This window comes from Microtus oregoni, unplaced genomic scaffold (assembly GCF_018167655.1).
Source record: "Microtus oregoni isolate MIOR12 unplaced genomic scaffold, Mior012 000024F_ref0000369, whole genome shotgun sequence".
Taxonomy (NCBI): Eukaryota; Metazoa; Chordata; class Mammalia; order Rodentia; family Cricetidae; genus Microtus; species Microtus oregoni.
In genome coordinates, this window is record NW_024543083.1 from 10,586,311 (window position 1) to 10,730,489 (window position 144,179).

A 144,179-nucleotide genomic window follows, 5' to 3' on the forward strand; every position below is an offset into this window, starting at 1 on the left:
AGCTTATTTCATTATTATATTCATATTTCTCTTTCATGGAAAAAATGACATTTGTAATTTGGTTATTATTTACATAATTATAACCATCGCCACAAAAAATGTTGCCAATAAACAGCCTTAAAACTTGAAACATAAGTATATTCTGTACTGGAGATGGATCGGCATGTCTGGTCCTGTCCAGGCTCAGCTGGTGCACCCTGCTTCCAGCTACTGTGCTGTGCTCGTGGCTCTGGCTCCAGCTGGGGTCTATGGGCCATCAAAGCCATCCTCTGCCTTACAGCTCCTGTCCATGTCAGAACAACTCACCACGGCCCATCCTCGTGGTGATAGAGAGGCTGAAGAAGGCAGAGACATTCTGTCTAGGCTGTTAATAGGCTCTCTGCAATGGCCGTCACGTCCCACTGCCCTCAAGCTAAATCAAAGATGGGAAAATGCAACCCATGCCTCTTACAGGAGAAACTATGAAGTCACGTGGTGAATGCCTAGAAGAAGGAAAGAGACAACAAGAAAAAGAATGTTATCCACCACAGCATGCGTCCGTGGAACTCCATTTTCTATTATAAACTGTAAAATCTATGCCTGTGTAGCTTTTTACACTGCAAGATAAGCTGCAAATGCCATGACTTTAAAACAACATTTATTTACTATCCTGAGGTTTCTGGCACAGCTCGGCTGGATCTTTGGCTCACAATCTCCCAAAGCCACAGTCAAATGTTGACAGAACTGTGCCCTTATCAGATGGCTCCACTGTGGAAAAGACCTTTTCCTGTAGAGTGGCGGCAAAATCCATCTCCTTACAGCAAGCAGTAGAAACAGGGTTGTTTTTTCCTCCCGGCTGGTGACTGTTTTCATCACTTAAAGAGGTGTCACAGTTTACCAACACCTGATAAAGGTGTTTACTTCCTGAAAGCCAATTAAGAGAGCAGATGAAGCTAGCCACGGTAATCACAGGAGGGAGACTAAAAAAAAAAAAAAAAAAAAAAAATGGGTTGGTGATAGAAAGAGAGCATTCTCAGGAGATGAAGTCAGAATGGCTAAGAAACACCTGGAAAGGGGCTCGTCATCCTTAGAAATTAGAGCAATTCAAGTTAAAACAATTGAGATTTCATCGTACCCCAGTCAGAAAGGCTCAAGCCAACAAAACAAAGAGTGCTGTCGGGGTCGCGGAGAAAGGGGGACCCTCATTCGCTGTTGGTGGGAAGGCAAATTGGTGCAGCCACTCTGAAAATCAGTGTGGGGAATTCTCAAAGAAAACTAAAGCTACCAGGTGGCCCACCAGTGCCACTCCTCGGCATCTGCGCAAAGGACACAGTATTCCCGCCACTCTAGAAGGTCACGGTGTTTCTTCGTAGCAATAGTGACGGCTTTGTTTCCTCCAGTCTTACTATCTCTAGTACTTTTATCAAGAAGACATGATGGATTTTGTCAAAGGTCTTTTCTACATTGATTGAGAGTATGTCTTCTATTTATATAATTTATTGCATATATATTGACTTGCAGACTTTTAACCATCCCTGCCTCTCCAGAATTAAAGCCAACTTGGTCACGAAGGGTGATCCTATATTTGGTTTGCAAGCGTTGTGTTGAGAATTCTCGCGTTTATTTTCGTCAGAGATTTAATCTATAGTCCTTTTTTTGTTGTGTCTTTACCTTACTTGGCTTAGGTATTAGAGTAAAATTGTTCTCGGAAATACTCCTTTCCTTCCTTCCTTCCTTCCTTCCTTCCCTCCTTCCTTCCATTCCTTTTGAAATAACATGAGAAGCAATGGCTATAGTTCTTTGAAAGTCATGTAGAATTCTTCTGTGAATCCATCTAAATTTGGAATTTTTTTATTTGGAAAATTTTTATTACTGTTCCCTTCTCTTTATTTGTTATGAGTTTGTTTATGTTGTTGGTCTCTTCTTGGTCTAACTTTGGTGGTTTGGATAGATCTAGAAATCCTTCCACTTCTTTTAGGTTTTCCTGCTTAATGGAGTACAGGTTTTTTTTTTTTTTTAATATTCCCTTATGATTCCTGAAAACATTTCTTCCCTGTTGTAATGTTTTCCTGTTCATCTCTAATTTTATTAATTTGAGTCTTCTTTCTTTCACTTGGTTAATTTAGTTAAAAGTTTGTCAGTCTTATTCATCTTCCCAAGAAGTCTGTCCTTAGTTTAATTATTTGTATTTTTGTTTGTCTGTTTCAATTTCATTAATTTCTGTCCCACTTTTTATTGCTTCTTTCTGTCTATTGACTTGGGGTTTGCTTTGTTATGGCTTTTACAGACTCTTGAGCGCATCTTCAAGCTATTTATTTGCCCCTTTTCTGAATTTTCCAGTGGATGCATGCAGGGCCATAATTTCTTGGGACAGTTTTCATTGTGTCCCAAAGGCTTTGGTATGTTCTGTTTTCATTTTCATTTAGTTCTAGGAATTTTTAAATTTCCTTCTTGATTTCTTTGACACACACATCAATCAGTAGTGGGTCCTTTTTTTTAATATTTATTTATTAATTATGTATACAATGTTCTGTCTGTGTGTCTGCAGGCCAGAAGAGAACACCAGACCCCATTACAGATGGCTGTGAGCCACCATGTGGTTGCTGGGAATTGAACTCAGGACCTTTGGAAGAGCAGGCAATGCTCTTAACCTCTGAGCCATCTCTCCAGCCCCAGTAGTGGGTCCTTTAATCTCCACAAGTTTGTTTAATCAATAAGGTTATTTTGTTAATTTTTTTAGCTTTGTTGCATCGTGGTCATATAGGATGCATGCAGTAATTTCACCTTTGAGATTTATTTGGGACCCAATATGTGGTCAATTTTAGAGAAACTGCCATGTTCTGCTGTAAAGAGTGTGTATGCTGTGGTGTTAGGGTAGACTGTTCTGCACGTGTCTGTTAGGTCCGTTTTTCTAGGATGTCAGTTAATCGCAGTGTTTCCATTTGTTTGGGGTCAGGATGACCTTTCCATTGGAAAGGGGGTGTTAAAATAACTTAATATTGTTATGTTTGGATAAATCTATCGTTTAAAGTCCTTGGGTATGATTTTTATGAAATTGGGTATGCCTGCATTTGGTGCATAGATGTTTAAGACTGTGGTCTCTTTTAGGATGACTGTTCCCTTAATCACAATGAAGTGTCATTTTTTATCTCTTCTGATTAATTTTGGTCTGAAGTCTAGTTTGTCAGATACTAGAACAACCCCCACCTAATTGTTCCCTGATACCATTTACTTAGCCTCTTTTTCCCATCCATTTGCTCTAAGGATGCCTATCCTTGAAGTTAAGCTGTTATTTCTTCTAGCCAACAAGCCGATTCATCGTTTTTCTTAATCCATACAATTACCCTGTGCCTTTTAATTAAGATGTCAAAGGCACTGATATGTAAAGTTAGTATAGAAAGGTGTGTGTTACGTGTTGTTCTTTTGTGTTCTTAGCCTTACTTTGCAATTCAGTTGTTGTGGAAATATTTATTTCCTTTCTGTAGCACCCGCCCCCCCAACTGCTTTTCAGCACAAATTTTGTTTCTTGCCTTCTCTATAAGGTTGTTTGGTGACTAACCCAGAGACAGAAGCTGCATTTCCACACGCCTTGGGGAACGACACCTTTCCCCAAAGTCTGTCCTTGGTCCTCTCCTGCATCCCAACACTGGAACCTACTCTTTGTGCTGTTTCCTTTGGATTGTCAAGGCTTCCCTGTCTTCCAGAACTTTCTTACTTGTCAAGCCTTGTATTTTGCACAACCACAGAAAATATGGGGAAATGGAAGCTACCGGCATGGCCTCCCAGTAGCCTTTACTCCCTGCCAGTGGCGGGTACCTCTGTTGTCACATTCCCCAACAGCAGGAGAAACAGTTCCAGAGAGCCAGACTTGTGACTTAATCCACCCTCCCTCTCACTAAGGCTATGACCAATCTAGCATTCATCTCACGTATTTTATACATTCTAAACTCTGAATCACCTCAAACTTAGGAAGCCATTGCATTACTCAGGGTGCTCCAGAAAAACAGAACCATTACGATTTATGCAGAAAGAGTGGAAGCAATTTCATTATAAGGGATCAACTCATGTGATATAGAAATCTTCACTTAGCAAGGTGGAGAATCAAGAGAGCAGATGGTGATGTTCTAATACCCAGGTAAACTCAATATCCAGACAGCGGTCACCTTCTCCCACAAGGCCTGGTCAAAAGCCCTACTTTGGGGCTTTCTTGGTAACTCTGCTCAGTTGCTCACCTCATGTTGTTCTTATCCTGCCCAGGGCCAGCAAGGAGCTGTGCTTGCAGGCTTTCTAAATGAGCCCTTTCAGCCTTCCATGCTGAGCTGCTCTTCCTGGGACCACGAGCCAGCATCCAGCAGTATGGCTCTTTGGTAATCTCCATTGGGCATTCTTCCACCAGCCAGAGAACCTTGTCTAAGCACTGGCCCTCACATCCTTTGAGGTTTTTACACCACATGCCCCCCTAGTCAGACCTCACCCAGGCAATCACATATACCACCACCAAGACCCCAGTAACACCCTGGTACCCAGGAATAAATCCCTGATTGAAGTCCAGGAAAACACAAACAGTTGAATGAAATACTGACGACAGTTCAGGACTTGAAAAGTGAGTTCAATAAAGAGATAATAAAAAAATACTGGAGAAAAATGCAAGCAGGAATGAAAATGGAAATGAAAAATGTAATAACCCAGTGGGAGCATAGTAGAAAATCATACTAGCAGAATGAATCAAATACAGGACAGGATATCAGGACTGGAAGACAAAGCAGAGGAACTGGGCCAATTGCAGAAATGGTAAATGTAAGCAAATACATGAAAAGAATATGCAGGAACCCTGAGAACCATGGAAGATAAAATCTATGAACTACAGACATTGAACAAAGAATCCCAGGCAAAGGTTAAAGCAGGACTTCAATAGAAGAATAGAAGAAAACACCCCCAAATTGAGGAAAGGCATACTCATACACAGAGGTACACAAGACACCAAGTAGACAGGGCTGGAAAAGAAACTCCTCATGGCATATTATACTTAACACACTAAATATACAGAACAAAGAAACTGTATTGAAAACTGCAAGAGAAAATCCACAAGTCACATAGCAAAGCAGGCCAAGCAGAATAACAGCTGACTTCTCAAAGCCAGAAGAGTTAAAAGAACACATATGCCAGCCGTGAGTTCTATACCCAGCAAAACTATACACCTGGCTGCAATGGAAAGGAAAGTGATCCAATCCATGATGAGAGAGAGAGAGAGAGAGAGAGAGAGAGAGAGAGAGAGAGAGGCTAAAAGAATTCGTGTCCTCTGGGGTGTGCCTGGCCCTGAGCCACTTAGTAGCACACTCAACCTTACACGTTATCTCAGCATCCTGATCTTATTAAAATTTTGCTCATGCTCTGTAGAAGAAAGGATCTCTCAGAAGCTGTTGTCGTGAGAAAAAGTCATTTTCTTTGTACCCCGGAATCCTGATTTACTTGAGCTTCAGACAAAATTTATGTAACAACTCAGATACCAAAATCCATCCAAAATGAACTTAGTATTTTCCTACCTTTAACTCCACTTCCTGTTATTCCCAGTGTAGATTTTTTTTTTCAGTAGTGGGAAAGATGAGCTAATTGGAGTTTGACTGGGTGTGCAGTGGAGTCAGATGGCGGGATAGAAAGATGTCCCTTAGTGCCAACAGCACACCCAAGCTCCAGGTAACATCTTGACCTTTGTAAAACATCTAAACTTTCTCAGTTTATTCTGCAAAACACAAACCTTAACACTCATGATGGTTTATTAGAAGAGAAGTTGTAACAAGGGCACCCCAAAGCACAACTGCTTAAACCATTACAAGTACATGCATTTGTCATAAGATCTAAGGGCAAGGAGTTTGGGGTTATAGGTCAGCTCCACAGGGAGCAAGACTAAGTGTCAGCATGTAGCTCCCACTTCTAGATCCCAGCCACAGATGTGGACAGAGGAGAGCCAACATTTTTCCCCTTAAAGAGAGCTACAATATTACCTAGAATGGTATACCTTATTTGCTCATGCCCCAAGGGCCTGAAACATAGCCATGTTGTCATTGAACTGCAAAAGTAATAATAAAATGAAGTTGAGAAATCCAGTTTATAATTGGATAGCCATATATCCAGCTGCGGTGGGGCATGGGGCAAGAGAATGCTGATAGTAAACAAGAAAAGAGAAGACGAAAGTGGTGACATTCTAATTACCAACAAGATGATCCCAGAAGTCCTTGTGGTTTAGGCGGAGGCTAGTTTCCTCATCCGTTACACAATCTTTCCTAAGTGCTGGCTCCCACTTCTCGCCATTCCTCTATTCCAACTGGTGCGTTTTGTTGTTTTGCACATTTCACAATCCACAGCTGACTGTCATCCTGTTTCTCTGACACCCTTCAGAGGGTTGGCCTGTTCCTGCTTTGTGTCTCATCGAATCCATCTCCAAACCTGAGCTCGCGAGTGAGCCGTGCAGGCAGGTACTCCTTCTGGAGATGCTGCCTTTCAGGGGTTGCTGAATCTCCTAGTTGTGTGTTCTTCTTCTTTCCTAATAATTCTGGTCTTTATCTTGCAATGCCCAACATATCTTTCTTACTCTCTCCCAAGGTTTTTAGAGCACTCAGAGCGTAGCCTAGTGGACAGAACCAAGGACAAGCCATCAGCTCCCTGCATCATTTTTCTTGCCCTCACAAAGGTAAAAGAAACGAAGGCAAACCATGTCTGATGTTCCGTAGAATATCTGCTGCCCCATCGCTTCCCCCTGTACCTAGAATGGAATTTTCAATACTTCGCTGTGCTGAGTTCTGCTTACCCCAGCTTTTGCTAGGTGTTTCTCTCACTAATCTCAGAGCTCTGTGAACTGCTCTGCCTCACTTGGCAAGCACTGGAGGCCCAGAACCAATAACGCTCCAGACAACCGTTCTGCCTTACGCTCCCCTTGACTCTTCAGCCGCTTTCTCTTCATTTTTTTTTTTTTCTGGGATTCTGTTGTCCATGAGGACACTCCCTGTCCAGAGAAGAGGAGGCTTGCCTGGATGAAAGAGGAGAGGGAACAAAATGTGCAGAGCTGGGGTTGAAAGGGAGGTAGCCAAGAAGTAAACTTTAAAAAAAAGATCAGTATTTTGGCTGAAGCTGAAGATCCTGGGGCCATGGCAAAGAAATTTCCAGAACCCACAAATGATGGTGGCAAGGAAATGGCACAGCCAGCAGTTGACTTAATGTCTAGGGAACACAATAGGTCCTCCACAGTGTCCTCTGGCTATAGAACAGAGAATGGATCCCATCACCCAGGCTGGATGAGAAGAGCCGCAGTCCCTGGGGAACAGAGAAAGGAGAAGGCCTGGTGAGTAGACACCGGCTTCTAGAATACCTCAGAGGACACAGGCAGTCCTGGGGTACCAAGGTCAGGAATCACAGCCTATGTGCACACAGCTTTGGAATGCTGCTTTAGGGGAGAGAGGACCAAGGAGGCCCAGGAAGCCTTGCCCGACTTCACAGAAGCCAATGATACACCCATTGGCCCTAAGAAGTTCGCTCCAGGCCATTTCCAAGTGAGACAAGAAAAAGAGAAATGGGTATTAAAACACAAGAAACTAGAAGAGACTCTTCCGGGTTTTTGATTTTGTTTTTTGATTTTTATTTTTTATTCTTGTTGTTTTTGTTTTGCCTCAGTCGCAGACAAAGCAAGAACAAAGGTTAGACTAAGCCTGCTGCTACCCTGGTTGGAGTTTTTGCTCAGCCCCCAACACATGTTTGCAACAATCCACAAGAGAACACAGAACTGGAAACATTTCTGACCACTTTAAATTTTTAAAAAGCCACCCACGGAATCAGTTCCAGGTTTTGCAAGGGAAGGACGGGGTCAGGACAGTAATAATTCAGATCAAATGCAGCCTTGACCTCTGCAGGGAGAATAATCTCCTCCTTTCCAATGTCATCCATTTAAGATGGCCTCCAAGGTCAGATGGGAATCAATGCCACATTTTAGCCTCCTATTGAACTCTCTCCCCTTCCTCAGCCAAGACAGGGGACTAGGGGAGCCAGGAAGCTTGCTGTAGACATCAGGGACTGTGGATGAGGGCAGGAGGACAAGGCGAGCATATGCCTTTTCTCTCAGCGAGGCTGTCTCCTAGGCACTGACTCCCCAGACTGTCAAGAGTACATCAAGTTCAGCTCTCCGAGTATTCTAACATCCCTGGTAACTCAGAAACCTATGGCCAGATCATCCTGGGGAGTTATGGTGTACCAGCTGTGCTCCAGACTATCCTGGGCAGTCAGGGAATATCAGCTATGTCCTAGGTAGTTACGGAATACCAGTTGTACCCCAAACTGTACTGGGTAGTTAGGAGGCATCAGCTATGCTCCAGATTGTCCTGAGTAGTCAGGAATTACCAGCTATGCCCCCAGACCGTCCTGGGTAGTCAGGTATTACCAGATATGCCCCAGACTGTCGTGGGTAGTCAGGGATTACCAGTCATGTCCCAGACCGTCCTGGGTAGTTAGGTATTACCAGCTATGCCCCCAGACCATCCTGGGCAGTCAGAGAATACCAGCTATGTCCCAGACCATCCTGGGTAGTTAGGGATTACCAGATATGCCCCAGCCTGTCCTGGGTAGTTAGGAGTTACCAGCTATGTCCCAAACCATCCTGGGTAATCAGGGATGACCAGCTTTCCCAGGGGTCAAGCCATACCTAAAGAAAAACAATGAAACCTCTGTCAGTTCTCCTACATCCACTACAAGCATTTTATAAGTAAAATCGGATTCCGTTTTTTTTCCTTAATTGGCTGCAGTAAAAAGTATCTTCCAAAGGGACGATCTCATGCTGCGTTTTGAAGAACTATGGATGAGGTCAGACACTATCCTACATAGGGATCCAGGTCAGGAAGGTCAGGGGCTGGGGGAGGGGTAGCGGACTGGATGAATGTGAACTTGAAGCTCTTTTTGGTGCTTATCAACAGTATGAATTTATTTCACAAATCTTTGGCACAAAAAGCCAACTGTCTCTTTATTTTTCCAGTGAATTTAAGCTTGGCTCAGCCCCTACATCAGTTTCTGTTCTTTGGAGACATTAAAAAAAAATATCAGGAATTTATACAATAAGAAAATGTGGGGAAGAGCCTTGAGTCTTCATCGCCTCTTGTGGTCGCCAATGGGATGGTGGTTAGTGTCGGGCCTCTGCTGCTCCAAAGAGGTAGACAGTGTTGTTTATGTACCCCATAGGCCGGCCCATGCTCCATCCACAGAGGCAGATAAAATGCAGGCCCAACTGCCAAGGAGCTCAAGCCCCGTCCATCCCTCCATTTTCAAGGCACCCACTTACACCAATAAAAACCCTCTGCTTTGGGGCATAGAGTTTGTCTCCTGGTGACCCTACTCTTGTTTCTTCCTAGGGTAGGGGAACCCTAGCTCTCCTGAGCAGAGCCTAGCTGTCTTTGAAAGGAGGTAGCAGATACTGTTCCTTCTCTGGGAAAACTTAGAGGACAGAGAGAACGGGTCCCTCATTCAGGCTGGTTATGGGGAAGAACCCCTTCCCCTCTTCCCATGGGCGATTTCTCTGGCTCTCTACAGAATGATGGGATCCGTGCTTCATCCTCTTATGGTCTCCATACTATAGCGCCTGAGCAGTGGAGTATGCCCAGGGCTCCTCCCTCTAGTTGTGAGATGTGCCCATGGCACTGTTTGCCTGAAGGAGGTGCCATTGGCTAATTCACACAAGGTGCAGCGTGTGCTTGGGCAGTCCTGTACCAGTAAATCTGTATGCCCCCTTGGGCTTCATGTCACCACAGAAGCATCGTCCCCCACCCAAGACATAGGGAGAACATGGGAATAGTAACCATGTCCCGCAAGAGGGAAGATATCTGGGTTGCTGAAGGATGTGGCCCAACTGTGCTGGTCCCTAAGGTAGGTCAAGCTAGGCCAAGGCTGGGATCTTCTTCCTCTAGACAGGCTTTTCCTAGAATTCCTCTCCTCTAGCTGGGCCAGCCTGCTTGCGCTTACTGGAAAGAACGCACTGCAGTCAAAGCTGGGAAAAAGTCTACTAGCCATTTCAACAGCTTGGGAAAGCGACTTAAGCTGTCTGGCTAATGGTTTCCTCAGCACCACTGTGCTCAGGCCTGCTCTGGTGAATAGAGGACCCCACTGAATGAAGGCGCAAAGTGGACATGCAAGACCAGGACCGTTCACACACGGCTGAGAAGAGGAGGTGTTCTGTTTGTAGGCCTGGCCTCTCCAACCAAGTCTTGCCGCTGTAGGAAGCCATCTTGTAAACAGAGATTGAAGGTGTCCATGCAAGTGCAAGGAAAAGTTCGTGTAGCTGGGTTTTGTTCTCCTTTAATGCCGAACAAGGTACATCCTGTCTCAGTCGGACAGGAGACGGCAAAGCCTCCCCCATCTCTCCGAATTCCTGGCTGCGGGTTTCAGACACTGTAAAATTTTTTCTACTTGGGTTATGGTCTTGTGATAGACAGTCCCTGATCTCAGACCCCTAGAACCACCCTGAGGCGGAACCTATACCCCAGGTGGCCTTCGTGAGGCCTTACTTCTCTCTGGTCATGCCAGCCATGAACTCATCTCTGGGAAGAAGAGCAGTGGACCAGGGGCAGAAAGGCTCTGGAGTTAGGAGGCAGAAGGGGAAAGGCAGTAACCTCAGTCCCCTAGAGCAGACTTGGCCTCTAAAAATAGCCCCATGATGTAATCCCCAGAACAAAGGATTCTTTGGCTCCAGGAGTCAAAACTCTCAGCTTGGAATTCAAGGAAAAACTTTGTTACCAATATTTCACATGACAGATCCCATTAATATCTCCAGCTAATTGCGCCCATTTTGTAATCCGTGTTGTCAAAAATTCCAGCCAGGTCAGTTAAGGGGAGAGGCTTGGATTTATCAGGGGCCTCCCAAGTTCCTGTAAACGAAGTCACATTTGGAATCTAATCCGGCTCAGAGCCATGTCGCCAAGATTTGCTCTAAGTCTCTGCTCCACAGACAGACCCTATTGTATTCTTCAGGCTGGTCCTCTTAAGATGTGATGAGAAGGAAAGTCAACTGGAAAGAGGGAAAATGAGCTTTATCACACCTTAAAATGAGGGCTAATCTCAGACAGCAGGGGGGCGGGGCGTGACGGGAGTTGCCTTTGAATGGATGCAATCTATGTCTCCGAATACCTTTGCTCCTGCTCGGTAAACTCTCTCTACTCATCCAATTCTCTCTACCTTTTATTTGTGAAGCTCAGATCCCATGGGGACAATCAGGCTGTCCTGCCACAGGAGACCAGAGACCACCATGGACATAAATGATGGAAAATGACCATTTGGAAAATGGTGGCCCAGTCCTCTGACCAGACAGAAGATCTTCAAGAAAAACAAAATTAAGTAGCAACAGCAGAAGGAGATTCGTGCTGGTATCTTTAAGATCCTTCCAAATGCAAAACTCTAAGGAGGGGTGTGGTGGCTGGGCATCACTGAGCACTTGTCCCCTGATAACCAGACGAAACGGCTGGGATGGGAAGCCAGATGACAGTCCAGTTTCGGTGTATTCCCAGAATGGAGGGGAAGCAGGCCTTCTCAACTCGTACGCTGGGAGATCACACACACAAGAGAAGAACAAAGGCTCAAGTTGGCCAAGAACTAAAGCTAATTTGGTTGGACGTTATTTCAGAACTTATTTTCTGATATGCTTTACTTGATTTATTTAAATTATTGCTGCTGTTGTTGAGACAAGATCTTACTCGGTAGCTCAGGCTAGCCTAGAAACTCTGGAGTTCAGTCCGGCCTGAAACTCATGACAAGCCTCCTGCCCCAGCTTCTTAACTGCTGGAATTACAGGCAGGAACCACTGTGTCCAGCTAATTAATTTGCTCCTAATACATTAATTTACTCATTCATCATTGGGTTTTGAGGGTCTGTGCTAGATGCTCAGGATTTAGTGAGCTGCAAAGCTGATAAAAATTCCTGTCATAGTGAATTTGGCAGGATTAGGAACTAAAAAGATGGACTGGTATTTGTATAATAGGTACACACACACACACACACACACACACACACACACACACAGCAACAATGAAGGAAAAGAGGCCATGAATTTGACAGGAGCAAGAGGGGTATATGGGAAGGCTTGAAGGAAAGAAAGGTGAGAGGAAAATGATGTAGTTCTATTATAATCTCAAAAAAATATCTAATTAAAAAAATAAGATGAACCCAAGAAGGCTCTCTGGACTGGTCTACCACAGGGACATGTTGGGAGCACACGATACCTGTGAAAAGGGGGTCCTCCCCACACAGTGAGCTGATGACACTTTGACCTTGGGTTTCTCAGCCTCCAAAATTATAAGCCACTTATTGCAGGTATGTTTTCACTGTAGCCTAAATGATGTAAGGAGGAAGACAGGGATGAGGTAAGGCCTGAATGGGTCCCAGGACACACCATGCTGGTTCGCAGTAGCTTGTTTTGTTTTCGTCTTCTGCTTTGTTTGGCTTTGTTTTGGGGACTGGCATCTGAACACAGGGACCGGGGCAGAGTTCTCGATAATGTCATTCTTACATGTTTTGCCCTGAATTAATCGCATCCTGGACTTGAAGTTTGGGTTGATGCTATCATGATCTTCCCCGACTTGTTGGGAAATTTCTGGAGAATAATGAGTGCCCAAGCTGCTGTCACCAGCTCAGAGCGGAGCCCGGGAGTCATCAGTGGGTGGTCTCGGCAGCTGTGCTTCCTCGAATCTCTGAGTTGCCTGCATTGCAGGTTCTGCTGTGGTCTTGGGTGCATGTGCTCTTGGGCCAGGGCCACAGAGAGATGTTTCCTGTAGGTGATGACAGCTGCCTGGGGCTAGAGCTGTGTCGTGGCACCTCATACCCCAACTTCAGATCTAGAATGAGCGTCACTTGGAGAGAGGACACGCTTCTGAGTTGCTTGGTTACCGAAGAACAGCAGGGCGTATTGGAAGGCACGTCAACTACAATCCACTAGAACATTTGTCCCCAGGGACTAGTTTGGGAACGGAAGCTTCCTAGGTGGCCCTGCTGGCACATATCCCACAGCTATGGACAAGGAGCTGGTCATATGCTCGTTGTGCCTAGTGGACCCGCTCTAGATACCAGTCATCTTCCATTCACCCACCATAAACTTTCTTGGGCCCGTCTCATTATGTGTCCCTTTTGGGTCTAGGATCCCAACTTCGAAGTGAGGTACTGAGCCTGGATGGTGGCTACCTTAAGGTAACACAATGTGGGGACCATTGGTGGCTAAAGAAAAAGTCAGAGTCCTGATCACATTCCAGCCAAGATGCCATCTACTCTCCCATCTCTTGGGTTTCTGATGAAAATCAATTCCAAGCATATTTAACGCTGTCCTTGAGACTTTAAAGCCTTTCCCTTTGATAACCCTGTTTCCTTCCTACCAAAGGTAAGGGGGGGCAGCCTTCACGCCCCTTTCCCCTTCCCTTCCAGTGTCTCTTCTTTCCCTGGCCCCCCAGTAGGGGGCGTGTGAGGGCCACGTGGCCGTCCACTTCGATTACACTCAGGAATGATCCTCAAGGCAACAATTTCACCAGCACCGAAGTAATTATGAAGTAACACCCAAACACACTAGGTATTATTAAATGTGCCACTCTGGATCCCGGTCAAGGACTTTGACTGTAATAGGACTTACAGGGAGAAAAATTAAGAACATACTCCCCAGCACCACCGCCTCCAGCCCCAGCCCGGTATTGCTGTGGGGTGGAATTAAGACACATGTTGAGTTCTCTGGAAGAGAAGGCTCTGGGGTACACAGCAGAGAGGAGGTCCTGCTTGGGAAGGGGGACGCTGAAAATTAGCAGCTGAAACAACCCTACATGGAGGGAAGGACCATGTGGAAGTGATTAAGTAGAGTAGGGGTTATTACCCTGCACCTTCATGTTGGCTTCTTGCAGACAGGATTTGGGTAAACAGAACTGTGTCAGATAGTTAAACAAGGGTGGCGAGGACTCCTCGTCAGAGAAACGTTTCTCCTTGGAAAAGAGCTGGGGCTTGACGGCATGACACATTCCTCAGCAGCGCAGAGCCCTTGGGAGAGGAGCGCAGAGACCTCATCTGTAAGGCTGCAATTATCTACGCCCAGGCTAAGGAAAGCCACACTGGCTCTTCTTCCTGCCTCCCCTCCTACATCACAAAAGACACAACCCCAAAGCTGGTTTGCTCTTCGGCTAAATTACAGTCATTCGCTTATTTGCTCATTTGTAAACTTATTTGCAAATGTTCTTGTGTTATTTTCTTTTCCTGCGGATGTATTAAATATCTGGACCAAAGTAACTTAATGAAGGGAGGGTTTGTTCTAACTTCTAGTTCAAGGGTGCAGTTCATCTTGGTGGTGAACTCAATGTAGCAGGAGCTTGAAGGAAGCTGGTCACATTGCAAACATAATCAGCACAGAGAACAGTGAACACATGCTACTGTTAATCCCACAGACGCGAGGAGGAAGACCACTGAACTAAATCCTCATTGCCAAATTAATTAAAGCAAGCGTTTTTATTCTTGAACATCAGCTTTCTCTCCCTGAAGAAGAGGATCAAGAGATCAGCCTTGGACATGTGTAAGATAAGGGATTTTATAGTTCAGGAGCAGGAGTTTTCCAAACAGGGGATTTGGCAAGCAAGTGGGGTTACTGAAGCAGAATATAAACACAGCAAGTTGATTATAACAATCTCCTGAAACAAAGGCATGGTTGCAAGGTGGTCCTAACGGGGTAGTCATAGGTGGTCATGACAAGCTTTTAAAACAAAGGCATTGTTGCCGTCTCCTGGAACAGGCAGTACAGAGCCATTTGTAGTTAAAGTTACAGGTGGGACATAGCCCGATCCTTAAGAAACAGAGGTTTAACCAGGAACGAACATAGTATGTCTTTAGTATAGGATGGCTTTCAAACCTAAGACAGAGACAGACTGGTTTATCCAGTACGGCTACCTTCCTTTTCTGCATTCATACAGTCCTTGTTTAGGGAACAACATATAGTAAAATGTATCAGTTTAACTTCCAAAGGCCCCACGGTAATCCACAATTCTAGCACTCTAAATGCCTTCAAAGTCTCTGAAACGTGAGCTTCTCAAACACCAAAACCAAGTTATATACTTCCAATATATAACGGCAGGATTAAACATTCCTATTCCAAAATGAAAGAATTGACGTATAGCAAGAGACAAGCACACAAAAGCAAACTGAAACCCAGCAGGGCTAACACCAAATCCTGCAGATTCATGGCCAGCATCTGGAACTTATAATGTAATTAATTGGTGTAGTCAGACTTTCTTTGGGTTTCCAGCTCTCAAATAATGACAAGGAGGTTTATTATTAAATATGAAAGATTGGCTTTAGCCTAGGCTTGTTCCCAACTAGATCTTATAACTTAAATTAACTCATTTATATTAATCTATGTTCTGCCACGTGGCTCATTACTTCTCCGCATTGCACGTCTGGCTCCCTCAGCATCTTACTGGTGAATCCCCATGCCTCTGATTCTTCCCAGAATTCCTCTCTCTCCCCATAAGTCCCACCCATCCTTTCCTGCCTAGATATTGGTCATTCCGTTTTTTTAATTAAACAAATCAGAAGGTGCCTTGACAGAGACAACTCTTCACAGGGTACAAAAAGATTATCCCACAACAAACTGAGCCCCTAAAAACTGCATATCACAGAGAGTCCCTTCAGGGATGGCTCCATCCCATGCTCACACCTTCTTCAGTGCATACACTTTGGTCCCAGCATCTCCCACACTTCAGGGTCTCCACTGCAACCTTGGTCTCAACTTCCCACCTTTACAAAATGTGCAGACCCTGTCACTTGCCTCAGAAGCACTTTGGAATTGTGGGACAAGACTCCATGATCCCCAAGCCTAGAGAGATTGTTCAGCAGATAAAGATGCTTGACATACCAAGCCTAGTAACCTGAGATCGATCCTAAAGACACACACGGCAGAAGAAGAGAACCAGCTCCTACAACTTGTCTTCTGACCTGGTTCACAGCATGAGTGTGCTCATACACACACACACACACACACACACACACACACACACACACGATAATAAAAACAGAGCCCATGACTCCCTCAGTTATACCTGTTTCTTAGTGCCCAAGCCAGCATCATGTGGATGATGCTGCTAAGTCTGCAGCCGGCACAGGATGGAATCTCACTTGGGTTCCCAACACACAGGCAGAATGCAGATAGGTTCTCAACGATGTCCTCCTTCAGTTTTGAAACCTGATGTACCATGCCTCCCCTGTCAGCATTTCTCTTGTCATTTTTTCATTCCGCGCCCCTGTGGAATGACCTGTTAAGCTGTGCTTTCAACACTCAATGGCTGTTCTAACCTAAACTTTCGAGCCCTTCCACATCCCTCCTGTCAACAATCCTACGGGCCTTTGGACTGTATGGGCCGGTTGACCACAGCAATGACCCCACTTCTCAGCCCAAGTCTCTATCTTAGTTTCTTTCCCTATTTCTGTGATAAAATATCCTGATAAATATAACATAAGAGAGAAAGGCTTCTTTTGTCTACAAGGTCCACCACAGTAGGCAAGGCGCAGCTTTAGGAAAGTTGAGAACCACTGATCTAGATTAAGGTTAACCTCTGGAAACATCTGTGGTGAATCAGCTTCACTATGCTAATTTATGCAGGAAGACTCATCTTAAATGTTGGTAGGGTTGTACTCTGCTGGGATCCTGGACTGTAGAGGCTCAGAAAGGGAGCTGGGCATCAGGAAGCACCTCCTTCTCCCCCACCTGCGCCGTCCTGTTTCTTTCTCTCTCTGCTTTCTAATGGAGTGCAATGTGCCGAGTTACTTTAATCTCTTGCTGTCTTTGCTCCCTTATCATAATGGACTGTGCCCTTGAACTGTGAGACAGGATAAACCCCTTCTCCCTGAAGTTGCCTTTATCAGACTATTTTACCATAGCAACAGTAAAAGAAACCAAGACACCACCCCAGACAGATATACACCATTTATCTTCCTTAAACTTTCTTTCTGTTCCAAGATAGTGTCTGCTCTCCTCTTTTTCCTCTTTTTCCCCCTCCTCCTCCTCTTTTACTTCTTCCTCCTTTTTCTTCCTCCTCTTTTCTTTCTTATCTTGTTAGTATTTCCCTGTGTAGCTCAGGATCTCCTGGAGCTATGTAGCTTGGGCTGATATCAAACTCTCAATCTTTCTGCCTCAGCCTTTTGAGACCTGAGACTGGAGGTGTGTACCACCAGGCCCAGTTCCTGGTGATCTCTTAACTCTCTCTTCATTTTCTCAGGCAGCTCTTTACCTCCTCAAAAATTTAGCCAGTTCCATAGGTGACTGTAAGCAAGACCTTAGTTAAATGTTTTCTCTTACAAACATTGCCTTAGTCATGGTGTCTCTTCACAGCGATTGAACGGTGACTAAAACAAGGCTCAACAACCGGAGATGTTCTTGTTGACCCACTCAAAAGAAAACATCTTGAGATCTTGACTCTTGAGTAACAGTCAGGAGTCTATTCTGAATGTTTCTTAATGATACTTTTTAAAACTAGTTTGTTCTCATTTTTTACCACCAAAGTAAGCATCGTAGGAACTAAAACATTAAAGATAGCAGCTCCTTCTCCTAAAATTAGGTCAAAGATACTAAAATGTAAAATTCAAAAACATCAAATCAATTCACAAAGCCATCGTAACGCTACCTATGGAGCATGTGATTTACTCATTCTTCATTACCTAGTTTACTTTAGGCCATTCATCTGTGAGCCACATGTCACTATAGGATGGCATCTTCACCCTCATTTTTACAGAAAAGGAAGTGAAGTAAAAAGTATTAGGCACTGTCCCCATTGTCATACAACAAGAAAAGCAATATTTAGATTTAAAACAAATGAGCAAACAGACTCAGGGAGTTTGAAGTGACACCCAAGGTCACTGCGGGCAGCAGCTGGTTGGCAGCTAGGGAAGTACAAAGCAGTTTGCGTGAGCGTAGGTATGCACCACATTTGCCCGCCTGGGGCTAAGTTTAAAACTTTGTTCCTACATAGTTTTGGCATTCCCCTAGAGTAAAAGATTTCCCAATATTAATTTAAACCACGGGCCACTTCTTCGGTTTAAATTTCTTCTCTTAAGTAGCAGCTTGACCTTCATTCGTGACACAGGCAGTGACCCAGCCTCTGAACAGCGTAAATAGGCACACTCCTCAAGTAGAGTTCTTTATGACCAGTCACCTGTGCCGGCCCAGAATTCCCAACCTTAGACTTTTCGGACCTCTGTAACATTTTATGACACCCTTACACTATACTTTCAGTGTAGTGTAGAGAGGTCCGATTCCTCTCCCACCCCCTGTTGCTGTCATATTGAGTGGGGGTTAAAAGATGGATTCCAAGTCAGAAGCATGTTAATCCTAAAGCCCCTCTCCAGATCCAAGCCCAGCCGGATAGAACTGAGATAAGAGAATTAGACTGAGAGCAGTCAGCACGGTCTTCTACCAGTGCTCTCTCCCTTTTCCTGTTTTTGCTTCCCTCCTTCTTGTTTGTGGGGAGCATGTTTTGTTTTGTTTTGTTTTGTTTCACTTTGTTTGGGGCCAGGGTGAGTTACCAAACACATCATTACGAAAGAGAAAGTCCTTGAAGTCTTTCAGCTCAAGAACTCCCACCCAGGGTTGGACATCTTCCCTTCTGGACAAGAAGATCTCTTCCACCAGGAGAAGGATGCCAGCCATCATCAGACTTGGGAGATAGAGCAGATTGCATCCCAAGCTCTTCTGGCTCCCTGGGCTGTTAAACGGCAGGACTAAGGGATGTGGCTTAAAAATAGAATGTCAGCATTGTCTCAGGGCAAAGATTAAACACCCGAGGATCCTGTGTAGCGGTACCCAGTGGTTGACCATGATTTCCTCCAGGCCTTAGTTTTGAAAGACTGTGTTGGTTTTCAAGGTCTCTGCATCATGAATGGTGACTTAAAACAGCAGAAGTCTTGTGCATTCTGTCCACAGTCTCTGCGACTTCATATGGACGTCTGCCCTGTTGTGTCTAGAACATGTATTTATTTACAAGTGTCCACTACTCTTGCTCTTGCAATCCTCCTGTCCCCTATTCTGCATAGATCCCTGAGTTTCGGGGCAGGAGTGTGATAAAGACATCCCATTCAGAGCTGAGCAATCCCAAGTCTCTCACTCTCTGCACATTGTCCACTTGCTGTGTTAATTTCCATCCACTACCAGAAGAAGCTTCTCTGCTGAAAGGTGAGTGACGCAATGATCTATAAGCATAGCAATGTGTAATTAGGAGTCATTTTAATTGCTCTGTTCCTTTAGCAAAATATTGTCAGATTTTCCCCTGAGCCTATGATCCATCTAGTCTCAGGTTCTTAACTTCATTAACAAGGTTAGAAATGGGTTCCATCTCATGGAGTCAACCTTAAATCCAGTTTTAAAAGTGATTGGTTACTGCCTTAACGTTAGTAGCACTATTGCACCAGTGGGTAGCTTGCAGATATTTGTTATTAAGGTTCTCAGGTTTGACAGCTGAATGAGACTGATGTTTACTTTTCTCCTTTGGTGGCATATATAGCATTTTTTAGCACTATAAATAAATGCTAGCCAGTAGGGGCTGAAGCTACCAGTTGAGTACCAGTGAGATTTCCCCATGTTCTCTGCCATAAGGTTATGGTGTCTTCAGCAATAGAGTCTTACTGTCAGTCTATAGATGATAACCAATAGCCTTGACAATAGCCCATAGTGTTTGTGGGTGGAGGGGGTCTATGGGATCCCTTTGGCCAGCAACTCAAAAGTATATAGCCCATTTCCAGTCCTAGGGATTATATTTGGTGGCACATGATATCTAATTAAGGCATTGTTTTTCTCATTAAATGATGACTTCCTTAAAATTATATATATATATGTATGTGTGTGTATGTGTGTATATTCCTTATATATTCCATATATGTATATGGAATTTATATATATATATAAATATATATATTTATATATAGATAGATTCTACAGTAGGTTTTCATGTGACTTTCTTTTTTTAAAAATATTTATTTATTTAGCACGTATACAATATTCTGTCTGTGTGTGCCTGCAGGTCAGAAGAGGGCACCAGACCCCATTACAGATGGTTGTGAGCCACCATGTGGTTGCTGGGAATTGAACTCAGGACCTTTGGAAGAGCAGGCAATGCTCTTAACCTCTGAGCCATCTCTCCAGCCCCTCATGTGACTTTTCAAAAGGCTTTTAGGGTTAGTTGTCTCTCCCTTTTTCCCTTCCCTAGCTCATCTTCCCCTTCCTTAGAAGATCCCTTCCTTATCACTTGGGGTCCCTTACTAGATCAATACCTGACCTCTGTGGGTATTCTAAATGAAACACACATATCTAAATCTTAAATGCTAATGTCCACATATAAGAGGAAGCATGATCTCAGCATGAAGGAAGGGAATCAGGCACAAGGTCCCACGCCAAAGACAAGAAGCTAATCACAAACAACAGGTGCTGGGAGAAACAAAATCAGTCTCCTTCAATGGAGTAAGAGTTGCTCATCAACCACACTGCGTGGCAGGCCTTGTGCTCTAGAGTGATTGGCTAACGCAAGTCAGATTCCGTATTTTTGGCGACTGTTTTCTTTTCTTCTTCTTTAAGAGAGATAAAGAACATGAAGTTGGGCATGTTTGGAGCTGGGGAGGATCTGGGAGGAGTTAAGGGATGGGAAATAATACTATATAAAATTCTCAAATATGCAATAAAAATAAAATTTAAGCAACAGTAGCAAACAGCAGAAGTGTGTTTTCTTAGTTTTGGAGGTAGCAAGTCTAAAATTAAGCTGTCAGCAGGGCCCTGCTCCCTTTGTAAGTTTAGGGGAGATGGGTCTCTTGCCCTTCCAACTTCTGGTAGCTTCTGACAATTCTGGGTCCACAGATGCATTACCCCAGCATCCTCTACATGCCTTTCTCTACGTGTCCTCCATTTTCTCCCCCTCTCTCATTTTCCCTTCCTCTTATTATTGAGACAAGGTCTCAACTCTCTAGCCCAGGCTGACCTGAAACTCCCACACAGCCCACACTGGATTCAAATTCAAGCAATCTTCCTGCCTCAGCCTCCCCAGTCATGAGATTGCCAGTACCTTCTTTTTCTTAAGAGGACACTGGTCATTGGGTTTCAAACCTCTCCTTGGTACAGCATGTCCTCACCTTAACTGATGTGAATACATAGTTCTATTTCCAAATGAGGTGACAGGCAGAGGTTCCAAGTGACAATGTTTGACCCAGTCTTCGCCCTTGTCACCTGGTAGTCTCAGGCCAGACCTCTAAGTTGCCCTGAAGTCTCCACTATTGTATCTCCCTACCCCCGTTTTAGGGTTCCTTTGTTCCGATGTCCTCTCTAGGGCCTGAATCCGTGGCAGTAAACAAAAAGAAGGAGTAAGCAAAGCAAATGCCAGCCACTGCGAATCTCTAAAAACATTTCCCCTGGCAACTCTACACAAAAAGGCCCAACCTCATTAGCAATAATCCCGAGTTCTCTGTGACCCACGGGCACATTCCAAGGGATACCAATGGTCTGAGCCTTAGAATTACACCTGGAATAAACCCGGTTAGATATTAATGACTCCCCTTTAGCCACACCATTTCCCATGGAATCAAAAGAGCAAGGCTTTGTGACAAAGCATAGCTATTGACCCATTCTCTGCTTCAGAACTGTAACCCTCACACCAAAGCCAGTCACCCTGGTGCGCTTGGGGTCTACATACAGAGAATACGGGGACCCTCCAGCTAAACTCCTTGATAAGAACTTCATAGTTAAACCATGATTAAACCTGCCACCTTGTATATTAATAACCAAATAAAGCTTACTCCCTGAGCTTTTTCAGTTAAGATCTTTCTCTTCCCGTTTCCCCAGGCACTGCAGGTCAAACACTTCTTTGTGCCAGGTGGACGTGTGAATTAAGCCTGGCCAGTTAGAGTACCGAGTTCTCCCTAGCAGCATAGTTGGACGGAAGATAGTTGTTAGGAACAGTCAGGACTAATGAAAAACAATGGGACCGTGTTGGCAGTCATGCTGCCATCATGGAACTGGGCAGAGACGCTGCCGACAAAGAGAACGGTAGTGCTGAGAGAATTATGCAGACAGAGTCTTGATGACATCAGCTGAGTTCTGGATCAAGCCAGCTGGAGATGGAACAAAAAGCTCCCAGACTTTCAGTTCCCTGAAAAAGTCAATTCTCTGTTCAGCTTGTCTGGACCAGATTTTCCATCACTCACCACAGAGTGCCCTGATATGCACGGTACAAACAGCCCTGAGGGACATAGGCAATGACTCACCTAGGAGGAGGCTCTGCAGAAGGCACCCTATTCCCTTCCCAAGAACAGAGAAGGTCATTCTGAGATAGTGTTACCACCACAGTTAGTTGGCCATGTTTCTACCCCTGGATCTCAAGTTGTTCTTGACCCTCTTGGTATGATCATCCTTTGCCCATGGTTCTCAGTCAGCCACAGTTCTCAGTCTTTGGTTATTTATCTAGTTTGAACATTCAACTTCTGCCAACCCCTGGATCAGTGGTTCTCAACCTATGAGTTGCTTTGGGGGACAAGTGATGTTTTTATAGGGGTCACATATCAGATACCCTGCATATCAAATATTTACATTATGATGATAATAGTATAAAACTACAGTTATGAAGCAGCAATGAAATAATTTTATGGTTGGGGTTCACCACGATGTGAGGAGCTCTATTAAAGGGTTACAGCATTAGGAAGGTTGAGAACCAAAGCCTTAGATAGACATGGAAGATGAAGTGGTTTGGATAGCTTGTAATTATGTCAGTCTTTTCTGTCTTGACTCCCTATGCTCTGATTAGCAATCGTAATGCAACCCTGTCTAACTCACTCCCATCCAATCATGTAAACAGCTTTTTAAGGGAATACACCGACTCACTCAGTTGCTTAGACTTCCCTCTCCTAGCTTTTTCATAAAATGGTCTGGGGCTGATAGGAGAAAAACTGCTTGCTGATCCTGGGTCAATGAAATCTAGGTGCCTTGGGTTAGGCATTTTCTGTCTTTCCCCAGCTGGATATCATCTCTATGCATCAGAGCGACGGCTGAAGTATGGATCTCTTCCAGGACGGCCCTGCTCATCTATGTTGACTAGACCTAGGCTGCTCTTAGCAACCCACCGGCCTGGTGCTGACTAGGAAGTTCAACACCAACACTGGTTGGTCACCGCTACCTGCTGTGATGAATGTCACAGTAAGCCTTCAGCTACCAGCTCAGCATCTACCCACACAGTGACAAAAGGAAAGACCCAAGACCTTCCAGGGACACTGTGTGCGCCTGACAAACATGGCTGTCCCTAGCATGATGTATGACTAACTTTATAACGTGGTGCTCACCTTCACCTTGCATTTATTGTAAATCAGACTGAACCATTGAGGGGGTGAGTGAGCAGACCTCTGAGCATGTCTGCGGGAGTGTTTCCAAGGGTAATTACAGTATAAGAACTCTGACTTCATCAATGAATGGCACTATCAAGAGATGGTTACAAGTAGGAGGTAGGAAGTAGACCTATCTGGAGGAAGTAGAACTCTGAAGGGATGCCTGGAGTGGTTTATCTTATCCTGTCCTCTTCTGGCAATTCCTCTCTGCTTTCTGGTCAGCCATGTCATGATCAACTCTCCTCCATCTTCAGTTCTTGCTCTGGCTGGATAAGCAGTGAATGGCTGTCCAGCTATTGCCCTGCAGTTCTGTCCCAGAAACAATGGCCTGGGCCCCCTAAGACCATGAACCAAAATAAATCTTTTTAAAAGCTGCTTCTTCTATCAGGCATTTTGTCCTGATACCATAAAAGTAACTATTATATTATTGGTTTTTTGAAACAGGGTTTCTCTGTAACTTTTGGTGTCTGTCCTGGAACTAGCTCTTGTAAACCAGGCTGGCCTCGAACTCACAGAGATCCACCTGCCTCTGCCTCCCGAGTGCTGGGATTAAAGGCATGCACCACCACCACCGGGGAATAGAACATTATTTTAAGATGGGTTACACTTGTTTATGCTGTGAACATTTAATGATGCAAAGATGGATTGTATTCTTTTCTTTGTTGTTTTTTGAGACAGGATTTCTCTCTGTAACAGCCCTGGTTGTCCTGGAACTAGCTCTTGAGGACCAGGCTGGCCTCGAACTCACAAAGATCCACTTGTCTCTGCCTCCTGAGTGCTGGGATTAAAGGCGCACACCACCATCGCCCACCTGTGTTATATTCTTTTATGTTACATTTGTTTAACTCTGTGAAGCTGTGTTACTTTGCCTATCTAAACCACCTGATTTGTCTAATAAAGAACTGAACGGCCAATAGCTAGGCTGGGAGAAAGGATAGGTGGGGCTGTCAGGCAGAGAGAATAAATAGGAGGAGAAATCTTGAGAGAGAGAAATCAAGGAGCGAGAAAAGAAGGGACCAACCATCAGCAACACAACCAACCATGGAGTAAGAAGGAAAGAAAAGATACACAAAACAGAGAAAGGCAAAAGCCCAGAGGCAAAAGGTAGATGGGATAATTTAAGAAAAGTTGGCAAAACAACTCTGTGTGCATTTATTTGGGAGCTGGGTAGCAGGCCCCACAAAGATTAAAGAGTAAAATAACGAATATACTAGCCATGGCCTAGAAAGGACGACTCAACGAGCCGGCTGCCTACCAGTCCCCATCCTTCCTCCTTCCTACCTCCATTCTGAATAGAAAAGGATCTGCTTGTGTTCTGCTTCCTCTGCCCCGCAAGTTCTTTGGCTCCAATGCCATCCAATCAAACCTTTCTCCTATGCTATGGCAGAGATCTTTGAGATAGGCCATTCAGGCTCAGTTGCTGAGATGCAGAGATTTATGTTCAAGACAACAGTCTGACTGCACAGCTCCCTTCTTGCTGGAAGATCAGATCTGAATCCCAAGGACTAAGTATCAAGTTGTGTTTCCTCTGCATTTCAAAAATAACGTTCACAACCCCTGTCGCATTCAAATAGAAAGAATGCTAGAGACAGAGCCATCGAGGGCTGTCAAAAGGAATTTAATGCGATGGTGCACATGCTCTGTGTCTGTGCTCTGCTGTGCAGTAGCTGCTGCCGTGTGTGACCACTGAACATCTGAAATATGTGGACTGTGCTGGAGGCCGACTCCCAGAGACCTAATGACAACCCAGGAGGCCTCATTTCTTGAACTTCTCACCCCGTTCTAGTAACACAGAGCTGGAGAGAGAGCCTTTAACGCTTGAGCATTTGGGAGATGTTCCAGATCCAACCTCGAAGCCATAGCTATAGAAAGCAGTCGAAAGCATGACTGAAAGAAGGGACCACTTTGCCAGTGTCAGGCTCATTTTGAAGATTACTTGTTGTCCAGAACATGAAGAAGAATGATGCTTGAACAGGGTGATGGTTAATATCTATTGTCAACCTGACTGGACGTAGAATCCCCTAGGACGCACACCTCCGGGTACATCAGAGGCATTGAACTGGAGTGGGAAGACTCACCCTGAGTGTGAGCATCAGCACCCCATGAGCTGGAGTAAAAAGAAGAAAGCTAATGGTGCATCAACATAAATCTCTGCTTTCTGACCATGGATGCAATGTGACCTGATATTCCAGCTGCCACACCTTCCCCGCCATGACAGTCTGTATCCTCAAGCTGTAAATTGGAAAAAAACAAAACAAAACAAAACACCTGCACTCTGTTAAGTCATTTTGGTCAGATTTTTGTCACAGCAAGAGAAAAGTAACTAACACATCTAGTTTTTTAGCACTTTTTTTTTACCTGGCTTGAGAGCAGAGAGCTTCGAAGGGTCACGCCCTCTGGGGCTCGGAAGAATTGAATGTATTACTTGAAGTCATATGCCAGGAACTGTCTAGAATCTGGGTTGGCATGGAGTTAGGATAGGAATGAAGAAGGTGCCAGAAATGATGTGGCGGAGTGGAGAAAGGTGTGATCATTTGGGGAAACTGATGACAGAAAGAACATAGCACAGGTTAGCTCACGACAGCATCAAACTGGACATTCCTCAAAGCACTGATACACTGAGCCCTCATGCCCTTCTCCTCCAGCCTTAGCTAGGAGCCTTGCAGCCTCACATTTATGGTCTTTATCCTTAGCCGTGTTTCAGCTTGCCGAGTTGTTTGTATGCACACAATCTTCTCGGACCCCCTGTAACCCCGTGGCAATAGCAAAGAACTCAGAGATCAGTCTCAAGAGAAAGGTGTCTTGACTCCCAGTCCGTGGCAGTTTTCTTTCCTGTAAAAGGTTGACTGCCTGTCCCAAAGATCAGCGTTTATCTCTCTGCTGCATAAGCTGCCTCCTCTCTGGTCACTGCAGTAGAAGGAATAAAAACCTGGGCCGTCCTTCATCTACTGCCAGCACGTGTGCTCAGCCTCACCTTGCGAATGTGTCGGAAGAGACCAGAGTCCCACCAACAGGAATCTATGTGCCTTTGTGGCAGGGGTGGGGCCAGCTGAGATGGGAACCTGTGATTGTTTTCTGTTTTGTTTTGTTTTTTAGCGAAAGGCCAATAAAGGGAATTTATTTTATGTGCCTACAGACAAATACAGTGCAATGATCTCTGGGGGTAATGACATGATGTTTAGGGGTTTTATCTCTTTTTTTAATTGATTTTTATTGAGCTCTACATTTTTCTCTGCTCCCCTCCCTGCTTCTCCTCTCCCAAGATCCCCATGCTCCCAGTTCACTCAGAAGATCTTCCCACATAGATTAGATCCATGTAAGTCTCTCTTAGAGTCCTCATTGTTGTCTAGGGGATTGTGATTTGTAGGCTGGTTTTCTTTGCTTTATGTTTAAAAACCACTTATGAGTGACTACATATGATAATTGTCTTTTTGGGTCTGGGTTACCTCACTCAAAATGATGTTTTCTAGCTCCATCCATTTGCCTGCAAATGTTTTTTTTCTGCTGTGTAGTACTCCATTGTGTAAATGTACCACATTTTCCTTATCCATTCTTTGGGCAAGGGGCATTTAGGTTGCTTCCAGGTTCTGGCTATGACAAACAATGCTGCTATGAACATAGTTGAGCACATGTTTTTGTGGCACGATTGAGCATCCTTTGGAAACATACCCAAAAGTGGTATTGCTGGGTCTTGAGGAAGGTTGTTTCCTAATTTTCTGAGAAATTGCCACACTGCTATCCAAAGGGTCTGTGCCAGCTTGCACTCCCACCAGGGAACCTGTGATGTTAATAGGAAGCCCGGTGTAGGCCAGACATGCCAGGCCATCTGCCAGAACATGCCTCTGTTAGTCATCACCTTTCCTCCCTCAGGACAGCTCTGCAGAGCTCACACCGGAGGACTGCTGACTCAGACAGCTCTGCAGCTGACTGATGCGCCGAAGTTCCTGCATGAGTATCTGTGGGAACATGCTCTGTGCACAATCCCTTTTCTGTACCCTGAAGACACTTACCTTCCAGTGTGTTTCCTCCTTACTCTCTCCTATGACCTAGGATCCTGGAATGGTAGGCAGCTTACTCTTCCTCAGCTGAGTTGACAGCAGATCCTCCAGGCCCAGGTAGCTCCAGCTTCCTTCCCCATATACTCTTTCAGACCATATTCTAGGAAGAGGCGCTGCGTTCCTTGGAGCACAGTTGACTTTCCTGTGCAGAAGCAACTAGACCTAAGTGCTCTAAAGCCATCTACGGGGAGCCTAATTCTCCAAGCATCCATAGAAGATGCGCAAAGGGAGGGGGAGTGATGGGGTTTGTGACTTGAAGAATGGCCCATTCTGTCCTGGATGTGTGACTGTAAGCAAGTCACCCCAGTCCTCTCCTCTGGTCTCCCTCTGGCCCACTTTCCACCAGTGCCAGGAAAGCAGGCAGGCTGGCGTCACAGAGAGCATTCATTCATACACACCGTTATTAAACACTGACTGGATGCCAGATGCTCTCCTGAGGAGCTGGAGGGTTGCTGGAGGGCACGGGCAGGCCCTGCTGCCTGTGAGCTTCCTGGAGAGGTCTCAGAGGAAACTAGTCCCCCAGTTGGGGATGGCACCTAATGATGGAGGAAGGTCATTGGCTAATAAAGGCACTGCCCTGGCCCATTTTATTGGTTAGAGGATAGGTGGGAGGAGTAAACAGAACAAAATGCTGGGAGGAAGAGGAAGTGAGCTCAGAGACTCCACAGCTCTCTCGGGAGCAGACTCCTCAGAGAGAGACGCCATGCCCCGCTCCCGGGATGAAGCTCCAACCCAGGATGGACTAGGCTGGAATCTCCCCGGTAAGCGCACCTTGGGGTGCTACATACAGATGATTAGAGGTGGGCTAAATTAATATGTGAGAATTAGCCTAGAAGAGAATGGGCCAGGCAGTGTTTGGAGGAATACAGTGTCCATGTAATTATTTCGGGGCATAAGCTAGCCGAGCAGGCGGCCGGGGTGCTGGGGACGCAGCCCCGCCGCCCTTATTACTTCATAATAAGTAATTATTATGGAACCCACAAAGTCACTTCTCACCAATGTCTGTGGACTCAACCTGTTCCCTGCTATAAGAGGCTAACAGAAGGGACAGAAAAAGCATTTTGTAGAGAATATTGGAAGGTGAGAGAAATGTCAGGGCTAGGAGGATTTGATTGTGGCCTGGATGGAGATTGAACTCTGCTGGGCAGTTCCCAAGCAGAAATGTAGAGTATCCCCAGCCTCAAGACCACGGAGGTGTGACAGCGAGAAGGTGCTTGCTGAGGAGAGCCCAGAAGCAAGGTGAGACCATTCCAGGCCCTCAACCTTGTGCAATCCTGGCCCTGAGCCAGACTGACCAGGCTAACTGCAGTGGCATACCACAGGGGGTATCCCGGGGCATGTAGGCCTATCATAAAGGACCCGGGGCTGTGAGATGGCTCAGTAGGTGAAAATGCTTGCATTGCAAGTCTGATGACCACCAGTTGGCTACCTCGCTCCCACAGTGGGAGGAGAGAGTCAGCTCCCAAAATTTTTCCTCTGACCTCCACGAATGCACCGTGGTGCCTAAGCGCACACACTACAGCTGGAATAAAACAAAATTCTTGGGAAGGAAACAAAGCTAACCAGATCCCCACCCCCAAAGGAACAGCACACCCCAAAACAGCAACCTTCAGTCTTCCTGCCCACGCGTTTTCTGCTATAGACACAGGGGTCATCGGGAGCATGGTTGTCATTTCTTGGAATCCAAAGCCTGTCAGCTTGCCATCATCCACTTCCCCAAGGACACAAGCGTTTCTCATTTTCTACAAGGTCAATGTTTCTGACCTTGGCTATTGTGCAAGCTCTGTAACTCTCCTGACCCTCTCCCTGGAGCCCCTCCACTGGGGACTTGCGCTCTTTCATGCTGAATTCCTTCTGTTCTGGAGCGTCTCCTGGAATTTAAGTAAATTGCTATCGTTTCATGTCCCATGTAAACCTCCATGACAAACCCTGGATGGCTGGATGATCAGTGGAACTGACTTGAACTCGTTTGGAACACGCTGCTCCCAATAATGAGACCACTGCTCCGAGAGCCCTAACCTGTTCTGAACGGCCAAGATCAGGAAGGCAGGCCTCGGTGCAGGTCTCAGGGCTGCCTAAGAAAGCACTTACAGGCACACGCACAGGCAGAGCTGGTTCTGATGGGAGGCAGAGCTGGGTGTGCCAACTTTTCTAGAAACACGCAGAAAGCAGTTGGTGAGCTGGCAAGAATTCTGGGCGGGATCTCAGACAATCAGGTCCCTACTAAGTCCATCTGGTCTTCGTGAGTCTTGAATATATCACTAGCCTCCTTGGGCTCATCATTCAGGTATAAATCCCAGTGGAGATGCACAAAGACATTCAAGAACCAATTCCATCCTAGCTTTGAAAGCCTATGGCATAGATACAAAGGACTCAGGCCTCTCAAGTGGAAAGAATTACTGACTGCCCCGTGCTCGGGCTGGAAGCTCAAAAGGGAGAATTAAAATTCCATTCTCCGAGGCATAGAAAGGTCAGAGGTCTCCTAACCAAGCCTCTCTTTCCAAGCCTTTTTCACATACAATAAGGCCACAGACTCCTGCTAGTACCGGAAGGCCACTCCTCTAGCCTGGAACTCTGAAGTTTGGCTTCGCTGGAATTTCTTAACGCATAAGTTACAGGAAACAATGATTAATACTCGTTATTTTTTTTAACCATGGACTCACCAGCTCAAGAGTGAGCCTCCCAAGGCTTATCTGAAAACCACTAGAATAGATAAAATGGGTAAATTCTGCTCTTCCTCCACAAGGCCGGGTCCTACCAAGTGAGAGCCACCGAGCAAGGTCACTGGGAGCAGAAGAACTTGATTTAGCTCACACGGAATGATATGATGGTTTGCGAGAGAGGTATGGGCAGAGGGGGTGCCCCTGTCAGCTCAGGAAGTCAGCCCTGTCAATCCAGTGCTCGGCTCCAAGATCCATAATCAGGAGCAGATGGTTCATTCTTTGACATGCTGGTAGAAGCAGGGCAGGCCAGGCCCTCTTGTCCATCACCACTTTACTCTTGAGATGAGGAGACAAGTTGAACAGAGTTCAGTCTATCCCCAGCGGAACCCCAGCCTGGCCCAGGGAGAGGCACACTTTCCAAAGACTGACACTGGGGAGCACGGATCTTGAGCTAAGCTGCCTAGGGTGGAGGTCTCACACTCACAGCTAGCTGAGGTCTTGGGTCAGAAGCAGCACACTCCCACAGGTGACTCCCGCGGCACCGCAGCACGGGTTTGTCACATCTGGATGGAACAACACGGGTGTGCAAGAGGCGGTCTTTATATTGGGTGTCTTGTGGGGGCGGGGTGGCAGCGGTGCTTTTGCAGGTTGGCCTGGGGTTGGTGGGATCTGTGGCCTGATCTTGGGTCAGGCTTGGGGACTGGTGGGTTTGGATGTCATCTGGCGAGGGAAGAGTTCCTCAGAAGCCAGATTACTCAAGCTCTTCTAGAAATTACTGAGATTCCTCTACCTGGATGCAACCTTGGCAAAACAGGAAATGGCAGGATTTTTCAACACTACCCATTGGCAATGAAAGGGGGGTAGAAGGGGCTACTGGCCTTTTTCTCTTATTGTTGGAGACTTAGTTGTGCTTCCAGTGAAGACAGTTGCTCCGTGTCCCCATGATGGTCCAGAAGAGGAAGAATTTTTATAAACCCTAAGATCACTAACTCTCAGATGAGGTTACCAAAGCTAAGAGGGGCTTCAGTGGAGAAAACGAAGCAGGGAAACCTCTGGAAAACCTTCTCCTCTCATGGTGTTGCCTTGCAATGAAGCCTTGTGTGACTTTCCAACAAAATGTTTTCCACCTGTACCCCTATATCAAAGCCTCTTTAGTGTTCTTCTGCCACCAGGCGTGAGAACAATTCTGACTTGTGTGCTCTGGAAGCCCCACACATTCCCAAATCCAGGCCGACGTCACAGGCTTGCAGCCCTTTCTCTCTACCCCTACATAACACAAGTAGGAACTGTTTGGCCTCCGCCTCCACACTTACCCTCTCTGATCCTCTAATTAGTCCATGAAGACCCACATCTCCAGAGAAAACGCCTGCTGACCTTGCTCGCTCTCTCTTTACTCTGATTCTTGATATCAGCTGGTATTAAGAAAACTAAAAATCCCGCAGCAGTGACGTGAAATGTCCTTCTGTATATGTATTGTTCTTTATTGGTTGATGAATAAAGCTTTTTCGGTCAATGGCTTAGCAGAGCAAAGCCAGGCGGGAAATAGGAACAGAGATAAAGAGTAGGCAGAGTCAGAGAGATGCCATGTAGCTGCCGAAGGAGTCAAATGCCAGAGAACCTTACCTAGTAAGCCACAACCCCGTGGCGATATACAGATTAACAGAAATGGGTTGATTTAAGATATAAGAGTTAGCCAGAAATATGCCAAAGCTGTTGGCCAGGCAGTGCTGTAATTAATATAGTTTCTGTGTGATTATTCAGGTCTAAGCATCCAGGAAACAAAAGAGCAGTCTCCACCTACACAGTAGTCCATAATTGAGTTTCACAATACCTAAAAAACCATAGGCTCTGAAGGGGGATGGTCAGTACACCCTGTGAATTTTCCAGAATAGACTTCATAGAAGTCAATAGATTCCTTAGGAGTCTTAATAGACTTAGGAGTCAAGGGTTGGGCAGCTTTCCAGACAGGAATTGCCACCTGGGTGGGTTACAGTAGGGTGGACATTGCTCTATGCTGAGGCTCCTACCTCAGAGTTCTTGCCTTGACTTGGAGAACCTGGCCTTAGCCTTATCCAGTTCTCTAAAAGGAGTCACCCACTTGTTTCTGGGTCTGGAGCTGATTTGCCTCCCTGTAAAGTCCAGTGTACCACTCACGTGGACTGTAAAGTGACAGTCATTCATCCAGTGTGTCCAGTACAAAGTCTCCCCAATGCCCATACAGTGCCATCTAACTTCTAGACATCTATCTTTTTTTTTTTTTTTTGGTTTTTCGAGACAGGGTTTCTCTGTGGTTTTGGAGCCTGTCCTGGAACTAGCTCTTGTAGACCAGGCTGGTCTCGAACTCACAGAGATCTGCCTGCCTCTGCCTCCCAAGTGCTGGGATTAAAGGCGTGCACCACCACAGCCCGGCTAGACATCTATCTTTTGAAGACACCCATCTATGTCCACCAGAGGATGGGTTGAACTTCATATTCAGATGAAATTTCATCCTGTGGCCTGGGAATGAGCCAGCTATGTTCCTTTCCATTATGAAACTGAAGCCCTCCCTGGCATCTTGCTCTCACCTCATGATGAAGAAACCCTGGGCAAGACTTTGCACCAAGCCAAAGGATGAGCCTTTTGTTCTCTTGCCTGGGATTCTGACAAGCATCCTCATCCAATTTGGCCACAAGTCTCAGAAGCTCATGAATGCCAAATGGCTTCCCAACATCAGCCCTCTTTTTTTTTTCTCTGACCCAAAGTGTACCCTGACCTCATGGGCTACCCACACACTTGCGGGGAGCCCATCATTGAGGAACTGAGCCCTTACTCATTCCATTACGAGTTTCCAGACAGTGTGTAAGCATGGGTAATCCTGCAGCAAGCAGGAAAGCCTCAGGAGGAGTGGAAGTGACAGGGTGTTTAGCAAACGCTAAATGAAGGAAGCTTAAAAGGTCTCTGAGCATCGTTAAGTAAACATGGAGGATGATTGAGAGGGTTGGGAATGAGATGGAAAGTGTAAGCGTGCTCTGTGGGTGGGAGAGGCTTTGTCAGCCTGCCCTCTTCTGGTCACAGGCTCCGAGTCTCCAAAGCAGCAATCCCGTACTGGCAGCCATCATCAACCCTTCCCACAGCCAGGTGCTAAGAAGGAACCTGTTCTCTGTCCAGCTCAGTAGTAGGATTGGCTCTGGTGCTCTTCCCTCAGACAGTGAGTAGCACCTGTAGTTACTTTTCCATCGCCGGGATAAAGCACCATGACCAGAAGCAACTTATCCAAGAGAAGTTTATTTGGACTTAGAGTTCATCGTGGCAGGAAGGCATAGCAGCAAGAAGTAGGCATGATGGCAGGAGCAGAAGCTAAGAGAGCGCATCCTCAGCCTTGCATACTAAGCAGAAAGGATGAATTGGATATGGTATAATGGTTTTAATCTCACAGCCCGTCCCCAGTGACATACTTCCTCCATCAAGACTGTATCCCCTAGCCCTCTCAAAACAGTGCCATCAACTGAGGAATAAATGTTCAAATGCCAGGCCCTATGGAGGACATAGCTCCCTCAAACAACTTCAGCACCAGTCCAAGATGGCTGCGGGACACACTTGACCCAAGTCAAGCTTCCAAGACTCCCAAGCTGGACTAAAGATGGGCAAACCAACATGGAGACCGCAAAACCCCAAGTGAGCACCAAACTCCTTAATGACACCACGAAAGAGCCTGCATGCCTCACACACTCTTACCAGAAAGGGACATTGAGGCCGAGGAAGAATAAAGTCACAGAGTAGGTGGCAGAGCCAGAGTGAGGGTTCCACTTTCTGTGTCCCAGCATCCTCCTTCTATACCACCCTTCGCACTTCTGGGAAGGGCAAGAGATTTTTACCAAGCCTTCTCGGGATTGACTCACATGGGGAGGAAGAATGGGAGGAAAAGATAAGTCTACAGTGCAAAGAACCTTGGGAAGACCACAGCCTTGTGGCCTTACTAATCCCAGCATCTACGGCCTCCTCGCCTCTGCAAGCTTCCCTGTCACACATCTGCAGCAGGCTAATGTCCATGTGGCTCCTCTGCAGCCTGGGGAAAGGAGAGGAGTGAGCCTTTCTCCAAGGAAGCCAACCTGCCTGTTTGGAGCTAACCCTGGCAGAGTTACCTCAGCCTGAGCATTTGGAAGCCTTCCTTCATACTCTGCGTGGAGATGTGAGTTGGCTAATGAGCTTGTCAATGCTTTCTTTATTCCTGACTTCCACATGCAGAAGGTTACCCCAAACATCACACCACACACACACACACACACACACACACACACACACACTACCGTTTCTCCAACAGCTGGACGGTCAAATACCAGGGCTTGTCCCAGGCCCACCTCCCCACAAAGGACCTTGAGCTGTTCCTTCTAGCCCTGACAACTAGAACTCCAAGCCAAGTCAGCCAAGCAAGGAAAGTAAATAAATAACTGCTTGATAAATGTACGGAAAACAAGAGCGCCAGATGTAGCCGCACCAGTGTTCCGGCCACAGCAGCAGGCTGTGCCATTGCCTCTGCTCGTGCATGCATTCGAATTCCTGGCCTTTTTTTGCCACCTCCATCCCAGGAGTCACCCTGAGGCTCCCCATTAAGCAAGTCAGAAGTGGCTGCCAGCACCCACACTGCCCTTCTGTTAGACTTTAGAGCTAGCCAGCATCCTGCACTTTGCTCCCTCGCCATCATGCCCTGCCAAGCTCAAAGTTTCCTCCCCAAGTTGGCCTCTGCAAACCATCCCACCCTTTCATGCTCTATTCCACTCCTCTCTTGCCCTCTCCAGGCCCAAGGCGTTTCTGTCCCCTTACTCCTTCCAGCATTTTCAAGCTCATAGCTCGGCTTTACCCTCTTGTGCCAGGTCAGATTCATCACATAGACCCTCAGTCCCGGAGACAGAGAGCACAGCTGCTCTTCCTTGCCACCTGGCCATACAGTGAGTTAGCTTGCCAGGAAAGGGACATGTGTCCTTTGACAACAAAGTCAGACAAGCAGAAATCACAACCAGTGTGCTGGCAGCGGGTGGCTCTTTCTACAAGAGCTATTCCTAAGCTACAGCGAACGTATTCCAGAGACCCAGAGACCCCAAGCAGACCCGGCACCTGCCAGAGTCGGCGACAGAGTCCAATCAACCTATTTGTGCTGTGCTGAGGTGAATTACAGTGACACAGGAAAGGGGGATAAGAATCAGAAAGTGGGCTTTGCCGTTACATACTGAACTAGTTAGGAACTTCCACAAACACGCCCCAATCGTCTCCACATTGAGGTTATTTTTATTAGTATAGTACACGACTCCAAAGAGAAAAAAAAGTCTTCACCATTTGTGTGAGTTCCATTGCTGGCAGGGCCTGTCTGAAGCGTCCAGCATGTGGCTTTGCTTACATGAGCTCAGATTTTTAACTCTGCTTTGCTGTAATCTTACATTCTCTGAGGATGCCTTCTTTCATAGGACTATTTTTCAACACTCAGAAGGTCCTGCCTGGGGAGTTGAGTTTCCAAAAGGCACCAGAGAGGGACCAGAGAGGGAAAAGTAGGGGGAGGGAGTAAGCATCTGAGGGTATGAAGTGCCCCCATCCCTCCCCTTCTCCCTTCACCCCCCCCCACGCTCTGCAGGTGGCAAGTGGAGAGGTGGGCTGAAGCTCTGGGCCACCACGTTAAGTCAGCTCAGTGTTACTATGAGACAATACCAGAGATAATTAACTTCAAAAAAGACTGCCTTAGGTTTCTACTACTGCTATGAGACACCATGACCAAAAAGCAAGTTGTAGCGAGAAAAGGTTTATTTGGTTTACACCTCCACATCACTGTTTATGACTGAGGGAAATCGGGACAGGAACTCAAACAGGGCAAGAATCTGGAGGCGGGAGCTGATGCAGAGGCCATGGAGGGGTGCTGCTTACTGACTTACTCCTCCTGGCTTGCTTAGACTGCTTTCTTATAGAACCCAGGACAACCAGGCCAGGCATAACCCGCCCACAATGGGCTGGGCCCTCCCCCATCAATTACTAATTAAGAAAATGTCCTACTGCTGGATCTTAGGAAGCATTTTCTCAGTTGAGGGTCCCTCCTCTCAGATAACTCTAGCTTGTGTCCGGTTGACATAGAGCTATCCAGGACAACAAGCAACCATGGACTGAAGAGTTCAAAACCAGAAACCAGAGCAAAGCTTTCTTTCTCGGGTGATTCCTGCAATGTTTGTTGTAGAAGTAAGAAAAGAAAGTAATGGACAACAGAATCAGAACTCACAGCTCTACCCTACACTGATTGGAGTCTTTTTTTTTTTTTTTTTTTTTTTGCTGGGAGTGTACAGAGCATCACACCCTCTGGCCGGGTTCAGGGAATAGTATCTTCACTAAGGTTAGTAGAAACACATTTCTTAGCAAAGCTCCTCAGCATTTTGAATTTTCAAAACAACTATTGCATGTATACCCCCCAAAAAAAGTAATGGGAATTGCTGAATTGTTTCAGTCAAACTGGGCTCCTTAAACCCAGTAGAGTGATGAAAATCTTGATAGGTTAAATGGTAGCACTTAGTCCCTTTAGACACAATGCCTGACCTTAGCAAGGGACAGCTGTTGGACAGCAGCTTGTAAAGTCCTCCTTGATCTCCACAGACTAACACCCTCCCCCTCGCCAAGGCCAGCTCACAGTCCTAGGTACCTGTGAAAAGAGAGACCAGGTCTCCTTCAGGAAGAACCCTGCTACACAATCCCAAGGATATAGCAGAAATTTAGCCTCATCTTCCAAAAGCTCTTTGCAGCCAGCTACCAGCTGACTGTGGACCGGAAGCAGGAAATACCTAGAACCTGGGGATCTTGCTGGGCAGCAACTCTAAAGTGACAGTCACTTCTGGCTACCTTAATCTCCAAGCTATATACTGTGCAGAGCTCATGATGATTGGAAGATCAACAGAATTTTAGGCCAAGACTTCCGTGCACTGGACCAGTTGGGTATCGAAGCCCAGAAGCGCTGTGTAGCTATCTCCCCATTTAGGAACTAGAATACACGTGTTTGTCTGTATTCCACAGGGAGAGGTGGCACCACATTTCCAGAGGTAAAGAGATCGTGCCACAGCAAACACCCGAAAATGGAAAGATGTGGCTGGCACACACTCCTCTGAATTCACCTATTCAATCCGTACGGGAGGAGGGTGGGTCTTGGAAAACGGTAGTAGATTATCATGAACCTAATTAAATGGAAATTCTAATATTTGTTCATCAGTGGAATAAAATTAACATGCCCACAGAGTCTTATATGGCTAATTTTGTGTATGTGTAGTACAGGGGCTTGAACCTAGGGCCCTTTGCATGCTAGGCAAGCAGGATGCCTTCAGACAAAAGGAAGTTCTCTCACAATTCTGGAAGCTGTATCCCTGCACCAGCAGCATCACGCTTTCAGAGGCCCATGGGAGGGACACCTTCGCGCCTCCTAGCCAGCCAGCCCTGTTTCCTGGACCGCTAGACATATCACTCCAGTCTCTACTGCCATTCTCATCTGTCACTCTCTTCTCTGTCCCCATGGGCCTTATTCATTGTAGGCCCCTGTGGTAAACCGTGGTATATGGTAGAACCTGGTTGGAGAAAACAGACCATTGAGACCTTGGTCCCTTCCTCTTTCTCTCCCTCTCTTTTGTCTCTTCACCACTGTGAGGAGATAAGCTCTGCTCAGCCACTAAGCCTCTCCACAAACCCCAAGCCAATGCAGCCAGCTGGACTGAAATCGCTGGAGCCATAGGCTAAAGCAGCTCCTCCCTATGAGTTAACATCCTCATGAACTGTCACACTTTACACACTTAAGTAAAGTCGCATTCTGACACTAATGGGTCAAGGAGCTGAGAGTGATCGTTAGGATAGTTAGAGATGTGTAAATAACCTTCACTGCCCAAGTGGCAGCAATGTGGTCTGAGAAGAAGAGAGGGACAGGCACTAGAGCTACCTGGGTAAACACCGAATGTGAAGACTTGTGTCCTTTGTGAAAGTTCTTGACAGGAAAGGGACTGCCTAAAGTTGCTAGAATGGCTCTCCTCTAGATGAAAGGAGTTGGTCTTATTTCCCCAGACCTCAGTCCTTAATGGGCTCAAGAGCAAAGTTCCCTTGGAAGCATGGACAGAAGATTCTGACAGCCTTGGTGTGGAACCATGGCAACTGGAAGGCCACCATGGGTAACTGAATTGTGTTCCCGCTGCCCACAATGGATGCCAGTAGCAAGCTCTCCATGTAGCGTTACTCCCTGGGGGCTTGGCCACTTGAGTCATGGAAAGAGCAACTAGCTTTCTTTCACTGAATAATCAACTATTCCACAGTTCTGTTGTCCCAACACCAACAGAAAACTCTGCCTTACTGGCTATCGTGGTATGCCTCCAGCATTGTTTGATGACAAGTGATGACTAATTGTGGCTGTCAACGTGACAGGATTGAATGACATTTACAAAATGGGTAAATAAAGTACACGTTGGGCCTATCTTCTGGGTGTTTCTAGAGAAGACTGGCTTGTGAGTCAGCAAAGGAGTGAGAAAGCATGGCCTAGGAGACAGGAGGCAATGACAGACGAGGCAGAGCTGGCAAGATGGCTCCGTGGTTATGAGTACTTGCTTCTCTTGCAGAGGACCACCCGGGTTCAAGTCCCCAGCACCCACATGAAGCCTCAAAAACACCAGTTAACTCCAACTATGGGGGCGTCTGGTGCCTACTTCTGACCTCCATGGGCCTATGTACACCTGTGAAGCACAAGGAGACAAATAGGCACACATAAAACAGGGAAGGGAAGGGGAGGGGAGGTGAAGGAATGGGAGAAGGGGGGAGGAGGGAAGGTTAGGGAGAGAAGGGGAGGTTAGGGGGAGGAGGGGAGGTTAGGGGGAAGAAGGGAGAGGAGGGGGATGGGAGGGAAGGGGAAGGAAGGAGAGAGGAGGGGAGAAGAGGAAAGGGAGGGGAGGGGAGGGGGAAAAAGAGAAGGGGAGGAGAGGGAAGGGGAGGGGAGGAGAGCGGAGCAGAGGGAGAAAGAAAAAGGGAAAGTAGAAGTCTATAGACATGGGCCTGACCCTCACTGAGCAGCTGAGTTTCTTTGTGGATCTCACCTGTGAACATCAAACTCTAGTCTCATTGGCCTTTGGTTTTGCATCAGCATCTCCCAGTTTCCTTCCAAACTTTCAGCTTTGCAATGGGAACACATCATCCCTCTCTCCTGTTCTGGGGCTTCCAGCTTCTTCAATTGAACAACTGACTGGTTCCTTAGCTCTCCAGCCTGCAGCCACCCAGCTTTCCCAGCTCCCCCTCCGGATGGTAAATCAGCAGATGGAGGGAGAGATAACAGCTTGATGTGGAAGCTCAAAAGGGCAGGTGGTCCATGCAGGCTGCAGCTGACACACACGGCTTCCAGTTTACCTACACAGGCGTCCTTTCCTCCCCTGCATCATAGACATTGTCTCCGTGCTGAAGCCTGCATGCTGACTTCCAGATGCAGCATGAGGTAGAGAAGCAAGCATCTTCCTCAAACCTGCTACCCAATGCTAGTGAGTGCTGAGCACCACAATGCCACAGTACAGAGCCCAGTACGCACCCTGACAATCCTGCGTCTCTGACAGCACTGGCTGTGATGCTCTGACCCTTGGCCTGTCAGTCCAAATAGGTACAACAGGCTGTATTGGCCACTAGTCCTACCAGAAGTTGTGGTTGGCACCAAACCAGCAAACATCAGCAAGTTGGATCTGAAACGGCGTGGTCCACAATGTTTTCACGCCAAAACTTGTTTGCTAATGGTACCTCCTTTGGATAAGATCTTTAGGTGTACCCAAATTGGTTCATTAGGAACCAATTGAATCTCCCCCATGCTTTATGACTAGCAAATAGTCAGAATTGCTCATCAGCCCAAGAAAGCCAACACTCCCATCCTGCCCTGAAACCATAACAACCAAAAGCAAAGACAATTGGCTTAGGGTTCAAAGGTCACAAAAGAATAATGGTCGCATTTTTAAATTTCTCTCAGAAGTGACAGAGAATTCTGGGGATCTGCTGCTGAAGATTCGTGACAGCTGAATGGGTGTGACATGAAGCAAGAGGCAGACTCCTTGGGGGGAGGAAGCAGACTACGGAGGGTACACTGTGGGAGGACAGAGAGGGTGGCAGAATGAAGCCAACTAAAACTTATAAAGACTTTGCTATTATGAAGCTCGTGGTTCTAAATAAATGAACTTCACATCCTTGACGTAGTTTCTATCTTTGAGTGAAGGAAAGGGCACTGGGCCCAGAGAGGTTACAGGAGGAGATGTCACGTGTCCATCTAGAATCTAGATGACACATGGAAGCTCTTGAAGGGCAAACAGCCAAAGCCTCATTCGTCATTGCCTACATGGTCACCAACAGCACTTGGCTTGAATAAAAAATAACGTTTATTATATCCTACTCATGAAATGATAAGATCTCTCCATCCACTGAGCTAGCACCAATTGTTCACAACTCTCAAGCCCCAGGTTTATCACCAACTTAGTCTTCAATTCCTTTCTTTAAAATTTTCATTTTTGCTTAAATTTGTTTTTTCAAACAATACCATTTTTAGATTAGTTTTTTTTAGATATTTATGTTAGATATTTTCCTCATCTTACAAGTGAAGACTGACTTGGAATTTTAAGATGAAAGGAGGGAGGGGAGGAGGGAGAGAGGAAGGGAGGAAGGGAAAGATAGCACACTGGCTGTGACCAAGTACAACTCCTATCAGACTGTTCCAACCGGTCACCACAGCCGTGCCCAGAATTCAAGACTGTTGAACTTGAGAAGATTTGACCGGGGTCACACTAGCTACGTTCTAAACCTAGAGTCCTGAAAGTCATGGTTACCATTCTTGACCCATAGAGGAGCGGGGGAGTGCAAGCTGTGGGAGTTCCTCAAGGGGACTCGGTTTACCTAGATCTTCACCTTGCTTGTCTTCAACACTATGGCCCAATCCAGGAGTGTGTACAGATCTTGGTGGAACACAAGGAAGCTCCAGCCTTCTACTGGAGACAGCCAACTTCGGAACTTTATGTCTGGGGTCCCTGTAACACTTCCTGCTCAAATGATCTTTCCAAGCATTGTGTTTATAATTGAGTGATCCTTTTTTGGACGTTTGAACCATGTGTACTATCTCATCGCGATAATGTCACGATAGACATGTGTAAGTGTCGCTCTTTGGGGCCCAGCTAACTCAGCCTGCAGACCATGAGACTCTTGAACAAACCCTTTGATCACATTTTGGGTTCACTGTTGTGGACATTTTTTTATAGTGTCTTTAAATATGAGATCATTGTGATAAATGATATAAGCATTTTAAAGAAAATTCTTATTAATGAATTATTTACAGAAATGTTGAACAAATTTATGATTCTATCCACCAGTGTGCTGGGCAAAGCATTGCAAAAACAAGCCCATGTTTTAAAGCTTTTTTTCCAATTAATGGGAGGAAATGGCATCTGGTAATTTTGGCTGAGGTCTCTTGGCTGACAGTTCTGTTGGCCGGTTCTTGGGTTTGTTGGCCACTCAGGTTCCTGGTAATGAGCAGCTTCTCATTTTAGTTGGTCATTTTTCAGTTGAGATATTAGCATTTTTATTAACTTGACACAATTAAGGCTGTGTGTTATTTGCCATGGTTTAATTTCAGTTTCAGAAGGGGCTTTTAAAATGCAGGTGTTTGGGGTTTGGGTTTGTATTATATACTGAATGTAGTCTAAGGACAGTTGCCCTTGTAATCTACCATGGCTTCTGGGTTAATAATGCTCTCCTATTGCAAAACTAGCTCAGTACACTCTCATGTTTTTCTTTCTTTTATTCTTTCTTTCTTTTTTTCTTTCCTTCTTTTTCTTTTAGTTTTTCAAGATAGGGTTCCTCTGTATAGCTTTGGAACCTGTCCTGGAACTTACTCTGTAGACCAGGCTGACCTCAGACTCAAAGAGATCCCCCTGCCTCTTCCTCCAAAGTCCTGGGATTAAAGGCGTGCGCCAACCACCACCAGTCTTCAAATTTTTCTTTAGAATTAAGAAAATGTATAAAAATCACAATATATCAGAATTGAAGGCTTGTCAAATTCCTTCATTTTATAAAACTTAGGCTTAAAAGAGTAAACCAAAAAGCCAGAATACACAGCAAAACTAAACATTTATTTGTTTGTTTGTTTGGGGTTTTCAAGACAAAAGCTTTATTTTTATGAAAGGTATAATTACTATATAATAAAAGTATTTCTTAAGTATTCATTTCATAGGTTTGGGCAATCTCATAGTCTCTTCTAACTGCCTCCTAACCTAACCATGGTGATACAAAGTTTCACCATTCTCACCATCTCATATTTGCTTACCCTTAAGTAGAATCAAAAACTATGTTTTCGTGATTTCATTCATTTCTTGACATAGCACAAGATTCGTTCATGCCGTGTGCATAGGTAGTACATTCTTCTTCACTGTTGATTAGTATTCTGCTGTACGACTGCACTTATCTGTATACTTAGAATGTGTTTATCTATTATCCCATTTAGGGATGTTTGGAGCCTTTCTTCTTTGAGGCTAGCTTGAAAATGACTCATATGAATATTCTCATGGAAGTATTTATATGAATATATGATTTCAATTATTTGGAAGTAGAATGGTTCGCCAATTCAGAGATTTGCATTTGACTATAACAACTAGATTCCAATCTCACTGACACTAAGGACCATGTCCCTAACCCCTGGACCACACTGTCCATCATAGACCCAGGCATCATTTTCATCCCACACTCTTTTCTTCTTGCTGTGGAAGTCAGAGCAAGTTCCTTAACTTAGTCTTCTTTCCTTATTTACAGGATTGTCATGGAAATTAAGAGAAGGTTCTCTTGTGCATATGCTTACCCTTCTAGAAGAGAATGTGCTTGTATTGACTTTGTCAGATCCTGGGTTCAGAAAGTCACTGCCTTAAAACTAGCCAGAAGGCCTTCATCACCCAGTCCCTATGAGGCTAATTGCCACCCTTTAAGGTTGCGATGGCAAAAATCTGTTCCTATCTACACACTGAACTGGACGTGACATCTGGCTGCCCACATCTGTGACTTCGAAGTTCTAGTCACCTCCAAGGCTCTTGTTTCTAGCTATTGCTGGGCTCAGCTTATACCTAATTGATGTCTGGCCTCAGCCTTTCTGTCCTCTCCTCGGGGGCCAACCACATTGGCCAACACCCCATTAGCAGAGCTACTCCCTGATGCCCCGGACTGTGTACAATTTAAGGTGTGGCCTCAGACTGATGCTGGGGCTCAATCAAGGAACTTTTTTCCAACCTCGAACAGTATGCACACCTGTATGTATAATAGTGTTCAAAATATTAAATTCAGGATGGAGGCTGCCTGATTTGGGACCAAATTATGTGGATAAATTGCCTATGGAGGATCTATAACTGGCTTGATCAGGACAGAAATTCGAGGGCTTTTGCCATTCAATATTGACCACAGCCACTGTGTCAACCCCTATTAGGAGCACGGTGGTTGCGCTCGTGCACAAACAAACCCTATGTCACTTGAGTTCTTGTTGCTCTGCAGCCCTGAAGCAGAAGAACTCATTTCCCAGCCGTCCAGACACCAGCTGGCCAGGACCCAGGTACAGGGGTACAGGCTGAGACTGTGGGACAGGTTGTGTATGTCAACCAGGCCTGAAGGCTGGGGTCCTCTACCTGGAAATGAGACCTAGGACAAGGGAAAAAAAATCTTTCTCTCTATCCAATTCCAGGGCACAGCCCAAACTCTGTGAAACGGACAGCATGTTCCCTGCCGCCAAGGAGCTCACAAATGAGCTCTGACAACCATTCATCCAGTGGCTCATTGAGCAAACACTCCCTGAATGGGTGTGTGGAAATCGCAGTAGCTAGCTTTTCATCCTAGCAATCTGGTGCAAATGGGATGCCCAGCCTGGGCGGGGGCAGAGCAGGAGGAGGCCTGGTGTGCAGCCAAGACGCCCTGCCTAGGCTGGCCCAGATAAACGGGAGAGTTACGACCACACTTGTCTGGTCTTCAGCACAAGTCTGCACTATCTTTCCTCAAACAGTGCTAATTCCCCAGTTCCTGCCCGCCCCCGCCCCCCCCCCCCTGCAAACTGGCCCACGCCCCAGCCCAGCAGGCCTTAGCCATAACTTTCTGAACTCAAAACATCCACTCAGGGCAGATAAATCTCTGCTGCAGAAACCTGGGGAGAAGTGTTACGGGAGGTACACTTGACTCAGCTTGTGCATGGAGACGGTTTGATGAAGCCGAAAGGGCCTGTCAGTGAGTCAGAAAACTGGGTATCTCAGTATCTCAGCTCTGCCACTAATCACTTTGTGACCTTGGGAGGCCACTTGACCTTGCGTGACTCCCTTTCTTCAATGGCCTGGGTGCAGGATGAGGTCCAGCTGTCCCTACTGTATTCGGTGTCCTAGAGCTGGAAGATTGGGACCCAAAACTTGGAATCTTAGACAACAGAAATTTATTGTGTCGTATCTCTGGGGGGTGACGGTCTGAAATCTAAGTGTCCTCTCTAAGGGCCACAGGGAAATCTGGTGCAGGCCTCTCTCTTCCTTCTCCTGGTTTGCTAGCAATTTGTGGTAGTATTTGGCTCACTTGGTTTTCTGCCTTGGTGGTCAGTGGCATACTCAGTGTGTGTGTGTATGTGTGTGTGTTTGTGTCTGTGTGTCTTTGTATTTGTGTGTGTCTGTGTGTATCTGTGTTTGCGTCTGTGTGTATCTGTCTGTATATGTCTGTGTGTGTCTGTATCTGTCTATGTCTGTGTGACTGTGTGTCTGTCTGTGAGACAGTTTATCTGTGAGTGCGTGTATATGTCTATGTATCTGTGAAACTGTGTATCTCTGTTGGTGTGTGTCTGTGCTGTGTCTGTGTAATGGTGTATCTGTGTGTGTATGTCAGTGTGAATGTGTCTGTGTATGTATATCTGTATGACTGTGTATCTATGTGTGTATGACTGTGTATTTGTATGTATATCTGTCTGTGTGTGTATCTGTGTGTCTCTGTGTGTATCTATGTGTGTGTATCTGTGTGTATGTCTGTGTGACTGTACATCTGTATATGTGTATCTGTGTGTGTGTCTGTGTGACTGTATATCTCTCTGTGTGTGTCTGTATAACTATGTATCTGTGTGTCTGTGTGTGCCTGTGTGGTCCCAAGAACTTCCATCTTTCTTTTTCCTCCTTTCTCTCTTTTATTTCCCCCTTTCCTTCCTTTCTCTTTGTTGTTCCAGTTTGTGACAAGGTCCTACAATGTGATCCAGGTGGCCTCTAAGTCATCCTTTATCAGACAGGAAAACTGGGATAAGTGGCATGTGCCAGGGCACTTAACAAGGCCTTCTTTCCATGGGTCATCATTCATGTTGGCTTAGGAGCTCATCCTATTGTAGCACAACATAATCATAAATAATTCTAACTATAACGACCCTATTTCCAATAAGGCCCTATTAAGGAACTAGAGGGTTAGCAATTCAATGTATGAATTTTTGGTGCGCTCAGCATAGTATAATATAAAAAGACCTCCAATTTCTCCTTCCGAGGCAGCCATAACATTCATCATCAAACTGGAAACTTCAAAGCAGCAGGACAGAGATAACAGGGCTGACCCAGGCAAACTCGGATTAGGGTCCCCTGAGAGACCCATAAAGCAGAACAGAGAAACCCAACAAGAGGCCAGGAAGCAGGATGCTAAGGCATTGGCTGCCTCCCAGTAGATCGGTCTGTTACCAGGACTACCGACCTCTTCCTATCTCAAGGGAAGACGTGGGCCCATGGGAGGTGCAGAGGGGAAGGGAGAAAGGGTACCTAGGAGGCAGGGAAGGGGCTGTAGAGAGGTGGGTTGTGGCGTGTTTGTTGAAGGACGAGTTGAAGAACAGTTAGTCCTGCTACAGTCCAGATGCTTGTTCTAGGGGTGCACGAGGCTCTCCCGGCCGTGTGGCAGCCCTCCTTAGGGGTCATGTGACAGTTCTTGTGACTAGTCAGTTAGTACCCAGTGCTACAGGGCTCTGAGCAGAAGCCAGAGTTCAGGTAAAGAGCTCAGAGCTCTCCACAGAAAATGGGAGCGAGAGACAGGCAAAAAGACCTCTGGAGGCCAATAGAGCAAGGCCAACCGCAGTCACATGAGCTCACGGAGCTCACCGAAAGGCCCTTCTGTTTTCCCTAGCTTCACAAGATTGCCATCATTTCTCCCTCAAACGTTGCTCACATTCTTTAGTGAAGCCATGTGAGCCTTGAATATTCTGTATAGAAGGGTCTGGATTCTAAAATTAAGATTTCATTGCTGTTACTTAGTGTCCTGATTTTAATCTCTGAAGTCAGTTTTTGGTAATTCTCATTACTGAGTGTCACTTTTGGCCTAGCTTTTCCGTGTATTTATAATATACTTTTAATGCTCTATGATTTCTGGTGTCTTTGGTTTTGTTCTAGATATTGGTGATTCTTGTCTTTTTCTTCGTCTGTTCCTGTGTGCCCCAGACAGCAAGCATATCAACGCTGATTGGGCTGAGCCAAGAACTAGCCTCAGGAATCGCTGGCAGCTCACCAGAGTTTATCCTCCCAGCTCATCAACAACCTGTATCATTTCTCCTTTCCACTTATCTTCATTTTCTCTCTTACAGACTCATAAAGCAGGAATTTAGATTACTGATTTTCTCTCTCTCTCTCTTTATATAAATACTTGAAGCAATAGCCTGACCTCTGAGCTACATCCTTTAGCTACGAAGTCGGAATGCTGGTTTTCCACAGCTGATGAACTCAGTTCTCCCCACCCCCGTCACCCCCTGCTTATCATGGGGCGTCTTCAGGAGCATCTCTAGTGTACAGCATTGCCGGTTCACACAGGCTGGCCATGGCTGCGTTTCCATCCACGTCTTTAGACAGCTCACACCGACTGTAAGTAAAAGCCTCACTAATGGGCAGTCCTTTGATCTGTTTCTACCTGTCCCACTCAGGGTTTGGGACCTTCCTTCAACCTCGTTTCCTGCTTTCTTTTTTCCAGACAGCTAGTTACAGTGGTCATCTCTCCTCTTATCTCTGATGGCCTCCCAGATGTGACTGCTGTTTTAAGGTTTAAGCGGTCTACCATCACGTGACACACCGCATTAGTAAAAGTTAGAGACTTTCCAAGGCAAGCTTGCGTTTTTTGCTGTTGTGGTCATACACGTTTCATTTATCTCTGTATTGTAAATTTCACAATGCATTATTATGAGAATGCCAACACTTTTTAAGGAAAGTTTGGAATGAAGTCAATGGCCTTGTGCATCACGCAGTTCCACTCCCGGCACCCCATCTCCAAGCTCACTGGCCAGTCTACCACCATATTTCTTCTGCATTTGAAGATCACGCTAAAATTCCCAGCAAGGCACATCTCTTTTAGAAAACTCCTCTTTGGTTTTTGTCTTTTTTTTTTTTTTCTGAAAAGTAAGCTTTCACTTTTCAGGGGAAGATACTTTCACCTGGAGAAGTGTCCTAGGCTGGCACATTCCCTCACACCTCCCACACTTCAAGGATGCCTTCTGATTTGCAGTTTCTGACCACAAAATAGCCTTACATTACTATTTGCTCCTTGGCACATCACAGAGCATCCTGCCTTGCCGTATAGAAATAGATTTTGATCATATTCACCCTGTTATGTTCTCTGGTTCTCTTCTGGCTTCCGCTAACATTCTTTCCCTCCCCCAACTAGTGTCATGTCTACTGTTATAGCGTGTGCATGTATGAGTGTGTGTGCATGTATGAGTGTGTGTGAATATGTGTGAGTGTGTGTGCATGTGGGGGGGGAGTATGTGTGAGTGTGTGAGTATATGCGTGTAAGCAAGTATGTATAAGTTTGTGAGTGTATGTGTGTATGAGCCTATGTGAATGTGAGTTATGTGTGTGAGTGTATGAGTGTGTGGGAGTGTATGTGTGTGAGTATGTGTGTGAGGGTAAGTGTGTGAGTGCATGTAAGCATGTGTGATGTGAGAGTGTGAATGTGCGTGTGAGTGTATTTATGTGTATGTGAGTATATGAATGAGTATGTGTGTGTGAGTGTGACTTTGTGAGTGTGCATGTGTGAGTGTGTATGTGCGTCTGTGCACGCACACGTGCATGTGTGACCCCGTGAGTTTAATTAGGATTAAGTTAAAAAAGGATTTATTTATGGGAGCATGAGTAACTTCACCAGTGCCGACCCCCTGAAGAAAAGGCCGTTCCCTCTCTTAGCAAACATTAGCTACCTACATACTCAAGAAAGGGAAGTCATATGCACCACATTTTCATTATTCATGAGTCAACGGACATCTAGGCTGACTTCATGTCGTGTCCTAGCTATGATGACCGGAACAGCAGTGAACATGCATGTGCACGTGTTTTTGTAGGACAGTGTGGAGTCCTTTGGGGGTAGCTGACACATATGAGAGCTCTAGTTTTAACTTCTTTTTGAGGAACCTTGTTAGGAGTGACTGGCCTCCGAGTCAAGCGACTGCCATCTTGGGTAGTTCAGCTACCCACCTCCTTGCAACAAGCTGAGCTTGTTAACCATTTAGACCCCCTCGTAGAAGCAAGAAGTTGGACCTCAGAGTTTCACCTGAGCATTCAGCTGCTCCCTACCACCTGGCGACCCCCAAGTGGCCTGGGAGAGGGGCTAAAGCAGACAGAGGCTGGGGAAGACTAAAGATGGACTATGTGGCTGCTGAGAAGCCCTGGTCCCTGGCTGGTAAGGCTTTCCAGGGGCAGATGATTGGGAGAGGAGCTGCCCACACCCCACTAGGAAGCCCCTCACCTAGGCTCTGTAAGAGAGCCTAATAAATGGATTGGTGACCCAGAGTGAATTTTGGTGGAATCAAGACCTCAGGGGGAAGGACAGATGTTGCACTTCGAGATGTGTCTGGGATTGTTTTTTCTGTTCTGTGAAGACTCACTGGGATCTTGACAGAGACGGCACTGGATATATAGGTGCTTCTGGGAAGACAGACATTTTCCCAATGCAATTTTTTCCAACCCACGAGCAGAGGAGATCTTTCCCACTGGCTCTTCCATCTCTCTCTCTTGAGTGTTTTAAAGTTTTCAATATCATGCTCTTCAGCTTCATGAGATATTTTATTTTACTTTCCATGCCAGTTTATTTCTCTGACATTTCTACAGCAGATTTGTCACTAGTAGATAGAAGAGCTACAAATTTTGAATATTAATTTTGTATCTCCTGCTACATTGCTGGAAGTGTCTATCAGTGCTAAGAGTTTTCCAGTGGAGTCTGTAGGGCCTCTTATGCACAAAATCTGCAAATAAGGACACTTTAACTTCTTCCTATGTATATCCCTTTAATTTGCTTCTCTTGTCTACTGCTGTAATTAAGCCTTCTAGAACTATGTTGAAATAAGAGTGAAGATAGTAGACAGCCTAGCTTTGTTATGGAATAATGTTTTTGTACACTATGAAGATGTGTCATTGTTATTGGTCCAATAAAAAAGCTGAACGGCCAATAGCTAGGCAGGATTTTCCAGACGAGAGGATGCTGGGAAGGAGGAGGAGGAGATGCCGGGACTCACCAGCCAGATGAAGGGGAAACAGAATGGGGAGTTCAGAGTGAAGGTAACCAAGCCACACAAAAGAAATGGGTTAATTTAAGTTATAAGAACTAGTTAGGGAGCTGGAGAGATGGCTCAGTGGTTAAGAGCATTGCCTGCTCTTCCAAAGGTCCTGAGTTCAATTCCCAGCAACCACATGGTGGCTCACAACCATCTGTAATGAGGTCTGGTGCCCTCTTCTGGCCTGCAGACATACACACAGACAGAATATTGTATACATAATAAATAAATAAATATTTTTTAAAAAAAGAACTAGTTAGGAACAAGCCTAAGCTATTGGCTGAGTTTTCACAACTAACAATAAGTCTCCATATCATTTATTGTGAGCTAGAAGCCCAAAAAGAAAAGTCTGTCTACATACTTTTCTTCCCAACTTCAGTGAACGTGTTCTGAGTTTTTCCCATGTAGTGTACTGTTGGCTATAGGTTTATAGTATGTAGATTTTATTATGTTGAGGTATGTTCTGTCTATTATCAATTTCTTCAGGTCTTTTATTAGCAAGTGATATTGGGTTTTGTCAGAAGTCTTTTCTGTGTCTATTGAGATGATCATGAGACTTCTTTCCTGAGTCCATTTATGTGATGAATTACAATAACTGATTTACATTTGTTGACCCATCCTGCAACTCTGAAATAAAATTAAATTTTTATTAATAAGAGCGGCGGGGCTGTGTCCCCAACACCCCAGCCGCCTGCTAGCTTATGCCCGAAATAACAACACACAAACTGTATTCATTTAAACACTGCTTGGCCCTTTAGCTCTAGCCCTTACTGGCTAATTCTGATATCCCGATCAACCCATCTCTTATAATCTGTGAGCACCAGTCTTACCGGGAAGATTCTAGCCTATGTCCATCCTGGGTCGGAGCTTCATCGCGTGTGTCTGCCCGGGAGCGGGGCGTGGCGTCTCTCTGAGGCGTCTGCCCCCAGAGGAGAGCTGTCGAGTCTGAGCTCACTTCCTCTTCCTCCCAGCGTTCTGTTCTGTTTACTCCTCCCAGCTATCTTCTAACCAATGAGGGCCAAGCAGTTTCTTTTTATTTAACCAATGACCTTCCTCCATCATAAATTGATCACAGTGAATAATCATATTGATGCATTTTTAAATTTTAGTTAGAAAGTATTTTGTTGAGGCTTCTTGCTTCTGTGTTTATCAGAGATATTGGTCTAAAATTTTGGGTTATTTTCTTGTATGTTTATCTAGTTTAGGTATCAGTGTAATACTAACTCCATAAAAAGCATTTGGCAGTGTTCCCTTTTTTTCTACTTTATGGACTATTTTGAGAAGATCTGGTGTTGGTCCCTTGAAGGTCTGAGAAAATCACCAGTGGGTCAATCTGGACCTGGGGATTTTTCAGTCAGGAGTTTATTTTTTTATTCAATCTTCCCTGCTTGCCATATATCTCTTAAAAATATTTATCTTATTTAGTTTTAATTTTGTTAGGTCACATATATCTAGAAACCCATTCATTTCTTTTCTATTTTCAAATTTGCTGGTCTATATATTGTTACTTTATGTCCTACTGATTTTCTGAATTGTATTGGTATCCTTAGTAATATTTCCCTTTCTACTCTAGTTATATTAATGTGCGTCATCTTTCTCTTTTATAGTTAGTTCACCTAAAGTTTGTTACTTTTATTTCTTCAAAGAGCCAGTTGTTTCATCGATTCTTTTATTTTATGTATCCATTTCATTACTTCCTCCTCCTCTTAATTATTTTTCCAACTACTGATTTTGACTTTGACCTCTTCTTGTTTTTCCATGGTCCTAGGTGTATCATTAAATTATTTATTTTATGTCTTTTTTATCCTTTTAAAAGATTTGTTTATTATGTATATAGTGATCTGCATGCATGCATGCAAGCACACTGGAAGAGGGTACCAGATCTCATTATACACAGTTGAGAGCCACTATGGGGTTGCTAGGAATTGAACTCAAGACCTCTTGAAGAGCAGCCAGTGCTCTTAATCAGTGATCATCTCTCCAGCCCTTGATTTCTTAATGTAAGCACTTAGAGTTATAGACTTCCATATTGAGACTGATTTCATCTTATTTTGTTCATTATATTTTTGTTTTCATTGGATTCTAGGAATTTGTTTTTCTGTTTGGCTGATTTTCTCAACGACCTTCAATGGTTTTTTTTTTTCAGTCTACAGTGCTATTCTCCACATTTTTACACACACTTGAGTTTCTCTTGATGTTAATTTGTAGTTTTATCTCCTTGTGACCAGACAAGAGGGAAACAAGGAATAATTTCAGCTTTTCTAGAATTGTTAGGACCTGCTTTGTACCTCAAATACACCATCAACTTAAGAGAACATTCCAGAACATTCCTTGGATTGCTGAGGAGACACATTCTGCAGCATTTGGATGAAGCGTTATGCAGACATCTGTTAGGTCCATCTGATCGATAGTGCCATTTAACCCAGATGTTGCTTTACTTAGTGTTAATGTTGAAAGGTGCATGCCAACTCCTACTAATATTGATCCATAATGTTTGATGTTTTCTTACTTTCCCCTTGCTTGAGCACTGTCATAGAGAGTTTATGCTTTTCCATAGCCTCGTGGGTGGATTTTTTCTTTTCTTCTCAGGCTTGGGAACTCCTTCCAACATCTCGTGTGGAACTAGATGAGCGGTCACGACATGTGACCCTTTCCTTTCTCCTTCCATTATGGCAGATTGCTTTGTCTGGGCAGAGAGGTCTGGATTGACAGTTGTTGCTCCCAGAGTTTAATCTGCTACTGTTCTGACAGACCTGCCTTTATGCATGACTGGTGCTCCCCTCCTGCTGCGACTGGTGCTGCTCTCCACATGCTTTCTTTGTTCTCTATGCTTAGTGGCTTCATTATAATTTAACCAAAGGGAGAGTCTTTTCTGGTTTTGTGTTTGATCATCTGAACGGCTCTTGTATCTGGGCTACCATTTCCCCCCTGAACTGGAGGAGATTTCTTCTATGACTTTGTGGGAGATTTGGTTTTCTATACCTGTAGAATACAATTCTACCTCTATTCCTATGCTCATCATTTTGAGAGTACACCCCCAGTGGCCCCGCCCCCCATGTGTCTTGAATGGCCAAGTTATATAGAACAGCAGGAGGTATGTGTCTTTTCTACCCCTCATCTTTTAGATAGTAGAGGAGGGATTGAGGAGTTGGACCTAGAGTTTCCTCCATCCACTGGAAGTACACGACTGCCTGCGGTCAAGTGTTTTCCTCTTCTCCAGGTCACATCGGCTCCAATAAAATCCCAGAAGGCAAGTCCATCCTTCTCAAGTTTCTGCTAAGTGGGAGACCTTGTTAACGGGAGTTGCTCCTTATTTAAGAGGGTTTTCTTATCTCCTCATTTCTGTCACCTTTTTTATTGCTGTAAGCAAAAGACCTGAGAGAAACAAAGAGGGGGATAGACCCGCTCCAGCCCACAGCAGCTGGAGGAGAGTTCCCACAGCTCACTTCAGAGCAACGTTTTAGTTTTAGAAGTTGGATTTAGTTCTCTTCTTGGCCTCTGTTTACCTCTTCATTATTGTCACATTGGCCACTAGGCCTCTGAGAATGTTTAGAACATTGGTCTGGCTTAATTTCGTGTATGTCTTGTACACGTTGTCACAGCCTCCATGAGTTCATCCATGCAACTGCCCTGCCCTGTCCAGAAAATACTGCTTCACTGACAATGGGTTTTCTAATAACTTTTTATTGCAGGCTTGTAGAAGAATTGCCAAGCTGACACAGACTTTCTGGTTGTCATTCTCCCACTGCCCGTGGTGTGGAACTGTGTCACTCTTCCTAAAGTTAAGTGTTGTGGGTTGGATGACGCTTTCCCCCAAAGAGGCGCACTCAAGGCCTAACCATTGGTGCTTGTAAACTTGACCCTGTTTGGAAATGGAATCTCTGCAGTTGTAATTAGGTTACGATGAAGTCATACTGGAATGCAGTGGACCCTTGCTCCAGGATAGCTGGAGTCCTTATAGAAGAAGCACCAGAAAACAATGTCACAATTGGGCTTCTGCCTTACGAGGTTTTCTGTTGACAGGAGATTTCCGTCCCGCCATTCAGTCCCAAAGAAATACACAGAGGCCTACATTAATTATAAACTGAATGGTCTATTAGCACAGGCTTCTTATTGACTCTTTTAACTTATATTAGCTCATAATTCTTGTATGTGTTAGCCATGTGGCTTGGTATCTTTTTCAGCAAGGCGGTCACATCTTCCTTTTTCTGTGTCTGGGTGACAACTGCAAACTGAAACTTCCCTCTTCCCGGAATTCTTGTTGCCCCACCTCTACTTCCTGCCTGTTTGCCCCACCTATACTGCCTGGCTACTGGCCAATCTGCGTTTATTTAAAATTCAAGTGACAGGGTACAGACCATTGTCCCACAGCAGCCTAGGAGTGAGGAGAGCTTCTCCCTTACACATTCCCTAAAAAGCACCTCTCCAGCAGCATCTGCTTTCAAGACTGTTAGCTTTCAAAGTCATGAGTCAACGGATTGCTAGTGACGTCAATGGTGTAGCCACCCGGACTCTGGTACTTCCTACCACAGCCTTAGACAATCAGTGCATGCAAGGCTAGATTCAAACTTTGCTGCTTTTTCCGTTAACTCCCTTTTATTGTTCCAGAATTCAACCTGGGACTTGCCTTGCAGTTAGGGCTTGCATTTCTCGTGACTCTCTCTCTTCTCAAGTCACTTGGTCCAGGTTGTCCCCGTTTTTCACAACCTTGAAAGTGTTACTGAGTCTTCCATGAATGTTCTTGAGTTTTTCCTCTACTATGTTCCCTCACTTATTCCTGGACTCATGAGATGTCGGCCATGAAATTGAAATGGGGTCTCATGACACGTTTTTGATAGATAATTGGCATTGACCTTGAGCCCTTGCCAAGGCAGTCCGTGAGTCTCTCTCTCTCTCCAGGCCTCACTGTACCTTGCGTGTTATATATTCTGGAAGTGAGCAACCCAATCCAGATAGCACCGATGAGGAGAGAAAGAAGGAAATGTTAAGGTTTTCTAATTTGGTCATGTCCGTCATTTCTGGGTACAGTTTTCTAAGTTGTGGGTCACATTTCCTTGCTTTGTGAGTCCAGTGATATGGTGACATTTACCTTCCCGAGTGGTAAGAGCTGTGTCACGTTTCTTTAAAGTATTTGATTTTTATTCTGGAAATAGGTAAGATTTTTTTGCTTACCAACAAAGTTTAATCTTTGTGACATTTTTTTTAAAAATCTCTTTTTCTGAGATGGTTTGGCGACCTTAACTGCTATTGTTCATGTCAATACATGCTGGGGCCTTCACAACATGGAGCAGGGCTTCTCCGTGGTGTCTGCAGTAGTGCTTTCCTGTGGCTGAGACAAAACACCACGACCAAGCCAGCTTAAGGAAGAAAGAGTTGATGTTGGCTTACACAGGGCCATGACTCTGATGGCAGGGTGGAGGCATGGCAGCTGCAGCAGCAAACCGAGAACTCACATCCTGAAAGGCAAGCAGGAAACAGAGCAACTAGGAACGGCTCAGGCCTTTAACTCTCAGAGCCCGCCTCCAGAGATGTACTGCCTCCAACAAGGCCTTACCTCCTAAGCCTTCCCAAACAGTGCCACCAACTGGGGATCAAGTATGAATGAGCCCATAAGAGACATTCTCACTCAAACCACAGCAAATAGAATGGACCGTTGGCCTGCGTGAGCCTGCAGCTCCTGGGGCTGCTCTTTTCCCTGTGAGTTACCTTTTGCTCAACCTCGTTTGTCATCCCACGTAGTCTACTGTCTAAGGGGACTTTTATACACAACCCTGGGGCTCCTTCCCAGTGTCATTCATGTCCAACTCCGGCCTCAAAAATCCCAGCTCCATCAGCCTCCAGAAGCCCAGTGTCTGTCTCCTTATCTCCGTGGATCTTCCGGGGCTGCCTCCATTCCCTCTGATGGCACACGGTTTTGAAATTCACACCTTGCCAACAGTCAGAGCGACCAGGCAGGCTCTCGTTTTCCTCCTCTCCGGGGCATCCTGTACCGAGTGTCTGACAATACTCACTACACATAATCTCTCTCTCTCTCTCTCTCTCTCTCTCTCTCTCTCTCTCTCTCTCTGTTATTTGTAGCAGAAGAACAATTACAGACACTGTTAGTGCTTGCTAGGCAGGAGTCCAAATCTTCCTAATCCCAGATTTCCTCTGCTCCTTGCCGAGGTTCCCACCTGCTAGAATTCCTAGTCATTCAGACTTAGACAGCCTGTTGCATCTTCTCAGTTTTCTACTTGTATGGTTCACAGCTATTTAGATTGTCCTTATTTTAAGATAATGCACGTGTTCTGTCTCCTGTCAGGACCGGTCATTTCCGTGCAGTTTAAATGGGTGAGAAAGAAAACTGAACAGAGAGGGCTATGAGAACGTCCTGCTTATGAGGAGGTTGAGACTTAGTGGAAGTTTGTATGCATGTCTCTCTTTCTCAACACCTCAAGGAAAAGGGGCCCTGGGATCAGGGCAGAAGCAAAGAAGAGACTTCCTAATGGATCCTAAGAGATGTTCCCAGAGTTGGAAGATAAACACCCCACAGCAGGACAACCAGAGGGCAGAATGGACATGGTTACTTTCTAGAAGGCCCAATGAGAAAGGCTGCTGAGGACAGGCCCTGGAGTGACCCTGGGGCCAGAAACAGCAGCTAGGCTGAACCAATCTGAAGAGTCCCACCCACAGACACTCCCTCTGGGACCAGTGACTCTAAAGAACAGATATGGACAGAAGCAGGAACTGAAGGAGCACCTCCGTGTCCCCTGGGGTATGGGAGACCTGCACAGGCAGGGAAGGGTGTTCAGAAGGACCAACAGTGAGAAGCAATGAGTTCTAGCACATCTGAGGGTAGCCATCGGGATGAACTCAGGACAACTCGGGTGGAGAGCTTTAGACACACACACACTTTTCTATATCCCCCCCATCCCACTGCCCCCAATACATACCTTGCCATAAACTCCTACCCCACTCCCCCCATACACACCTTCCCATATCCCCTACCCCACTCCCCCATACACATCTTCCCATATCCCCCGCCCCACTCCCCCATACATACCTTCCATATCCCCCGCCCCACTCCCCCATACACACCTTCCCATATCCCCCACCCCACTCCCCCATACACACCTTCCCAACTTCCCCACCAGCAGCAAGCAGGAAAACCAGGGAGAGAAGAGGCAGAACAAAGGCAGAGACATTCACCTGCTCTTTTTTGTTGTGGTTTTCTGAGCCCGCAATGCTGGGGAGAAGAAGTTTGCCCTGAGTGAGAACTCTCCTATCTTTTCTAAAGATTAGTCTGGAGTGTTTGATCCACGAAGACGGAGGTGATTCTTGGTGATTAGAAGGGGCCATACAGCTATGAAAAAGCACATCTTTCCTCCACTATTTCAGTCCAAGTCGAATCCATTCAATAAGCCAGCTGCACAGTACACACGGGTGAGGAGTTGGTAGACAAAGAGATGGGACCCAACCTGGTCACAAGAGCAAGCTGCTGCTTGACGCCTCCCAAGTTCACCTATGATTTTATCTCAGGCTCGTGCCAGGATATAGCTCTGGATCTCCCTACTGCCCAAGGGAGTAACAAGGATCAAAACATACCAGATCCTGTCCCACAGGCAACATAAGATCCGTGTCCTTGCGCCTTCAAGGACACCCTACACAGCATCTGTCCTTTGTGGCCTCTGTGACGAGAACAAACAGATGGGGTAGCCCATAGACGTCAGCGAAAGATGTGTCACTTATCACCTGTCACTGGGGGAAAGTGATATCTTTCTTGGGGTGACTGGATCCCCAATTACCCTCCATGAAAAACTCAAAAGTTTGAGTTTGGAGAGATGGCTCAGAGGTTAAGAGCACTGCCTGCTCTCCCAGAGAACCTGAGTTTAATTCCCAGCAACCATGTGGTAACTCACAAAAATCATCAATGAGATCTGATGCCCTCTTCTGACCTACAGGCAGACATAGAGGGAAAATGTTGGGCACATAATAAATAAATCTTTTTAAAAATTTATTTATTTGCTTATTTTAATGTGTATGGGTATTTTGTCTACATGTATGTCTATATACCACATGCATGCCTGGTATCTGAAGAGACCAGAAGAGGACATCAAATTCCATAGGACTTTATAGACAAATTGTTAGTCAACATGTGGGTAACCAGTATCAAACCCAGGTTCTCTGGAAGAGCAATTAGTGCTCTTAACCACTGAGTCATCTCTCCAGCTCCTCAGAATGGATTTTCACTTGGCCAGTGACTCAGGAGTTGGTCATCATTCCTCATGCCCATTGCATGTCCTTTTTGGAGAAATGTCTATCCAATTCCTTTGTCCACTTTCTAATCAAGTTATTCAGTTATTTTTCTTGTTAAGTTGTTGGAGTTCTTTATACATTTTGAACAGTAATTTCTTACCAGGCACATGATTAGCAAATTCTCTCTCCCATTCTGTGGCTTGCCTCTTTTTTTTCCAGTGTTTTTCCCCTTAGATTCACAGAAGTTTTAATTTTCTTTTTTGATGTAATCCAAATTTATTTTTTTTCTTTTGTGGCTTATAAGAAGCACTACTTCCAGCCACTCAAAGATGCTTCTGAGAGAAAAGGGGGCTAAAGTTCTGTCACGATTGCCATGATTGGTGTGCCTCAGTTTCCCAGCCTTGTTCCCACCGAGCACACCCCAACAGGTGAGGAGCTAGCCCTCCATCCAGTCACTTGCCTTGGCAGAGTCCACACATGAGGGTAGCAGAAATATTCCTTTGCATACCTGTGCTAAAGAAAGAGTTCTTCTATAGTTTTATTTGTTGCTTTATTGCTGTCTGGTTGTGATTTATTTTGATGGTGGCCATTTTGATTTGTTTGTTTGTTTGTTTGTTGAGTATGTTTTTTTTTAACGTCATCTAGTGAGAAACCTTGAAAAGTTAATTCCCTATAAAACATCTGAAATCAACCAAAGAGCCACCTATTCAGAAGAAAGCATCCCAGCTTTGCAAGACAGCTCAGATTTTAACTCCTTGAATGAGAAAAAGATCTTCCTGAAAGGAGGACAACTGGAGTGAGGAGTGAGCCAAGGCAAGCATTTGGCTCTCTGCAGAGAAGCGGGTGCGAGCATCCTGGGAGGAGAGTCAGCATCCCGAGTCCTGACTCTGTTTCATAAGCCCTAATCCTGGTCCAGTGTCATTCGCTGAGTCTTCTGCCAGAGAAACGCCGAGAAACCAGCTTTGCTCTCATCTCACTGGCAAATCAGCGCAGACACACATTGTCTGTGAGCAGACTACTCTTCAGAAGTACAACTCTCTTAAGCGGATTCACCGCCCTCCTTTTGTAATGGAGAAAACAGATCTAGTTTAACGGAGGATGACATCAACCACTGACTTCAGATACCAGGATGTAAGGAAGAGCTCCCAGGCAGGTACAGAAACGGACTGGATGCTGTCCAAGTTCCCCACCCTTCTGTGAAATTCCCCATTCCCCTGAGGCCTTCTCAATGCCATGGGCCAAAACCACTCCAAGATCCGCCAGCTTCAACCCAGGCCTTCACATATGTCATATGCCAGGCACCAGGCTGAGAACAATGGGAGGGGATGGTGCTGCAATTAGCATGCTATGATTGGGGTGCCTACAAACATGCCAGGTAATTATAAATTATAAAACATGGAGAAACAAGGGTGGTCAATGCATGGTAGACTTAGTATCACACAATTTTGCACACCAAGTAAGGCAAGTAGTGCCCAGGGAGGTGCCTACAAGGAGCAAAGAGTTGGGACAGCCAAACTGTAGAGAGACACCAACATAAAACAAGGGACTTACATCTAATGCCTATACACACAGACACTAATATCTATCTGGTATTCAACAGCCCCAACATACACACACACACACACACACACACACACACACACACACACGCTGTGCTGGTTAGTTCTGTGCCAACCGACACAAGCTAGTGTCTTTTGGGAGCAAGGACTCTCAATTGAGATAATTCCCCCCACAGATTGGCCTATGGGGAAATCAGTAGTGCTTAAAAAAATAAGTGAGGGATGTGGGAGGGCCCAGCCCATTGTGGGTGGTGCCCCCTGTGAGCTGGTGGTACTGGGTACTTAGAAAAGTAGTCTTTAGCCTGGCAGTAGTGGCGCACCCCTTTAATTGCACTCGGGAGGCAGAGACAGGTGGATCTCTGTGAGTTTGAGCCCAGCCTGGTCTACAGGGTGAGTTCCAGGACAGCCAGGACTGTTACACAGAGAAACCCTGTCTCAAAAAACAAAAACAAACAAAAAAAAAAAGGAAAGGAAAAGAAAAGAAGGAAGAATGGAAAGAAGAAAAAAGTAGGCTGAGCAAGCCAGGAGGGAGTAAGTCAGCAAACAACAATCCTCCATAGTCTTTGCTCCTCTTCCTGCCTGCAGGTTCCTGCCCTGGCGTTTGTCAGTGACATAAGCTGTACAGTGAAATAAACCCTGTCCTTCTCAAGTTACTTTGGATCACGGTGTTCTATCACAGCAGTAGAAACCTAACTAAGACACACACAACACACATAACACCCTGATACCAACACAGACACACAAACCCTGATACCCACACCCACACATGCCCTGATCTCTTTCACACATACACACAAACTCATATGTGCACACTCTCTCTCACACACACACACACTGATACCACCCACTCGTAATAACAAGAGATTCATTCTTCTTACTCCAGTTTAGGTTTTATTTTGTTCGTAAACCTTCTCCGCCTTAAAAACAAAACTGAGAAATGGGGCAAAATCCCAAGGCTCCTAAAGAATTTAGCAGTCAGCTGCTGAATTTATGATCTACCCACCTTCTTTGTCTTGTTACAAACAAGTTTCATATGCACCATGCGAGCAAATGCACCCTAAGTTCCCAGGAGGAAACTGGTGCTCACAGGAGAAGCTGATGGAATCTCAGCTGCAGCGGGGCCAGCTAAGCCAGGCTTGGTGCCTTGGCTGCAGAATCTGCGAGCTCCTTAAACCTGCACTCCTTCCCCAAAGTGGATGCGTCCTTTCTCGTGTACCCTGGCTCCTTTCCAGCACAGGTCAAGTTCCACTGCTTCCTACAGCATGGACAATGACTGGGCCTTGAGGAATACCAGGTGGCTCTGATTAGGTCTCCTCCAGCAGAGAACCCAATCAATTCCGAGGTCGGAGTTCCTGTCCCTGCCTGCCAGGCCCAAGTTCCAATACTGGAGGAATGCAGCTGCCCTCGGAGGGAAGCAAAAATCGCAATTTCTTCTTCCCACCTACTCTTTTCATAAAAAGTCACCAAGAAGAAGAAAAAAAAAAAAAAACCAAAAGCTGGCTGGCTTGCAAAAGAGACCCCAGAGATGAGTTTGGACATCGCCACTGTCTGTAAATCAGCATTTTAATGAGTTAAGTGCACATGAATCAGAAACACAAGGGTCACATTTCCTCTCAAATACTTGAGGGTGGGGGTGTACAATACACTCCCAATTTGGCCTAATCCAAAATCAGGAAGCAGGCCAGACCCTTGTCAAGCCTCCCTCGTCCTGATGTTTGGCTCAACAACCAGGAACGGTTCCCCCACAGCCCTTAGCCCTGCAATTCTGCAAGGAGAAGGTGCACGTGACAAACCCCAGTAGCCCAAATCGATGCACACAGCAAGGCTACCTATGGCCAGACAGAACCAGGGCTGGGGGGGGGGGGGACAAGCAAAAATGAGGATAACGGAAGGGTGTGGTGAGGGGATTTCAGTAGGAAATGGGTATTTACAGGAGAGCAAGCTTTCCCACCGTGGAATTGCACACGGAGCTGCGCACAACCATGCCAACAGGTGAGAGTGGTCAGCACAGGGTAGCAGAGAATCTTTTAAAAAATTAATTCTGGCACAGCTTTTTCTCCGAGAAAAAGAGTGTGAGATGTGTGTGTGTGTGTCTTTCTTGACTTGATTTTAGAAGCTGAATCCATCCCCTGCAGCTGAATCTATTCTTTCCGTCCACCAGGCAGGGAGGACTAGAGGTCAGACAAGGAATCCTGCCTTCTCTGGACCCAGACATCTTCAGGTGGGAGAGAAGTGTCCCTGGACCAGACCCCTGCCCCCTAACCCAGGACAAAGAGGTCCCAACGACGAAGGTCTAGGATGGAAGGTTCTTGCTAGGAGCTAGGCTGTCCGCAACACACCAGCCACCCTTTTCCTTCATGGAGTCCTGGCGCAGCCAAGCTAACGCTGGTCCCTCGCCTAGGAAGAGGCCTTCTTCCCCTCCAGCTAGCTAATGGAAACAAACACAAATGTCTTGTCCTGACAAACATCCGACCTGACCGTATCGAGTCTCCATGGGGGAATGTCATCCTCACCTGTGTGCAGCTTCCTTCTCACGAAATCTGCCAGTTCTGGCGTCAGAGATGGGAGGCAGCCGAAGAGAATCCTGGGAGCTTGCAGCGCACTTGCGCAACAGCAATGGCCCAGTCCGGGGACATGGCTGAGAAGGTTTCCTGTTCACTGGTCCACAGATGACACCATTCCCGATCCCCCCCCCCCCCCCCGCCCCCAACACACACACACCTCCTCAGGACCTTTGGAGCCTCCCCTAAGCTTGACCCAAGTCAAAAGCTGATTTGCCGAGGCCTAGGAAACTGTCGTGGCTGGAGCTGTTGCGTATCTTGGAACGATAGTTGCCAAACTAGGTTTCCAGTAACCTCAGCTGCCGCCTTAGGGGAGAAATGTCCTTATTACTGAGGAATCTCATATATTAGGTGGTACTCACCTTTCCTGTCCCTGGGTCGCATTGTGAAACAGCCCCTTGGGTCTGGGCATGCAATTTTCCCTTCGTTCATTCAGATGATGAACTTAGCATCTAGACAAAGTGGCACAATCACCCATATCTGTGTAGCGTCTTCAGACATTGAGGCAGCAATATGGAAACTGAGGCCCTGAAGTCACCTTCTCCCTTTCTCACCATCCTTCCCCAAGTCTGGATAACGAATGACGTTGGGTGTTCGTGCACATAATCAGAAAGCAGCAGAGATGTAAAAAACATACGTGTACAGCAGCCTCTGTGAGACCCTCTGCTCTTTCTGTCCTTGGAAGGAAGAAAATCGAGTGTGCAGCTTTATGTCTGGACTGCTATCTGTAAGTCCTGAGACCCAGGGGTTCCCAGAGAAGCTCTGGCCTTGGGTCCCACCGGCATTCAAACAGCAGGCTTCCTGGAGGAATAGACACCCAGGCTCCTGACTCAGGCGTTTACAGGGATGGAGGCAGAAACTTTCTCCCAGAGCTCCCCCTGAAATCCCAAGGCCAGGCCATGTGAATTCTGATCCTTACCCAGCATCCAGACTGGTTTGGATGCTCAGGTGATGGGAAGGCCATCCTAATTAAAACCACGTGGTGGTGGCCGTGTTACTGTTTAAAACTGCTGGCTCCTTTTTCTGCGTTCCCACCTCCTTTCTCTCCTCAGACTCACACACGCAACGTTCCCTCCCTCCATTTAAGCAAACAACTCTCGCCGTGATTAAGTGCAGCCCCTTCTTATCTAAATACTGCACAGATGTATGAAGACATGGGAGCTTTCTGCTCTTCTGGAGAGCTCGCCCTGACACCTATCTTCCTCAAAGCCCCACAGAGCAGCCTTCCTTGGCCTCTGCTGACAGAAACCCTAATGCCTGCCCCCTAGTAAATCAGCCCTGCTTGGCAGGCCATTCTCCATTTGTCAGGGAAAGGATTTTCCCTCCGAAGACTTCAGTCGCCCCTTCCCATCTTGGCTTCCCCCATAGCGAGGGTTTGAAACTGCCCAGATGTGAACAAATGGAACACGAAAAGTCCCACCTCTGTTGGCAACTTCCTGTCTTACTTCAGCTGTCCAGATAACACCGGCAGCCAGTTAGCTCCAGCAGCCGCCAGTAGTGCGTACGTACTAGCACTATTAAGGGACACAGCTTGAAAAGCTAATAGGGTGCCCGGTCAAGGGGGCAACAAAAGATGGGGTCTTGAGTGCTCCCAAAAGTAGAGTGCACCCCAGAAGGACAGCTATTTAGGGCTAGGAGTGTAGCTCAAAAGTGGACAGCTTGCCTCCTCTGTGCAAGGCCTGGGGTTGGCCTCCCAGCACTGTAAACAATTAAAAGGGAAAAAAAGAAGTAAATGATGGAAGATTAGCCCCAGCTAACCTGGGTTTATAATCAACTCCCACTCCCATTGGTTTTGTTCCTAATTCAAAGTATGGTTCCTACTATGATTTTGGAGGAGATAGTTCCTTAAGAGGACATCCCAGACTGGTTGTCCCACTGTGTGCAAGGCCTCTCGGGAGCTCCTGAGAGTGTCCCTGCCCAAGGAGTGTTTGGCAGACCCAGCTCCCGCTGTCCCTAGAGGTGTGGAGTACTTAGGTGGTAGCTCAAGCCTTTAATCCCAGCACTCAGGAGGCAGAAGCAGGCAGATCTCTGTGAGTTTGAGGCCAACCTGGTCTACAGAGCGCATTCCAGGACAGCCAGAGCTATTACACAGAGAAACCCTGTCTTGAAACACTGAGTGAAAGGAAGGAAGGAAGGGAGGGTAGAAAAGAAGGGAGGGAGGGAGGGAAGGAGGGAGGGAGGGAGGGAGGAAGGAGAAAGAAAAAGAAATGCTTTGTCTTAGATACACAGACTCAGAATCTACTCTTGTCCTATGTAGCTGTGGGATTGAATCACAGAAGAACTTTTTGAAGAGCCCGATGTACCCCATTATAAAGGAAAGAAACAAAGCCTCATCCCTGCCCTCTGAACCACTTTATTAACTAATATCAAAGTAACCCACAATACTTCAGAAAGTCTTGCAGCAATGTGTGCAGAAGAGAAAAGAAAACGCCCCAAATAAGCACCTGCTTCTCAATCCCAAGCCAAGTTCATGCTATTAATTAGGTTTTGCAAAGATCCACAAACCAGGGTCTTGAAACAGCCAGTAAACCACTTACAAGTTGAAAATCTAATGTTATCTAGATTGTCAACACCATTCAACCGTCATATGCTCAGGAGAGACAACCAGATCCTGAAGACTCAAGACCCAATGAACAATTCAATCCGCTGATGAATTAAAACTTTGAATGAACTGTTGGGAGGGGAATCGCAGGTAGGACCTAGTAGGAGGAAGTAGGTCACTGGGGAAGTGTCCTTAAGGCCACGTCTTCCTTCCCCTGGCTCCTTCTTTTCTGTGTTTCCTGCGTGTTGTGATCACGTGTTTCAGTGAAGAGGCGGCAAACTAACATATGAGACCTCATTACTACCATTCACATTCAAGATCTGTGGGGGTGGAAGCCAGAAACTGGATGTGGACACGTCACTCTCGGTGACCGCCACACATGCTAACGGTGGACTATGTCCCCTGCTCTCCTCCACCATTGTCACCAGGAGACTGCCCCAGAGGTTCCTCCTCAGACGCCAACGTGGATTTGCTGGCACATCTGGATCCCACATGGGAAGACGGTGGAGTCAACCTCACTTGGACCCATCTCTTGCTGCCTTTTGATAGGGAGGTCTGGAGAGTTCCTTGAGGAATCATGTGCACTATGCAGACTGAACTCAAGCAAGCCTGTAGCCCTTAGATCACCTGACATGCCTAAGCAGCCCACCCACTCACAACCCTGGGAACCCTGAATACCCCAGAACCCCCAGAAACAGAAGTAGACTTCTACGTCCTTGTGCTAACTTGTTAGGGAGAGGACACTTTGAAATGTCATGAGACGCTATGGGTCATGGCAGTATGGCTTCTGCAGGGTAGGACCAAGCTGAAAGGAAATTCTCTCCTTAACCCACAGAGAGCCAAGAGGAAGTAACAATGCCCTACTTGGGCAGTGATGGTGCATCAATACTTCACCAGAGTAGATGAGTATCTGAAGATCCTCTATTGTCCCCTAAGAGACAGACGGTGGTGTTGTGCCTGGGTGGGGAAGGCTCTGGTGCACATTGGGAGAAATACTAGCGGTTCTAGTGTGGAGACTTTTTCGCGGGGGGGGAGGTACCATGTAATAGAGCCATCACTACAATGGAAAAATTCCATAGGCAAGAAGCCCAACCCCAAAATAAACATCCAGGGATCAGCAAAGTGTGTCACTCTGGGTACAAAAGCAGGCCCAGTAGATAATTCAGCTGGGACTCAGGGACTGTGGGTTCTGATTCTAGCCACGCCAGTTACCCAAAGTCTTCTGGGAAGCCCAGCCATGTCACGTCTTAGATTGTTCATCTGCAAGATCCCGAATGGGACCACAGCACCAGATACAAACCATTTCTTAAGTTCTAGCAGGTCATTTGAATGTGAACACTAAAATGGACCAGCGAGGGGGGGTGGGGGGAAGCAATCTAAAACACAGCAGAAAGTTTGGTCGAGCTAAAACCCACACAGCCAGACAGACATTAGGCTGTTACGGAGAGATGGTTAGTGGGGAAGGAAGGCAGGGAATATTCATGGTCCTTCCCAGGGCTCTTACACCCACCACACCCAGGCACCACGTCAAGGTGATGTTGTGGGACCAGAAGCCATCGCTGGAACAGAGGGGAGTATGCAGAGTAGGGGAGCGTGGATGCTGGACAGGCAGTCGGGTAAATCACAACTCACGTTGTTATTGATTGAGTGATTTTAGTCAAGTGAATACATGGCAGGAAAAGCATGAAAACAAAACACATATGGGAATTACTATTACATAAGTGATAACATCAAAACATCTGGTCAAATGTACTTAAAAAAAACAACACAAATGAAATGGAATGTAAAACGTTTTCACAGTATTCAAAGCTTTTTATAAAAGTTTTGGACTCTCAAAGTGGAGTCCCTCACAAAAGAACTAGGGCCAGCAGGAATTCCATCTGTGTGCTGGGGACCTGCGAAGCCAGGTCAGAGCTGCCAGCATGCCAGCGTGGAGATGTGGCCTCAGGCTTGCTTCTGAAACACATCTCAAAACACTTCCGCTATGAAGGCACAACAGATCATCTAGCTACATGGAGTCTAACAAGGAAGACAGGTTCTAGCTTTGGGAAATGAGATCTCTGTGATTGAAACCTTCACAGTTAGCCGGAACCCTGCTCAGGCCCAGCCCCCCGGGGGAACGTAGCGCTAACCCGCTAACCATGAGAGTTGAGTGTGGATACAGAATGTCTTAAAATAGTATTACAGTTCTTGCCTCTGAGCCTACCTTCTCTCTACTGGTAGTGCCCAGTGGATCCGCGGGTCTGGCCTCCTCCTACTCTCCAGAATGAGACTTTTAAAGCTCTCTAAGGCTGACCCTTTCCCTGGCAACAATGGTCAGAACGCACATGGACCTCCTCTGCTGGAAGCTGGTGCCGAGGCCAATGAGTCTGCACATTGGTTTGTTGCGCCTTTTGTCGAAAAGAACAAAGGTTGGAGATCATGCAGCTTTGGGTTCATAGATAGCCTCCCTTGCTTGTGCTGACCTGCTGAGCTCGTGCTGATAAAACTGGCGCCTACGCATCTAAAATCCTCACAGGTCCACAATAGAACTCTAATGCCAGGGATTCTGCAGTGGTGGGGTGCAGGGTGGGGGGTGCGACAGCCGCTGCAGTTCACGGGATCAGATTATTGTGAATTCTTTCTGAGAGCATTGCCTCCTACCTGAGGGTTCTAATCTAGAGCTGCCCAGCACAGCCCCGGCTCGCTTTCTGTGAAACTGCTAACACACCCCCATATAAACTCACGTAGGAAGTCCTCTGTCACTTGGAGAGGGCCCTGCTGCATGACCCACTTTGCCAAAGTGAGCAGCCCTTCAGCGAGCCCTGAACTAGCGACTCTAGGCCTCACTCTACACACTCATGAAATACACTTGTGTTTCAGTTGAACAATGAGAAAAGTAGACTATTACTAATTACTAATACGTATGTGCATTTTAAAATCATCCAAAAGTATAGGCAAATCACTTAAGGCCCCTAATAACGTTAAGGTTGAGAGAATATTTAAGTGTTATGATAATGGGATTACTAAACAGGAGGTTAACTAGGTCAGTATCCCACTCAGGTCGGTAACTAGGTTGGCTTGTTGATTTCCAGGCTACAGCCGTTCAGAAGTTACCAGAATTTCCCTGTTTCTGTGTCAGTCCAAGGCCACTGGATGACACAACTCCTCACAATGCTGCAGCAGGACTGAGCACCCCAGGGAGACAGACCGCCACTGTGTTCCTTGAGGTGTGCTGGGGAATGAATGAGTCAAGACTTTGGTGGAAGAAATCAGCGTTCACGTCTTTTTTCTTTAGAGCTACTCGGACAGCAGGAGTTAGGCTGCGGAAGAGAACCGGCTTATCTACATCATTTACTAAGCATACCAACTTTGAGGACTACTTTTGGGCACTTTTGCCAACGGTTTGCTGTTGTCACCATCTCCTTGGACAGGACACACATCCTCAAAACGCACGAGTGGTGGGAGGGATACAAAAGCAAAAGTGGAGGGGTCAGGCAGGCAGCGATTTCGAGTATCTTTTAACCATACGCAATCGTGTTGAAAGAAACGGATCTCCTTGGAGAGAAAGGAATCTGGGGAGCCCTGTAGATACTGACAGCTTCCACAGCTGTGCGGGCTCCAGAGCAGCAGGGAACTACCATGATGCCACGCCCCCTCCGCAGCACATGCGCAGACAGTTGTTACTTTCCATAGCACATGCGCAGACAGCATGCTCATTAAGAGAGCAGCCTTGGGCAGAGGTACAGATCTTAGTCTTGGTTGTCCTTCAAACGCTCAGTGTGGATTTTTATCAAAGCCTTGAAGGGTGTGTGAGGTTTTGTTGCTGTTTATGTAGCGGGTGTTCTTTTGAAATATGACAGATGAAGCCACAATGTGAGGCTCCCCATTCACCCTGACTCGTGACTTGCTGATGCTCTTGTTTTTTTTTCTTTCACTATGTTTTTGAAAACCATTGGCTGCTCAGCCTGAAATGCCTCGTGTCTCTTCATGCCTGCCTATGTTCCTCGTCATACAAAAGCAAGCCTCCGTCACCCTTGTGTCCCAAGAGATGGATAGACATGGCCATCTGAGACCAAGAGTCTCCTATCAAAGGTGACTGGTGCAAAAGCTGAGGGTAGAACGGGCAGTGGCCTCCCATCCCACCCCTTATCTATCGCATTCTGTACTAGGATACCCTGGCTACCTTGGGAGTGTGTGTGTGTGTGTGTGTGTGTGTGTGTGTGTGTGTGTGTTGGGGTGATGGTGCTCTTGTTTCTATCTAATGCAAAAAAGGGAGGATTACTACCAAACTGAAAGCAACCTGCCTTGCCAATAGTCAAATTTTTCTACCTGCAAGGACTTGGTTTACCCAAAGATTCCATGAGCAATTCCTAATGATGTCCAGAGCCGCATATAGCTTGCGTCAGCTGCCCTCACACACTTCTTTCCAAACTGGCAAACGTGTGTGTGTGTGTGTGTGTGTGTGTGTGTGTGTGTGCCTGAGACTCAGTGAAAGGATCCTGCCCCTCCTTTTGCACAGTGACTGCTGGCCCTGCTGCCGCCCTTAAAAAGCCTTCTAGTCTAAAGAGCCCTGGACATAGCTGAGTGCGGCTATGTCAAGAGGGGGGAGTAGGGTCGCTGTAGGAATGGAGCCAGCTGCGATGCAAAAGCCACAACTGTAATGGGCAAGAGCAATATGTGAACCCCAAGAGCCAGGGCCGTCCCCTCACCCCCACCCTCACCCCAGGTCACACACTCCCTCCCCAGTCCACCCCAGTATCACTTAAAAACAGACTGGAAGGTGGGGCACTCATGGTTTTTCATTTTCTTCATGAAGTTTTTGAACTCCTTGTTTTCCTTGTCCCACTTGTGGATGGCCGTCAGTAGGTACTGGCTCTTCACCTTGCGGCCCATGATGAGAAAGTTGTGGCTGAGGTTGTCCAGCTGGTGGCAGGGACAGTCGGCCCCATTCTTCAGGAACAGCACGAGCCGCTTCAGCTCCTTCTTCTTAATGGGCCCCAGTTTCAGGGGCTTCTTCTTCTTGGGGACGATCTTCTTGTCGCCATTCTCTTTCTTCACCTCTCTGATTTTCATCCGCAGTGCTAGGATGAGGAGGGAGGGGCAGGGAGAGAAGGGGAGGGCGAGGAAGAGAAAGCATTTAGAACACAGCTTTTCACTGGAAACAACAGCCCACCCAATCCTACAGGAAGGGAACACAGTGAAGCTGGTCACTGTACTACCGAGCTATGAGAGCCCCCTGGGGGTAGCTGCGGGGCATCAAGAGGGTCTCAAATCAATTTCAGGTTTCATCACATTAAGCAAAGTAATTCAGAATTGAAAAGACAAATACTGTTGCGTTTCTCTCTCGTGCAGATTAGAGAGGTAGGGTGTGTGTGTGTGTGTGTGTGTGTGTGATGTAGGGGTGTGTGTGATGTAGGGGTGTGTGTGATGTAGGGGTGTATGTGTGATGTAGGGGTGTGTGTGATGTAGGGGTGTGTGTGATGTAGGGGTGTGTGTGATGTAGGGGTGTGTAATGTAGGGGTGTGTGTGATGTAGGGGTGTGTGTGATGTAGGGGTGTGTGTGATGTAGGGGTGTGTGTGATGTAGGGGTGTGTGTGATGTAGGGGTGTGTGTGATGTAGGGGTGTGTGTGATGTAGGGGTGTATGTGTGATGTAGGGGTGTGTGTGTGTGATGTAGGGATGTGTGTGATGTAGGGGTGTGTGTGATGTAGGGGTGTGTGTGATGTAGGGGTGTGTGTGATGTAGGGGTGTGTGTGATGTAGGGGTGTGTGTGATGTAGGGGTGTGTGTGATGTAGGGGTGTGTGTGATGTAGGGGTGTGTGTGATGTAGGGGTGTGTAATGTAGGGGTGTGTGTGATGTAGGGGTGTGTGTGATGTAGGGGTGTGTGTGATGTAGGGGTGTGTGTGATGTAGGGGTGTGTGTGATGTAGGGGTGTGTGTGATGTAGGGGTGTGTGTGATGTAGGGGTGTATGTGTGATGTAGAGGTGTGTGTGATGTAGGGGTGTGTGTGTGTGTGATGTAGGGGTGTGTGTGATGTAGGAGTGTGTGTGATGTAGGGGTGTGTGTGATGTAGGGGTGTGTGTGATGTAGGGGTGTGTGTGATGTAGGGGTGTGTGTGTGATGTAGGGGTGTGTGTGGTGTAGGGGTGTGTGTGGTGTAGGTGTGTGTGTGGTGTAGGGGTGTGTGTGGTGTAGGGGTGTGTGTGATGTAGGGGTGTATGTGTGATGTAGGGGTGTATGTGTGATGTAGGGGTGTGTGTGATGTAGGGGTGTGTGTGATGTAGGGGTGTGTGTGATGTAGGGGTGTGTGTGATGTAGGGGTGTGTGTGGTGTAGGGGTGTGTGTGGTGTAGGGGTGTGTGTGGTGTAGGGGTGTGTGTGATGTAGGGGTGTATGTGTGATGTAGGGGTGTGTGTGTGTGATGTAGGGATGTGTGTGATGTAGCGGTGTGTGTGATGTAGGGGTGTGTGTGATGTAGGGGTGTGTGTGATGTAGGGGTGTGTGTGTGCATGCACATGTGATGAAGGTAGCTTGAGGTGGGGGAAGGGCATATAGCGGGGAAGGGGAGAATAAGCTAATGGGAAAGGGATATCAGCCGAAGACAACAATACACATGCATGAATATATCATGAAGCCAATTCTTTTGTATGTCAGAAAATAATATAAAAAGAGGTCACACAATTCAATTTAACCTATATAATCTAATGTTACTGTCCCAAACATTTAAAGAAAAAAATTGTCCTAATTGGTTTTTTTTGTAAGAAAGTTAGTGGTTTTGTTTTCATACCATCCAAAACAAGGCAGATAGAATCTGGGCGCACACGCAGCAAGGGGAACTCAGAGAGCCCTTCAAACTGTATGCCAATGTGTGCTCAACATCAAGGCCAACTTCAGCGCAGGTGAAGTCAGAGTTCCTCCAGCTGTCTGTTCAGGGAAGTTTGATCTAAGGAAGGACCTGCCCCACTGATCACTAGGCCACAGATGGACACCTCTGAAGTCCTGTCCATGGAAAAGACCCATGCAGAATTAAACTTCACCTTGACTCCCTAACAGCTCAGAGACAGCTTTAGTGGGCACATACAAGTGACAGCCCCTCCTCACATCTAATATGCAAGAAGAGCCTCTTGGGTTCTCAGAACCTGGAGAAAGAAATAACAACATACCATCAGCCCTCCCTCTGCTTTGCTTTGTGTCCACGGATTCTGTGTTAGTTTTTCTTTTCCATAAATATGGGATATGGGACACAGGCCCCACTGTGTGACAGGCAAGCACTCTACCACTGGACAGCATCCCAACCCTGAATATTATTTTGAACCTGTGCACAGCTTCTTCAGTGGTGGCCATCGGGGACCCAATGAGCAAAGACATCCACTAAGCACACACTGCTATGTGCTTTAGAAGTAGCCAAAACCACATATTAGAAATCGGAACTCATCTTCCAGATATCAGCCACCAGGTAATCGATACATCCCTTGAATTGTTTTGAATTAAAAGTTACCAAGCCAGAGAGCGGGAGGAAGGGAGTGGGAACTGGGATTGGTATGTAAAATGAGAAAAGATAGTTTTAAATAAATAAATGAATTTTTAGAAAAGTTACCAAACCCACCACCACCATCACTTTCAAATATCTCAAGACTTCCACTGTAATCCATGAAGAAAGCCTTATTCCTTTAACAGATGGATTCTAGTAACTCCATGAAGAAAGGACAATGATTGACCCCATCTAGGAGATAAGAAAACTGACATTGGGCCAGTCAGTTGGCTTGCTCATTCGTCAGTTTTAAATTCCAACCCCTGTGCATTAATTAACTGTCCGTTATTTCAACAAACTCCTGAGCTAAATCAGCTGATAAGACGGAAAGTTCTGTTTTGGTTACACTCCAGTTTTCAATTCATCAATACTGTCCCCCATGGGCATCTGACCAAACATCACATGATAGCCAGAGCACTCGGCAGGAAAAAGCTGCTAGCCACATGGCAGTAAGTAGCAAGCGGAAAGCAAGAAAAGCACAGTGGTTTGGGTTCCCTCAAGACATGCCCAAAATAACTCGTTTCCATCAGACCCATCTGAATGTTACACCAGCTCCCTGAGTGCCACGGGGATGGGGAGGGGGCGCGGGCGGAAGCTGGGGACCAAGCCTGCAGCACATAGGCCTGGGGGCAGAGGGGCTACAGCCAAACCACAGTGCCCTGACAACCAACACACTTCCAATCACTAGGCTGTGCCTGCCGCCTCTGTGGTTTCAAAGTTCTTCCTAATGAACCCCAAACTTTGAGTGCTCACTAACCGGATGGAGAAAATAAGGGGCTCAGAGAGGCTCCTAATTCCACTTCCATTTTAGAATGGCTTCTCTCATGAAACGACACAAGAGTCCCTCTGGCTGAAAGAGATAATGCTAGGAGAAGTCACCACAGAATGTTCTGTTGGTTACCAGGCCAAACCTCGGCTCCTTACAAGCAAAGAGGAAGGGCAAAGAGAAGAGTCTTGAGAGCAAATCTTTCACGAACGAATGTGTCTAAGGCTGTGTATTCAAACTACTCCCCCGACCGTTTTCTAGACCTTGAGGCCTACTTAACTCAAGTCCTGCCTAATAAATACTCCAGGCGTGAGAAATGTGGACCCTGGTGAACAGGCATTCCTAACTGTTAGCTGCCTAGCTCTTCGGAGTGCCCAGCACTCTGAACAGTAAGGCGAGCAACAGCACCCCGACTTCCGTGAATTCAAAGCATCAACACCCCCGCCTCAGTAGGCTAGGTTGCTGCCCACCGCTTCTGATTTGCTTGAATCTCACCCCCATGATGAACAAAGCAATTGGAAGCCAGCGCCCCCACCCTGCAAGGAACAGACAGGGGAGACTGCCCCTCCAAGGCCTCACCCAGGTGGGCCCAAACTGGCGCACTGGCCCACACTCACCTCGGCTCCCACTCCACCTTGAACCTGGGATTTCACTTTAAAAAAAAAAAATCACTTGATTCAGTGTAAAACTTGATGAAGGAGAGCTCTCAATGGGGTTGAGCGAGGGGAGCGGACAGAAGAGACTCATCAGCCGGGCCAAAGCCAAGGCAGTCTCCTCGCTTCTCAGAGCCAATGGGAACGGAAAACAAACCTTCCCCATCGTTTCCATCTTAGTGTCCTTTGGAGACTTCTGTGTTAAAAGCATAGTCCTGGGTGGGACTATTAGTGGAATGTTTGCAAGGCCGTGAGGGGTCTTTAGGTCACTGATGTGAGCCTTTTGAGAGGGATGGCAGGTCCCGCTGCCCCCCATACCTTCCTCCAATCTTTGGTGCTTTCTGACCATGAAGTAAGTGAGTGGCTTTCGTCCAAGACTGTTCTACCCATAGTGCGCTGCCTCACACAAGGCAGCAGGGCAACAGGTCATGCACTAGCCTCCCAAACTGTTAGGTGAAGAAGTCGTTCCTGTAGAAGCTGGTTGTGTGAGGTATTCGCTGTGGCAACAGGAAGTGAACTCACTACTTCTTAAAGAAAGGCTGCAAGGCAGTGAGATAACTCGGCTCCTTTCACAAGGTAGATGATGCCCAAGTCCAATGTGTAGAACTCAACCGTGTCTTAGAAGTGGCCAGGTACCACTTGCATTACCACGAGAGACAGGAAGTGATGCACATGCCGGCCACTAACAGGGGACCTTCTTTACTGCACCGAAACATGTCATCATTTACTGAATGCACTTGCGAGACAAACACAGGCCAGGTGCTCCATCTACTGCAGCGGTTCCCAAGCCGTGAGCCATGACCCCCACGGGGGTTGCAGATCAGATTCATAACAGTAACAACACTGCAGTTATGAAGTATCAAGGATATCACTTTGTGGTTGGGGGTCACCGCGACATAAGGAGCTGTATTAAAGGGTCGCAGCGTCAGGAAGGTTGAGAGCAGCTCATCTCCTGGCTCTTGGTTGCCACTCACGATGGCAGTCAGGCAGGCATGTCGAGTTCTTTATTGCAGGCGAGAAGAAGCAGGGCCACACAATGACAGCACAAGGCTGCCATTTGGAGGAGATGCAATCAGGATTAGAACCCGTAGCCAAGCCCGCTGACCGCGTTCTCTCTCCCCACCCATTATTGAGTTTAAAACGCTATTGCCTCAGTGGAAACTATTTCTTGATTGTGCTGCTTTTAATCACAACTCAAAAAAAAAAAAATGTTCCTTTGTCGTGACCATGTTAAGGAATTTAGTTTACATAGGCTGGGGGGCGGTGAAGGGAGGAGGGAAATTGATGATGGAAGTGTGGTATGCATTAGACGCTCCAGTTCTCCGCTGCTTGGCTCTCTTTCTCAAGGTGAAGAAAGTAGGGAGGAAGGCACATGTGGCCAGAATTGCTAACATCTTTCCACTTTCCCAGGGTTTGCTTTAGGCATGCAGACGACCTGGAGTGTTTGATAGGTAATAACCTGTCCAAGGTTAATATCCTCACATCTGTGGGTGCCTGTGCTACCCCCACCACCACCGTGCCATGCCTGTGGCACTGAGGCAGAAGTTGGTACAGGCCCAGAATGGCCAAGAATCTATCACCATTGCTCTCTCTAATCCTGCCATGCTCGCTGCCAGGAGGTAGGAAATTCACCCGCGGATGGGTTTGTGATGCAAATGCTGGTGGCATCAAAGACCCAGGGGAGACAGCAGTTGGGAGAGCAGCCTCGGGACACAATACTGTATGGACTGTTTCCCATCTGTAAGATAGAAAGCACAGCCTCGCTGCTGCTGGCATGGCTTCCATCACCCCCAACGCTCCACTCACCTGCCCTGTTAGATAAACATGGCCCTGAAATTAAACCTTGGGCTCCAGATTGCAGTCACCTTAAAACAAAAGAAGAGGAAAAACTAAAGGGAAACAAAACCATTCTTTCTTCTTAGCATCCATTTGGCATCCCCTAAGGGATAAGCATTACTCTTATCTATGCCGTACCGCCAGCCAATAATTCAGACATTCTAAAACTTTGAAAAACTCCAAACGTGAGGCTGCAATTTGTACTCTTTGGGTCTTTCTCAGAAATCTTAAAGCAAAAGATCTCCTCGGTTTGAGTACATCTGAGTACATTTCAGTAGACCATGAAAAAGCTCCGTTCCTCTCAGTCACTCGAGCCGTATTTTCTGTACACCAATTATACTTCCCTGACTGCCTCCCGACGGGGCTCACCCTGACTGCCTCCCAACAGCGCTCAGCCAGACTTCTGAGTCTAAAAGGAGAATCAGAAGAGTTTTGACATTCATCCCAAGCCTGCACTCTCTTCCTCTTGACATCCCTAGTCTACGAACGTCTTTCTTCCCATCATGGCCAGGTACAGCCCCCGGATGCAAGGTGGCCACTAGCCAAGAGCCATCTAGTTAAACAGCCAATAATCTGGCATTGCTGTACGCATCTAAGAGGAAAAGGAACAATTCGGGGAAAGGTGGGTGTGTAGCTGAGTTAGAAAACATGCTTGAAGCTCAGCAAATGACAGGGAACAGATAAAATGAGGATAAAGTATAGAGGAGAGAAGAAAAAGAAGGGCCATGAAGAATCACCTTTGCTGGGAAAGAGGGGAAAGAGGAAAGTTAGGAGAAAAGAGCCAGAGGCAAAGATTAAAAATAAACAAAATAACCTAGGCAGCTGTTTCAAATGGAGCAGCCACCTCCCCATCCCAGTGCTGAAGAATGTGTTCAAACCGGGACTGCCTGGTGATGCAGGTCACTGACATCTGTGAGAGGCCAGGATCTGAGCCAGCAGAGGTCATTCCAGACAGCTGACAGCCAACGGAGGGGAGAAGACGAAAGCATTCCCCGCAGACAGGCCCTGAATTCCTGGAATGTCTAAAAGAACGACATTCACTGATGACCACACGCCAAACTAGATGGGGCACACGCAAGCTCTCTACCTCTTCCTGCAGTCAACTGGAAATTAGTTAAAACAAAAACAACAAACCCACAGGGGCTGAAGAGATGGCTCAGTGGCTAAGAGCACTCGTTGCTCTTGCACAGAACCTGGGTTTGATTCCCAGCACCCACATGGTGGGTGGCTCACAACTATCCACAGCTACAATTCCAGAGGCTCCAGCATCTCCTCTGGCCTCTGTGGACACTAGGCATGCACACACAAACATCCAAATACACAAAATAAAATTAAAAAAGAATTAACAAACAAAACGAATAAAAGAAAATGGTAAAGACAACAAGAATACAGCAAGAGAAAGTTCTGGATAGCAGAAAGCAAACAGAAGGTCAGACTGGCCTTGACAGAGAAGACAAGCTGAAACCAGCTGCTAATGGGGTGGGGGGGGAGGGGATGCCTGCCACTGCTAAGAGCACGCTGGCCCTATGCAGGGCCCACAGATGCTAAGGAGCTGGGTCACAGGATTTAACTATGGGCTCCAGAGACTGACCTCATGTCAACCCCAGCAGTAGCCAGGAGGTTTACTTGATATGGTAGGTGTGCATCTGATAGGAAGAGGGGGTGAAGTGCAGGAGGCGTTACAGCATTGGGTGAGAGACTGCTAGGTAAAAAGTGGGACCCTTGGATCTTGGAACACCGAATTTCTGGGCTGGTGTGATGGCTCCGCAGGGAGAGGGGCTTGCTGCTAAGCCTAATGACCTGAGTTCAACTCCCTGGAGCGCATGTGGTGAAAGGAGAGAACTCACTCCCGTAAGCTGTCCTCTGACCCCCCTCCACATACACACATAACTCACACAAATAAATACATAAAGAAATAGAATGCTATAAAAAAAATGCTTAGATGAACACCGATTTCTACCTCCAAGTCAGAGGGTTAGTAGCTCAAAAGAAAAGACCACAGGTTTTTTGGGTTTCATTTTTGTCCCTCCTTAAAATCCTCAAATGAGAGACAACAACTGGCAGGTTTAAAGTACAAAAAGCTTTCAACTCCTGCTCAGGTCTCAAACTCGAATGTCCAGGAAAGGATTGACAGGATTTTAAGGTAAGTCTAAATGTGAATGATAGAGACCAAAATCATAAAAAAAAAATTAAATAAATAAATAAATAAACGGGGGTGTGGGGATTATTCCAGAGACATCAGGGGCAATGTAGGAAAACATAAGAAACCTTTAAAATGCAATCACATTGTAAGTTACTATGTCATATAACAAGAACAGAAAACTATTAAAGGAAGCTTTCACAGAACAGGGCTGCGTTCAATACGTGTGTTTTAGATCAGGTTTAAAGACATTTCCTGAGATCACAAACAAAAAGACGGTGAGGGGAGAGGCAGGAAAAACAAGAAAGTAGACCAGGGGCCTGTGTCTCTACGTCTGAATAAAGGCAATTACGGAACACATAAAAGAAATGGAGGGAAACCAAGGAAATAATGTAAGTCAGTTTTTCAGAGACGAAGAACATAAACTCTCAGTTTATGTCACACCTGGCTCAAAGAATCGGCACACTTAGAAACATAAGGAACAGAATGACATTTTGAAATACACAGAAAAGAAGATCTTCCTAAGCCAATGGATCCGGCATCAGGATGGTACTGGGTTTTGCAATAGCAACCCTGGGAGTCTGTGGAACAATAAAGGAAAGCCTTTAAAATCCCCACCTATGACAGAGCCAAACCACCAACCTGTACTTAACAACAGGATAAAGACATCTTCAGACATTAATGGGTTAAATACTAATTCCTAAGTGTTTTTCACGAGGAATCTTTTTTTTTTTTTTAACGTGGAGGTTAATGGAAATAAGTATAAGATTCAGGAAAATGAAGAGCTAACATCAAGAAAGCCAAAAGAAGACTTAAAACATCTTCTCCATTACACTTGGCACAGCGGAATGGTTTCAGTCTACCCAGGCTGAATCAGGAGGCAGGACAGAGCTCAGGAGACATACTGCTGCATAGCTAAAAGGGGGGGCAGAGAGAGGGAGGGGGGCTAAAGGGGGGCTGAGTTCATAACAGGAAGTGAGGAACAAAGGAAATAAAACGAGGCAATTACTATCTCAAAGGAAAATGAAAGGGACCAAGTCAGACGTGACAGTGCAGCCAGCACACTTAACTGCTCGGAGGCAAATAATGTCGTCTACACAGCACCCGGAAATTCAACTGCGCACGCAGTAAGGCAAGGGCGCTGTGTTGGGCACAAGCTAAGCCAAGGGCGCTGTGTGGCTGCATCGGGAAGATGATGTAAAAGAGACTGTCTTCAGCCTTCTCTGTAAAAGAGTCAACAAATGGTCCACACAAGGAGACCAGGAAATCGACCCCTGCAGGCCCTGTACTTGCTATAGGTTTGCTAACAACCTCCAGAAACTCTACCCGGGAAAATTGGCACTTCTGATTTGTGAGATGCGGATGGGAGGCATGAGGGAGAAAGCTGCCATTTTATTTCATTGGGGTTTTATTTTAATTTACTTTTTACTTTATGTGCATTGGTGTTTTGCCTGCATGAATCTCTGTGTGAGGGTGTCAGATCTTGGAGTTACAGACTGTTGTGAGCTGCCATGAGGGTGCTGGGAATTGAACCCAGGTCCTCTGGAAGAGCAGTCAGGTCGATGCTCTTAACTGTTGAGCCATCTCTCCAGCCAGTTTTTTGTTCCTTTTAGTTGTTGTTGTTTTTTATAAATAGCCTTTCATCCTTATTTGATTTTTAGGCTATGTTGTTCCTGGCTAAGTCAGGAGGCCAGAAACCCCCACAGCCACGACTACCACCTGTTCCCGGCCTCGGCCCCAAAGGTTTGCCTCCTGGAGCAAGACTGGAGGAATAGGGACCACTGACCCAGCATCTGCACACATCTTTCCAGTAGCACAGACGTGTAACCCACGGTGGCAGACACCAGAGTAAGCAGCCTGGCTCCTGTGAGATTTGCTTTATCTAAATTACTCTCTCAGAGAGGTCTGACGTTTCCAAAGAGATGATCTGGGAGCAGGAGTAAGCTAGTTCCAGAAGCTGACACCTTATCCCGTGGTGGCCTCTCACCTGCCAGACTCAGCTAGCCAATGGTTTGGGAAGATGGGTACAGACGGGCACCGCCATGTATCAGCCGCATTGCCGCCTTACACGGATCCTATCCTGTGGATCCTCCAGGGAAAAGAGCGTGTTCAGATAACAAAGCCTGACTCATCTGTGAAAACTGGAGAGTCGGCTTTCTGCTTCCTCATCCCAGTTCATAAACCTCCCAAGGCCTGAGGCAAAAACCACCTTCCTTGAACTCAACTGTGCCAGTAACAGCCTGGGCAAGGGCCTTTGGCAGTAGCGGCAGCCACCTTCAGAATGCAGAGAGGGCCTGGTCAATACGGAGGGCTGGCTTTGAAACACTGGAGCCCAGATACAAATGGTCTCCCAATGGTGGCCTGACAGAGCTCTCTGTTCCCACCAGGAGTCAGGGTTTAGCATAATTAATTTGTTTAGCAAAGAAAAGAGCTGACACTCAGGCACAAAAACTCAGACTCTATTCCCCGGTTTCACAAACCACACACTACATACTTCCTGACTACAGGACACACATTACATACAATCACGTATACATACATACATACATACATACATACATACTAAAGATTGAAAGCCCCAACCAGCTACAAAGAACAGAAGGTTAAAATTTTTTTTTTGAGTGACTCATTTGGAGCCAATTATTTAACCGAAGTTGTCCTGCTTACTTGATCCCTGATAATTTAGAATTTAGGGAGCTGATCACAGAAAAGTGCACAGCTCCCCCTCCCCACACATATCCCGCCACTTCCCCCACCACCACCACACACACACCCTAGCAGTTTCTGGAACCCCACTGCCAACTCTCCGCCTTCACTGCTGCACCACTAACTTAGGCTGTTGCAGCAAAGCTCAACTCTCCGCTGGAGAACAAAGTCATGAATGGTGTCATTTCCATCTCAGAAGCGTGGCTCTGGCACCAAGAATTTGAATTCCTAAGTAGAACCGAGAGATCCAGTGCTCTCTCATCCTGGACTCAACATAACCACCCCTACGTGCCTACCAGCCAGGAGGAGAAGACCCATCTGAAGAAGTCAAGTCATTAGGGCTGACTGAATCTTGGCTCCAACCCAAGCAAACCTGCCAAAGCAAACAGCTGTTCCCACCACGGGGTCACTGAGCTTCCAGCCCTCTCCATTCCACCTCCTGGGGCTCACATGAATGGCAAAGTTGCAACATCTCGTAGGAAGGAAAACGGTAAGAGTAGGGAATGGGATTCAGAGCCCATGAACTGGACAAGCCATGAGTTCTCAACAGTAACTGTGAACACGGCTCTCAAGCCTGAGCATCAGAATCACTCAGATGTTGGCCTGTTGGAAAGGGGACTGCTAAGACACCCTCTGCCACACGCACACTCCCCCCCCCCCCGTCACCCCTACCACCCTTCTGCCACCCCTCTTTTCACAGTTTCTGATTCAGTAGCAATGGGATGCTACTGAACAATTCACACTCCCAACAAGTTCTAGAAAAGCGTGGATGCTGCTGGGCTGGGAACCAGCTAGAGACACCCAAAGGGGTTGCAAGCAAGGACTGTCTGGACCTAGCAGCATTTATGGAGTCAGTGTGACATTTTGGGCCTCGGTCCCTTATTGTGGCCCTTGCACACCAGAAAACAAAGGCTTTTCTAGTGTGGGGCAGCACATTCTGGAAGAAAATGGGCCCGCATGCAGACTTAGCAGACCCTCACGAGCCCCACTGGCAGCTTTCTGTATGAACACGGTAAGGCTCTCCACTTCTCTGGCTCTCCACAAGGACTTGCAGAACAAGGTGCAGGCAGTTAAGGTGTTCCAGGCCTGTGATCTAAATCTAAATCTTCCAGTTCCCCTCCCTCTGCTGTTTTGGAAACCTAGTACTGAATCCCAGACCACCCAAATTGTAAATACCTCAGAGAGTACAGGTGGCCCTCGCAGTCCATACTGTCCAGGGACTTTGCTTGTATTTACCCCAACCGTGCCTCACGTCAAACATCAGCCCAAGAAAATGACCTTAGTCTAAACTCAAGGACAACTCCAGAGCAGAACACACGGGACACCTCTAAGCGAGGTGACTAGCCGGCCTTCATATCAAGCCATTAAAAGATGCACAGGACAGGTGCAGTCACCCTGGATGCTATTAGCTGAAGAAGCCATGAATCCAGTGCCTCTGAGCAATGACGGCCACAAACACACTTCGGCTTTCTTCCATTAGTTCCACACGGAGTCATTTAGAGGCAGCACCCATGTTTTTCCTATTTAAGTCAAAGTATCAATTGGCTCCAGGAAGCTCTCAGCCAGCCAGCCCCAACCCTGCCCTCCATGGCCCTCAACATCTGAACCTTGAATAGGCACAGCTTTGTATGCTAATTGACCCAGGAGTTTGCCTTATCTCTCCTCCTCCTCTTAGTGCAGTTGTGAGTTCACATGAACTCTGCTTGGCAACTACTGCAATGCCTTAGCCACTAGAACGATCAGTTAAGCATTTTTTGAGCACACACACACAAAAGTGAATGAAAGTCACACAGTCATTGCCCTGAGGTTCACAGCCTCACTCGTGAGACTAATTCTTTACACAAATGCATTCTTTAGTCTTTCTCTATGCATGCCCCAGGCCCCTAAGTTCCTGAAGGAGATATTCAGCTCTGGACACCTTTCTAGATGACTCACATGGGAAAGGCCAACGCCTTTGTCCAGGTCCAACTAGACAATGGTGGAGCTGGAATCTGAACCCAGGAAGTCAATTTCCCAAAAAAAAAAAAAAAACACTCAAGACCCTGATCCCTGTGTCCTGAATGTCTTTCTTTTTTTTTTTTTTTTTTTTTTTTTTTTTTGGTTTTTTCGAGACAGGGTTTCTCTGTGGTTTTGGAGCCTGTCCTGGAACTAGCTCTTGTAGACCAGGCTGGTCTCGAACTCACAGAGATCCGCCTGCCTCTGCCTGGGATTAAAGGCGTGCGCCACCACCGCCCGGCCCTGAATGTCTTTCTTGTCTACGGCAGAATACTGCTTTCCAGGCCTGGGGTCAGGACAGACTTCATTGAAATCTCACTGGCCCCTTTTCCATCCAAGGGCATTTCATGTGTCAGAGGATTTAGAGGATAGCATCCCTCTTATTCAACACTAACTTGTGCTAAGACCAAGAACAAAGACAATGTGCCAAATCCTTCACTCAAACCATCATTAATTCTGTCCCCAAGCCCACGCCCACCTCCTCACTGACTTCTGTAGCAACACTTAGCTAAGCATGGTGCTCGTTCTCATTCTGTCCTGTCCCGCACCCACCTACATTTGAACTTTCTGGGTTCTTGGGTTTTTTTGTTTTTTGTTTTTTTTTTTCAAGCCTCTAAGGGTTTGTACTCAAGGCAGGGAGACCCTGGAAGACTATCCTGACTCTGGCCCTCAGCCAGTGCTTAGGGCCAATCTGAGCCCTGGCCCCCACCTTACCCATCCATGAAAAGGTCTGGGGAGACGTTTAGTAAGAGTGGACAGAGCACACACGGGTCTCTAGCACCCATCCAGAGGTCCTCGGGGAATGCACACAGAGCCAGAGAGATGAGAGCGTATTCCCAATAGGAGTGTTGGTCTCTCTGAGGTAAAAACTGGTCTTGACCTGATATGGGTTAAGTCAAAGCTAGGAGTTGAAATAAAAATCAGAGTTAACACCAGGCCTATCTCAAGGCTGGTCTCATCGCTATCACCAGAGTTTATCGTGACTTCCCAGCTATTTGAGAGCTGGCCTTCAGTCTGGGTAGCACTGATGTCACCCTGAAGCCAAGTATTCTGGTGCCTGCTTCAAGTCCTCTCAATCTCTTTTCTGTCACTACAAACAGCAGAAAAGAGATTCTAAGAACCCAGGGGAAGCAGGTAGGTAAGAGGGTTGCTTAGCATGGGTTCTTGCTTTCCATGACATAATCTCTTCCCTTTTGGCCTCAGAGAGTTCAACGTCGTATTTATTGAGACTCCGGACATCTTCCCTTGGCTATGACAAACAGACAGATCCCCCTAGGAGCTCTCTGAAAGACTGCTGGGTGGACATCACATCCTCCCTCTTATGTCCGGGGAGACCCCACGGGGAGACCCCCATGCAATGGGCGTGAACTGTACCAGGCCTTTTCCTGGGATCCCCAAGTACCCTACATTAATAAACCTGGGGGTTGTGTGGGAAACCCAATGAAACCACGCTTGGAAAGATGCCTGGAAAGACATCGTATTGTTTTTGTAGCTATTCCCAAGACGTACTGAAAGATGTCCAATTACCTGAGCACAACACAACAGTAACAGGAGATGAGATGGCAAAAGCCCACCCAGACCAACACAAGTGTGTGGTGTACCTGAATTATGAGCACTCACATGTGTGAACACATATATTGTGTATGTAGGTCCGTGCACAAGTGACTGTGGGTATGTGGAGGCCCGAGGCTGATGGGCACTGGGATCTTTGGCGGTCACTCTCAACCTTATTTTATATATTAAGCCAAAGGCTCTCAGTGAGTTTGGAGTTGGCTGGATCAGCTAATCCAACCAGCCAGCTTTCTCCCAGTGTTTCTCATCTCTGCAGCCCACACGATAAGGTTACAGGCAGGCTGCCACGTTCACCCCACTTTGTATGAGTGCTAGGGGTCTGAACCCAGTCCTCAGGCATACATAGCGGTCACCTTATTATCCACAGGGCCATCTCCCTAGCCCCAACACTCTGTAGATGTAAAAATACAAATTAATTCCTCTGGTTTTCTTGTCCCTGCTCATTAGTTCAAGCAACTCGTGGTGCCAAATAGAACTTTTTCCTTTGTTTAGACTAACAGTTCCCATTAACACAACAATGTGCAGCTGTCTCGGCTGAGCCAGAATACAGCTAACATGAGCAACTGGGCATCAAATCAGTCCCCACCCCTAGCCATATCCTCACTACCTGTTGGCAACTGAGCGCTGAAGACGACTACTCAGGTGACCAGGAAGTGGGAGTTACACACACACAAGCGCATCTAGACAAAGACATAGAAGCCCCTGGAAAATCTGAGACTAAGGATGACGCTAACTTATTAGGCCAGACTTGGAAGCAGGGCCTGATGGGAGGAAAGAACTGTGGCTCCAGATCCAGCTCAGACGAGCTGTACCACAGATAGGCCACCCTGTGGGAGAAAGCGTTGTCTTCCCAGAGTCAGGGGGACACAGTCGGAGAGCACGGCTCTTCCACAGCAACCCCACCCAGTCTCCAGGCATGGCAACTGTGCTCTATGACAGCCCAGTATCAATGAAGACCCTCACCCTGGCGCCGTGGCTTCCGATCAAAAGCAGCTTAACTAGCAAGGGAAGCAGATGGGCAGGGGGCAGTCGAACGGGCAACCCCAGGAGCCATGGCCCACTGCAGAGTACAGGGGCACCTCGGATAAGAGAGCCTGGAAATGGCACAGGAAGCAAACTCTTCACCCTGGAGGCCACAGAACCCTTGGCAAGCAGTTGGAGAGCTCACGTGAATATTGAGGAATATACCCATGACCTGACTGCATGTCATGACCGCCTCAGTGAGGCAGGAACCTCTGGATCAAGCCCTGATGTTCAAGTACAAATAAACAGTTTCTCACTGACTAATCTCTCTTCTGCCACACATCCCACAGTAACCAAAGTAACCGTGGCCTTATCAAATGGCCTTGGATCATTTTCTACCTAGCTAGTGACACGCTGACTGGCCTTCTGTTAGGGAATCCAGTCGCATTTTCCCTTGAAGAGATGCATGTGAGCGTGTTTTGGAAATGTCCTTTCTTCTTGTGCAGGGACTAGAACCTAGGATTTTACAGATGTTAGGCAAGTACTCTACAACTGAACTGCACCTCCAACCCTTGCATGTGTTTAAGGAACATGGGACACAGGACAAAGTGAGATTTAAGAGGCCATAACCAGACCTCCAACGACCGCCCAGAGATGCCATGGGGCCAGCACTGCTTCGAGGCCGACAGTTGCTATGGCTACCACTGTCCCACCCCCTCAGCCTCCGTGAATGTTCCTCCCTCCCTCTATATATCCAGGCTTGGAAGTCCCACTTTCCAAATCCACTTAGCCCAAGCTACTTCCCCACATATGACCCGCTCTCTATCGGTGTGTGTTTCTAGTGCCAAAACAAAATCCCAAGCCAGAAACGAGGCCCACTCTGCACTAAAGACCTGAAAGTGATGTAGCGGCAGCACAGAGGGAAAACCAGGTCAGTGTCCCCTCTGCCAGCCTCTACTCCCCAAGTGTGGAAAGACCCCGGCAGAGCTGTCCCCTCCCACTCCAGGACCACTGAGCAGACACAGCAAGGCCGGAGTCCACAATTCCTCCTGTCTGGCACAGTGAAGTATCTGCGTTTCCTTGGGGCTTATCTCAGTACGTTTCCAGCTCTATCTTTCCACCAGCATTGTAGGCAAAATAGAGACGAGACTTAGCACAGACAGGACTAACTCCAGACCAAAGGTCAGTGTCCCTGCTGGAGATTTTAGATGTGGGTTTCCCATGATTTTCCAGGCTGAAAGAACTCGTGGGTCCTGGCCTGGCTTTCACAGGAATCTAGGTGGCACAGGAGAGTCCAGAGAGAGCCTTCAAGTCATCCGAACCCCAAAGAGCATGGGAAAAGGGGGACTTTGATGGGTCCACGGAGGGAAAAGCTCCCCTCGGTTCACCGATTCTTGATGTGGAGCAATCACTGCAAACAAGAAAATGTGCCAGGAGATAAATTAAGTTTGTAAGAATAGAAGGCTCTAGGCAAATAGCTGTCAGTCAAGGCAAAAAGCAAAACAATATATTGATTCTACTCCTTGCTCAATGAAGGGCAGGCAGCCTTATGCACAGCCTCCTCCCCATGTCTCTACCACATACACGATGGTGCAACTGTAAAGACAATAAAAAAAAAAAAAAGGCTTTTAAAAAATCACCAGGAAGCCGGGCGGTGGTGGTGCACGCCTTTAATCCCAGCACTTGGGAGGCAGAGGCAGGTGGATCTCTGTGAGTTCGAGACCAGCCTGGTCCACAAGAGCTAGTTCCAGGACAGGCTCCAAAACCACAGAGAAACCCTGTCTCGAAAAAACCAAAAAAAAAAAAAAAAAAAAAAAAATCACCAGGAAAACTGATACCAAGAGGAACCTTGGGAGAGGGAGGTAGGACCAGACACTTGGGCTTACAAGGAGGTAGGCTGGGGGAGGAAGAGACTCCCCAGGGCCTGAGCTTCTTCTCTGCATGTCTGCTGGACCTCTTCGCTGGCAACTGGACAGCTGTTTCACGATCTGGCTACAGATGGCCTGAGCTGTCTGGTCTTCCTCTGCAGACTCCGGGCTTCCAGATGTTCCTGTTGCTCAGCTAGCATCACGTTAGGTCTGTTTGTGAGGCCAGGGACTAGAGAGAAACAGGGTTCAGGGCTGGGATCCGTGAATATTGGTAGGGTCTAATCAGCTCCTTAGTAAGAACCTCTGAAGTGGCTTGAACTTGATGTTCCTCAAACGTACCTGGTCCCCTGTTTGGAGAGGATTAGGAGGTGTGGCCTTGCTGGAGAAAATATGTCACTAGGAGCAGGGCTTTAAAGATTCAAAAGCTACTTTGAATTTGCTTTCCCTGTTTACCTTTTCTGGTTTGAAACAGGCGTTCCCGGCTACTGCTCTAGCCACAGGCTGCCTGCTCCCTCTACTCTGCCCTCACGGACTCTTACCCTCTGGAACACTGAGCCCCAAATAAACTCTTCCCTCTGTAAGTTGCCTTGGTAAAGGTGCTTTATCACAGCGATAGAAAAGGAAGCCAGCTTCCGACCCCACGAAAGACGAACAGGCTCACCTGCTACCCAGCCCCACCACCTGCTGCAAGACACACAGCAGGTACTCCAAGAATTGCGGTCCTGCGGTTTGAAGGGCTGGAAAGGACTGTGTTAATTCCTTCTGGATTTCTGCCACGTCAGACTTTAGAGGTCACAGACTAGAGGTACCCTGCCTTCGCATGCTTCCAGTAGTGGGGTGCACGCTCCCTGACACGCAGCTCATCCCAAGTTTGCTTTCAGCCATGAGTCATACTCTTCCAGAGACAGACAGAACAGGTCTTTCCTGTGCAGGGTGAGGCAGCCACAGGTCCTCACCATGTCCAGACAGACTCATCCGTCTTAAAGAAAGATTCGAGGAAGGTAACTTCTAGGCCCTTAGGAAAGGGCATAGTTACCCCCAACACAGCAGCTCACTTCTCCATGATGACACATCTGCCATCAGCCACTGTGAACCATGGCTGTGCTGAACACAGGGTCCACATCAGAGCAGAGTGTAAAAAAAAATCAGCACAGCCACTTGGTACCAAAAGCTGATGGTCCCCCTCCTACCTGTCCAAGCATCTGAAGATACTGCGCCTTCTTTGGAGCCAATGGTTGGCACGAAGTCTCAAGCCTGAGTTCCTGAGCATGGTTTCCTACCCAGGGCTTCAGCTCTCAGGCTCGCGAGATAACACTAACTCCCTTTCTGAGCCCAGAGATGTTGAGTATCAGCCCAGCCTGTATTTCAATAACCTTGAAAATTCGTTTTAGGCTTCCTCAGAGAAAAGCATGAGCACACGTGCCCTGGCTTAGATTTGACCCATTTGGAAAATACACTCCTTTAGTTAGTTTGTCTGTTTCTTTTTTAAGGAAGGTGCAGCATGCCACCAGCCCCAACCTGAGGAGGAAGCCTTATGTGGGGTAACTACACAGAACTAAAACATGGCATCTGCTTGGTAGTTTCCAGGACACCAAGGCAATGCCATGGGCTGCAAACACTCTCTCAGTAAGGGATGTATGACTAGCCCTGTGAGGCAGGTGAGCAAACTGGCTCAGAGGAAGTGGCCCTGGGCCCTGAGTAAAGTCCAATGTACAATAAACTGTGAAGCAGAAATACTCAGTTTTGAATGGAGACAGCAACTGCTTGGATAGTACCTGTTCTGAGCCAAACATGGAGGCGCATACCTGTAATCCCAGTTTTGGGAGGCAGCCACAGAAGACTTACTACAAGCTCGAAGCTGGCCTGGTCTACAGAAATTACCTCAGACAAGCCAGGGCTGCAAGGCATGATGCCGTCTCTAAAGCACAAAAACGGTTAGGGGTGTAACTTAGTTCTGTCAATAAAGTACTTGGCTAAGACCCAAGAAGTTGGATCCCCAGCACTATCTACACTGGACACGGTGGTGCACGCCTGTAATCCTACCACATATGAGGTAAATGCAAGAGGGCTGAAAGGAGGAGGAGGACGACGAGGACGACGAGGACAAGGACGAGGAGGAGGAGGAGGAAGAGGAAATACTTAGTCTTTTGCTTCCAAAGCACTCTCATACAATGTTGTACCAACCCCATACAGGTGCCACCAATCACTGAGTGTTTCTGAGACAAACAGTAAAGGGCTGGAGGGGCCCAAAGAAGAGCGCAAGGTCAGGCCACCAGCAGCCACCCAGGTGACGGTAGAGGATGCTGGCTGAATGCACTGCCCCTCGCAATGATCCTATCCTCCCCCTGCCCACACTAGCCAGTCAGCTCTTCAGCCAGTTTTCTACCTTGCTTAGCCTCTGTCCCACCCTCTCAGACACTTACAAGCCTAGCACAAAGGCCAATGCTCCCAGGGGACATGCAGGTGTTAACAAAGCAACTACTACTATTACTACTAGTACTACACACACACACACACACACACACACACCTGAGTGCCCAGCATGTAAACACTGACACACACACACACACCTGAGTGCCCAGCATGTAAACACTGACACACACACACACACACACTTGACATTCATCATTCATCCCCATCCTTATCCGTTATTATAGCTATGACCTCTCTCACCCTTCCCCAGAGAAACCAGAACACTGAGCTGGTCCTGTCCCTCAGCCCCGACCAATGTCATTACCGGCACAGCCATCGCAGGGCAGCTCCAGAAACTACTTGCTGCCTACCAGAGCAGCCAACAAGCTCAGGGAGAGGACATGGCGCTTGGAAAGCTTCTCTTGGCAGCAGTTCTTGCTAAGGCCCAGCTCTGTGCTGACTCATGAGTGAGCCCACCACAGGCTCTGGCCTGCCCCACACACCCGGCACAGACGTTTCCCCGGACCTGACTAGCAGGTGGCTCTTCCCTGAGCCCATGTTTCCGCCTGACAAGCTCCACCATTGCCCTGTAGGCCAGTCTTCCCTGTGGCTCTTGCCCTCCCTGAGAAGAATGCTCCCTCCCTCCTCCATTGCGGGGCCCCAACTCTTGGCTACTCTTAGAAGGCCAGATTTAAGAAGGCATTATCCTATATGCCCTCTGATCCCTAGATAATGAGGTGGCTGAGGGGGGCAGGAACTGCATCTCGGTCACACTGCACAACTATTTCGTGTGACTAACCGGGACAAGTCTGCCTGACAATGCAGCCAGTTCAGTCCCTCAGACCCCGTTAAGTCTCTGTCAAGACACTTTCTCCCCATAAGGAGGAAGAGCAGAGGGGGCTACTATGGCCTGTGGGGAGACTAGAGGCATGATGGGGGAGCCCGAGGCATCAATGCTCTGCCTTGAGCTGGCCCCGGGAGTAGACAGAGGCATCATAGTCCTGACAAGACCTTACCTCTAGCAAGAGTCTACCTCACTTCCTAGTCTCTCACCAGTGCCTATCTGCCCAGTGCCCTCACCCCCATCACAGCAGGTCTCCCGGAGGCTTCTCAATCCTTGCACAGATTAAAGCACAACATGCAACCTAAAAGAACTGTCTCCTTAAAATCCCTCCAACCGTCCTTATTTACAGGTAAGGGCTAGCTTTTGGTCAACGAAGATTTCACCTCCCTTAGCAAGAAGAACTTGACTGGGACAGCTGTCGGAGCCCTTGGAGAAAGGAACAAACTTGGCTGGGTCTCTTCAGTCAGCAGGGTTGACGCTCTAGCTACCCTGCCCAGCTGATTGAAGGACCCCTCCTCTCACATCCTCCAGAAAAGCAATACAAACACTTCCATATGCACAACCAAATATCGTTAGAGGATAGTTGCAAACTTGGCAGATAAGGAAAGACCTTCGAAGGAGACTCTTGTTCTCAGTGCAAGCCCAGCAACTGGCAAAGGAATCCAATCTACACAAGATGCCCTCTCTGCATGGTCAGATTTACAGGAGAACACCCACAGGCCAGGTGCCTGTATTTAAGTGGACACCTGTGAAGAACTTGCAGTCCGAGAGGCAACCTGCTAACCAACACCTGGCACCGGGAAGAGCCTCCTTGCATCTCTGTACCTGAGGGGAAAGGTCGTGACTCAGTCTGTTGCTTGGGGGCTAGAGGCAGCCTGCAGAGTTTCAGTCTTGTCCTCCCACACCTCAGGACCTTTCCCAGAGCTGACAAGCACCTGCTTGATGTGTCTCTCCTTCCCTCCTACCTCCAAGTCTCACAGGGATGGTATCTCCGCTTGAGCCATGGCTACAGCCAAATTGGTGGCTATCCATTGTTTCTGTTTCAGCTGTGATTTCAAAAAGAAAAAAAATGCCTAGTGTTTTGGGGACCACACCACCCTTGAGGCCAGTGGAAGATCACAAGGACCACGTCTTTCTCTCCATTAGTCCTGAAGTGAGTCTGCAAGCTTCTGCTAGACATAGCTCTAAATGAGGATGCTAAAAGTTCACGGCTGGACTTTAAAAATGGCAGACATTCTTCACATACTTTATCTAATTGCAGTTTTGCCATTTCAGCACTCTTAGTTGTTGAGGTCCTAAATTCCTCTCCTTGACCTTGACCCCTGAACCCAGGAATACCCTCCTTAACTTCTTTCCTGTTCTTAACCCTCACGGGTAGCTATGGAAATCCTCCAAATTTCTCTAAACCCTGTAGAAACCCCTCAGACCTGAAAGATGAAACCACATATCAGAATTGAGGAGCTCACAAAGACCATGGTGTGCAGCCTGATTCTCCAATGGGTCAAGGTCGGAAACGAATCCACAGTGAGGAGCTGGGACCAAAGGGAGCTCGGGGTGGGCGGTTGTGGCTGGCGAGCCCAGGAGCCACACGCGACAAGGTGGTGATGCTGCACGGGACAGAACTTGTTCTTTGGAAGTAGCTGGGTGGGAGGGGGGATTTATCACATTTTATTCAGGTCCACTTTCACTCTGAGGCCCCAGACACTGGGGTTCCCTTCATCTCCCAGCCACTTCCCCAAACTGGATGGATATACAATGGGAGACACTGTAGGAATTAATTCCAGAAGTGCACACAGAGAGACAGGCCCGAGACAGTCCCGAGAGGAAATGTTCTGTGGCTGGTGGAAGATGAGGGAGAGCAGAGAAATAAATCCCCTAATCCTGCCTGAGTGAGAAAGAATGCGGCTGGGGGGGGGGGGGAAAACCAACTCCTCGACTCCTCTTTCTCACCAGGACCAAAGGGCTATTTTGGCACCTCTTCCCAGCTCATGACACCCTTTCAGAGTTTGTAAATAATTTCCCTTAACTCCAGCCCTGAAGAAACTGGTCCTTTGCTCACCTAAATGTAAACATCTCCTACCTGCGAAGCAGACCTAAGGGCTGTTGGGACATCCTTGCCTTACTAAGGTCTGTAGCCTTGCTAGAGCCCCCTGAGGAACCAAGGCTGAACTGTCTCAACTATGAGCATGCATGCTGTGCACGGGAGCCTAGACGCCCCTTCCCCTCCCCCGCCAAGTCCTCATCAGACAGACACAGCCCCCCTGCCTCCCAAGTCCTCACCAGACAGACACAGATGTCAGCTCTTCTTCAAGCCTTCTGAAGGAGTCAGAGGCACCCACTCCCACCTCTCAAACCAGTCCTTGTGAAGAGCCCTTCCGAAGTCTGTGTGATCCTCAGGCTCCAGCAGCTTAGCCTGCCACAGAAGGAGCAGCTTCCATCTCAGGCCCCCTCAATAAACTCCTGTTACCGACTGTTACCATGTGGACACTATACATTCCCTGCATAATCGTGTGTGAAAGCCAGGTCCCTGCTGGTGGTGGCATTCTGGGGGTCATGGGAACTTCAGGGCGGTAGGGCTTAGCTGGAGAAACAGGTTACAGAGTGCAGGTCCTTGGAAGTACTCTACTCCGAGTTCCTTCCTCTCTTGATCTTTGGTTCCTCTCTGCCATAAAGCATCTTGCCCAGCCCCGCATCCTCACCACCATGATGCTCAACCCACGTACACAGAGCCAATCATGGACTAAACCCCCTGAAACCAGGAGGCAAAGCCAACCTTCCCTCCCTGTCCATTGCTTCTGCCAGGCATTTAGTGACAAGCAGCTGAGGCAGCAGCTCCCTTGGAAAGCACTCCCAGGCTTTGCTTCATTTTTTTCCACTATTACAATCACTCATTTGCTCACTCTGTCGCTTCAGCGTGCTCAGGCACCTGCCTCTCTGCTCTGCGATCTCCCCAAACAGACCTCTGAAAACCTCTTAAACACCGGAGAGCAAAGACAGAAACCCCAGCATCTGCATTTGGTTTTTTTCCCCTCCACGAGATTCAAGCTCAGCAGAAGGCGCTGTTTTCGATCTCTATCCCCACGCATAGGCCCCAGCTTCCAACGCCTTCCATACAACCAGCCCCCTGTGAGTTTGACTCTGACAAATGCCTATTTTTCAAAGAAACCTAAGCTGGCTGCTTCTGGTTCACCCCCCTCAAGGGAGGCCATCCCGAGGCCCTGCCCCCTCCCAGCACCAGGAAGTCCCAAGTGCCCCGAGCACGAAGAGGTATTCAAACCAGGAAAGCCCTGTGAGGCCAAGGCAGCTCCTACAGACGCGGCAAGACAACCGCCCTGCCAGGTCTTCTCAGGCAGGCAGGAGTGACAGCACTGTGACAGGCAGGGCCTCTTACACGGCAAAGCCATAGTTCAAATATTTATCGTATGTGTCTGGCTTTCACACAGAATGTGCAACCTGCCAGTTACCTCTGTTTACCTTGGTAGAAATTCACGGGAAATCTTAGTCTGAACAGGCCCAGAGTTTATTTTACTGCCAGAGAAACAACTTTCTTTGATAAATCATCCGTGTGACAGTGTCCCTGAAAGACTAAACAAAGATCTCAAGCATAATCTACGGCCTTTGAGAAGCTTTGCAAAGCTAATGCGTGTTTAATTGGCTGCTCTAAGCAGGTTGGGGCAGGGCAAGGGTTTGACATTTCTTTGGCCATTTGTTCTCCTTTAAAAAAAAATACAGATTGAAGCTTTTGGCTCATTTCTGCAAAACTGGATAAAACCTACCAATATTTCAAGGCTCCTTTCTTCTGAATATAGCCTATTTGTGGGGCTGGGCATCACAAGGAAGCTATTTGAAAAGGAACTCCGGCCTGGAATACGGCTTGAGAAAAAGGGGAGGGAGAGGGAGGTACGCCAACACAAAGGGGGCTCTCAAATCTCTCTGAAACAGACCCCAATAAATTATGAGCGGAATATATTACGGATAAGATTTCTCAGAAAACACACCAGCACAAAAGAAAACTCCAGTGGGCGTGTCCTGGAACTGGTGTGGATTGGGTTATAATTGTCTGGTGGCTTCTGGTGACTGAAGAGTGCCTTCGAAGGCAAGGCGGGATTGCCTTCCCTTCTAGAATCTAGAGGGGTGCAGGCGTGGGGGAGGGGTGTCTGCTTGTCTGTATTTGGTTTGGTTAACTACAGGAACCTTGAAGCAAGTTTTCAAACTACTTCATAAAACCTTCTGCTAACCAGAGAATCACCTAGATATACCATTCCACTTCTTAATCGCTTCCTTTTTTTATTTCATTTTTTATAAGCTTTCTCTTCTTGTCCAACAAGATGATCTCATGAGTGACAGACAACTTCTCCTTCCTAGGCTAAGTTCCATCCTAAAATGGTTCTTTGTATGAGGTGAACATTACATTCCTATGGGTTAAACAGCTCCTCCTCCAGTCCAGGAAACGCAATTAATTAATCTACTTGATTAATCCAGTTCTCTGAACAACATCATGATGGAATTACCATTTGAGAAAGCAGGCTCAGGGCGGTTGAGAGACTCCTTGTGGTGGCCAAGCATACAGGGTTTGGGTTTAATCCAAGTCTGTCTCACTCAGTCAGCTCGGCCTCTCTTTCCACCAAGAAGAAACCCACAACGGTGGAGCAAGCAAGCACCTTCTCTGGTTGAGTGAGGCACAAGGCATTCAAATTCCACATTCTGAGGGAAAAGGAGTGCTCCAGTTCCCTGCCAAGGAGCTCCTTCACCATCCTGGCAGGACAGGAGAGTAGTGGGCACGCAAGGCAAGAAGGTGGGACCATGAGGTATGAGCTAGCTTGCTGCCCAGCAAGTACTAGCAGAGGAGAGCTGCCAGGGACCCAGGCCAGGTTGGGTAGCCTTGAGCTAACTCCTTTTCCTTGCTTTCCAGTCTATAAAGGGAGGGCATGGACTGGCTGACCTGTGAGGTTCCACCCAACTCGGTGTCCCTTTACAGTGGCAAATCAGAACCGGTGAACCACCCAGAACTCAGGGAAATAAGCAGCTTTGGCTGTCGCAAGCTCCTTATCTCAGCTTGTCCCCTATCTGTCCTCCTCTGCCACCCACCAGAAAGGCTTCAAAAGGGTGACAACTGAGGGCAAATCCTCCGGGGTTACCTTAGCCATGACTGTTATATATAATAATTATAATAATAATAATAGTCATATACCAAAAGGAAAGGGCATCAGGCTTTGTAAGGTAGGCCAAACGCACAGACAAATATTGCCTGATTCATTGCTGTGAGGCTCCTTGAGTAGCCATATTCACCGAGAGGATGGAGAGTGGTGTTTGCCAGGGGCTGGACGGGGAGGGGCAAGATTACTGTTTAATGGGCACAAAGTTTCAGTGTAGATAATGAAAACTCCAGAGACAGACCTGGCCATGTTCCCACCACAAGGTACCTAACACCATTGCCTGAATGCTTAGAAAGGGTTGAGACGGTGAGGTTTCTGTGAGGCTCCTACCTAGGATGGAAGGCAAAGCGTGATGTTGGGCTACTCCGACCAGGGCTTCTCAGCATGCAGATCAGAAGGCACCTCCCACAGATTTCTTGATGATACCACGCGACAAGTTCTGAACAACCCAGTCAGAGCTACACCTAACCAGCAAACCGGCACCATCCAGTCCTAAACCATTTGCATGCATACCTAAATCTGTAAGACAAAGATGTGCAGCAGACACCGAAAGCGTCAAGAGGGGGGAAAGGCTGAAGAGAGAACTGAGTTTGGTTTAAAACTCAATTAGGTAAAAGTCCTGAAGGCAGAGCTGTGGGGGGGAGGGGGAAAGTCAACAAAATGAGCATCCTAGGTGCAGCTGGGAGGATATCATTTCAACACCAAATCCACACCACCCTAGAAGAAACCGAGGCATGGCGAGTTTGAGAGGCTTGCTCAGCATGCAGGGCCCACACAGCAAAGAATGCAAGTCTGCCCCACATCCTGAGGTTCATCGGTTTGAAAGTGCTGACTGATATTCAATGTAACATCTTCCTGCCAGCCAATCAGTGACGGAGGAAGGGTTGCACCACACTCACTGAAGGGAAACATTGACTCTTTACAGCTTTTTCTCCTGGTTCCTCCATGTGTGACATCAACCTAGTGGTTCTCCTGCTTAGGCCCTGGCTCTGAGATCCCGGACCAGTCCCCCAGGTACTGTCCAATCAGCAGTCACGAATGAGTAGGTGATCATATTAGCTACATAACCCTGGAAGGTTTTCAAGGCTTTGAGTTCAGCACGGTCCAACCCCATGCATGCATCAGGTAGTCTGGTTACAATGAGATGCAGACTGTGAGCCATCTTGTACAGGCAGTGCTTGGATCAAAGGGCCCCCAGCTCAACAATTCCCAGGGCTTGGAATGGTTGGCAACTGTTTCAAGCTCAGAGAATAAGGATGAGATACATGTTGGCGAATACTAGGTGCTCTCAGCTATTTGCTGTCTCCCTAGCACCACTTCTCTTACGCCTGCGAATGAACTGGACCAGTCACTCCAAACCTAGCATGTTGCTCCCCTCAATTTAATAACAATTTGCACACAGCCATTCCGGAGGGATGGTCTCCTGCTGTGTGTGAGGCATTGCCCAGGGACCAGTCTGAGTACAAACGGGGTTTTATTTTGTTCTAAGACGCAGGTTTTTCTTTCACATTTTAGCAATGAAGTTGTGTTTTCTTTGTCAGTGGTACAGGGCTGATAGAGCATCTATTAATCATGCAAGAGGTAAATCTGGTCCTAGACACAGCCTGCTCGCGAGCAGCTCCAGCGCTAGGATTGCCATGCTGGCAGCTGGTTTCTCCCATTTCCAAGAGGAAACCCGAAGTTTAGTTTGGAAAGTCTGAGCTGACTTTTTTCTGCAAGAGAGCAAACCGCCTTGCAGGGAAGCTCAGCTCTCCCCCCTACACACCCCCAACTTTCAACAGCAGCTCAGCAAACCATCCCGCAGAGCGAAGATTGGTCCTCCAACAGCCACTCAGCCAGGAAACCTTGAGAGAGGCTCGAGGCAGAGTGAGAACAGATCCACGGAGGAGCAGGGACCACAGGAAATCCTTCTAGGAAACCTTCCCAGTGCTGACTCAGAGTTGATTTTCTTTTCTTTTCCTATTTGACTAATTTTACTGATTGCCAAGTACCTTTTTTTTTCTCTCTTTGAGGAAATGTATAAACCAACAAAGGGGCGATATTCTCTCAGGGGGGCAAGGAAAACTCGGGTGGGGGTGGGGGAAGGCAAAGAAACCTTTCTTCTTGAGTAGAAAAACGCTGGCTGAAGAAGCTGCCAGGAGAACTTGCAGGTCCCCAAAGTAAAGATGCCCGTGCAAGGAACATCCTCAGAAAGCACCTTGAATCATCACATGGGTACTGTGGAAAGGCCTGAGGGCACTCATAGGAAGTGAAACAGAAGCTAAACAAAGTAACTGGAAGTACAATAAGAACCCCACAGCAATTATGAATCAGGTAACTAACCTAGAGAGAGGTGGCTGTGGGCATGAGCCATCAGTCACAAAGTTATCCTGTGGGAGCTGACAAAAGCACCCAGTCACAGAGTAGTGGGAAACCACAGGGAAGACTCCAGGCAGACCTGTGGGTCCTGACTGTGGTACGGCAGGCCGGGTGACCACCATTTTGAGTCTGAAGGCTTTGTGTCAGCTGACCGCGGCTTCCCCCCATGGGCTGCTCTGGATCCAGGCTGATCTGAAGCATTCCTGAGCATCAGCGCAGACTTCTTACTGTTGTTTTTGTCTAGTGAGGGAAAAAAAATGCTCTCTGCACCGAGAGAGGGGAGCGTGCAAAAGGACGGAGTGAATACAGCCACGGGGTTGGAAACGCATCCTTCAGGGGAAAGGTAGCAGGCTCGGCATGTCTGGCTCCACGCTGGCTGTGGAAAAGCTAAGATGCGCAGATGGAGGAGCCAAGAGGGAGCAAGTGAGCGAGCGTGTGTGCTCACCCTTAAGAAGCAATGCTTTCCAGCAACTGATGTCCTCCCACTGGGGACACCAGGGCCACTTAATATAAAGCTTGATCCCTGGAGAGGGGAGTCAAACATTCTTTGCTGTGTGTTAGCCTGCCATTGTCAAACGTCTTTGTATTCTAACTGAATCCTATCAGTGTGGCTGACTGCCTCTCTTCCTTGAAATGAACCGAGCTAGGCAACAAGTTTCTCAACAAGGCTGCCTTCTAAGAAGGGCAGGGCTAAGCTCGGTCCCCACAGAGAGAAAGGGAAAGAAGATCCTATTGATCATCTTTGGAAAATTTTACAAGCCAAAAGCCAAGAAACTCTCTCCCATCCCTCAGAAAGGCCTAGCGCGCCCAGTCATACCGTACACAGATGGTCCTAGCACTGTTTCTCGTCTCACAGGAAAGGAGAAAACAAGTTCCTCGGTGAGTCAAAGTGTTTCAAGGGGGAAAGTCGGCTCCTAGCTCATCAAATGTGAGGATCTGGTAAAATGAAGACTAAGTTGGAGGACCTCATGAACACAAGAAGAAAACACTCCTGGCGTTCCAAGGAGGCAGTCTTAAAGGGCCCGTCACTCCTGCTCACCATGCCCCCCACTGGTCACTAATAAGGCACTCCTTTAAGGCCTCGGGCTTGCTGGCTTGGCGGGGAGGGGGGGGGTCCTACTGCCATAGAGAGACACCCAACAGGGGCGGGTTGTGGCACTGCCTTTGTTAGAAAACCAAGCTTACCATAGCAGGTTCTTCTGAAGGCGTGCCTCTTCCAAATGTATGTACTTTAGCTGCACAAACCCCCCCAGAGAACAGAATTGTGGGCAGAAAGTGAGAGAAAAGGAGATATAATGATGATTTGGGATTGGAAGTTTCAACAAAGATTCTGGACCTACATGCACTTTCTCAACAAGGCTGAGCTGACCCGGCCCTTAAATTCCTATAACCTCCACTCTAACTGAAATCCACCACTCTCCAGAAAACCACTGCCGAAGGTCTGACTGGGATGTTAAATTTTAATTTATTACAGATAGGTATTTTTGGATCAGCATTGAGCCTAACCCATTGTACTCAATGAATGCCAGGTGAAAGAGTATATGCAGGGAAAGACTCAGACACAGACACCGTGAGCTGGGAGCTTCCTTAGCAGGAAGCTATCTCTTACCCGTCACCTCCATACATTCAGATCTAGGGATTTCCATCACTCTTCTCGGAACCTGATAAAATTCCATAAACACAGGGAAGCATCCAGCAAGGTGTTATTTTTCTGGGTTCCATCTGAGATGGTTCCCCAATCTCATACAACACCAGGGCAACTGGTAAAAGTGAACACTCTGACCTATGATATGACATGGGAAAGAACAGCCTCATCGTTAGCCCTCCCTAGGAGCCTCTGGGACCTCAGCCACATCTAAGCCCATTCTCCCAGCCCTCACCTTGTAACAAAAGGCTTCCTGCCAGGGTTTCTCTGCAATTCCAGGTCCCTTTCCTTCCAGGTTTATCCTTGGGAAGAACCCAGTGCTTTTTTGTGGCTGAGAAGCTTGCTGCTACAGCAATATGGGGCTGTGTATCCACAGGCTGTATGAGGGAAACCCACTGGGCTGAGCCCAGTTTGGGGACCTCCTGGGGGAGCAAAACGGAGCTAATATCAAGATGGGAGTGGAAGAGTCACCAGCCTTTCCATGTATCTGCAACATGTTCATTTGCTGATACAGGGTCTACCTATATAGCCCAGACTGGTCTAAAACTCAAGACCGGCCCCCTGGCCCCACCCCTAAGTGATGGGTACATGTACCACCATACCCAGCTTCTTGTTAACATTCTAAATGAACTCAAAATAAAATTGCAGAAGGTATCTATGGTATGGTGGCCTGTACCTATTTTCTCAACAACTCAGGAATTCAATGTAAAAGAATGGACAGTCTGAAGCTAGCCTGTGCTACACAGCCAGAGATAGGCCAGACTGGGATACATTCAAGATTGTTTAAAAAAAAAAAGTCTGAAATTTTTTTTAAACAAGGAAAAAAGGGTGTGACTCGCACAAGCAGCAAAATGTAATGGAAACCAAATAAGGCATATACAGACATTTGATATCAAAATTAAAACCATCAAATAAATAAATATAACTTTAAAAAAAAACTGGGATGCCATAAGCTCAGAGAGTACTGAGCTCAGCCCCCAGGGCCCACATGATGAAATTTGTCCCCTGACCTCCACATACACGAGCACACACACGTAGCTTTAAAAAAAAAATCAATAAATAAGCATCTATTCTCATTAAGGTGTCTTTGGTGAACGATTTGAACAATTCAGCTTCCGTACATACATCTGCCAACACCCTGTGAATATGTGCACCATGACACACAAACTCCTGGGGCTTGGGAGTGCTCCCTCCCCCACATGTGTGGCTCACTGGAGCACAGCACTTCCCAAGATCAGACTCTTCCTGTGCTTGTCATCCTATGGGGCTATCACACGCACCGAGGAGGTGGCGCTGCACAGACGCGAAAGCTTGCACTCCCCACAATTATGCTTTCTCCTGTAAGAAGTATAAAATCCACTCCCAGGGACACAACCTGGAATAGCAGGCATCAGCCTTAATCTGTCCTTCAGCGAAATGGGTCTGGCCTTGGCTACTGCTCTACACCCAGCAGCGGAGACCCAAGAGAGGGAGTGAGCAGGCTCCAAAAGTGCACAGCTCAGGTTCCGGAGCCATCGGGCTTTCCTATTGGCCAGAGGGGCCATCCTAGCAGGGCCCTGAATTTGCTCCCTAGCCCAGTCTAACCTCACTCTGGCAGCTGCAGGTGTTAATTCCGAATTCTTCTTCAACCCAGAGTGACTTAGGAAGGAGGGAGAGAAAACACACTCCTGTGTCAACATCAATGTTCTTGGCCCAGGACGCCCCTAGCATAGAAACCTCCCCTCCTAGGAAGGCACCCCACCCACACTGGGGCCATTTTAGTCCAGGGTAGAGTAGTGCTGACACCTAGAGGTGAATATAAAAATCAAACCACCAAGAAAGCCAAGCCAGGGCTACTGTTGTAGCAGGTGAAGGGCTTCACCCAGTCTCCAAGTCTGTCTCCCTCTGCCATCAAAGAAGATTTCCCCAAATCTGAGACACAGATGTAGGTTGCCTAACTTTAATAAAAGATGGTCCACACTCCACTCTACCTGGACTGCCTTCTGCCCGAGAGGGAAAACAAGAAGATGGAAGCAGAGGAGGTAAGGCTCGAACACGATGCTCCCCCCATGAGCTCCATGTTCTGGGCTGGTTGGAGACACAGGACAGGAAAAGGCGGGGATTCCAAGAGCCCCGCGTGAGGCTGGACCTCCAGCTTACCAAATTCGCTTGCACAGAGATGTTCGATGATGGCCTCCGACTTCAACTCGTTGTCACATGGAGGACACACTGTTGTACCTAGCGAGGGGAAGCAAGCCGAAACAGAAGCTGTAAGTCATGGTGATGGGAACCCCCAGACAAGGGAGCAGATGGGGGCCAGGCTAACAAGGGCTAAAAGTCTGGGATTCTGGAAAGGCGTCCAGCCAATGGCAATAAAGGGATCAAGGGCATGTAAACAGATGGATGTTTTCTTCAAACATTTGGCCTAGATATGTCGGATGTAACGATGATTTAATCTATGCTATCTGAGGTAGGTAGGGGCAGGTCCAGGCTGCTATGAGTATCTGAAAGATAAAAAGCTGACTTATAAACCAAAACTGATTTTCCCTCCCCTTTATCTACCCCTCCACCCCTGATTCCGGGCCCCCTTCCTATCTGCAAACCCTGAATAAGACAGCCTATCAATTTGACCAGGTCTCAAGGACCAAGGAAACAGTCATACTCAATTACTCAAGCCCAGGGCCCTGAAGTGCCATAGGGACTCCAGAAAGCAGGCTGTAAAGGGGGGGGGGGGACCTAGCAGGAGTCACCAAATGGAGGACGGAACTAAGGAGGAGGAAGGTCTTTAGATGATCTTTCATGAAGTGCTTTGAAAAGGAGTGTGCGTGTGTGTATGCACGTGTGTGTGTGCATGTGTGCACGTGCATGGATGTGTTTGCATGTGTGTATGTGTGCATGCGTGTGCATGCACATGTATTTGCATGTGCATATGCATGCACGTGAGTGTGTGTGTACGTGCGTGCATGCACGTGTGCGTATGTGTGTGTGCACCCACGCGCACATATGCAGGACAAGTAACTGAAAGGTAGCTAGGCCCCTGTGGGAGGTGGCTTCCAAGGCCTCCTTGGAAGGGCAGAAAGAGTGTACAGGAGAAACCAAGGGTAGAAGTAGCCTATCATCTCCCTATAATCTCTCCTCCTCATTGTCTATCAAACAATTTACAGTTTATTGATGACCTAGAAAACCAGAAGTACACTAAACAGAGTCTGTTTCAGACACTCTGGACACTGGAAGCCAGATCCCAGCTGGAGCTGAAAGGCAGTCGCCCTGAGACAGCATTCAAGGTGGGCTTTGGGGTGCTGAGCACCTCCACTTGCTCCCTTCCACTTCCTGTCACCTGTGGCTCACCAACACCATCTCTTCTCCCTCCCCCTTCCCCATGGCTTGGGCACTGATATGGGCACCCTGGGGCTGGGATGCAGCTGATCCCTAGCCCTCTCCCTCCAAGACTGGGAACACACCTTTAGTCTGTATCCACTAGCTTCTCTCCACATATACCTTTCAAAGTTGGGGGAGGGGGCGAGGCTAGCAAAACTCTTTGGGCCAGATGTTGGAAATATGTTTGTTTTGCTCACAGAGCTTGAGATTGGGTTCTGGAAGTAATGTTTCTCAACAACAACAACGAAAACCTCTTATCCAGAAGTCTCCATCATGGTGTTTGCTTCCATGTAAAGAAAGAAAGAAAAAGGAAAGGAAGTTATAGACAGGACCATGTGACCTATAATAGGAACATGAACTATGTGCTTGGGTTTCCTAGCTGTAATTTTTATGGTTGCCTTTCTTTGTTAATAGAAGTTATCACGTTGCAAAGTTCGAGGTATAAACTGTTGAGCAAAGGAGCAGCAAGGGATCCAAACATAAAGAGCAAGTCTTATTGGTCTCCTTCATACACCCCCAATTCTACTGGCTCTCTATGGCTCTGCACCCCAACAGGACAGATGTCTCAGCCTGTGCATGGCCCTTAAGCACTATCAGTGCTACTGGTGAGGAAGGCGCAGGGTAGGTGGGGGTGGGTCACCGGTTATGTTCAGCGTGGCTTTCCCTCTTCTCAATACTTGCAGCCAGGAGCTGAGCAGCTTTCATCAGAGAGAGAAGAATGTGTAATGCAATATTAATCTCTGCCCCTCGTGTGTCTTTGGGGCCCTGCCAGGCTACCTCACAGGAGGAATCCACTGAGAGTTAGTTCATTGGACAGGTAAACCACATCCTAGCTGGAAAGCATAAAGACAGTGAATAAAGACTAAGAGATTTTGCATGTTGGTAATGTTTACAAGAAACTAAAGGGGAAAGCCAACACTGGAATCAGGACGAAGATGACTCGGTAAAATCAATGAGCATTGGGAGTGGAGAGAGTGGGGAAGAGGTGGGGGTGGAGGAGGGAAAGGCAGGGAGATTGATTTTTCCTTGGGCAGCTAGCTCACTAAGGGGAGAGAAGAGGGTGCCTTCTGGGAGAAGTAGGGGCTCCCAGGCCTCTCCAGCCTATGACTTAATGCACAGCATGCCTAAACAACACAACTGGACGAGAAGGGCTCATTCATACAACTCGGTGAAACCTGGCCGGGAATGAGAACGACAACTTACTAAATTAGTCTAGTGTGTGTCCAAGATCTAGAAGTCGGTCTCCTGGGATGGACAGGACAATTACCTTCCCTGTCACAGAAGCCAAGGTGGCGTGAGCAGCCGCTGTTGGCGAGAGAAGAAATCCAAGTCTTTGGCTCATCGCTCATGAGCAAGTTTACCTTTAGTAACAAAGAATTTCCCAATCCTCCTCTGTATGCTAAGATGTAATGCTGTGTTGAGAATCTGAGATTTCAGTTTTAAGAATACAGGATGGATGAGAAACAGAGTAAGGCACCTATATGGAACTTATTAGCATCCCAGTCCCAGGTCTTGTTCCGAGGCCACCAGTCTAAGGTTCTGAGGACCAGTAATCTAATCTGCTTTAACCTTCCTCTAAACACACACCAGCTTAACAGTCAGCTGACTGTCTGGCAGCCCTGCAGGGCAAAGGGGGGTACACAGCATGTGGGGACACCCTGATGGTGATGGTTTGTCATTCTGGAGAGACACTGGTAACTCTCACAAAAATCAGTTGCTTTAAAGAAAATGAGCCGCAGTCACATTCCTGCCGGACAACACACACACACACTAGAGAGAGAGAGAGAGAGAGAGAGAGAGAGAGAGAGAGAGAGAGAGAGAGAAAGTTTTCTTTATTCAGCAAAGAATTGCTCCACCTGAGCTCCAGGCAAGGTCAAACCAGAGACGTGCAATCACACAAAAGCATCCAGAAATGGAGTCAGGGCGAGTGTGCCCTTTGCCCTGCCAGTCTTTTGGAGGGACTGGTTTGGGGGATCCTCAGAAACAGCACCACCCCCAAACATCAGCCACTTTACACAAAGCTGCTTCCCACAGGGTTCCACTGTGGGCCCACCAATAGTCCCAGAAAAGCGCAATCAATCAGGGACCATGGGGAATGGACAGAATACAAGCAAAACTGGCCACAGGCTCTCCTGGCAGGCAGGAGCTAGGAAGGAAACTGTGGTCTGGTGGGGAGGGGGGACTCAATTGGGGATAGAAGACACAGTGCTGTGGTCTAAGGAAAGGCTCAACCCCCAGCGAGCTGTCTCAAAAGGCTGCACATACCAGCCCAGAGGACAGGGATGCCCAGGGCTACCATTTACCTTACAGGCTGGGGCCCATGCCAGACGAGGGCAATCACTTTGGACCTACCTTCCTCCCTAGAATGAATAGGAGCCTTCAGACTTTCCTCACGGCTACCCCAGTCCTCACTCTGAGGCAGCCAAATGAGGCACTAAACAAGAAGCACTTGGCAGCACATGCCTGTAATCCCAGAGCTGAGGAGGCTGAAACAGGAGGAATTTGTGTTCAAGACCAGCCTGGGCTGCACACCAAGCCACTAAGACCCTGTCTCAGAAAGCCAAGACAATCAACACTTCAAGATAAGTTAAAGTTTTGTCTTCAGAAATGGCCTTGGGGTGCCCTCTTCTGTGATAAAGGCTACTGGACAAGAATATCTGATTCCTGAGCCTCATCTCACAAAAAAAAGAACCCTGCCCCAAGTAACTGCCCCCGCCCTGCTCCTGCTGCAGTGCTAGCTACTTTGGGTTCTGTGTTTGTTTTTGTTTTAACGTCTCCAGATTTTTTTCCCTTCTCACATAAAAAAAAAAACCCTTCCCTTTAAATCCTGGGTCTCCAGAAGAAATTCTGCTCCCCCAGGGTTCAGAATTTGCAGCGCCCAATTTGCAGGTCCTCACCCCCCCCAGGAGGAGATAAACAATGAGCTAATTACATTTTTATCTTTCTAATTACCTAAGGATTTGTGTGAATGGGAGGTGCAGGGGGAAGGCAAGGACGGTGGATCAGAGATTTTTGCATCCCTTAGATTTGGTAAATGCAAGGTGTAGGTACAGAAGTGGCTCTTCCTAAACTTCCCCTCCTCAGCCAGTTCTGCAACACGATGGGAAGATGAACTAAGGAGAAGGGATGTTTTGTTGCTGTTTGTTTTGTTTTTAGGGAAAAATACTTTTCAAATTTATGAAATAAACAAAGCTTTCCCTCAGTCTCTGAGTTTTCTGCCGATTGAGCGAGTTGTTTTCTTAGGGAGCAGTCTCTGTTTCAAAAGTTTAAAGCTTAGGGTGAGCACCCTCCTTTTCTTGAAAACTTTGGCTGAGCTTTGTTTCAGGTATAGAAAACGCCAGACTGGAGCCCAAGGAAGAGCAGCTCCAGGTAGTCCGCCCCCCCCCCCCCCCCACGTCCCGGGCTAAGGCTCCCCCAGCAATCTCAGGGCACCTGGGGCAGGAGAAGCACCAAGTGACCCAGGGCCTCCTAGAAGCTTTCGGGATCGGGTCTGCACACCTTGTGGGCTGCAGTGCGCAGCTCCCTGGCTTTCCCTGCTGCAGCCCGGGTCAGTGCGGCTGGACGCGGGAGCTAGCAGGCATGGGAAGGAGCACCCTTACCTTGGGGCTTCGAGGCTTCGGTGGCATTGGGCGGCGTCATGGCGATGCAGACGTCGCCCTCAGGGAACTTGTCACATTTGAGCATCTCGGGCCAGTAGAAGCCGAAGAATTGCATGACCGGCTCGCACGAGTCGCGCACGGCCTCGCAGAGCCAGCGGCACGGGTAGATGGGCCGGTCCAGACAGACGGGCGCGAAGAGAGAGCAGAGGAAGACCTGGGTGCCCATGTGGCAGTTCTTGTTGAGCAGCGGCACCCAACTGCTGGCCTGCTGCTTCACCTCTGCCATGGTCTCGTGCTCCAGCAGGTTGGGCAGCACCATCTTCTTGTAGCCCACGTTGTGGCACAGCCTCAGGTCCACCGGGATGTCCACGCACTGCGGAGGCTTGGTGTAGAAGCGGCCGCTCTGGTACGAGCCGATGTCCGACTGGAAGCTCACGTAGTCGTACTCGCTGGCCGAACCTGCGGCCAGCAGCGCGGCCACCAACGCCAGCAGCAAGCCTGAGGCGGCCCCGCCGCGGCTCCGCGCGCTGCGCCCGCTGCCCATGCTGCTCGGCGACGTCGGGGCTGCCTGCGCTGCCTTCACTCGTGCCTCCCGCTGCAAACTTCCCGGAGCGTCCGGGGACAAAGGCGCAGTGGCCGGCCCCGTCCGGCTCGCGGCCGCGCTGCTCCCCGGATCTCGGGACGATGGGGCCCACGGATGCCGCAAGCCGCGGCGATGCTGGCGCGGGGCAGGGGGCGCAGGGGACCGAGTGCCGTCCCGGCTGGCGGAGGCGCTGCAGGCTGCGGGAGGCTGCACCTACTTGCGACGCTGCAGCCCGAGTGCGCGGTGTGCGGGTGGCCGAGCCCTGGATCTCCCGCGCGCAGCCAATCAGCTCGGCGCTGCCGGGAGCCGCTCTCCATACCGCGTCAGTCAGCCGCGCTGTTAACCAATCGCCGCGCCGGCCAGAGGGATCGGTTTACTAGAACTAGACACAGGTCAACACCCCTTAAAAAGCAAAAGCAAAAACTAAGCAAATACTTCGAAGAAGGCAAATGCTGAGAGAAGAGAGTAGTTAAAGCGTGCGATGGATAAAGACGATGTTGGACGCTGTAATTAATGTGAGTCGGTTTGTTTTAAAAAAGGAATTTTCATAATACTTGCAAATTGATGCGATTGTGAAGACTTTTTTTTTTTACATGTTTTCCCAGTTCCAAGCAACAGCGTAACAGACCAGCAGCTCTCCGCTCCACGGTTTATTCTGTGCCGCTTATGTACAGAGGCAGGCTGCTTCTCAGCTACTCGGATGAGCAGGCTGAACTTAGGAAATAGGTCTTTTAAATTCTCCCAAGTGAGCCTGGGCTTTTGCAAAGTCTATGAGAAAGTGGTGTTCGTGGCTGTGTTCAAACCGCAGCACCCTTCCAGGTGACAGGAGGCAGAAGGGGAAAGAGCTCACTATGGAGGACAATACTGCTTGGATCGGTGTTAGTTTTGGAGGACAGCTTACATTTTTAAATGATATTTTCAAGACCCAAAGCAAGTCCCAGATCAGCGGAAGACATATCTGCACAAACACATACATGCTGACATGTTTGTGGATTAGAAAGCCAAAGCACTAAAAAACACATGAACACTTATCAGCGGGTCTGGGTGGTTACCAACTCTATCAGTGAGCTAGATATACACGCCAAATCACAGGTAGTCTAGGTCAAAACCAAAGATGTCTCCACCACTGCTCAACAAAGCAGAAGCCCAGCAGGCAGGAATAGCCAGGCTGTCCCCTAGGCTCCCCTACCCCACTAGTCACTTCCTGGGAATTACTCGAGTGCTTTAGAGTCAGAGAGCTAGGGGGTGATCCAGAGCGGCTGGAGAAGGCACAAGCAGTTCTTGAAGTTCTCTGGGTCTCCACATGCTGTGTCCTTCAGCGTGGCTGGAGGGGTAGCCAAGGATGCGCTGTGGCGCCACACCAGGCGGCAGTCACACCAGGCGGCAAATGGACCGCCACTCTTAGTTGCAAGGCAAGACACAGTTGGAGGTGCTGCTGGCCCAGGCGACTTGTTTATAGAACTCTGGGAACTCTTATTTTCAACTCTATAGACCTGATTTCTTGGTTCCAAGTAAAAGCCCTGGAGCTTGCAAAGATGCAGGGATATTTTTCTTAAAGCAAGCATGCGCACGCTGACGCTGGGACTCCACCACACAATCGGGAAGCAGCTGCAGATGGTCAACACGTCTGTCCTTCCCGGGCCAGAGACAGGTGCCCAAAGCCAAACAGGCCTATTTGGGTAGAGGGAAAAGTCATGCAGAACATGGCTGTGGATGGCCAGGGGTTAATCAAGAAACAGCCTGTAGTGCTGGCCTGCCTGAGGAGCTGGGGAACCACATTCTTCACAGAACCTAGAGGCAGGAGGCCTGGCACCTTGTCTCAATTCAGCAACAGTCAGGGCTAAAACTGTTTGCTAGAAGGTTCTTTTTCTCTCCCCAGGCTAGACCCTCTTTCGAAGCTAAAGTGTCTGTTTGCTTGCTCATTGGAAAGATTAGCGTGGGATGGAGATTTAGCCCGCCCCTCTCTCACCTGTGTGCAATTCTCCCCAATAGCAGGAGGCCTTGGGTCTACCCTCTGTTACAGTGCTGGCAATGCATGCAGGTGAGTGGCCTCTGATGGCTGCACAGTCCCCAGTGGAGAGTCAACTGCACAAAGCCATTCACAGGAAGAACTGGCCTGCATCCTGACTGCCTTGTTGACTCTGGCACTAGGCCGGGGACACAACTGTCAGGCTGGATGAGGAATGTCAACGACTGTGTTTTCCTGAGTCCTCCTAAGGACCAGCTGGGAAGGGAAGGCTGAGTGTTGACCCCGCTGATAGCCGTCCATCTCGCTTGACATGAAAAGCATCCCCGGAAGCCACACTGCAGGACGGCGTCAGCCGAGGCCGACCACACCTACATTCTAATTTTCATCACTAGACTGCAGGCAGATTTTTTTGTCGGCACCGTCAGCTTCCCAATAATGACAAGGAGACTTATTATTAATTATGAAGATTGGCTAATAGCTGAGGCTTGTTTCTAACTAGCTCTTATAATTTAAATTAACTCGTTTCTTTTCATCTATTTCTTTTACGTGGCTCAGTTACCTTTACTTTAGAGTGCCCATGCTGCTTGCTCTGTGCCCTTGTGTTTCTCTCTTCTTCCTCCCAGGGTCCTCTCTGCCTGCAAATCCTGCCGAGCTATTGGCCACTCAGCTTTTTATTAAACCAATCAGGGTGACATATCTGTACACAGTGTAATCAAATATCTCGCAACACTAGACCGTACACTTCAAAATCTAATCTCCCTTTCTCTGATAGTGTATATACAAGAGAAAGTACTAGAACAAAGAATTTTTTTAAATGCTTTAATTTTTTTTAATGTTTAAAATGCTACTGTCCTAACACAGCTCCCAGAAACCTTGGTTTCTGAGTTTGAGAAACCAAGAGAAGCCCATGGCTTCCTCCTGCCCTAATAATTCAAGTGAGCAGGGACAAAATGAAGCTTTACCCCATCTTCTTTCACCCCTGCTCATGGAAATTGGGAAGTGCCACGCCTATTGCTTCATATCAGCTTAAGGGGGCATTTACTAGTCTCAAGGCTGACAGGAAGTCAGGACCACTGAGGGGCCTCCCAGTACCTAGCTGGTGGCCTCTTCCACGCAGAGAACTTAAAACCTGGAGAGGAGAATCCTGCCTCGGCTCTGGCTCCTCTTCTATCCCCTTAGCATTTCACTCACCAGTGATCTTTAGGCCACTGAGTTACAAGAGCAAGATCAGCAAACACTCACCAATCAGCAGAGCTGCCAGTCACAGAGGTACTCCTTCCTGCCTATGGCCAGGTAGTGGTGGCTCCAGCTTAAGGCAGAAGAGAGTCTGAGGCTCAGAGTTGGGAATACAACTTCAGCCATTCCCTGGAGGAAAAGGCTATGGGCACTGTCCCCGCCTGTTTGCTCAGAGATACACTTCCTCAATCTCCAGAGGAGTCTTTGTCAAGTTGAACTTGAGCAATTATTCATTCCTGAATGTTGTAATTTATCTATAAACATATGAATTGTGGCCCAAAGCACTATCCTCAAGAAGGAACTAGAGTTAAATAGCACAATTTGACACGAATTTGTAAAGACAGAAGTAAAAATAGCTGGCTATTTCTAGGATTTAAACCCTCGGTGACCCTTGGACTGTCTCCTGGGTGAAGTCCAGCTGTTTTAAGACACCAACCTTCCTGCTTGGCTTCTCCTCCTGCCCCCTCTGCCCCTCTGCACCTTGTGCATTTGTTGTTTGCATGTGCATTTTTCTCTGTGGTCCCCAGACTTACAAATAAAAGCAGGATGCCCAGTCAGGTTTGAAGTTTAGCTAAACAATGCGTAACTTGTAGAGTAAGTACGTCTCATACAATAGTTGGGGATATACTTTTGTTTTAAAAAATGCATTTGCTGTTTATCTAAAATTCAGATTTTACTGGGTATCCTAGATCTTTTCTTGGCAGCCCCACTTATTCCTCTTTCTGGTGAAGCTTCCTGTAGGCTACCATGCCTGATCCTCTCTCCATTACTTTCCTCCTCCATTCCTGAAATGATTAATCCCCCCTCATCCTCCTCTTTCTCCCTCCTTCTCCTCTTCTCCTCCCTCCCTCTTCCTCCCTTCCTCCCCCATCTCCTAGGCATCCAGGGTACCCATCCACCTCACATCAGCTCTGATGTCTACAGTGTCTAACTGCCGGTTTTCTACAATGTATACCTGCCGGTTTCTGAGGATTTGCTGCACGTCTTTGAGTTTACAGAGAGCAAGACCTTGGTATGTCTTGCCAGCATGAGTTGCATCCCAGCTCCTGGCACTGCACCTGATATACACATGAAATACTCAGGCCCTTCATCCTGGTAATACATGTGAGGGTGGTAGAAAGCACAGACTTGGCGGAGCACTGCCTCTGGGCACTGATGCTGCACTAAGATTTCTGAGAATCAAGGCAGTAAGTATGAGCAGCAGCTCCTGTGGTTTCTTCCGCTTCCAAAAAAGAAATACCTCCCAGCTCTGAGTCCTTACAGCAACTGGTGGTTGGTGCCTTATATTCTACCGTAGATAGAAGCCTTCTGTCTGGGCAGGTTCTCTTCCCTCCCCATAGCCTGCCCTGTGGGCATCAGTTTTACCCTCATTGCCACTGTCTGCCCCAAGAAGGAGGTTGCTCAGTAGAAGTGGGTCATGAGGACAACAGCCGGTTCCAGGCAAAGAAAAGAACTTCCTGGAAAGAGATGGTGCCCGAGTTCTTGGCACACAGATCCCAAGGCTGGTGCACTGAAGATATGGGGGGAGGGGGGAAGTGTCCTGGGAGCTTCTGGCAGCAGCGTCTAAGAGTGAGGAATGGAGACCATAGAAGGGGACCCCTCAGTGTGACACCTGGCTCCAGGTCATGGCTTCATGGCTCAAGGCATTACAGGACACCACGGGGCAGGAGAGCTAGTTTTGAGGAAACTGAACTAGTCACCCTTCTGATCCCGGCAGGAAGTGAAAGTGAAGCTGCAGGAGGCCCGTAAATCTGCCCAAACAGCCCCGAGGGACAGCTCGGCTCCAGAGCACGTGCCTCAGGGCCTTGCGCTAATTTACCTAAACCACACTGGTAGCTGGGCAGATGTTCAAACCCCTCGTGGAGGGTTTGAACAGAAGCTCACTGGGATATAGATGAGGTGCTGGAGGAAGAGAGCAACCCCCCCCCCAAGCCCTCTGCTGCCCCTGTGAACGCTGTCTTCTCTACCATAACCACATCCCAGCTCTGCCTGACTGTCCAGTGCCTCAGTTCTCCGCTATTGGAGTGACACCCACTCGCCTGTGTAACCGAACACTTCTCTTCCTCCCACCAGTTCCCGAATAACCATGCAGAGGTTTCTATTAATTATAAATGTTCGGCCAATGACTCGGGCTTATTACCACTTAGTTCCTACATTTAAATTTAATCTGTATTTCTGATCTGTGCTTTGCCATAGATTTCTTATCTATGCTTTTCACAGCACACAGAAAGACATCCACAGCACACCTGGTTTAAGGCAAGGCCTACTTTCTAGCAGGCTACCTTTTTATACTCCTCCCCAACTTTCTTTGATGTGTGTTATCACAGTTGGGTCTCCGCAAAAGCCTCCGAGTTGCTGTGAATGCAGTCTTTCTATCTCACAGAAGAAGACACATGGATTCGGAGTGGTAGGACTCTTGCCAGTAGCCCAGTCCCCAAAGCACTCTAGAGCAGGGAGGTCTAGAATCAGGAACAAATGCTAAGTTCCTGGAGAGAGAACCCTGGAGCATGGTTGGTAGTTAGTGACCTGTTACTGTGGATTCGCATACCCGAGTTCTCAAGAGTCTAGGAGGGGAAGGGTAGCTCTGAAAGAGGAGGGGTCCTAGCTCAGGCAAGCATATGAGGTGCCTTGCTGTTGGATCTGGGATGGGAGGACAGCAGGACGAACAGCGAACACGGCAGGGCACAGAGTAGATAATTGGCCACTCCAGCAAAGAGCTAAGCCAGCATTGTCTTAGAGTGCAGACAGCTGCCAAGAAGCCGATGTGGATATGAGATGGCCCAGAAGAAAACTCTCCGGGGTAAAAAGGCCGAGAGGAAGCTCAGGATGTGCCCACGAGAAGGAGAAAGGGTGTAAGGCAAATGGCTTTGGAGCCTTGAGAGCCTTTGAGGGCACAACCCTTGGCTCTCCCCTTTCTCTAGAAATTCAGATGCAGTACCAGGAGGTAGCACGAATGTGGAGCCCGGCATACAAGGGGGTAGAAGAGAACAACAGAAGGAACCTAAAGCTGCCCACCTGGAATTCTTTTAGGTGAGACTTACGTGCACACTTAACCCAAACCCAGTGGCTTTTCTTCTTCAGGTAACTGAAAGCAAACTGAATGTCACAGTCATTAATTCATGACTTTCATGGCAGTTAGGAAACGTAAAGACCACAAGATGACTTCTTACTATTTCTTAGCACTCGGTCATTAAAAACATGGTCCCCAGACCAGCACCAGCCCCATCCAGAGCTGCTTAATCAGAACGTTCAATGCAAAGAGCTATATAAATCCCATGTGCATTTAAGATGGAGACATACCACCTTGGGGACCACGCCCCTCACCCGGGTTTCAGCTGGAGTGCCTCCCCCTGCTTCTACCACATGCTGGGACAGCCTGTTTGTGTCACTCATTGGCTATGTCAACCTGTGAGCTCATGTACTGCATCCCTCCATCTTGCAGCCCTTCAGGGAGTCCTGTGGAGGCCCACCATCCTGGAGATGAGACTGAGCATGGAGGGGGTCCATCAGCCTCCAAGAGTCCAGAGAATTCAGAGGGTGGCACGAACCCACACTCTTGGGTGGGAAGAGGGAGTGGAGGCTTCTGATATCATCTAGTACTTTCACACCCTATCACACACACTCAGTGTCCATCTCTACACAAGAATGGCCTTTCATCAAATCCTCTGACAACTTCAGTATTACAGGAAAAGCCACAGTGTCTCACCAGAAAACTATAACTTGTCCATCGAGCCCTTTCGTTCTTTAGCTTTAACTGTAGCCATGTCACTGAATTGCTTAACACACAGTCTAAAGCTATGCAGGGAACGATTTTCCAAATAGAGTCACTCAGCCTTGGCATGTGCTTTTCCAGGTCTGCATGAGCTCCCCTGGTGTGGTTTGGGTCCAAAAAACATATATAACCGGCTATTCCTTAAGTCCCTGCATAATCCTCTCATGCATCCTGCAGGGCTGCTTTTATTGCCATTGTCATGTCCTCTCGCAGGAGAAAAGTGTTCTCTCTGGAGAATGAAATGTTCTGCATCCTGCATTAGCTCATCTCAACTCCCAGCTTTGGGTTTTATTTCCAACCACATCCCATGGGAATCGTCTCCCTGCCATGAATGGGGATTTCACATGGGAGTCTAATTTCTCTGTCTCCATGGAGGGCGCTCAGCTGTGTTTGTGGCTTCCTAAGCTCTGCTCCCTTAATTCCAGAGGTCAAGGGTCAGCAAGCATGCGTGGACCTTCTACACACATTGGCCCTGGTCTTAAGCCAGGTCCTGTGGGGGAAGAGAGAACCTGGAGATACACTGTCTTCATTCCCTGGCCAGGGAATGCCTCCAAGTGAGGAGGAAAGATGCCAGCAAAGATAACAAGGGAAACAGAACTCCCAGAGCTGTGGCAACGGTCAGGTAGAGATGGGAAGCCGAGCCCAAGGAGATAACTCAGTCACTTTTACGGTCTGGACCTTAAATGTCCCAAGGACTATGTGTTAAATGCTTGATCACCAGCCTCCACTGGGAAAGAATCAAACCTTTAAGAAAGAGGCTCAACTAGAAGGAAATGAGGTCACTGGGGGCATGCCGGTAATGGGGGTACTTGGTTCCCTCTTTCTGTTTCCCTCTCTCTTTCTCATCCATATGCACACACTTCCATCACTGTGTTCGCTCCTCATCAAACTGTTCTTAAAAAAAAAAAACCGATTTTCTCCAGCTTTTTATAAAATAGAGTCGGGTTTCTACAGGGGCAAGTTCACTGGTCATGAATGGGATGGGAGAGAACAGGTAAGAGCCAAATAGTGCTGGTGTCCAAAACAGGAAAACAAGCTCTGAGGAATGAGCTCATCCAGCCCTGGGGCCAGAGAAGCCACACTTTCAACCTGGGGTCCTCTTGGGAATGACAAGGGAGCCCACAGTCCCATCCTCCTTCCTTGTCTCCTCCTTTGGCTTAATTTTCCACCAAAAAGTTCTGGATGGGGGCCTCAGAGCCACATTTTTCATACTTAAGGGCCCATGTGACAAACTCGGCACCCACCCCAAAGCCCCTCACTCTCCTATCCTTCATGTTTCTCCTAGTCTGGGCATGACTGACCTTAGAAAAGAGATGGACAAAGCAGTGCCTGACCCCATGTCTCCTGGAAGAGCAATGTGTCTGATGAGTAGGGGCTGTAGAGAAGGGGTTTGTGGGCTCAGCTATACAACTGGTGACTGCACCCTGCAGAAATGAGGTGTAAAGGAGGCACAGGCAGGGGCCGTACGTCCTATTGCACAGAAGCCACCAGCTACCTCCAGCATCCACCTGTCTTCATCCCATCCCATGCTCAAGCACACCATGAGCATCCCTGGTCGTTAGACTTTCAATCACTACAGGCCCTCTTTTTTGTTCCTGCTCCAAAGTTCTACCAGTGTCTCTCCCTCACAGTCATTTTTCAGGGCTCCTCCTGGGTGCTGCGCTGCTCCCCTCTAGAGATGGAGGGGGTATTGCAGAGCTAGGAGTTGGGGGAGGGAGCTGGAGGTATGCGATCCTCACCCCAGCACCCAGTGAGAGCTGCGCGTACAATAGAATACATTAGCCCCCTATTCAGCTCAGCCTCTTTAAGAACAATGGTGACAACTGAGCTGATTTTTGCCAAATGACTGGCTTTCTTCCCCTCGGAGCAGTGTGGAGCTGGCCAGACAAAGTCCATCTTCGGTTCTTCCACGAGTCTTGGCTGCTGGACACCAGGGCACAGGCTCTTTCCTGGACCCTGTGCTCCAGGCAAACACTAGCCTTAGGCTTCGCATTGGCAACGACCTGGAGTCTAGAGGCCGGGAAGGGCTACCGCTCAGAAAACGGGCAAAACAGAACATGTTTAACACAACTAACTGGAACCTGTGGTGGGCTCCCGTGGACTTTATTTCCCCAGGAAAAAAATCTAATGTGGTTACAAGGAGAAAACATGCTGTCACATGTCAGCAGGAAAGGCACCTGCCTCATGGAAGAGCCCTGGCCTAGGTAGAGTTTAGCTTCCAGTTGTAGGGAACCACATGCCCTTGGGCAATGTCTTCCCTCTTCTGAAGTCTTGAGTTCTTAGTGTGGGAGGGAACTAGGCTAGGTAGGCTCAGACTCGTCAAACCTTGACATTTGATGTTAAAAGAGTCTTTCCTCTGGGTTCCCTTAACCATCCTACCTGAGAATGGTTTGAAAACCGAAAGCCCCAAGCAAAAGCTGGTGATCGTTAGAGTCATTGGCAAAGATCACTGGGAACAGGAAAATGGATGCTAGAAGCAGAGCTATCCTGGCGGAACTTTGAAAATTAGCTCCTATAGGTCAAAACTGAAGGCAGGAGGATGACCAGGTAGGTGTGGCTAAGAGGAGCGGATGTGTTGTCTGCTTCCTATACACAGCTCACTGTCCCTCGACTTTCTCTTCTGCTGTGGATACCATTGTCATCTTATAAACGAAGCCAGGACTCACAGTGCTATGCTTTTAGCACCTGTCTTCTCTCCCTCTCCTCTCTCCCTCCTTCCTTCTTTATAGTCTTTCCTGATCCCCCTCCTCCCCCTTCCTCTCCTTCCTCCCCCTCTTCTCTTCTTCCTCCCAGAGCTAGGGGATCCAGGGTCTTCTACATTCACACACACTAAGCAAGCATCCCCTCACTTCCAGCCCCACATTCTTTCCTAGGCATTACATAGCAATATTTTCTGGCTTTCTTGCCCACATTTTCTGATTTCCTCAGGAACCACAGGCTTGCTCTCTCTTTCTCACATACACACACAGGCCGCCTTCCAAGCCAGCAACACAAAACGAATGCTTCCCGAGGCTGGATGTTACTGTTCGCCACTCCTGTATCCCATAGAACATGCTCTAGTGTGTAGAAAACTCAGCAACTCACATTGTGGGCTGAGTAAAGGCAAGAGTGAATGGCTTCATGCGTGTTATTTGGAGAAAGGAGGCTACAAATATGCATATAATGTGATATGAATCTTTTCAGAAATAAAGATGAAATAAAGGAAAAAAGGAGACGTGAAAAGAAAAAAAACTGTCACCTAAGATGCTGGGGGAGGGTCCTCCTAAAGTGTTCACTGCCTCTGCTAGTTTTTCTGCAATGACAATAGACTGCTTTTGTAAATAATGTAAGAGAATAAATATTAATTCTTGAGAAAGAGGAGAGATTGATAGAAAAGCATCAATCCAGGGTATAGAGAATAATGTGAGGCTCTTAGCCCCAATTACACAGCTTCTTAAAAATCCTACTTCACTTTAAACATTGGGTGGTTATTGCAAAAGATCTAGGGTTCACATTTTCTGGATAAGTGCCCCCATTGTCCGCTCCATGATGCATGTGGAATCGTATTCTCCATCTTCCTTCCAGACCACACAGAAGCGAATAAGGGAGAGAACTCTTAGGCCAACAATCAATCAACAAATAGCTAATGAGTTCCTACTATGTGCAAAGTTGGTACAAGTTGCACTCTGGCTCGCTTTCCCCCTAGAGCATGCGCTCTTCTCCCATGCCTTTCACTAACCCCAGTCTGCTCCCTTGGATCTCCTACATTCCTCTTGAGCATGTAGTCATTGAACCATTAGTGACCTCTCCTAAAGGAGGAGGAGGAGGAAGAAGAGGAGGAGGATGAAGAGGAGGAGGAAAAGGAAGAAGGAGGAGGAGGAGGAGAAAGAGAAGAAGAAGAAGAAGAAGAAGAAGAAGAAGAAGAAGAAGAAGAAGAAGAAGAAGAAGAAGCAACTAGCAGTTCTGGATGTCTTCCACCTGGTCCACATCTGGACAGAGGAGCATAGGAGTGCTGAAACTGGCTCATAGATTCATACAGCATGCTTGAGGTCACAGAGTAAGCTGCTGAGATAACCAAGCCTCTGAACTCCCTCCTTCCCTTCTGTCTCTCCTCTGCATGACTCATGAGCTGCCAGGGTATCCTATCATAGCAACGCCATGCCAAGAGGGAGACCCTGAGGGTCATATACCAGGAGCGTGTTGGCAGATGTGTTTTCCCAGGCTGTAAGTGTTCATCTTGTAAGAACTTGCCATAGCAAACACCTTTCCCATGAGGACTGGATCCTGTCCCAGGACAGAAGGATGGGGAAAGTCTGCCTTGGCTGTTACCCTTGTCTGGGTTTTCTTCAGAGTCAAAAGGCATTCCCCCTGGAGAAAGTCTATGGGATCTAGGTGTCACTTGGGCTGAGAAGGAGACAGGAAGTTCAGTGACTGGGATATCTGAAGCATATCTACGTAGGAGGCAGGGTCTCAAAAGGCTTGTGAGGATTTCCCACAATGCTGCCAAAGCCTGAGCAGGAGCAGCACATGAGGGTCTATCTAGTTTGGTATCTCTGGAGGGCATCCACATGTGAGTGTCAGGCCTTGTTTGCTATACAAGCACAGATGCCCTATCCCAGGGACCCAGGCACATCTGAGACCTTCTGTATTAGCTAACCACACCAACCATTCCTCCTGCTTCATAGCCCACTCCCAGCAAATTATCACCCATCAGGAATATCCTCAGGAAACCTGCAGGTCTGAGACCAGCTTCCTTCTTTCCATACTGCATACCTGTGTGCTGTGACTCTGACTCAATGTCTGTGTAACCGTCCTGACATTTGTTAAGAGATCTCAGACACCCAGTGGTGGTGGCGCACATCTTTAATCCCAGCACTCAGGAGGCAGAGGCAGGAGGATCTCTGTGAATTTGAGGCCAGCCTGGTCTCCAGAGATGGTTCCAGGACAGCCAAAGCTGTTACACAGAAAAACCCTGTCTTAAAGCATCAGAAAGAGAGAAATCTCAGACCAAATGGCACCTCCTTCTTCCACCCCCAGGTTTCCTATAAGGAGACAAAATCCCCAAAGCAGAACAGCAATCAGCTGGTCCTTGAAGTCTGAAAGAAACCCTGACTGATTTCATGTTAGAGTGTATTCTCTGAGAAGTCCCCCATCTTCCCAAGGATGCTCAGTATCTCATCTGGACCAGGTTCTACTAGTTACAGATGTTCATACAGTCATAATGTGTAGGGTCCGGAAATCAGGGTTCACAAGACAGATCCATTCTCCAAGGTCGCCTGCTCTCAAGCCCAAGGGAACTTCAGATCCTGGAACCCGCCTTGTGTCAGAAACCTCCACTGTTTATGCCCCATGTGACCTCAGCAAGTAAGGGGGTCAGTGAGTTAGGAGAAACTGTAGGGACGTACACATCAGGCAATTTGTCCAAAGCCCTATATCTAACAAGTAGAGGAACTGAGAACCGAGGCTCGGAAAAATCGTCCTTCTTTTTTTCCCTCCTCTCCTCCTTCCCCTCTCTCTTCATGCCTTCCTTCCCTTCTTGTCTCACCATACAGCCAAGGCAGGCCTAGAACACTCAAGCCTCCGGAGTGCTGGGATTATAATCATGCGCCGCTATGCTCGGCCTTATCAGAAAATCAGTGATAGACAGAATGGCATTAGTGGCGGCAGGGAAAAGGAGCTCAAAAATTTGGGCAAAACTGGGCAAATCTTTTTGAGACCCATTTAGTGCATCAGGTACTGTGTCCCTGACAGGAGCCTTCCTGCTTGCTGAGCTGTGTCAAGCCCCAGGAAGCCGGCTCTGCCTGGATGCCGATGTACCCGCTACTTGTGGGGGCCGTTATACATCTGACCCTCCTCCATGTCCTCGCCAGCAGAAGACCACTGTGCCCTCTACCCTTTGCATACAGCTGTAGCTGCACAGTGGGGTGACTCTTTATAGGGGGCAGCAGAGGTGGATTCTTGGAACTGTTTCCCAATCTGCTCGGCTTTTCCCTTTCTGTCTGTCTTTCATTCCCTGCTTTTAAAAGGAAAGCAAGGTCTCCATTGTATTCTATTGTGTACTGGCAGCCTGGTCACTGGGTTTTTTTCACCCTGTCTCATTAAGATGGATGGGGCTATGGCCTTATTAATAATTGGGAAGGTTCCTCTTTGTTCCCTCTTGAGTTGCTCATTAGCCGTGCTGCTCTGGGGGCTCCATATACAGCCTCATAGTATCCGGCTACCGTGGGCCTCTGCTGCCAAAGTGGCCCCCCTTGAGCCAGAGTTTCCTGCCCCGAGGAATATCCACCTTCTCACCTCTGGATCTGGGCATCACACTAGGAAAGAATGCGAACAACCAAGAGATTGCATTATGGACTAGAGTAGCAGACGAGGAACAAGCCCAGACCCTAGTCCAGAATCTGCCATCTCCCTCAGTTCTGGCCCAGGCTTGCTCTCCACTACGCTGCCTCCAGCTTCATCCAGAGAACCACTTAACCAACCACTTAGCAACACGAACTGGTGGTCGTGCTGGAGGACAAGGTGTCCAGCTCTTCGGCTGTGAGGACACGGGGCAAGTGTCTACTACCCCACTTCAGTCAGTGCACAGTGAGCAGAGCCGTCAAGCTTGTTGTCTCTTTTCACGTTCAGTTTCTGGCAGGGCAAATCGAGAGACCCCAGACACTCACAAATGTGTCCGAAAACAGGCAATGCCATAGGATGGTTTGGTCTGGATGGCTTTGATAGGAAAAAGTCTTCCCAATCGGGTGACACTTAGCTTGAGGTCTGAGTGGCCAGTGGCAAACCTATCAACTCCCTAGGAGAGTCTAAGTTTTGAGGACCTAGATAGCCTGCCCTTGAACAGCCAGGGACAGACAGCTGTCCTGTTTGTGGGAGGAACACTCAGTGGACCTGACTCCAGGTTTCAGGAGGTGGGAAGGCTCCTGGTGCTCCCTGTGAGACCAGCAGGGGTACAGGGCAGCTCATGAGACAGCACTGTGTGTGACAACTGTTTTCCTCTCCGCTGGATCTGTACCTGCTGCACCTTCATGCTCCTCGCTCTCAGTTCTGCTGCTCAATCCAGGGGCAGGGAGAGTCAGAAAGGACTCTCCCCACCACACACACAGGGTGGGGACCCCTGGGGCTCCCTGGCTTCTGGGTGAGCCCTGGAGCTACAGAATCTTGGTGAACAGAGAACAGCACGGCTGGGAGCTCCCAAATGAACTAGCCATAGAGCCACCAGAGGTCCTGCCAGCCTGTCTGGAGTTTATGAATTGTGTGTGTGTGTGTGTGTGTGTGTGTGTGTGTGTGAGAGAGAGAGAGAGAGAGAGAGAGAGAGAGAGAGAGAGAGAGAGAGAGAGAGAACCTATATCTGTAAATGCTCTTACGTTTGGGTTCAGCAGGACGCTGCCTTCTCAATAGCATAGGCCACCTTCAACCCAATCACCCTTGCTCACTGGCTCCTGCCAGGAAAATGGATGTCCTCAAAAAATACTTCAGAGTCCCTGTGTGGACATGGAATCCCTTCCACCTGGGCCTTGTCTGCCCAGTAAAGGAATAAAGTATAGAATTCGTTTTCTATTGTGGTACTTGGTTTGTTTACGCCCAGATGACTTTTGTTTTTAATGCCCTGGACTTAGAAACCAAAGCTGATTTGCACAGCCAAATAAGACAAGACTCTTTCTGCTCCCAGTTTAAGGGATTCCAGCCCAAATTTCCCTCCCCCACCACTGCCCTGTCAAGAAGATTAATGCCCTTTCTCCAGTCTGTGAATGGGAGGCCGGGCCACCACTGACCTTCCAAGGAGAATGTTCCATGTTTTCTTGCATGGGAGCAAGAGGGTTGGGTGGAGTAAAAGCATACACACACACACACACCAGAACCCGCCAAAGGGAGGCTTCTATTCTCAACTCCTTTTATAACTGCATTAAAACTTATCACAGAATCTAAGCGAAAGAATTAGGTTTATCGTCTGCTGTATTGGGGAGCTGCCAAGGGGTAGGAGAAGACCTAAGTTCAATCTAATAGTTATTTCCCCAAATTTGGTGAGTCCCCACATGAGTGACAAGAAAGCAAGAATGAGCCGGGTGGTGGTGGCGCACGCCTTTAATCCCAGCACTCGGGAGGCAGAGGCAGGCGGATCTCTGTGAGTTCGAGACCAGCCTGGTCTACAAGAGCTAGTGCCAGGACAGGCTCCAAAGCTACAGAGAAACCCTGTCTCGAAAAACTAAAAAAAAAAGAAAGAAAGAAAGAAAGCAAGAATGAATTCAGCGGGTACCTGCTTTATGCATAGGATGGGCCAAGCCTATGCTCTGTAAGAATGCCAAGGTGCTTGAGACATGACCCTCCTGTAGCCAGCGTGCCTCCATGACCCGCTCAGGCCTTGTCTCTGCCCCCTTATCCTTTGCTTTCCCGACACCCATCTTGACTGGCTTTCCTCACTTTTAGGAGCTTTTCCTCCTCATACCCAACACTACAGAGAAGGTAGAAGCAGCCTTTGTCTGCACTCAGCCTCCTAATTCCTCCTCCATCAGATTCTTAATACAGTTTTCCATTTGTGCATGTTTCCAAGCATGTTTCTAAAGATTAAAATGGCAAAAATTCTCAGAGCTGTTTTATAAAGGGTGCTGTTAGTGGATTTCAATGAGATAATCATTTAAGACTGGAATGGGGCCTGCCAAGCGGCACTTGCCACCTGAGGGGTGCCCTGCTGCCTAGTCCCAAGGCCTGTAGGAAGGGTCCTCTGGGTCTCTACAGCACAACTCTGCCATCCTGCCCCAGTCTAGCATCAGGAGGCCCTGGCACAGGGCAGGTATGTGGTGGTTAAATGTTTATTGAAATTACCCAATATTCAGTTCCAGGTGGTGATCTCCAAGGAGCTGGAAGCCCTGGGGAGTGCAGGACTTGGCTTATAGAGAGGAACTAAAGACTCAACAGTTCTCAGAGTTGGCACACTTGCAGGCTGGCAGCCTTGTGAACTATAAACAACAACAGCAAAAATACCCATTAAGAGGGCCACTCAAGGCACGAGGGCTGGGATGGAGAGAGCAATTACTGGGGAAAATACCTTTAAACATACATGAAAGTACTACACGATGTTTGGGGCGGTTTACATTCACAAATTATTATCTCTATATGTCACTGAATGAATTAATTTGTTCAAGCCAGACACAGTAACAAACACCTATAGTCTCTGCTACTTTAGAGGCTGAGGCAGAAGGATTGTTAGAGCCCAGGAGTTCAAGAGCAGTCTGGACAACATAGCAATACCAAGTATCTGAATAAGCACACTCATAAATGCATAAAATGAATAAATAGATGTTTATATAAATGAAGTTTTAAAAACTTTTGATCACCTCAAAACCAACCTTCCAGAGGCTTTAGAAGGTTCTTCTGGTCAAAGCTTTTCTTCCCTAAAGCCACCCAGCTGTTTCTGATGTTGCTTTCGTGTCTATCCCAACCTTAAAGTGTGTGGTCCTGAGTGGCCACTGCTCCAAGTGCTTCTGCAGGAAAGAGAAGACCCAACTAGGTGCCATCTCATCAGCTGTTCAGGGCTAAGGAGTGAGAAGGGTGTGGATGCATCCACGGGCATGTAAGTCAAGCGTGAGGTGCCCACCTGAAGTCGCCATCTCTGCTAGCACAGTGACCCCCAGCTCAATCCTACCCATGCCACACCCACCCAGAAACCTCCAATGGGTCCAGCCTGCCTACTGCAGCTGCTTCTGACCTCAGAGCCCTCCCTCCTGCTTCACCTGCCAAGCACTCTCTGCTCTACAGCCAAATCTTGTTCATCTTCTCTCGAGTAGCCACAGACTCCACCACCCAGCTCTCTCTACTCAAATAGCTGAGCACCGTCAGATCCATCCACGGAAAACCCTTCACCTCCTTCTCCGGATTCAAGTCCTCTGCCCCCTGTCTAAAGCATCTCTTCTCCAATTGCACACGGCCTTTATGTCCTCTGCAGTGTGGCCCTTTAGTTTTGCTGATTGATCATATGTATGCATTCAGCTTAGTCACCCTCCTGGACTGCATAAAGAGCAAGGGAAGAACCTGTGTGTTGACCCACAGTCTTGCACAATACTATGTGTAAACAGATAGGTGCAAAGGAGATAAACAGGAGGGACTAAGAAGAGTTAGGGATGAAAAAGGAATGCTAAACCCAAGACTGCCATAAGACTTTTGCCATAAGAGTCCCACTTAGTAACCAGAGAGCACTGGTACTCCAAAGATGGTAAGAAAATGGCTTCTCCTGCCCCTCCTTCCCACCCTGGGCCTCCCTTTGGGGTTTTCAATACATGGACCTGAGCTTATTGAGGGAACAATACGCAAAGGCCAACTGAAGTGGCCTGTGGAGTAAAACGCTCCTGTTAGGAGCCACTGCCTTGCAGCAGTAAGTCAGAGACAATCAACCTGCTTCACCCCTTCCTCTCTGACACCCCAGAGATGTGACCACACACAGTCCCCTCAGCCAGGGCATTGGCGGTTGTCACCAACAGTGACAAACGCTCTAGACTACATAGGCACACTGAAACCCAGGCCCCAGCAAGAGGCAGGCAGGACAAACCTCGGGGTCTCGGTGCTCCCCAGAATCCAGCTCCAGCTCTGAAAGTCCACAGACTTCCGTCCTTTACACTGTCTTGCTCTCTGTGACCTTAACAAGTCACGAAAGAGCTTGCCCTCAAGCTCTGTATCTGTAAAATGGGGATAACAGCAACCCCTGGTCAGGTTGCCATAGAAACTAACGGAGTCTTTGATGAAGCAAGAAAGTGGGAGGCACATCCCTTGAAGAACAGTCTGTCCAAACAAGCATGAAACAAGGACGGTTCTTCTTTCCTTTTGCCTCCCAGGCCACCTTACTTATCCAGGCTTTGGCCGCTACTCCTGAATGCTTCTCTTTGAAGCCCCCTCTCCAGGCTTCCCACGGTTGTGTTTCCTCCTGACACGAGCTCTGTGCCTGGCCATTGCTCCCTGGATCTACACCCCATCCACGTTGCCCTCTGGTTGAGATCAGCTCCCCTTAGAAGTATTCAGGAAGGAGAGAGCCTCCTGCCCAGAGTTGTCACTCTGTCCCAAATGCCTGTCCCCTCTAATCACCCCTCAACCCTGGCACAGTGCCAGCTCTATCGCATGCCTGAAATTTCTTATTTAATCCTCATAGTGAGGCTGTGTCACAGGGACTATTACTGTTCCCTACAGATAAGGGACTGGAGCCCAGAAAAGTAACTTTCTCAAGGTCATATACTTAGGAAGTGGCAGAACCTACACCTGGGCCCAGGGGGTCTGGGACCAAGGCCTGTTCTTCTCCCTGACTCTGTGTACCCCGAGAATGCAGTCAGAAAGGGCAGCTCACACTAGCGTCATATCAGGTGCCTGGGTGTATGCAGGGTGATGATGGCGGTAATATTATTTCCAACAGCAAGCCTGTACAGAATCGTTTCGTGCATTTGGTTTTTCAGATGAAAACTATAATGCCCGCAGTTCATGGAGCCTCTCGGAGGCCACTTCAGACTCAACCCCTTCTAAAGCTCTGCATCCGCAAACCTGTTGGGGCTGCTTAGCCTTCAGGGACCAGGCTCGGATACTCGGATACACACGGGTAGTCGAATCTGCCACCTTCATGACGGTGGTTCCTAAGAGGTAAAAAGGCACCGTGTACTTGAGGACCTCCCCATGACCTCCCATGTCCATGCTGAGTTCAGGCAAGCTGTGTTATCTCGGACAGCACCACATTGGCTGGCAGGCAGATAAGTGGGGCTGCCTTTATCTGGGCTCAACTGTTTGCTGGTAAGGAACAGAAGTTGAAAGGATTATGTAGAGGCTGGGGAACGGTGATTTAGGATAGGAGATATTAATGTTCAAGGGGCTGTCAGGGGTGGGTAGAAAAATGCCTCAGAGAGGAGGGGAGGCCCAGGGAGTAGGAGGCTGGAGGTCAGATCTGAAGTCTGAGCGCCACCTCTTCCACCCAGACAGCTGCTAATGCCGACTCCAACGGTGGCACTTAAAGCTGTCCCACAAGCTGGGCACTCATGAGACTCTGTCAGGAATGTCAAGAACTAGGAGACAGACATCTCTACAAAGAATTTCGTATCTGGTGGCTGCGAAGCAAACGGCACTGAGTAACCGGGAGCTGCTGCTACTGTCACGTGACTATGATCATTCTCAACAGACTTATCCCAGGCATCCTTTCTGTATGACATCACACTCTTTCACCCTGCCCAGTGTGTAGAGCACAGGCTGGTTCTTCTCTGTCCCCGCTACATTCTTTTTCAATGGCGCAGGGACCACTGAGGCACAGAGGACTCCAACAGAGATTCTATGCCACCCTGCAGTCAGCCTCTCTATGTAAACAGGGCTCTTCATCCATAGATGAACCCCTGGAACCACTGGAGACTGAGGTCTTATCCTTCTAGAAGACTGCTAGATGCGTGAACAGATGTTGCTCCTTGGGTATTTATGGTAACACAGTTACCCTTCAGGAATACATGATTCCACTGGGATGGGGAGGCGAATGAAGCACCTGGTTGGCCAGAACAGGTAGCGCTCCTCCCTGGTGTGTTCCCAGCAGGAGCCTCTGTAAGGACAGACCTCAAATGACCCCCTCGTCCCTCAAGTGAAGGGACCTGGTCCATCCCTCTCCTCCTCAGAATCTGGTGACGATGAGCTGCCCTCCTGTCCTCTCTTATCTGCAACCAAATCCAGGAAATGGTCACTATTCAGTCGATATCAGAGAATGCAAGAGAAGGGGACTCTCAGGAAAGCCCAAATGTGGTAATTCACATCTACGTTTTAAGTGGAAGATCTTGGGGGCAGGAAGACGCTTGGTTGGAAAGGCTTAGATAGGCCGTCCAGCATAGTGAGAAGTTCTCTCATTGAAATGAACAACTTGGGTCAGAGAGCCGGCTCAGTGAATGAAGTGTCTGCTTCCAAGCCTGATGACCTAAGTTCAATACTCCAGATCCACAAGGTGGAAACAGGGAACCAGTTCTTCTGGGTTGTCCTTTAGCTTCCCCACACATGCCGGAGGCTACGCACACTAAGTAAGTAAATAAGAAAGCGAGCAGATAAATAAATACAAACACCTTGACCCTTGATGACTTTACTCACACGTCAAGGCGGTGTTGGGCTTCCAGGATGAAATCCCACGTCTCTCACTGCTAGAAGCAGCCCGGGATTTTTTTCATCGGGTGACAGTTACAGGGTTTTAAAGACAAAGAGAACAAGTGATGGTCACTTTAATTGTGTCACAGCACCGAAGCCAAGTGACCAGGCAGAGCCCTGCCACAGAGTGGAAGAGAATGCAAAGCCAAGGAGGGGACAGATTGGGACTTTTAGTGCAACCCACAGCAGCTGTCGACTGACCATCAAGCAGGTTGTCGCAGTTAGCATATGTCCTTTAGGAGAATCAAGAACGTCACTTCCCTGTTTTGCCTGACTTATAATAGATGCTCGACAGAGGCTTCAGTGGATGCCTCGATGAATCAACACACACTGAGCAAAAGACAGGATGTATGCACGGATGGATGGACAGACGGATAGATGGTCTGATGGATATGGTGGGGTGTGAAAGGCGAATGAGGGGATCTAAACGTTACTATTCAAAGAGCCCGTGGATAGCCTCATCTCGGGGAGAGGGTTCTGGAATTTTGAAACACGCAAGAAAGACACAACTCTTTAAGATACAAAATCAGGCGGAGGAGACAGCTCAGTCAGTAAAGTATTTGTCCTGAGAACACAAAGGTTTGATTCCCAGAACCCACACAAGAAAAGAAAATGCAAATGAACTGCCAGGATGGCTCAGAGGATCAACCCACGGTGCTGTCAAGCCTGACCCTGGGGAACCCACATGGAGAAAGAGAGCGCCAACTCCCACAGGTTGTCCTCAAAGTTACACACATGTGTCCTGGCACATGCACACGGAGTCAAAATAAATGCACACGCAAGATAAATAAATAGAATGTCATTTTGATTATCACAGAGACTCACAACTGGTCAACCTTCAGAATAAAAATTTGGCATTCTCAGTCCTAACTGGGACATCTATGACACACACACACACACACCCTCCCGAGGCTCAGGGGTCATCATGGAAGATGGGGTAGAAAGATGAAAGAGCCTGAAGTCATCAATGCCCTCAACAAGGCAGTGTTTCCCAGACATAGCAGGGCAGTTAACACATGAACTCCCAGCAGCTATGTGCTGCCATGCATGAAACATGCACAAGATCAAGCTAGACAAAATCCCAGCATGGAGTGTGGGGGTGGGCAACTCATGTTGTCCCACCCAAGCTGAGGAGCTATTGACAATTGATGGCTGCTAAGAATGTGTCCGTTCCTTAAAGGATGAGGCTCCTGAGAAGCCGCCGCGCTCCAGTAGCTGACCCTACACCATCAAAAGAGTATGTGAGATTGGATGAGAAGAGTGGCAAGGATGGGGTGGACAGAGAGTAGTTGTAAGGAAGGATCTTGATCAAAATGTATCATATGCCTGTATAAAAATAAAAATAAGTCAAACACAATGGTGCACCCTTGTAATCCCAGAACTAGGGAGGCAGAGACAGGTGGGTAGTCCCTGCACTGCCCATCTAATCCACATCACTAGTGCTAGGCCAGGGGAAGATCCTTTCTCCATGGTCTACAACTACCTACCTCTTTGTAGGACAACAAAACTGAAATCTGTTGTGCTGTACCAGTGTTCCAAGGAGGTCTATCTTTACCAGGAGGAGGGAACCTCAGCACTTGAACACACACACACACACACACACACACACACACACACATACACACACACACACACACACTGCTCCCTGGAACTATAAGCAACCTCCACACAGCCCTGGCTGCCCCACCCCCCACCCCAACTGAGCCACTGAGCTCTTGTCTTCCAGCTTAATTCATTTTCTAGATAGATGGAGCAAAGAGCTAGCAAATATTATTTATGACTTTGTGATAAATAAGCCTTTTACAGGAGTGATTCCAGGAGTTCTGGTGAATTTCAGGGATGACTTTCAGCAAGTTTCAAAGGTCAGGTCAGCCTGGATAGTAAGCCCACAGTATTTGCCATGCAATTCATCTGTTTTGAATTATTGGTCTTACCCTCTTTCAGCTGGATCTCAATGGACTAGCTATGCTTCAGCTAGCTCTATGGCTGTATTTGTATTTCCATCGCGGGAAAGGGCTTTAATAATTATTTTGCGCCAGACTGACAGTGGGAAGAGCACAAAGATCATAACCAAACTCAAGCCCTTGCAGATGTGCATGGCAAGATGACGGGTGCCACCTTCCCAGCCCCCATCACACACACACACACACACACACACACACACAGGGAGCACCTCCTCCTGCAGACCAGAGAGGGCACAATTCAGAGCCTGGCCACACAGGGGAAGGTCAAAAAGGGCAAAGCATTCCCAGAAAGCCAGGAAGTCCCGTGCTTGGCTCAGCCTTTCTCTGCCTGCACGCAGGCATGGTTGACCCCGTGCAGATACAGCCGACGTGGATTCTCATGAGCAGGGATCCTGTTTCACCCATTTCTACATGCTCAGCTGCCTACGCCATCCTCAGTGAAGGAAAATGCACAGAACCAAATGATGTTGAGTTGACTTGGACTGGATCAAAAACTCAAACTGCATGCTCCTCTGCTCCAGGCATGGAGTTCTTCAGTATGCCTTTGCCCCTTCTCTTTGTCGGAGAATTTGGATTCGATTTGGGTGTTCCAGAAGAACTTTTAGCTTAATGTAAATGTTAGCCCAGATTTGTTCACTTCTGCTCCTTGTTGTCTCCTTCTATGAGGAACCAATCAAGGGTTATTTATCTTGAGAATATGACACAGCCTGCTTGGTCCTTCTCTGCCCCTCTCATTTTCCAAGTGAGTACCCACAGAAATGCTACATTACGCATTTGTTTAAGTCTGATTCTATTTAAAGTGCTTTTGGACATTTAAGGACCACCCTCTACTTTGCCTTCCTGTCCAATATGAATCTTTGCTATTGAGTTCTATTGGGTTTGCTAAAGGAAAGTTCTTCCTTTGGAAGGATTGGCTGTATGCAGGCTGTTCTCAAGCCCTCTCCTTGCTCAGGCAGGGATGTGGAAACTCCACCCTCTTAGCTGACTTACATGTGAATCCCAATAGGAGCCTACTTTCAAAGAAGGGCATCAAAAAAGAGAAAGATGTGGCCGAAATCAGCAGTCCCCAAAGAGACCATTAAATGACAAGGATGATTCTGTGTCATAGTGACTACAAACAAGTTGTCTGCTGTCAACCAAATCACACGCGCGCACGCACACACACACACCAAGTTGGCTGGGTCTTAGACAGGAGTCTTCCAGCAAGTCACTAAACGGTTACCACCTAACCTTCAAAGTTCCTAAAAATCATTTCCACTGTCTTGGTCAGGTAAGACACAAGAGCTAACTTAGACTCAAATGAGTCCTTGCCTCCTTCTGGATGGGCAGGAGGTATACACATCAGGGTGGTGAGTCTTCAACAGCAGCCAGGTTTGGAGACCCTGCCTTCCTGTTACACCTTGCTCTCTAACTTCACGGATCTAAAACTGTTTTTATTCATCTCTAATGAGAAGCTGCCTCTACTCCCTTCCTTTCTGTGGCTGTTAATAAAAATGGCTGTTAAATGATTAGTTACCCGGGAGTGGAACTATTTGAAAGGATTAGAAGGATTAGGAGGTGTGGCCTGGCTGAAGGAAGTATGTCAATGGGGCAACAGAACAAGGCCTACATCAGAATAAACGAACAAACAAACAAGCAGCTCCAGAGATGGTGGTGTGGAATGACTTTAATTCCAGCACTTGGGAATCAAAGACCAGCCAGGGCTACAGGGCAGGACTCTGTCTCAGCAAAACAACAGAAACAAAAATCTGTAAGCACAAACATAAGTCTCTATATAAAACATCAGTACAGATGTGTGGAGGTTGCTTCCAGGTGTACAGAGCCAGTCATTAGTTAAAGGAGTCAGGGAAGTAGAGGCTGTGTTTTTCTTTGTATGTCATACTATTTTATTATAAATTATCTTCCAGGACATTGAGGGGACTGGGCCTACCCAGGCATCTCATGCTATTGCACCCTTCATACCATGACAGTCCTGCGGGGCTTATGCCCTCAACTTTCCAGAAAGGAAGATGGTTCTGTTATCCAGTATTCCTCAGGTCTCTGCAAGCCCCAACACTTGTCACTGATAAACCAAGGTCAGGAAAAGCTGACAGAGACACCCCATATGGGTAAGCCACCCAGAGGAGCAGCTGGGCATGGGACTGGAATGTGGTTACAGCCACAAGCCCTACTTGAGGTCCTAGGCTGGATTCATGGCATCTCAATAGAAAAAGGCCATTGGCACCCAGTCCTTCAGCTACTCGCAGTGCCTTAGTGGTCCTTGGTCACCTTCCTTTCTTGAGCCCCTTTTCAGGCCACCAGGGGACCAATTTTCAAAATATCTACCCTTCCCTGAAGCAAGCCTCTAATGGATAGGTCGGGGATAAGTCCAGCTTGAGCTCTGGAGGCCTCCCTGTCTCTTAGACCCAATCATTAGATCAGAAACGGTGAGGAGCAGAAATGGAGGGAGAGGACGAAAGAGAAGAGAAAGCAAACCCAAACAACAGAAAGAAAGACAGCCTGGCCCTGAACTCCTTTGGGATGGAGAACTCCATTCAGAGTTTTCAGAAAGTGGGGTCAGGCATGTCATATGACCTGAGACCCCCCAGTTCTCTGTTCCCCGTAATTATCTGATACAGCACTCTCCCTGCCAAATACAATGAAGCAATTTGTCACTTCAATTATCTGTCAGTCAGCACCAAGGCTTTTCAGCAGGCCCGCACATGTGCTTGGAGAGTCTGTCAGTGAGGCCGTCTCGCCAGACCCATAACCATGGAAAATGGAACCTTTGTTGATTGCTGCTCTCAGAGAAGGAAGCCCATTCAGTCCCCCTCCACTGCCCCCTCTCCTCCAAATGCCCTGGGACTGCCTCCTTCCTCCTCTGAGCCTTGAGTGACTGGCCACAGGCTTTGCATGAAGAAGCAGAAATACATTATTCTTAACAGGCTCTTTCCCTCGGTTTCTCTAATTCTGCATTTAGAATAGAGATTACACAGTGTGTTACCTAGCATCCCATGGGGTGGAAGGGAAGTGTGGCCACTCAGGATGTCCCAGGGCTCTTTGCATAGGCCCTATTCAGGTCAGTCCCAAGGTGTTTCCTCAGTTCCCACTGCCTGGGCCACCCTACCTGAGGAATGCTGCCTCTGGAGGAGGTATAAGTAAGACCTCCTCTGTGGGGATGTGGAGGACAGAGACCTCCTTCATGGAGGGAGATAGGGACCTCCTCTCCGTGGGAGGACAAGACTGCCTCCATGTGTGTGGGTTACACTTGCCACCCCTGTAAAAAAAATCCCAAGGAAAATCAGTTTACAGAAGGAGATTTTTACTTTGGCTCAGCGTCAGATGTTCCAATCCACGGTCACTGAATTTGTTTCTGGGTCTGTTAACAATCATGGTAGAAGAACACATCATGGTTTTTGTCTTTGTCAACTTGACCCAAACCTAGACCTAACTAACTTGAAAGAAGAAATCCCAATTGGTTTCACCAGACTGGCCTGTGGGCATATCTATGGAACTTTAATCTTTTTAATTTTATTTATTATATTATGTGTATGACTGTCTTGCCTATATGCTATCTGTGTACTATGTTCACATCTGGTCCTCTTGGAGACCAGAAGAGGGCAATGGATCCCCTAGGACTAGAGTTACAGATGTTTATGAGCCACCATGCGGGTACTGGGAATCAAGCCCCTACCCTCTGGAAGAACAGCCAGTGCTTTTAACCACTGAGCCTTCTCCAGGCCCTGTGGGGCATTTTTCTTAATTGCTACCTAGTGTAGGGGTGCCAAAGACACTATGGGCTATCCTTAGGCCAGTGAGCCTGGGTTTCAGGAGAAAGATAGCTCATCAATCCAAGTGACACAAGTCAGGAAGCCACATTCCTCCACGGTCTCTGCTTGAGTTCCTGCTTTGGTTTCTCTCAATAACAGACTGTAACCTGTAAGCCAAATAAATCATTTCCTTTCCAAGTTGCTCTTGGCTACGGCGTTTATCACAGCATCAGAAAGAAAACTAGAACAGAGGATGCTAAGGAGAGGCTCATCTCGTGGTAGCTGAGAGGCCGGGGAGAAAGCAGGCTGGATTCTCCTAAGGGCATTCACCTGATGATGAGGAGAAGAAGGAAATCAGGATTGAGGTCAAGAATAGGGACCTCAAATCTGTTTTCTTTTCTTTTCTTTTTTTTTTTTTTTTGATTTTTCGAGACAGGGTTTCTCCATAGTTTTTTGGGTTTTTGGGGGGGTTTTTTGTTTTGTTTTGGTTTGGTTTTTTTTTTTTTTTGGTTCCTGTCCTGGAACTAGCTCTTGTAGACCAGGCTGGCCTCGAACTCACAGAGATTCGCCTGCCTCTGCCTCCCGAGTGCTGGGATTAAAGGGGTGCACCACCACCGCCCGGCTCTCAAATCTGTTTTCTTGGCCAGAAACCAGAAGTGCCCTTGGTCCTGTCTTGGCCAGAGGCTAGAAGTGCCAGAAGTATTTGGGATACCTAACGATTTTAGGGTACCAACTCTTAGGGAGGGAATACTATAGTATCCTTAGAGACCACTGAAGACGACTCCCTCAAAGATGAATCCCTTCCTTGTGATCAGCTTTGAGCCCCCCTTTCCATTTCCATGACAACAAAGCGAGGTCAACTTTGCCACCCCTAAAAGCAGAGAACTGTTTCTCACCCCCGAGGAGACGTGACGGCTGTTTGCTCTACTCCCTGAAGAACTGATCTAATTGGACCTGTCTGTCACTTGTCCAGGAGCCCACCCCAAAGGAAGTCACCTGAAGAAATGGTAAGACAATGTGAGGAAGACAATGCATTCCAGTTTCCCAGAACCCTCTCCCTGTGCAGCCACTCGAGGAACTGTTCTATAGCCCTGTAGAGCCTCAAATGCAACGGTCTTTTCTTTCTCTTTTTCTTTGAAACACTAGCCAAAGCCTGAATATGTTTTCCCTGACACTTTGGGCTTTCTCACTTGTCCCCTGGAGCTGCATCCTTCTCCACTCCCTTCTGCCATGAGGTGCTTTTCCATCCTGTGCCTGCTTATTAACCTCCATCATACAAGCACAGCTTTCTCTCCTCCTGCCCATTTCCCTTATCTGAGCAGCTGCCACCATTTACAGCCTGCCTGACTGCCTTGTTTTTCTCTCAAGCTGTGATAAATTGTCCTCAAGCTTTCTGCTGTGTCTAAATTCTTTTATCAGCCAGCCTAAGAGCCCCCAAAGAGGGAACCTTCACTTGCCTAATAACGTAAGTAGCCTAGCTTTCCCAGTAGACCCCACTCTGAAATGTCCATCTCCTCCCAAGAAGGGAATCAATTATGAACCCACGAATGGATTAGTGTCCTGATTCATTGAGAGGTTTCAGCATCTCCCCACCTCTCAATGATTTATTCAAAAATAAAATATGTTTATATGCCAAGATGGGGCCCAAATTCTTAACACACAACCTCGGGGTGGGGGGACCACTTCACAGCCATAGTGTAACAGAGACCTTCTCCATAAGGGGAACAAGAACCTATCTCCTCCATATGAACACCATCCCTATGAGCTAAATAAAAAGAAGGAAACGAACTGAGTGACAGCATTAGCTTCTCTGCTTCTTGAATGCAGACGTGCAGTGAGCAGCTGTCTCCAGCTCCTGCCACCATGCGTTTCCTACCCTGATAAACTAAATGCTTTGGTAGACGTCTTGTCATAACAGTGAATAATTAATACAAGAGGTTGGAGAGATGGCTCAGCTCTTCCAGAGAATCACTGTCTGCTCTTCCAGAGATTCAGTTTCCAGTGGCCACCCCCATCCAAATGGCAGCTCACAACTGTCTGCAACTCCAGTTCCAGGGGATCCAACATGCTCACACAAGGCACATAGAAGAAAAATAAATCATTCAGAACAAAACAATACAAAACAACAAAAACCAGCAAGACCAAAGGGATCCTTTATAACAATAACTTCCCATAAGAATCTGGTGATAAATGTTCCCCTCCAAAGTCAGGTGCTGTGTGAAGTTTGGTGTCGCCGCTCAGTCTTGAGAATTGAACACTATAAGGCAGAGGGCTAGTACTAAAGCCAAAAGTACTAACCCAGTGAGGGTCCCCTCTGTATTAAATGTGGGAGCTGATAATAAGCATATGTGGTCCCTTCCTGGTAGCATTATGTTTGAGGTTATTTTCATTCTTAAAACGTTGGACAATAACAGATTTACAATGTATTTGGGGTTTTGCATGGCTTTATGTGCTGGGCCATTTATTTGGAGATACTCACTCCCCCATGTGAATCTGTCCTTTCCCACAACATCACACTCTATATTTGCACATCAATCCGGAAAGCTGAAATACTTCCTGGGTTGCTGTGTTTTTCAGAGAGGGTCTTCCTTCCCCTCTTGAATGCAGCAACATAGAACACACTTAAGTCTTTTCTAGTTACTGGAGCTGCATCCCCAAGACTCTAGAGAAATGGGGTCTCTGAAGACTTTGAAGAAATTGCCACATCGCTCTTATTCATCCTTTTTCCTAATTTTTATTTTGTGTGCATTGGTGTTTTGCCTGCATATATGTCTGTGTGAGGGTGTTGGCTCCTGGAGTCACAGACAGTTGTGAGCTGCCATGTAGGCACTGGGGATTGAACCTGGGTCCTCTGGAAGAGCAGCGGTCAGGAAGGGGACTCTTAACTGCTGACCTGTCTCTCCAGCCCCATCACTCTTATTTGTTACTGGAGTTTATTTTGCTTCGTCTGTTTTTGTTGCTACCTGGAGGCAGTGGTTTAGTGTTGAGGATGGACTTTGGAATGCTTGTGCTAGGCCAGTATCCCAGCACAGAGTTGCTCTCCTAATTTGCAGGCCTGTTAGTTCAGTCTAAACTTTGCCTTTAGTCTAGTAGAATCATTCTTTCCTCTTTTCCTTGCTTTTTTCTCTCAGTCTGTTCTTTGTTCCGTCTAGTCTCTTTCTGTTTCTTGTCCAGCATTTTCCCGGCCAGTGCTCTTTATGTTTTCTGACTTGTTTTCTTTCTCTTAGAACTTGAAAGAACTTCAGGGCCATCCCCTTAATGTTAGGGATACAAAAGAGAAATGTGGATCTCCTACTTTATGAGAAAGAACTCGAAATCTAAATGAGGGCTCTTAAATTGAGTCGTAGCCAAATCAAACAATCGATATGCAAACATCAGCCAGACTCAACTCTGGCTTGCGTCCCCAGAGAGTCTCCCCAACTTCATTGCCCTCCAGAACAGGGTATGCTTTCTCCACCTGACTTTAGTGGCAGGGTTCCCCAACAAGGAAGTCAATCACCTAGCATGAACACAGTCCAGGAAGTAGCTGGCTTTCTTCCCTAAGAATGAGTTGAGCCTCCTCCAGCAATCAGTTCCCCCAAGGCCATGTAGAAAAGCTGTGCTTTGTAAACAAATATTCTAGAAGTTAACTTGACTCCATGAAACGTCTGCCCATTTTGAGAAGCTACACACCTCCCTCCAACTGTATTAACAATTAGTAAAATTGTCTGGAGGTATTTTCAGGGGAAAAAACCGTGAGGGATGCACAAGGACCCTACATGTCCCTTCCGACATGTACCCGGTGAGACACACCTTCACTCTCTTATGTTTTTCAGATTTTATTCTGTCTGACCTCGAGTATTTCCCAAAATTCAGGCCTACTCTGAGCATAGGAAAATGAGACAATATGCCTCTGGAATAGGAAAACCAGCCACATTAGGGGGCCATGAACAAACCGTACCCCAATCCTGAAAGCAATTTCAAGAGCTAAACTTTTGAGAGGAACCAAGTCAAGTCAGGATGGGGACTGTTAGAGATCCGTGTCTGCGAAGGTCCCGTGTGTGCTGCTGCGGAGTGGGGACAAATGGCAGCCTGGAGGCTGAAGGACACAGAGAGTCTGACCCCAACATGGGGCAGGGGCCAGCATTCCCTGTGTTCTCTCACACTGGAACCGCTCTTTGCCAGCGCCTTCTCCGCAGCATCTCTACGTCCCTCCCCCAGATACTCTTCATCTTATTGACATCAGTGTTGAACCTTTCACCTCTAGTAACCTCCACTGTTTGCTCCCTGGGAAACAGTGACACCATTACTCTCTCTTCTGGTCATTCCCCAAAGAAAGGGGCAGAGTGAGCTGGCTGTTAGCGCCATGTGGGGCACAGCTAGTGGGCTGTCTGATCCCATCTAGCCCAGCACAGCTTAAAAACATTGCCCCAGAAACCCTGGCAGCAATGTCCCAGCATTCCTCGCCACGATCAAATGTCCTGTTAAACCCAAAGAAGAACCCTCAGTCGCTGAGTAGCTGCCACAGTTAGTTCAGGAGCCCCAACCTGTCTATCAAGAAGATCTTTCAGCCAGAAGGAAAAGCAAAAGGGGGGAGCAGAGGAAATGGGGTCCAGTTTTGGCCAAGAGACCTGCTATCTCAGAAGTCCCTGGGATCCAGGGCTTTTGCTTTGCCATCCAGCCTGAAAGTCTTTATGCTGTCTTCCCTCTCCCCTAGAATCTACTCCACCTTTAATCATAAAATGTCCAAAACTTGGAATGTGTGCCACGTCTCTTGGGTAACTCGACAGAAAAAAAATATTTTGCGTGCAGTTTCTCAGAATCGCAGAGGCCATTACTGAAGGCAACATAGGTGCAAACTCCCCCCTTCTGAGAAGCCACAAGCAGAGCTCTTCAGACTGTGTACAAATCTGCTTCAACAGCAGCCATGTGCAGTTCTACAACACACTCGATTTCATGGACCTCAGACAGTTTAAGCCATTACAAACTATTTGTACATCTACATTAGTAAGCATGGCTGAACGGGTAATTGTCCAATAATGGCTGTTTACCTATAAACAATTTCTCCAGAAGCGCTGGATAAGGTTTGCTGGAGCCGGTTCCAGTGACTGTCCTGAGAACAATAAACAAACCTATAGGATAATGAGACAAATCTGCTTAAGAAGTTGCTTAAATTCTTAAGCAAAGGCACAGTTTAGATACACACGCGGCGCCAAATTCAGCTAGAATGAGCCATTTAAACTATTTCTAATTCATGCTAGCAAGTGTTGCTGAAGAAATGCTATCCACAGGGACTCGTTACAGCACGGGTACTTTCAAATCACCACACCCTGGTCCATGAAGGTGCAGCTGAACGGCTCACTGGGACTCAGAAGCAAAGGGCATCTGTTAGATAACAGGGGCCATTGTGCCTTTACTAAAGGGAGTTAAGTTTCTATGAAAATGAAAGGAAAACAAGGATTAATGATTGGAAGGAATGGGCCGGGGGGGGGGGGGGGGGACAAGGCCCTGGGTTAAATTCCCAGCTCTACAAAAAAAGAAAAAAGTTGGAAGGAACTATAAACTCAGTTTCTAAGTCGAGAGATCAGGCAGTCATCTAGAAGGTTTCTCCACAGAGGGCTTGGAGCAGCTTTAGTAGAAAAGAGGGCAGAGAATAGCAGTCTGGCCTTTTCTAATCTGTAGCCTGAGTTTACAAACTCATTCAACTTTAGGATGACTTCTCTGAAGTCTATATGATGTTTTCCTTTTCAATTCACAGAACTTGGGGGGGGGGGGAATCAGTTTTAATTTCCCACCCAAATCACTCTTACTTCTACCAAAGGTAATCATAGGAAACCAAATTGTTACAAAATAAATTCAATCCCATTCAATTTGGCCTAATTCTATTACGTGCCTAAGTGCAGTCGAGCAAAGACGGGCCATACAAATTCTTTTCAAAATTTGTTTCTGTTGAATTTTTCCTCAAGGAATCTCAGACATGGTTTCTTAGGGCTATGAAGGCAAACCAAGGGCTCCCTCGGTTTCCTGGGCATTTGTCTTGGCAACAGCGCAGCTCCGAAGGAATTGCTTTGCCTGCAGAACCTGTGGATTGGGCTGAGCTCTCTTCTTCTGGAGGTTTTCCAAATATTGTGAGTTTCCTGAGCCTGTAAGGAAATGGCACACCTCAATTATGTGCAAGGCTGAGTGCCCACCGGCTTGGTGTTTTAGGGGTTGTGGGGGGAGTTTTGGGGTTTCAGAAAGTCAATTTGGTATTATTAAAGCTGTCTGGTTGAATCTGACAATATAACAGTCCGTAATAGCCTTGATGATAAAAGCATTGTTCCTAACCATGCGCAGATTCTCATTGAACCTATCTAAACAATTATATTACCATAAGCTAAAGAACACTTAGAACTAGCATTCAAATTCTAGAGGGGTGAAGTGGGGGAGATGACATATTTTAACTATGGGTCAAAAGAGTATACTCAACCAAACTACTGTAAGCTATGTTTAAAAGTAAACGGTTTCCTTCAATCTGGTAAGCCAGACACTCAAAAAGCAGCAATGTTTCCAAATGAATCACGAAAACCCTGCTTCTGCAAGCTCCCCCAGGCTCATTTGGTTAATTCTCAGGTTACATCAACACAGGACAGAAGTTCGAGGAATGCGTGGGTGTCACTCCTGGTCTAGATATTCTTCCCCGGCCCAAGGGCAGGCCTTAAAACTTCCAGAACTGGTGCTCAGCGACCTTTCTCTGAGTCTCCTTGAGGACAGAGCTTTGGGACTAGAGCTGTGTGGGGAAAGAGAAAGGCTTCCATGAAGGCATCAAAAAAAAAAAAAATAACAAACTGAGCAACAAGGCAAAGCTGCAGCACTTAGCGCCGCTTGCCTTGGCATGACGCAATACAGAAGGAAACTTCTTGACTCCTGTGCTACGTGTCATACTTCAGCATCACTAAACTATCACCCACAGCACTCAGCGTTGAAATGTCACCACAATTCTGGAACATCCTCTCAACGACATAGCGGTAAGTACAGCTTGCAGAGGCTCTGTCATCATGAGCATGGGACGGAACTTTGTTGTGATTCATTTATCATGATATCGAAGCCTCAGAAGTTTGAAAAGGAGCTTTCATAAAGGTCTGGAAAGCGTCCTTTGGGGATTTCCGGAGGCCCAACTAGGAAAGGTAATTAAAAGTTAAAAAGATTTCATTTAGAATTTGACTTGGGAAAGTTGGTCAAAAATGTCCAAGGTTTGATGGAGAGACATCCCATTTAGGACTGAACGCTCAAGGTGTCTCACTGTTTGCACACTGTCTGGCTGTGGTTCTATGTATCTGTTCCCATCTGCTGCAGGAGGAAGCTTCTCTGATGCTTGCTGACCAAGACATGAATCTATGAATGTAGCAAAATGTCATTAGGAGTCATTTTATTGCTACATTTCTGTAGCAGAACAGTAATATTTGGTTTTCACTAGGTGCCTGGCCTATTCAGTCTCAGGTTCAAGCAGTGTCAGGGATGGAGTCCATCTCTTATAGTGGGCCTTAGATCCAGTCAGAGAGTGGTTGGTTACTCCCACAAGCTTTGTGCCACTATTGCACCAGTGTTTCTTGCAGGCAGGTTACTATTATAGATTGAGAGGTTTGTCATTGGGTTGCTGTCCACCTTTCTCCTTCAAGAGTATACAGAGTGCCTTCAAGTACCATGAACTCTAATGTAGGAGTGAAGGCTTCAAGTAGGCACCAGCTCAACTTCTGTGTGTTCAATGAGTTGTATAAGTATTGTCTTTGGCAATAGGACCTTACCTTCAGTTTGTGCATAACCACCTTGGTAATATGAATATCCTTGGCAAAAGCCTGGGTTTCCTAGGGATTCCTCTGGGACCCCGTTAGCCATGCTGATTAGATGTAACCCATTCCCAGCACTGGAGGTTTTATTTAGTTCTGTCCACCACCTCCATCTTATGTATCAATCACATTCATATTGTTTTCATATGTGTTTAGGAAGCTTCTACTGTACTAGTTTTTCATACAAACCCTCAAATGGACATTAGTTTTATCTTTCTCTCCCTGTATTCCCTTCCCCATCTCCCCTTCTCCCTCTCCCTCCCCATTTGATTGCTCTGTTCTTTTCTTTCCACTTGTCCATCTATAACTATCCTTCCTATTTCTTTTTCCTCGGGAGATCCATCCTTCCCTCCACCCCAAGTCCCTCACTCTGTATGTAACCTCTCTGGTTATAGAGCTTGAAGCTTGATTATCAATGATTTAACAGCTAACACACACACATATAAGCAAATATATCATATTTGTCTTTCTGGGTCTGAGTTACTTTGCTCAGGATGCTTTGTTTTGCTTTGCTTTGTTTTTTTGCTCCATCTATTTACCTGTGAACTTTATGTTTGCATTTTTAAAGCAGGTGAATAATAGTCCATTGTGTAAACACACCACAGACATCTGGGCTGTTTTCAATTTCTGGCTATTATAAATAGAACAACAATGAACATGATTGAGCAAGTATCTCTGCAGTAGGATGAAGCCTCTGTTGAGTCTCATCAAATCCCTCCCCTCAAGGTTCAGGGAACCCTGGGAACAGGGAGACAAAAAGATTGTAAGAGTCGGAGGGATGGGGGATGGAGGACTCTGAGGAAACAAAGCCCTCTAAGTGCAGGACAGGACTGACACACATATGAAGCCTGTGCCAGCACACGCAGGGCCTGCATGGGTCTGCTGCAGATAAGGTCTCGGCTCTGAGAGGTGCAGTGGACACAAGCCCACATCCATAATCCAGAAGCTATCTCTAATTGATAAGCATTCACAAGTGAAAACTCAGTTCTGTTCAACGGAGTCTCACTGGGGACACAAACCACTCTTAAGGGGAAGTCCCATGCCCAGCAGAACATGGCCAATGATGTGGGAAGTTCCTTTGTCTATGTGTTACTTTTATTGGTTGATGAATACAGCTCTTTCAGCCAATGGCTTAGCAGAGCAAAGCCAGGCAGGAAATCTGAACAGAGACATATAGAGAGAGTAGGCAGAGTCAAGGAGATGCCATGTAGCTACCAAAGGAAAAGGACATACCAAAACTTCACCAGTGATACACAGATAAATAGAAATGGGTTAATTTAAGATGTAAGAGTTAGCTAGAAATATGCCTAAGCTATTGGCCAAACAGTGTTGTAATTGGTAGAGTTTCTGTGTTATTATTCAGGTCTTGGTGGCCAGAAAATGAACGAGCAGTCTCTGCCTACAGGCCAACACAAAATTAACTCAATGGCATATATGTAGGAACTTTATCTTAAAACATTTTGACAGGACATTTAAATTTTTAAATTATCTATTTTACTTTACAGATCCTTTGCATATACACCATGGCTTCTAGTTTTTATGTTTTTAGGGGATTCCTCATTTCAAGTACCAGGCATAATTTCCATCCTGTGAAGCAGGCTTTAAGTACAACTACACAGCAGTTGGTTACCGCAAAGAGATGAGTGTGCCACTACCGCACCGTTCGGGAAATCTTGGCATGCTGGTCATTGTTGTGGTTCATAGTCTTCACAGCTGTGGCAGCAAATCTCTGCAAATACCACAGCCATCAGAGTGTCCACCCTTGTGAGGCAAGAAGGAAGTCCACTTCAACACGACTCTGTAGCCAGTGTTTGTTCAAACTTTGAGAGTCTGTCACCAGGTTGTTGATTTTAGACATATTCAAGCACAGCACAATTTGGAAAAAGTTTCCTGGTGATAATTAACTCAATACTATGTGCACAGCAAAGCAAGCTAAGACCAGACATTCATAGAAAAGAATAACCCTCTGTGCACTAATTTGGGAACTGGGTGGCAGGCCCCCAAAGCACAAAGAGTAAAAACCAACCAACAACATCCATATACTCCTCTCCATTCTCCTTCAAACTCATGGCCTCTTTGTTTATTTTTTGGTATTGCATGCAAATATATACTTATATTTTCCTAAATATAACCTGCCCAGTCTGTATAATGTTACTTGTACATATGTTTTCATGACTGACCATTTGACACTAAGGAAGTCCTGAGGAAGTTTTCTTCTTCTGCTCCCAGCTTCCTTCAGTTGCCTACAGTTCTTCTTTGTCTTTTTTAAAATATTATTTCTTCCTTTTATTGAAAACTGGTTTTTTGCCCTCACATACAATATCCTGATTCCATTTCCCTCTCTACTCCTCCTAGATCCTCCTCACTTTTGCCTGCATCCAGAGCGACCTCCTTTCTGTCTCTCATTAGAAAACAAACAGGTTACTACAGGATAATAATAAAATATAATACAATAAGATAAAACAAAAATTAACACATTGGAATTGTACAAATAAACAAACAGAAAGAAAAGAGTCCAAGGTACAAGAAACAGAGACTCACCTATTCTTACACTTAGAATCCCACAAAAATACTGAACTGGAAGCCATAGTATATACACAAAGGACCTAAAGGATCAAAAGAGAGATGAAATGTGTGTGTGTGTGTGTGTGTGTGTGTGTGTGTGTGTGTGTGACATGCATGAGCGTATAAGTAAAATCAAATTAAAAGTAATAAGATAAAATAAAATTTAAAAAAGGAAGAGTCCTGACATGACGCCATGAGACAAGGGACCGCCAAGGATGCTGCTGAGTTAGGTTTCTGTTGGTATCTACTGTTGGGCATGCAGGCTCCCCTTCTGAGTAGTTTGTTTCCCCAGTGAGACCCCTTAGAGGAAACCAAATTTTCATTTGCACGTTGTTAACAATTGAAGATGGCCTCTGGTTAGTGATGGGAGTGTGTGCTTACATCTTCTTTCAGCCTCTAGACTCCTATCTAGTCTCTAGGACCCCATGTGGTGCAGACTGCCTCAGTCTCCGTGAGCTCTTATGTGCACTGCTCATGATGATTTAGAAGGCCTTGTTTTGTTGGTGTCCTCCATCTCCTCTGGCTCTTACACTCTTTCTGTGTCTTCTTCTGAGCCCTGAGGGGAGGGATTTGACGAGACAGCCAGTTGAACAGGCTTCACTTCTTAAAGGTTCCACCATCTCCCAAGAGTTCTGCAGGCTGAAGACCAAGCTTTTAACAGGTGAACCTTTGTGGAATACTTGCTATCTGTATGTAATTGCTTGCTTTGTTTCTTCCCCGTCTTTCTTAACTAATTATCCTATCTACCTTTTGCTTCTGGGCTTTTACTTTTCTCTATGCTATATACCTTTCTTTATTTCTTACTCCATGTCTGCCTGTGTGGCTGGGTGATTGGCTCCTTCCTTTCTCATTCCTTGATCTTTTAGTCCCAGATTTTTCTTCCTATTTGTTCTCTCTGCCTGCCAGTCCAGCCCTGCCTATCCTTTCTCCTGCCTTGCTATTGGCTGTTCAGGTCTTTATTAGGACCATCAGGTGTTTTAGGCAGGCAAGGTAACACAGCTTCACAGAGTTAAATGCAACACAAAAGAATGCAGCACATCTTTGCACTATTAAACAATGTTCCACATCATAAATAAATGTAACACATCATAAAATAATGTTCCATAACATATGAGAGATTTAGATGGAGGAAAGAAAGAGAGACATTATTAAGTTGTATGCTCAAAAATAAAAAGATTAAAGATTGAAATTATAATCTTAAAAGAAGAGGTGGGTCCTCTAGGTTAGTTAGTTCAGGTTCTTGAAAGAGATCTTCCTTTCTTTCTTCCTTTCTTCCTTTCTTCCTTCCTTCCTTCCTTCCTTACTTCCTTTCTTCCTTTTTTTTTGAGATAGGACTTTACCATGAAGCTTTGACTGGCCTGGAACTCACCATGTAGACCAGATTGGTTTTGAATTCATAAAAATCTGTCTGTCTACCTATCTCTGCCTTCCCCATGCTGGAATTAAAGACACGTGCCCCACCCCAACTTGAAAGGGATATTTAAATCTCACCTCTTCATCTCCTTTCCCTTCCTGTCTCCACGCACGA

The 144,179-nt window shown here is 47.2% G+C and overlaps 1 protein-coding gene across 1 annotated transcript; it reads right to left on the reverse strand.

Annotated features, from left to right (window-relative positions):
- Nucleotides 1-66,152: 66,152 nt before the first annotated feature.
- On the reverse strand, nucleotides 66,153-106,746 carry Sfrp1 (secreted frizzled related protein 1). The gene is made up of 3 exons (XM_041673907.1): nucleotides 105,896-106,746; nucleotides 101,079-101,156; nucleotides 66,153-69,576 (listed from the first exon to the last, which is right to left on the reverse strand). Exons 1-3 carry the CDS (start codon nucleotides 106,437-106,439, stop codon nucleotides 69,254-69,256), a joined length of 945 nt encoding a protein of 314 aa, XP_041529841.1. The 5' UTR covers nucleotides 106,440-106,746; the 3' UTR covers nucleotides 66,153-69,253.
- Between the last annotated feature and the right edge of the window lie 37,433 nt (nucleotides 106,747-144,179).

What these genes read in the sequence shown, in the direction of transcription:
- Sfrp1 (XM_041673907.1), bottom strand. Translation starts at nt 106,439, where the DNA reads ATGGGCAGCGGGCGCAGCGCGCGGAGCCGCGGCGGGGCCGCCTCAGGC. An exon ending in CGAAGCCTCGAAGCCCCAAG is followed by an intron (nt 101,157 to 105,895) that starts GTAAGGGTGCTC and finishes TCCCCTCGCTAG; the next exon opens with GTACAACAGTGTGTCCTCCA. An exon ending in TCTCTGTGCAAGCGAATTTG is followed by an intron (nt 69,577 to 101,078) that starts GTAAGCTGGAGG and finishes TCCTCATCCTAG; the next exon opens with CACTGCGGATGAAAATCAGA.